The sequence below is a fragment of the Astatotilapia calliptera genome, chromosome 15 (assembly GCF_900246225.1).
Source record: "Astatotilapia calliptera chromosome 15, fAstCal1.2, whole genome shotgun sequence".
In the NCBI taxonomy this organism is placed as follows: domain Eukaryota; kingdom Metazoa; phylum Chordata; class Actinopteri; order Cichliformes; family Cichlidae; genus Astatotilapia; species Astatotilapia calliptera.
Window position 1 is genome coordinate 7871038 of NC_039316.1, and position 140994 is coordinate 8012031.

At 40.3% G+C, this 140994-nt stretch overlaps 9 protein-coding genes and 10 non-coding genes across 37 annotated transcripts; 6 read left to right on the top strand and 13 right to left on the bottom strand.

Annotated features, from left to right (window-relative positions):
- The first annotated feature begins 4349 nt into the window (after window positions 1–4349).
- On the top strand, window positions 4350–33937 carry ylpm1 (YLP motif containing 1). 6 transcript variants are annotated; one of them, XM_026194029.1, is made up of 24 exons: window positions 4350–5228; window positions 5667–5894; window positions 6668–6706; window positions 7808–7996; window positions 9076–9400; window positions 9497–9587; window positions 9783–12416; window positions 12622–12745; window positions 12982–13123; window positions 13204–13293; window positions 14308–14476; window positions 14590–14613; window positions 14730–14920; window positions 15011–15162; window positions 15251–15313; window positions 15515–15634; window positions 15718–15894; window positions 15975–16058; window positions 16180–16263; window positions 16358–16432; window positions 25456–25507; window positions 26692–26819; window positions 27250–27433; window positions 27893–28205. In XM_026194029.1, the coding sequence occupies exons 1-23, from the start codon at window positions 4662–4664 to the stop codon at window positions 27394–27396; spliced, it is 5895 nt and encodes a 1964-aa protein (XP_026049814.1). In that variant the 5' UTR covers window positions 4350–4661; the 3' UTR covers window positions 27397–27433; window positions 27893–28205. The 6 variants fall into 6 exon arrangements, with proteins under 6 accessions (XP_026049814.1, XP_026049811.1, XP_026049812.1 ...); XM_026194026.1 differs by having other exon boundaries at window positions 9076–9587; XM_026194027.1 differs by lacking the exon at window positions 14590–14613 and having other exon boundaries at window positions 9076–9587.
- On the bottom strand, window positions 28630–36680 carry LOC113037211 (prospero homeobox protein 1-like). Of its 3 annotated transcripts, none has more exons than XM_026194034.1 (5): window positions 36618–36680; window positions 35052–36348; window positions 34430–34531; window positions 33807–34001; window positions 28630–30956 (listed from the first exon to the last, which is right to left on the bottom strand). In XM_026194034.1, the coding sequence occupies exons 2-5, from the start codon at window positions 36345–36347 to the stop codon at window positions 30789–30791; spliced, it is 1761 nt and encodes a 586-aa protein (XP_026049819.1). In that variant the 5' UTR covers window position 36348; window positions 36618–36680; the 3' UTR covers window positions 28630–30788. The 3 variants fall into 3 exon arrangements, with proteins under 3 accessions (XP_026049819.1, XP_026049820.1, XP_026049818.1); XM_026194035.1 differs by lacking the exon at window positions 36618–36680 and having other exon boundaries at window positions 35052–36102; window positions 36197–36252; XM_026194033.1 differs by having other exon boundaries at window positions 35052–36633.
- A 397-nt stretch (window positions 36681–37077) lies between these two features.
- Window positions 37078–45768, top strand: LOC113037264 (dihydrolipoyllysine-residue succinyltransferase component of 2-oxoglutarate dehydrogenase complex, mitochondrial-like). The gene is made up of 15 exons (XM_026194162.1): window positions 37078–37258; window positions 40562–40595; window positions 40877–40919; window positions 41177–41241; window positions 41352–41426; window positions 41549–41604; window positions 41694–41802; window positions 42046–42180; window positions 43298–43368; window positions 43482–43579; window positions 43659–43789; window positions 43885–43958; window positions 44061–44144; window positions 44290–44457; window positions 44582–45768. The coding sequence occupies exons 1-15, from the start codon at window positions 37196–37198 to the stop codon at window positions 44714–44716; spliced, it is 1341 nt and encodes a 446-aa protein (XP_026049947.1). The 5' UTR covers window positions 37078–37195; the 3' UTR covers window positions 44717–45768.
- Window positions 45769–45943: 175 nt separating this feature from the next.
- On the bottom strand, window positions 45944–55774 carry LOC113037263 (leucine-rich repeat-containing protein 74A-like). Of its 12 annotated transcripts, XM_026194153.1 has the most exons (15): window positions 54895–55766; window positions 54491–54610; window positions 53781–53966; window positions 53521–53699; window positions 53247–53354; window positions 53023–53116; window positions 52867–52916; window positions 52678–52759; window positions 50685–50770; window positions 50405–50599; window positions 50207–50302; window positions 49863–49991; window positions 49596–49700; window positions 49355–49440; window positions 48691–48808 (listed from the first exon to the last, which is right to left on the bottom strand). In XM_026194153.1, the coding sequence occupies exons 3-15, from the start codon at window positions 53950–53952 to the stop codon at window positions 48787–48789; spliced, it is 1404 nt and encodes a 467-aa protein (XP_026049938.1). In that variant the 5' UTR covers window positions 53953–53966; window positions 54491–54610; window positions 54895–55766; the 3' UTR covers window positions 48691–48786. The 12 variants fall into 12 exon arrangements, with proteins under 12 accessions (XP_026049940.1, XP_026049938.1, XP_026049941.1 ...); XM_026194155.1 differs by lacking the exons at window positions 48691–48808; window positions 54491–54610 and adding an exon at window positions 45944–46372 and having other exon boundaries at window positions 53781–53974; window positions 54895–55772; XM_026194156.1 differs by lacking the exon at window positions 54491–54610 and having other exon boundaries at window positions 50685–50767; window positions 53781–53974; window positions 54895–55769.
- A 769-nt stretch (window positions 55775–56543) lies between these two features.
- On the bottom strand, window positions 56544–65943 carry jdp2b (Jun dimerization protein 2b). Its single transcript, XM_026194163.1, has 4 exons — window positions 65823–65943; window positions 58063–58280; window positions 57643–57747; window positions 56544–57448 (listed from the first exon to the last, which is right to left on the bottom strand). The coding sequence occupies exons 2-4, from the start codon at window positions 58255–58257 to the stop codon at window positions 57257–57259; spliced, it is 492 nt and encodes a 163-aa protein (XP_026049948.1). The 5' UTR covers window positions 58258–58280; window positions 65823–65943; the 3' UTR covers window positions 56544–57256.
- Window positions 65944–75994: 10051 nt separating this feature from the next.
- Window positions 75995–80044, bottom strand: LOC113006737 (proto-oncogene c-Fos-like). The gene is made up of 4 exons (XM_026142887.1): window positions 79031–80044; window positions 78273–78488; window positions 77574–77681; window positions 75995–77374 (listed from the first exon to the last, which is right to left on the bottom strand). The coding sequence occupies exons 1-4, from the start codon at window positions 79157–79159 to the stop codon at window positions 76652–76654; spliced, it is 1176 nt and encodes a 391-aa protein (XP_025998672.1). The 5' UTR covers window positions 79160–80044; the 3' UTR covers window positions 75995–76651.
- Window positions 80045–83300: 3256 nt separating this feature from the next.
- Window positions 83301–85801, top strand: fosab (v-fos FBJ murine osteosarcoma viral oncogene homolog Ab). The gene is made up of 4 exons (XM_026142888.1): window positions 83301–83595; window positions 84028–84249; window positions 84344–84451; window positions 84567–85801. Exons 1-4 carry the CDS (start codon window positions 83464–83466, stop codon window positions 85233–85235), a joined length of 1131 nt encoding a protein of 376 aa, XP_025998673.1. The 5' UTR covers window positions 83301–83463; the 3' UTR covers window positions 85236–85801.
- Window positions 85802–96207: 10406 nt separating this feature from the next.
- Window positions 96208–101646, top strand: tmed10 (transmembrane p24 trafficking protein 10). The gene is made up of 5 exons (XM_026142762.1): window positions 96208–96458; window positions 97402–97522; window positions 98397–98470; window positions 99753–99879; window positions 100276–101646. The coding sequence occupies exons 1-5, from the start codon at window positions 96273–96275 to the stop codon at window positions 100395–100397; spliced, it is 630 nt and encodes a 209-aa protein (XP_025998547.1). The 5' UTR covers window positions 96208–96272; the 3' UTR covers window positions 100398–101646.
- Window positions 101647–107402: 5756 nt separating this feature from the next.
- Window positions 107403–111235, top strand: eif2b2 (eukaryotic translation initiation factor 2B, subunit 2 beta). Its single transcript, XM_026194933.1, has 8 exons — window positions 107403–107688; window positions 107958–108078; window positions 109956–110104; window positions 110187–110350; window positions 110445–110540; window positions 110619–110756; window positions 110850–110916; window positions 111043–111235. The coding sequence occupies exons 1-8, from the start codon at window positions 107517–107519 to the stop codon at window positions 111198–111200; spliced, it is 1065 nt and encodes a 354-aa protein (XP_026050718.1). The 5' UTR covers window positions 107403–107516; the 3' UTR covers window positions 111201–111235.
- A 630-nt stretch (window positions 111236–111865) lies between these two features.
- Window positions 111866–111948, bottom strand: trnal-cag (transfer RNA leucine (anticodon CAG)). Its single transcript has one exon. It is a non-coding gene; the product is annotated as a tRNA-Leu (tRNA).
- A 141-nt stretch (window positions 111949–112089) lies between these two features.
- trnaq-cug (transfer RNA glutamine (anticodon CUG)) lies at window positions 112090–112161 on the top strand. Its single transcript has one exon. It is a non-coding gene; the product is annotated as a tRNA-Gln (tRNA).
- Window positions 112162–114713: 2552 nt separating this feature from the next.
- On the bottom strand, window positions 114714–114796 carry trnal-cag (transfer RNA leucine (anticodon CAG)). The gene has a single exon. It is a non-coding gene; the product is annotated as a tRNA-Leu (tRNA).
- A 425-nt stretch (window positions 114797–115221) lies between these two features.
- On the bottom strand, window positions 115222–115293 carry trnaq-cug (transfer RNA glutamine (anticodon CUG)). Its single transcript has one exon. It is a non-coding gene; the product is annotated as a tRNA-Gln (tRNA).
- A 2204-nt stretch (window positions 115294–117497) lies between these two features.
- On the bottom strand, window positions 117498–117580 carry trnal-cag (transfer RNA leucine (anticodon CAG)). Its single transcript has one exon. It is a non-coding gene; the product is annotated as a tRNA-Leu (tRNA).
- Window positions 117581–118005: 425 nt separating this feature from the next.
- trnaq-cug (transfer RNA glutamine (anticodon CUG)) lies at window positions 118006–118077 on the bottom strand. The gene has a single exon. It is a non-coding gene; the product is annotated as a tRNA-Gln (tRNA).
- Window positions 118078–120277: 2200 nt separating this feature from the next.
- trnal-cag (transfer RNA leucine (anticodon CAG)) lies at window positions 120278–120360 on the bottom strand. Its single transcript has one exon. It is a non-coding gene; the product is annotated as a tRNA-Leu (tRNA).
- Window positions 120361–120785: 425 nt separating this feature from the next.
- trnaq-cug (transfer RNA glutamine (anticodon CUG)) lies at window positions 120786–120857 on the bottom strand. The gene has a single exon. It is a non-coding gene; the product is annotated as a tRNA-Gln (tRNA).
- Window positions 120858–128470: 7613 nt separating this feature from the next.
- On the bottom strand, window positions 128471–128553 carry trnal-cag (transfer RNA leucine (anticodon CAG)). The gene has a single exon. It is a non-coding gene; the product is annotated as a tRNA-Leu (tRNA).
- A 425-nt stretch (window positions 128554–128978) lies between these two features.
- On the bottom strand, window positions 128979–129050 carry trnaq-cug (transfer RNA glutamine (anticodon CUG)). Its single transcript has one exon. It is a non-coding gene; the product is annotated as a tRNA-Gln (tRNA).
- Between the last annotated feature and the right edge of the window lie 11944 nt (window positions 129051–140994).

Consider the following 140994-nt stretch of genomic DNA (forward strand, 5'->3'; position numbering starts at 1 on the left):
GTCAAGACAATTAGTCATTCTGAATGATAAATAAAAGGTGATAAAATGTCGTGGGCAGGCATCCCACCAACGACAGATCTGATTTAATGAAACATGTTGCTTTCCCTCAGAGAACTAACAGACTATTGGTGCTTTTAGGACTGTAAACCAGCCTGTCTCCTTTTTTTTTTTGGGAGGACCGCTGTTCTGCGGTAGCTTTGATGGCTGCAGCTCTGGAGGGGGAGGCACAGTCTGTAAACACAAAAGTATCAGAGATTATAGTGGGTGGAAAATAACAGATTCAGACTTTGTGCTTCTAACTTTAACTGCTGTATATGTGGTAACTAATGTAAATGATGCTGTTATAATGCCTTGTTAATTAGTATAAGTCAGGATTACTGTAAAAATTGCCATTACTGTATATTAAAGTCAGGCCAACACATTATTATCTGCTGATATTAGCCTATCACAACTATATAAGCATTTGCAGATGCAATAAAAAAATAGTCTTGGCACTGATAAACATGAAGCAATATTTCTGAATTAAATGCAATTGAAATGTTTAAATTTAAAGGTTTACTTATTCACATAATTAATCATTAAGGAAAATGTATCAGGAAAATGGTAAAGACTGCATGTACAACTGCCAATCAAGTAACCTGCATTTGGCCAGATTCAGTATTTTACATTGTTATGGGAACAGACAGTCACACTGTTTTGTGAAATCCAAAAACACTTCATAACATCCCAAAAGTCAGTGTAAGCCCCCCCCCCCCCAAAAAACCCCCACTATATAGTGTATATTTTCTTCTTTACTTCCACACTGTAAAAGCAACAGAAGATTGCACAAAACCATATTATCTGATGTTTAATTTAACATTTTCACATGAAAAAAAACTATCTTCTAACCATTAATACTATAATGACAGTGGGACAATGGGACAGTGGACAACTGGAATTCATCAAACGCGGTTTCATTATTTACACCAGGAAGGTCAAACTCACTTTACATCATGGGCCACGTGCAACCTATTTGATCTTAAGTGGGCCAGACCAATGAAACTTCCCTTTCTGTCACTCTACAGACATTCAACTCCCTGAGATAACTTAATATAAGAATAAGAAGTACAATTTCGATGGTACATTTTAGTTTTTCTACAAGATCTCTAAGTTGTAAATGAAAGAAATTTGGAAGCACAAATAAATAAATGTGTATAAAATTACAGAAAACATTCTTTGCAAAACAAAACAAAACAGATTTCAACAGTAAATAGTGAAAAAGCAGGAACCTTTTTGTCATTTATTTGTTTATATCAGGGCTGTCAAACTATTCATCCGGGTCCCATAATTGGCCCACAAAAAACTCCAATAAGACCCACGTACTGCTTTGGAAAATGTAAAGGAAGGCATAGACTTTTGATTTTTTTTTACTGTATTTTCATGAGCTCTACAGCCCATTCATACTACACCACAGTATCTAAGTAATAGACAAACATTTAAATAACTATCTACAATAGAATTTAAGTTTTATGGTGAGTCCTCTGTAAAAAGAAAACAAAATGAATCAAGAAAATAAACAAATTGCAGAAACTTTCTTTAACAATTATAGGACAGTCTGCTCAATGAGCTACCAGAAAATTTGACTGTAATTTTCTAAGCCCAAATAGTTATGCTGACAGATTTCTTCCATTAAGTCCAGCAGCATTTCTTTATCATGTAGAAAAACTGAGACATGCTGCTCAAATTACACTTATTATTTCTTTTACTAAGACATGTGAAGGATTCAGCATGTAGTTAAACTTCTTAAGAGTTTGACACCCTTGGTATATTTATTACTTAATTACTTTAGTGTCATATGAATGGACATGGGTCAGCTGTAAAGGTTAAAATTCTGACCTTTACCTCACAAAAACATGGCCATGCGCTTACAAAGCAAATCAGAGAACTACATGCTTACACTACAAGGTCAGTGATGTACATGATTTACCCTTTTATTCTGTTCTTTAATAGTCCTAATTTAAATGAGGATATTAATAAAGATTTAGATAGTGTGAGCTTTGACAGACTGTTGAGTCCAGAGTCTGTTAACTTGCTGCTGGGATCTGACTTGTATATTTCGGATCTTCCGTGCCGAGGGAAAGATGTGCTGGCACAGCGGTTTAGGTGATGCCCTTTAATGCACTCTATCTTATCAGTCCACAGCATCGCTCCTATTCAAACCAGTGTTTGATTGAGCAGTGTGATGTTGTTTGGGCCTTACATGGGGAATAGTTTATAGAGGCACCGTCTCTAATTTGTGAATTGAGGTATTATAGAGGAGACAATTAGACAGAGGTTCGATCGGCATATCGAGGCTCGGATGCTGACAGTCAAGAGAAGGCTTTCAAATGTCATACCAATTAATCTATCCAGCCATCAAACAATATTCTGGAAACAAAGTCAGGGGGGACGATCAATCCACATCACTTTTCTCCTCACCGGGTTATGGGAAAATTGATTTGTCAAACAAAGCATTTTGGAAGCAGTGCATGGACTTGTTTGGGATCCATTAGCCTCCATTGAGCATTTTGTTTAACATAGGATTTTCATCTCAGAGAAAATGCCGTGTCCTCAATACTGTGAGCTACAACTTTACGATTTCTGATTTCTTTGTTCTTGCTTAGAAAGCTTTCTAAACTGCTGATGAAGATCGAAAAGGGGCTAACTTCTTCACTGGTGTTTTTCTTTACATGTCTAAAAGTCGATAAATATTTAAATGTTATAGTTTCAACCCAGCTTTCAACGCACCATAAAAATATATATGACAATAAGCGTCAAACGTTTCTCCTATCCAAAAGCATTGGTCCCTAGTGTCACCATTATTGTGTACTGTGGGGTTATTCTGCCATCCAATACAGTGTGGCTGCCCTAAGCTCTATCATGAATCCTCTGTGCGGTGTATTGTCCTAAGACAGAACTGTATCACATTGTGCCCGTCATGCTGTTTTAGAGGGGAGAGAACTTCCTCTATGGGATTTCTCCCACCCCCATCCCCTGATAATGTATCTCTCCCTAAAGGCTAGGCCTCCGTGACCTTGTCTTATTCATCGAGGGCGTCTTAAGTGAAAGAACTGAATCCTGAATGGGCCATTTCCCCTCTTTTAACACCCCTTGAATGTCATCAGTGAAATATGAAGTCATTAGGCGATATTAAAACACTGCTGACAAACTAATTAACGGGAGACATTAAACAGGACCAGCTTGATTAATCCGCTTTAACGATTATTTTTAAGTGGTTCTGGTCAAAATTAATACAGATTTACTGGTGATCTTAAGAAAAAAACACTCTTATGTGTATCAGACCTCAAGGGCAACCTAAAGTCACTGGTCCTTTACCCACCACAGATCTCATCCTGTACGCTGCTAAACCCACTTCAAACACAGCCTGAACTCCCACAGTTGGTTTCTCAGTCAATGGATAAAACTTACGGAACTATATGAAAACACTCATAGACTGTACATACAGTCTGTGGACACACACATGGGTAGATGGATGGATGGATGGATGGATGGAACTCACATTGCAGAATAATATTGATAATAAAAAAAGTATTTTCATATCATCTCATATAGAATTTTTTACTCAGTACAATGTAATAAAACATTTCTGTGAATATTTCTTGTTGGTTTATATTTCTAATTAGTGATGGCTTTTGCAATTTGCATTGTGTGACCTTTCAGTCCAAAATCGTTAAGTGCTCAATTTTTTCCAGTAATAATAATAATGATGATAATAATAATAATTTGTTTGTACTTTTGTATGTTATTTTGTTTTGTTTGTTTGTTTATTTATTGAGGGGGGGGGGGGGGGGGGGACGACGACGCGGGAATGTGCTTGTAAATGTCTCCCTCTTGTGGTAATAGGACAAAAACAGCAACGTATTTGTTCCGAGATGGCATGAAAACTCAGCAAGTGATCAGAAACAAAGCAGACGCCTTTCATTTATTTATTTATGTATTTAATTGAGTGTTTTGCATCCATAATAATAACTTGTTTCTCTATTATGGTACAAATGCTTGATTAGGTAGATATCAACAATTAAAACAGATGCTTTGACTAAAGACCTTTTGATTACTGATGGGCAACACTGATACAGATAATATATAATCATTATTATAGATCATAACAACAACGAAAACGACAACAACAACAACAACAATAATGATCAGAAAAAAGAAGCAGACGCTAACGACAATAAAAAACAAAAAAAAACTAATTTACAGATCAAACAAAAGACAAAAAATGTAATGTATTGTTAAGTTAAAAATGTATATACTGCAGATAACTTAAAAAATATATCGCTATTAAACGTTCAGCGCTTGACCGGATGTCATCATCTAATGTGTGATGTGTTTCCGTCATCAGCAGTGTGCCGTCTAATGTCGGTCGCTCAACTGCAAAACCGTATGAACATTTTTCTAATATAGTTTCACAGCGTTACATCATATCCTACAACGGATAGCTGTTATTTAATCTGTGTTGATATCTTTATTTAATGTGTTGATGCTCAGTGGGGAAATTAGAATGTAGCCGTCGTTTTGTTTAAAAAACGTAGGTCGACGTTAGCTGTTAGCTTTGGAAGCCGCTCCGAGCTAGGCTGTATGTGCCTCCACAAAGGCCGTGTGCTGCTTTGTTTTTAACGATGTATCCTACCTGGGGAAATTACGGTGCACCTCAGTCCCAAAACTATGGAGGTGCTGGGCCCCGTAAGCCACTGGCTGGCAGCCACACTGGCCAGGCTCCCGGATTCGGCGGTTTCGAGGCCTCTTCCAGCGGCTCGTTGTTTTCCAGCTTGCAGGAGCAGCACCTCCAGCAGATGCAGCAGCTGCAGATGCTCCACCAGAAACAGCTCCAGTCTGTATTACAACACGGCAACAATGCCAGTACTGCTGCTCCTGCATACGGCGTTGCACACGCTGGTGGGTACGTGGGGTCGTCGTGGCGTCCAGAAGGACCTGCACATGTAGACAGCGGCGCTGGCGCTCAGTCCTACTTTAAACCAGAAGAGACTTCAGCGACGAGAGTACCCCCTGCTCCCAAACAGGGTCACCAGCAGCCTCCTCCACTTCCTCCGCAACCGCATCCCACCGATACCCAGCCTGTGCCTCCCCCTCCAGAGCCGCAGCCATCAAAGCCACCAGAGAACAGCAGTCCTCCCAAACCCAAGGAGGCCCCCACGGCAGAAGACGAGAAATCCTTACCGTTGCAGGTAATGGCTTTTAGTGTTGAATTACTAATAATATACATGAAATTAGTAAATAACAAAGACATATGAAGGTACATTGCACCATTTAACAGGAAAACACCGTTCAACCCAAGCTAGTGAAGAGTACAATATATTATTATTTTTAAAATGTAATTTTCAGCTAGGGAAGCTTGGACCCTAATTTGATATTTTACTGTTAAGCCACCTGATTCTTAATAATACCACCAAGTAAATATCCTGAGCTTTTTAATCTGAAGTATAAATTTAAGAGAAGTGTGACATATTCTTAACTTCCTAGCCTTCTTAATTTAAGAAGGTACAGCATAAAGAAATCCTACTCCTTTGTTTTTGTTTCTAAGTATGACTCGACTTCTCCTGTAATTGTCCAAGATTATTGTGTGAAAATGGCTGAACAGATCTTCTTGTAATTGTTTCTGCAAGGAGCAGCAGCAGCTCTGGTACAAACAGCATCTTCAGAATCTGCAGAAACTGAAGCAAGAGAGAGCCAAACAGAATCAGAAAGATGGAGATGGCTCTTTTCCCCTGCCACCACCCCCAGGCAAAACAGCTCCTCCGCCCCCTCCATTAGAACCACCAAAAAGCACACCACCACCCCCGCCGCCTAAAGAGGAACCTCCAACACCGCCACCACTACCTGAGGAAGTAAGGGTAAGAATTCCTACACCATTGGATGCATAAACAGTGAACGCCATCAATTTGCACATTAATATCTTATTAGTTTGCTACAATGAAAGCAGTGCAAAATCTGTTGGAATTTGTAAGTGATATCGGTTTTCAATAGAGCTGAACTCTAAAAGTGAGCTTAACCCACACATCTCTGTAGGATTATCCGGATTTCTGCTTGAGGCTAGCATGTCAAGGCTTCCAGTTAAAAATTTGACTTGCATTGTGGATAATATATAAGAATTAACACATAAATAGTTTCCTAATTTGATAATTTTTTAAAATAATTTGCGATACAACATACTATTAAAATGTTGCATAAGTCATAAAATACATTTTAACAGCATGGCTTGCTCTCTGTGAATTAAACGTTGGTGTGTGCTCAAAGTTTATATTATAGGTTTGTCAAACTAAATATATGAATAATAATAAAATAATAATGCATTTGAATGCTGTAATGGACAATTAAAATTTCCTGGGCTGCACCGAATTCTGTGGATATCTGAGATCATTTATTTATTTATTTATTTATTTTTGCAAATTATTAATGAAGGCTTTACCTCTACCAGCAACTATTCAAGAAGCAGTCACAGATAAAATGTTTGTCCGTTTGCCTGGGAATTTAAGCAAGTTGCATAGTGTTAACATTACCAGTGTTTTATTCAATAGCCTCTAAGAACACACCACAACCAGTATTAAGAGAAATTAGTTTGTTCCTGAATCTAAACACTGTTTATATTGTTTACATAAATTTACAGAGTGAAAATGTAGGAAAACCACCTACATTTACAGACACAGTAAGTCACACTACCCATTCTGCCATTATTGTAGTGTTCCTCGATAAACTCACTGGATACTTCATTAGGTACACCTTTTTAGTACTGGTTTGGGCCCACCTTTTCCTTCAGAACGACCTTAATTTATCATGGGATAGATTGAACAAATTCCTGGAAACATTCCTTTGACATATTGGTCCATATAGACATGATGGGATTGTACAGATGCTGCAGATTTGGTGGCTGTACATCATTGTTGGGAATTTCCCATTCTACCACATCCTAAAGGTACTTTATTGGATTGAGATTTGGTGAGCGGTGAGGTCATTTGAGTACAGTGAACTTGTTGTCATGTCTTTTGCTTCTATAGTGTATCTGCCTAAAAGTGTTGTGCATTCAGAGATGCTCATCTGCATATCTTGGAAGAACAAGTAGTTATTTAAGTTACTGTTCCCTTCTTATTGGCTTGAAGCAATCAGACCATTATCCTCTGTCCTCTGGCATCAACAAGGCACCTCGAAGAAAATTATCCCTTACTAGATAATTTCTTTTTTTTGGACCATTCACTGCAAACCCTAGAAAAAAGAAAATGATTGAAAATGCATGATTTAGAGTCACTTAAATCACCTTTCTTCCCCACTCTGATGCTCAGTTCAAATTTCAGCAGGTCGTCTGGACCATGACCTCATACTGAAATACATATTTGCTGCCATTTAGTTGCTAATTAGAAATTTGCGTTAACAACCAGGTAAACAGGCATACCTAATGAAGTAGCGGGTCAGTGTATTTTATCCCATTGTTTGTGTTAACTGCCATAATATGAATTAAGTGGCTTAAGTGTGCAGGAATCAACCACTTTCATTCATCCTTCCCATTGTAATTGTAATAGTGTTTGTAATGGCTCTTTCCCAGTTATAGTACTCATCCCATGTCCAATATTTCAGCAATATGAGCAGTATTTTAAGGCACTCTTACCTAAAAATGTTTTTGTTCTCAATAGTGTCTTGGATTCATCGTAATTTCCTTCCTTTCATTACAAACTGCATACACTTTTTTTTTAAAGAAAAATTGTGATTTACAGTGATATACTGTGCTATAATTTTTTCTTGTTTCTGTTTAAAGCCTGAAGTACCAAAAGACCCAGAGGAAGCTGCTCGCCTTCAGCAGTTACAGGCTGCAGCAGCACACTGGCAACAAGTTCAACAGCAGAGAGCCGGTTTACAATATCAGGCTCTCATGCAACAACATGAGAAGCTTCAGCAGATTCTGGAGCAATACCAACGCCTCATTCAACAGCCTGCAAACCTACAGGTAGGTAAATGGCCAATGGGATCTTGATGGCCAATAAGTTTTCAGTTTCATGTGTAATGTCTGAGTAATTACTTTGTTATAACTTATGTACAGTTGTAATTACTTTCTTATAACTGTATGTACAGTTGCATCTGGAAATATTTAAGCAGTGACACAGCTTCCATGATTCCTCCTATGCACTTTTGGACCATTCTCTTTAAACTCTAGAGATGGTATTGTGGGAAAACTCTTGGGGTGCAACAGCTTTGTTACAGTTGGCTTAATATGAGTGCACAGCATATCCTTATACATGTCTGAAGTCAATGGGATTCACATCATCCCTAAACATATAGTGAAGCATGCCCATGTATCATATTGCTTCCACTGTGTTTGATAGGTGGTGTTATGCTTTGAATCATGAGCTGGTCCCAGCTTTCTTTGTGCTTTCTGCTGATTATTCTGTATTCTGTCTGGCTTTTTGTTTTTTGGCAGGTTCAGCCATTCTCCATTTTAAGGCTGATGAATAGTTTGCGCCTGGTGTTAAACCTTCTGTATTTACAGTTATAAAGTCTTCTCTTGGTGACTTGTAAAATTATATGTTTACCTGTTGCAGTTTGTGCTACACTTGGCTGTTTTTTGGGGATAGTTTGTTTTTTGTCTTCACCACGGAAAAGCTCATGTGTTATCATCCACTTCTGTTGTCTGTAGTAAATCTCCAGGCCTTGTTGACTTGCAGAGCAGCTTAAAAACTTGCTACTAATGCTTTCTGCATATCACATGGGATTTGTTTTATATTTGCAGCCTAAGGATGATCTGTTTTCATTAATAGTTTGTTAGATATTGTGTTGTGCTTTCACACCAACCTTTTACCTTCTTAATTAGTTTAGAATTAAAGAATAGCTCAATTCTGTCCATAAAATATCTTTTGAATCATTAACCCAGTTATGTTGGTTCCTAAAAAGAATGTATTTCCTATTAAAAAGCAAAGCCCTAAACCCTTCATTCAATTTGGGTACAAACTCAAATGTGTTTTTCTAAATACTTATCCTATCTGCATGTAAAATTAAGCAATAAATAATCACCAAAATTCTCTTTTGCAGTCAATGTCTGCAGAATTGCAGCTGAGGCACTACGAAATGCAACAGCAACAGTTCACACCTCTATTCCAAGACTGGAATCACTCCTTCACCCTGTGGTATGAGCAATTCCAGAGCTATCCTCATAAAGACCAACTGCAGGATTATGGGCATCAGTGGAAACAGTGGAAGGAACAGATGAATGCAACAAATGCCCACCTTCAAGAAAGAGTGGCTACTCTCACTGCCATGGTACCGTTTGCGTCAAGCCAATATAATAGTGGAATGATGGGACAGTATGGCCAGTACCCTGTACAAGACACGCCTTTGCAGCAGTCAGTAAACCCAGGTATGCAGCAGACCCCTGTTACTGTTGGTCCAAGACTTCAAGGTCCACAGCCTACTGGTTTTGTAACACATTCAGAATCACCTGCTGTGCCCTCAGTTCGAGGAAGTGCCCCTAGTGGCATAGGAGTCCAACCCCCAGTTCCCCCAGTTGTTCAGCCACCAAGTTTCAACAATGTCAGGGGTCCACAGTAAGTTGTAATTGTCTTTTATTACTATGTGTTACTATGTTTTGCTCAGTTATACATTTGGTTATATTTATCTTTTAAAAGCACATCTTTATATAAAATTGCTTCATATTTAATTGTAATTATTGTTTTCTTTAAATGGGGTGTTTTTTTTTATTTTTATTTCAATTTTTGTTTTTATTTTGTTATATTTCCCAGGGTAAACAACCCCAGATTTGAACAACCACATCAGCGATTTGATGGACCCCCAAGGTTTGACCAACCGCAACAGCGATTTGATGGGCCTTCAAGATTTGACCACCCACAACAACGCTTTGATGGTCCTCCAAGGTTTGACCAACCACCTAACCGTTTTGATGGTCCCCCTCGATTTGACCAACCAAGGCATCGTTTTGATGGTCCACCTAGATTCGATCAACAACGGCAACGGTTTGATGGACCGGCCAGATTTGATCAACCTCGATTTGGGCAGCCACCTAGGTTTGATTCCACAAGGCTCACTGGCCCTTCACCTCGTCTTGAATGTCCACCAAACCTTCAAGAAAAACAGCAGCAAGGAATGCTGCCTAAGGTGGAACCAGTCACTCCGCAACCTCCAACTCCAGATTCTAAGACTCCAGAAAAATCGTCTGATAAGCCGCTATCTGAAAATGAAAAAGATAAATTGAAATTGGTTGATAAGAGCGCTTCTGAAGATATGACAGATGACAACTTACTTTCAACTGAGGGTTTTTTTGTCCAAAGTGAACCAATTCCTCAGACATTACAAACAGATACAAAACCTGAGGATTCAAATAGCAGTGTTACTTTGGACAAAGGTGAGAAATCTGAACCTGTTAACAGTAAGCCCCCTGTAAATACTAGTTCTGCTGTTACATCAAACACTACAACACAAAATTCGCAAAAACCAGATGGACCACTGGGAAACAGCAAACCACCACAGATTCCAAAGTCCTCAGGAATCCAACCAGAGCCACAAAAGCAGTCAAAACTAGATCCTCCAAAACCTCCCCCTGGTCGGGGACGAGGCCAGCCCCCAGTGCCTAGCCAGGTGCGCGGACGAGGACGTGGGCAGAGGAGCAGTGGAGAGTTTAAGGGACAAAACACTGTACCAATTGGGGAAGAGATGGGGGAAATGCCTTATGATTACATGCCCCCTGAAGAAAATGTGGGTATGCAAGAAGAACAAGAAAACTACTATTGGCAAGATCCTTCACATGAACAGTTTGGTGGTGAGGAATCAGAAATGCCCCCAGAAGAAATGTGGATGCCAGAAGAACATCACTTCACAGAGGAAGAGTACTATCAAGAGCCAATAGGAGGACCCCACATGGGGAGAGGTAGGCCTCCAATGATGAGAGGAAGGCCCCCAATGCCTAGAGGTGGTCCTCCCATGGGAAGAGGTGGTCCTCCCATGGGAAGAGGTGGACCCCTTATGGGTCGGGGAGGTCCTCCTATGGGTCGAGGAGGACCACCAATGGGTAGGGGAGGACCACCAATGGGTAGGGGAGGGCCACCAATGGTTAGGGGAGGGCCACCAATGGTTAGGGGAGGGCCACCAATGGGCAGAGGTGGACCACCAATGAGTAGAGGTGGACCACCCATGGCCAGAGGAGGTCCACCCATGGCCAGAGGAGGTCCACCTATGGGAAGAGGATTACCCATGGGAAGAGGAGGACCACCTATGGGAAAGGAAGAACCAGTGGACAGACACTGGGAAGAAGCTGAATCAAATGAGTACTTAGAGGATGAAGACCCTTACTGGATTGAAAGGAGACCACCAATGAGAGGCATGAGACCTCCATTTCCTCCTGGTCGGGGTCGTCCCCCACGTGGTCACCCTGGTTTCATGCTTCAAGGACGAGGCCGCCCCCATTTCCCACCACATGGGCCAATAGATCACGAGCCATTAGGCCACGGAATGGAATCTGATGATTCCAATATGGATCCATCAATGCATCCCATGTACCATGGACATGAACCCCCTAGCCATGCGATGCATCCTGACGTAGGACGAGGCAGGCGTCGTGTGCCACCACCACCTCATGAAATGATAGATCATTTGGAGGAGCCAATATACGATGAGGGAACGGAAGGAGAATTAGATTGGCAGCCACCACCTGGCAGAGGTCCTCCACCACCTCCACATGAGATACTAGATAGGGAAGGACTGAGGAGGAGACCTATGGGTCGGGGAATAGGAAGAGGTATGTGGCCGCCAGGTCCAACACATGAGGATTATGAAGAAGGTTATAAAGAGGGTTATGCCGTAGATTATGATCATGGGGAAGATGGGTATCGCTGTCGGCCACCACCAGACTATCATCCTGATGACTGTCGTCGTGATGCCAGGTATCATGAGTCTGAGTGGGACAGAGAGCATGCTCTCTCAGAGAGGGACTATCCCCCCCGCAAGGCACCATCAGAGCCATTCAGAGAACCCCACTGGCAAGAGGAAAGAGAAAGAGGTCACCCATATCAATATGATGAACTTGAGCGGGGGAGAGGAGAACTCAGAATTCGTGAATACAGGGATGAGCCACCTTACCGGAAGGATGAAACATCTTACCCACCTCCTTCAGACTGGGAGAGGCCTTCCAGACGTCCTCCACTGCCAGAGAGAGGGTATCCAATAGACTATGAAGATCGTAGACCTCGCTATGAGGAACAAAGAGAAGAAATTCCTTTGCATATACCTCCACCTACAGCTGCACCTGTCACAAACCTGCCTGAGAGTTCAGTTGAAGCAGCCAGTGGAGCAAATGTACTTGCCCTTTCCCAACGCCAACATGAGATCATCTTGAAAGCTGCTCAAGAGCTTAAACTAATAAGGTAATTTCTAAACATTTACCATTGATTAGGCAAACAAAAACTAGCATCTATCCATGTGATTTACAATTATTTTATTTTCATAGATTGAAAAAAATGTATTTTCTTTGGTTTTTTGTTGAAACTCCATAATTTCACACATTCATTTCTGTTTTAATTTATGGTTAAATCATCTGTTTTAACTTAGTAATTCCTTTCGGGTCCACAGGGAATTGCAGGAGGGTAAAACCTCTGGTAGTGAATCCAAGCCTGCACAAACTGATGTTCTGCCAGATTTGCCTGCTGGTCTTCTTGGATTAGAGATTCCACCAGAAGTCAGGAATGCTCTGAAGGTAAATAAAAATCAACTTTATTATTTTAGTCTGCTTGGTGTGACTACATTGATGTAAAAAGACCAAGATAATTGATTATGTCGATTCAAATCCCGTCTGTTTTGTTTTCATCTATTTAGATATTTTTTCCATGTTTTCTCTTTTCTCATAAAATACAATACAATACATAGAATTTTTTTCCTCCATTTTCTTTTAGTTTTACTGTTAGATCATTCTAATATCAAGTATGTTCCCAGGGTATGACTGCAACAACTCAGACAACTGCAGCTGAATCTGTGCCTCGCGATATAAAATCTACTGCCACACATTATCAGCCGTCATTCCCTGCACCTGCAGTGCCGGTTATTCCAAAGACGGTTGATTATGGTCATGGTCATGGTATGAGCAGCTTGTAGTACCTTTTTTTTTGTTTCCAAATGATGTTTTGGATTTATGCTGATGTGCACTTGATATTTTAGAGCCTGGAACCACGGTTGAGCGGATCTCTTATGGTGAGAGGATTGTGTTGAGGCCTGACCCAGTGCCATCGGACCGGGGCTATGAAAAGGGTAGGTTTCAGTTGTATAATGTGAGGTTGGGCGATTTACTCAATAGTCTTAATTTTCCTGTTGTCCCAACATGGGATCACAGAGAATTGCTGGAAGGATGGGTCACCAATCAGGATCCACTAATCCTGTGTGACTGAAACACAAAAAAATTCAGCAGCAAAACAATTCTGAGAAAAACATACAAAATGATGATTTATTTCTCACTTCCACCATAGGCATAAGCTGTGGTGCATGCTAAACAACAAAAGCTGATTTCAAGCAAACATTATGCCAGCTAATGTTAGGCTTGCGTGTCCTAAAAATCAGGCTTTCCCTCTAAAAAAACAAAAACAGGTTGATTCGATTCTCACATTGTCAGTGTCTGATTTGTTAACAGCATTAAATCCACTTACCAACAGAAATGTTTGGTATGTCCAGTATTGCTGTCATTGGACAGAAGTGAGCTTCTCTGTCTCTTTGACTCATATTACACTCCTTTCACAAAGTTTTACACCAGGGGTCCCCAATCCCAGTCCACGAGGGCCGGTGTCCCTGCAGGTTATAGATGTGGCCTTGATCCATCACAGCTGATTTAAATGGATAAATTACCTTCTCACCATGTCTTGAAGTTCTCCAGAGGCCTGGTAATGAACTAATCATGTGATTCAGGTGTGTTGACCCAGAGTGAGATCTAAAACCTGCAGGGACACCAGCCCTCGTGGACTGGGATTGGGGACCCCTGCTTTACACCCTCCTCTAGAGTAAATGATCATGGACACAATGGAAGCAGTGATCCGACCATCTAAAATGTGTAGCTAAACACCAGCCAGAGCCTGTGATTTTATTCAAATGATTTGAAATATGTTTTGTAAAATTATCATGTTTTATGCACAAACAATAGTAGAAACAAGTCAGCTGGCTGCCATACACGTGTCATGCATCAATAGAGAAGTTAACTAAAGTCCTGCATATATATATGCAGGATTTTATTTTATATTTTCTAATACATGGTTATTAACTACTTGATTCTCATAGAACCACTCAGAGATCCTTACGGCAGAGACTCATATTACGAAAGACGATCAGACCCTTACATGGACCGCCGGGAGTACAGCAGAGAGAGGGAATTATACAGAGAGAAGCCAGAATATGAAAGAGAAAGATTTGACAGGGAGCGCTACCCCCTGAGAGAAAGAGATGACAGGTAAGAAGCTTCTTCACCGTTACTGACAGCATTTTTCCCTACCTATGCAGTAGTGTGCTGCTTCTTTATATATATAATATTGTTTTTTTATTTGTCTGTATTTTTGATTCAAGCACTCAGGCCATGAATGATGAAAGGTACTATATGACATTGTGTCATACACTGTGATAAGTCTTCACTGTGCCTTTGTGCTAGTCTGAAATATGAAGTTCTGTTGATGAAATGAAACTTATTATGCCCCCATTCTCTGTAGATCTCCACTGGCATCTTCTCTACGCTCCGGATACAGGGAGAGGGACCGGGATGTTCGAGATAGGGACCGTAGTGGCAGCCGTGATCCAGATGAACATTATGGGAGGCCAGGTTATGATAGACCTCCATATGAGCGTGCTATACTTGAGCGTACTGGGCCTGAACGTTACAGCCATAGCCCATCACCTTACAGTAAGTTGAACATGAGGTAACTCAGGGTAAATTGGTAAAGTAAATATCAAATAAGAAAATCTAAGCTTAAGATTTTTTTTTATCCTATAGTGGACAGAAGAAGTTATCCAGATGACAGAGGGCCCCCCACTGCACCACCAGTCCCACCTCCACAACCTCCCCCACGTGTTGAGAAGAAGCCGGAAATCAAGAATATCGACGATATCCTTAAACTACCTGGCAGATTGTCTCGCCCTGAAAGGGTACCAGCTATCACTGCGATCTTAATTCATGCATCAATACCCCACTCTTTAAATGAGCAGCACTCATTGAAGTTCTCTATTTTAACAGATTGTCATAATCATGAGGGGGCTTCCAGGAAGCGGAAAAACCCATGTTGCAAAGCTCATACGGGTGAGTCGAGTCCTTCTAGCAAATTATAGGGTTATGTAATTTGATTGTAAGCTAAATGAACTTTTATAATAAGTGCACAAACAGTAGAACCTTTACTTATAGACTGTCTTTATGTGTCATTAGGTTTCAACATAATAAATGCTCTTTTGTAAACGACACAAAATCTTAAATACTCTTTTCTGTCTTGTGGACAATGTTAAGGACAAAGAGGTTGAATGTGGCGGTGCACCTCCCCGAGTTCTTGTTTTAGATGATTATTTCATGACAGAGGTTGAGAAAGTTGAGAAGGACCCAGACACTGGGAAGAGGGTAAAAAAAAAGGTAAGTCTGACAGATGAATTGCATAGAACATGCAGTAAAGAAAAATACATGCACGATGTAATGCAGAAAAACCTGTCTTGCAGGCTATGGAGTACGAGTATGAGCTGGAGATGGAGGATACTTACCGGAGCAGCATGCTTAAAACGTTTAAGAAAACCTTGGATGATGGCTTTTTTCCTTTCATTATTTTAGACACTATTAATGACAGGGTTAAACATTTTGATCAGTTCTGGAGTGCAGCTAAAACTAAAGGCTTTGAGGTGAGTTATATTAATGAGAGAGCCAGAAAAACACTCATGTCTGCCCTGTGCTAAAAAGGATTTGTTTCTCTCATTTCAAGGTGTATTTGGCTGAAATCACTGCAGACACTCAGACTTGTGCAAAGCGGAATGTCCATGGGCGCACGCTTAAGGATATAATGAAGGTCTATAAGATCACTTAGCTGATCTCAAATACAGAGATATTTGTTTGGACTGCAAAAAGGGTAACGTTTACTAAACGTATAGATGCAGCGTTCACTTCTCAATGATACATTCTGTATACAGATGTCTAATAACTGGGAGCCTTCACCACGTCACATGGTGCGCTTGGATGTCCGGTCCCTGCTGCAGGATGCTGCTATAGAGGAGGTGAATTTTTTCAGTCTTGAAAAAAAATCAGAAAATTACACTTCTTTGTTACTAATTAAGATAAACCAACATGTGCTTGTTGTATTTTTTTTAGGTTGAAATGGAAGATTTCAACCCTGATGACGAGCCCAAGGAACCCAAGAGAGAAGAGGAAGAAGAGAGTGATCTGGTAGGACATGAAAAGTTTCACTTCATAAATGCGTGGTTCTTAGATTCATATCCACTATTTTTTTTTCCCATCTTCCACTATTTTTTTTCCCCCATCTGGCTTATCCAGTAATTTTTACACAAGTCATTAGTGTTATCTCGCCACTTCTTGTTTCAGCAAGGTGAGTTTTATGTCTCAAATGAAAAGCAAAACATGTGAAATTCATGGAAACGGTCAGGTTCATTCAAAATAATTAGGCTCGTGCTCTTTTGTGTTTATGTAGCAATTAGAAAATTTACAGTGAAGCTCAAACAAGAGCAGGAAAAATAGTACCAAGACCGAAACATATATATGATATGTATAGCTGGAGCAGTCCATTAACTAAAGGAGGAAAGTACCCCTTTAGTGTCATGGTTTTCTTTTTAGTTTTTCTAGCATTTGCTCAGGTGTCCATGACTGACTTAGTTCAAAATAATTTTCATTCTCAACTCAATGTCAGGGATTAAAAAATGGCTTTAAATGGTTGCTACCTCATGAGAAACTGTCTCACTTCAGTGTCATGATTCTGGTGAGACCAAAACCAGTTGCTCAGTTTTGGTTTCCTTTTATTTTTAAGGCACACTTTTATCTAGACAAATCACACGTAACACAACCCTATAAAAAATTTCTCATTGTGCAAAATGTTTTTACTCTTTACCACCCGCTTTTATTTTGTATGCCGTTACTACAAAGTTGAAAGTTTTTCAAGAAAGAATTGACATAAATTTTTCTGCCAAATTTTGCACCCGAGGTCAACAGTGCCTGTTGAAATGCAGTGCAGTTGAGTTATATTTTAAAAGGAGGTAACACAGCTGTAAAGATTTTCTAACCCGGGCAAATTTGAGTGATGGACTTTTTTTTTTCTTCTTCTATCTAGAATGGTAAAATGAAACTTTCTCTTCACTGTTTGATGAAGCCTTTGAAGCTGTACCACATAAAATACCAACGTCTAAAAGTTTCCAAACGTGTTTCATACAGTATCAAATTCAGTGGCTTGTTCCCACATTGGACTGCTGGGAAAAGGTTTATGAACTCATGAATAAAAATTCAGTAAACCAGTTTCAAGTTAAACTCTCAATTTATTAAATTAAAACTATTATGTTTTGTTTCTGTTTTTTTCTAATATTCGCAAAACATCCCGGGAGCAACACGTTCTTAAAACATACACTATATTTGATGGTTAATAAAGTTTTATTTAATCTTAAATAAATTAATAACTGAATTTCCTCGAGGAACCCACTCGAGGGATTAATCAAGTTTTATCTAATCTAATCTAATCTAATCTAATCTATAGTGACAAAAATATTGGGCCACCTATATATATTAGACCTGCTGCTGATTTTATGGCATTCCATGCAAAATTTGTCTTCCCTTTGGATCTGTAACAGCTTCCACTCTTCTGGAAGAGCATTTGTGAGGTTGAGCACTGATGTTTCACGAGAGCATTCCTGGGCATGCTCATGGTGAAACAGAAAAGGGCATTCCTCCTAACTATTCCCACAAAGATGGAAGGACAGAATTGTCCAAAATAGCTTGGTAAGAAACAGCATTAAGTTTTCCCTCACTGAGAGAGAAAGAAAAACAAGCCATAGTATTATTCAGTAAGTTTTGGTCTAATTCTTTTGTCCATATAGTGCAGAGGTATTTAATTAAAGTTTAAGGAGGTCCACTTGAGAAAATCTCTTTAAATATAACATAAAGTACAAATCAACAATGTTTATATATGTTTATTATATTAAACATCATATTAATTTTCACAATGAACTGGGGGGAGTTTTAGTAATAAAATGGTAATAATAATAATAGTAAAATGTTCTTTTCTCATTTCAAGTAAAATAAGGTTTACAGTCATAAATGTAAAAAATAGAGCTTTTGAAAAAATTATAGTTGCTTTTCCTGTTTTCTTCATTTTTCCTACATTTGACTACATTTCGCTTCTCAGCTTCAACCCCTCTTTTCTCAGTCTAGTACTCTGACTTACTTCTTCAGACTTATGCATCTCGTCTCCTTGCTTAGTTTTCTGTTTTCACACACACACACACACACACACACACACACACACACAGTTTGCTTGACTAAGTAGCATCACCTGGGATGAATTAGAAAGCACACGTCTGTTTTTCTGTGCGCATAAACTGACTGCTATAAAGACAAAGGAAGAGAATGTGCATCTTAAAATAGCCTTAACTTAAATACAAGAAAAGCTACACAGAGTAAAATAGAAACAGTCCATCAGCTTAGTAATAGGTCTGGATTTGGGTCCGGACTGCAAGTGTATTCTCTCATGCTGGTTTTTCTGAAGTAGCACAGGCAGTCTTGGGTAAAAACACTGACTTTAGTTAAATATATTTTAAATGGCATGATAAAGTTCCCAACTAAACCTATCCTGCTTGGAGTAGGAAATAGCTCATTCAACAACACTAAAAACAGTCAATATTAATAATTACATAAAAGTATCTTAATAATTTTTTTTTTAATTTCTTCCATTATAATATAAAGATGAGCTCCTGTCCCATGTTGTTAACTGAGACAGTTAACATGTGTGGTATTAGAGCAGTTTGCAGGCTTAGGGGGATTATTTCATTCCAAACTACTTTTTCAAATCTTTTGTTTAGTGGTTTTTGTTTTATTATTTACCCTTTTTGTACTTTTTATGGCTTTTAGTAGTTTTATGAAATGAATTATGAGAGATTTATCCTGCTGAATTGTTAATATTAGTTCATATGTATTGTGATTACATATTGAAAAATTTCCAGTGCAGACCATTTTTATGCAGGTGTTTTCTCCTTTGTGTGCATATGTCATAATTATAAACTTGACAGATTTTTTTTTTTTTTTTGCATATGGCTTCATTTTATTGATACTGAGATGATTTTAATTTATGTAAATAACTTCATGAATAAAGAAAAAAAGAAATTCTAAATATCCCTTAAATTCTAAAATATTAAAGTAACTATTGCAGTTGTTGTAATGCTAGCATGTATGCAGCAAGTTAAAAAATCCAATGTTATATAGGACTATGTCATTTTACGAAATATTATTTATATTCAGTTATTTTTGTTCTTATTTATTTAAATATTGTTTGATACTTAAACCACCAGGTCATTGATTTATCTGAGTATGGTCTATTATTTATGAGATTAAAAGATAAAAATATGGATTGTGCAGAAATGTGCAGTCTGTCATAGGACAAACAGAAAAAAACACTAATGTGTAAGGCTGTTTTGACCACTTCAGTCCTGCAGTCCCACACAAAACCTGTGTTATCTTTTATTGCTGTCTTGTCAAACTAAGATTAACAGTCCATGTAAACTGCAGGTCTCAAACTGCTCTGACATTGAATCAAATTGGGTCACTTTGAAGGGCCGCCATGTTTGTTTTATTATCAGAGCTGTCACTGTAAAATTAAGTTCTTTACATTTTTGTTGATAAATGCTTGGATGTGAGACATCTAAACTTCAGAGTTAATTTGAAATAAACAAAACATTTTAAATTGTTTTTACTTAACCTCCTGAGACCCTATGTGCACATTTTAGCTTTTCTGCACTTTACACTTCATTCTGCTCAGTGTTGTTGGTACATTATGTGCTATGTACAACTAACATTTTTTATTTAGATTTTATTCTTAAATTATATATTGCGATGTTAGTACAGAAGATGTAGCTATGGGAAAGTATTTAATCAAATTTAACAGACTTCTCAGATATCAAACTATGTGTGACAGCTCACCTGTCTAAAGTGAAGTATACAAAATTCTGACACATCTAGTCTCCATGTTAAATATAATTTATTATAAATAGATAATGAAGTTACTACAGTTGTGCAAAAACATAAGCTTTCTTGTTTGGAAACCCCGGTGGGATTTATCCTGCTGCTGGTATCTAAGAAGAAAAGGTCAAAGACTGCTTTAAAAAGCTGGAAGCAACCAGCTAACTTCAGTTTTGGATTGTAGCCCAATCAACAGTTTAACAGACTCATTAATTCAACCTGTGACAAACTCTGTTTTTGTATGGTGTTGTAACTTGTGATTTAAAGACAATTCAAACAGTAATAGTAAGAATTCTAGAGCAGAGTGGATGAGGGGAAAAATTGTCTCTTAATTTTATCTTTTAATATAACAGGATCCTGGCTTTGAGGTGAGATTACAGATGCCATATGCGAGTGTTTTACTGTATTTTTTCCCCCCTCTTGTTCTTTTTTTCAAGCATCTTGAGATGCAGGTGACAGTGGTCCTCTTGATAGAATTTAGTCCAAGTTGGGGGAGCTTTTAGGATTTATGTGTGAAGTGTGGCTACCACCCTGAGCACCAAAAAACTTCTTTGTATAAATGGTATTTGAAATGTAGTTTTCCTTAAAATAAGCCATAAAAATCCAGTTTCAATCATACAAATACAATTTGCTATGAAAGGATAGTCATCTAACAAAACATAGATAAAATGTACTCTACACACATTATAGAGGCTGGGTACTGGCTCATAGGAAAGCCAGATGTACACAATATTTGGTAAGCTTCCACACAAAGCCCACACCTTACCTGCAATGACTCACACTTTGGCAAAGCCAACAGTGTTCTGATATCAAGCATACCCAAAGTACACAACCATTATACAACAGCTGCAAAGCATTGTTATTATGAAAGACATCATTTACAGAAGAATATCTGCCACTGTCAATTATATAAGTAAAACCAGGACATCAGATCATCACGCAACAACTAATATTAGGCTAATGTGTATTTAAAGCTATAGTTGGTGAAAAAAGGATAAGCATAAGAGAATGGATGGATGTTCTTAATCTCATTCTTGTACTCCAAAAGTGCTTTTTACTTGTGATTCACTGATGACGCTTTTTTATCATGTGTATCTCCAGTCACTGGAGATACTTGGGCCATCATCAAGTTAACTGTAGCTGCTACAGTTAACTTGAGTGCTCATTTTTTCTCCTGTTCATCCGTCTGTTGTCAGTTTATTCCTAGAATTGAGGGCAACCTCAAGTCCAGTTTGGAATTACGTTTGGATTTCCAAGCTGTCTCTTGTTGGATTGGTCTCTTGTGGAGGTACTGTGAAAAACAGATGTGAGCAAGTGTGCCTTAAAAAAAACAAAAAAACAAGAAGAAAACATTGACATCCCTTAAGACAGGGGTCTGCAACCTTTAACACCCAAAGAGCCACTTGGACCCGGTTTCCACGCAAAAGAAAAGGCTGGGAGCCGCAAATACTTTTTGAAATCTAAAATGAAGATAACACTGTATAAATTGTTTTTTTTACCTTTATGCTTTGTGTGAACAACTAAAGTAAGTAAGTAAAGTTTATTTATTAAGCGCTTTTCACAGACAGGCAGTCACAAAGCGCTGTACACAAATATTAAAATAAACAATACAATCAATAGACATTATACACAATGTAAAAGATCAAATGTAAATAATGTAAAGAATATAAAATACGTAGATCAACAAAAGGCTTGTTTGAAAAGAAAAGTTTTTAACTGCTTTTTAAAAGTATCCACAGAGCAACTAAGGTGTGTTGCTTGTGAAATCCATGAAGTGCTACAGAGAAAATTTAATTTTATTTATGTAATTAACACATTTTGAACTCTTAAAAGAAATATAACAAAAGGAGAGACACCCAGCTGAACTAAAATGATCCATGTAGCAAACAAAAACTGTTGTGAGCCACCACCTTTATATCTCCTTTGGGCTTTTGGAGCCTTGACCTGACTTTTAAAAAATAATTGGGGAAAAAAAGCACTATGCTGCTAAAAAAAAAAAAAATAGATATTTGCAAAATTCTGCCTAAATATGTATTTTACCTGGTTAATGTGTGTGGCGGGGCGTGGTCTGCAGTGCCGCTGCATGGGAGTCGGACGCACCTGAGCTGCACCCGCAATCACGCCTCGCCGCCTTAAAGTCTGTGCTCTCTCTGCTGTTGTGTTGTCGGGCTGTGAGCTGAAAAGCTACAGCCGGCTGTATGCGTACAGCAACCGTGGTGAAAAGTGGTCAATAAAGAGATGCTGAAAAGCATGTTCATGTAAACATCATCGAGTCTGCCGCGATATGTTTACAATGGGACTTCTGGTCCCGAACCTCTGCGCACAGCGCCTGCAAATCGGGGCTTTCATCTTTACGCAGGACTGTGAGCTGTCATCTGTGGGGCGTGAGCGGTGTTTGTTTTTAACATAGTTCACGGAGGAGAACAGCTGCCGACATAATATGGATCTGAAGATCCAGCTACCCGGGGTCCGGCTTCCGCGAGTGTGACGCTTATTTTGAGCAATGAAAAAAATAATAAGATATAATTTTATTTTTATATTTCAAAATCACAATAATCTTCCAATTTAGAACTACCGGTACAAGTTAAAAAAAAAGAACTAAACACAAATAAAATACACTTGAGCTAAATACTTCTAATTTAATTTCCCAAACCACCCGGAGCCGCAAAATAAAGACTAAAGAGCCGTGGGTTGCCGACCCCTGCCTTAAGACATCGAGCCCCAGGGTCTTTTGTATTTCACAAATAGGCTTTTTGGGGTAACTGCATATAAGCTCAAATTGACCCTAAAATGGTTAATGCAATGTGCCTATGTTAGGTTGAGCAACAGAGGTTTGTGTATTTCCCTCTTATTTACTATTTGTTAAACGTCAACTTTAACCAGAAATGTAAAGGGAAAAAAATCACTTTGTAAAACTGATGATTGTCTTTTGGGCAAAGGCCAAATTATCTTAAAACCCTGCAGAAAGCTGACATGTTCAAATGCCATCATATCAAATGAAGACAAATACCTGAGCTATTTTCTTTTCTTTAAAAAAAATATTTTATCTAATTTAATCGTCGAACAAGGAATACGTTCACATTTAAAACAAAAGGAATATGTATATTTTGTCACGTTTTTCTTTTTTTTTGTGATATTTGAGATGATGGGGATATGTTAAAAAAAATCTTCAATTAAAAAGAGGTTCCTCTAAAATGATACTAATCCTAAAGCCATCAGTGTGCCAGTTGCATTTTAACTTTTCCAAAAAACCCACGGCACTTGGGCCTTTCACAGGGTAATGCAGCAAAATAAATAAAAGATAAGGATTTGTACAAGTCTGCAGTGATCGAAAACTTGATCTCGTAGGTGAATATACTTGAGGATGTTGGTAATCAATCGCATATAACATGTTTTTGGTGTTTTTGATTAATTTTCACAGAAAACAAAATCTGTATGTTTGGTAAAATCCTTAAAAGTATCCTATGGAGCCCATGGAACTGTTGCGGAAGGCATCACCAATAACATTACAAAGAGATGAAATTGATATTGAGCAGAATTGAGTTCAGTTTGTTGGCGTTATGCAAATGTTTCCCTGTTGACGTAGAAAAGTCATAAAAGAAAAGCCTGATGTTTTCAAGCAGTATTTTCTGTGGGAGAAAAAAACTGCACCAGAGTGCTGGTGTTATTTTGGTCCCTGTAACTTTGCAGTTAAATAGTTACACACATAAGTTTTAACACATTTGTTGATGTTGTTGAAGTTTTGCAGAGGTGAATTCTGATAAAGAAATCCAAACAAGCCAGCAACCAAGTGTCTTCAATAAATAACACATGTTAAATTCCTACATGCCAATGTTGTCATGCATATGCCATGTGGAATTAAACAGTCAGATTTTATCATACTCATTTGCAGGGTGATTTCCACACTTATATAATGGATTTGACATTTTATGTTTTTGAAAATAGAAAAACCACTTAAAAAACACCTTGTACAATCATTAAACGCAGTATTCACAACATGTGAACTAATTCTGATGCTTTATCTTTTTATAATACGTATGGTTGGTCAAGGTTAAAAACGCATGTTTTTATTGTTGTATTTGTTGTAACTTTTGCTGCCATGATGGCCAGTTCTCTCTTGAAATGGAATTTAAATCTCAATGAGACTTTCACCTGGATAAATAAAGGATAATAAATTGCTTAAAAGTAAAGGACCTTCAAAACGGTTGATATAGTAATAAAAGCAATGCAATCAGTTAAAATGACAAAGCATGCATTAAATATGCGCCTCGTGATCTCAGGACCCTCAAAATTCAGACATTACATTTTTTTAGTGAAATGGCAAACATAGTTCACAATCTCATGCTAGAGAAGATGATCTGAACAAGTTCCCGATGCCTTATATTAAATAATTTACCTCTTGTCATCTATAAAGTTAAGCAGTAAAAAGATGCTCTCTCAGTCTCTTTTAGGTGATATACTAACATTATAAGCGCTATTGTTCAGTCTAACAGAAATGACTCCTTCAGAGATTAACAAACAATCCTGAAATTAATAATTAAATAGTGGAGTTCGAGCAATTTGCTGTTGCTAACCAAATATCCTTTTTATTTTAATGTTTTTGTTTTTTTAAATTTGTTTATTTTGCTTTAAAGGCCAGCTAACTACACAGTGATGTTACAGCAGGGAACCTCATTCATGATGATTTCATGTTTGGTAACGAAAGATCTCTACACACTAAAGCCTTTTCACAAGTAGTACTACTGCAATCTAAGAATCAAGAACCTTTGTTCTTTGTAAATTTAGTTATAGGTTTATCAGTGTGTGTGGAATTGAATTGATTTGAAAAAATTACATGTGAAATGTGTTCCAATCACATGATCATTAGCAAACTTCTCTCTAGATTCAGTAGCGCTCTGACTGTTGTTAAATGAAGTTTGTGTTCACCAAAGCAGAGCACAGTTGTCCATTTTTAAGCCGGTAACAGAAAACAAAAGACTCAGTGTGAACACGTCTCACCTTGCAATCAAATTAAATTAAACTCTGTGCATGCCATTGTTAGTAGTTACTGTATGTCTTTACCAAGTATTGTACCAAGTTTCACCCTACAGTTGTGCTTGTTTTTGTGTCTTATAACCTCTGATAAACCAGTTTCCTGTCTTTTCAGCCAACCCCTTTCCCCACTTTCTCCACCCTTCCCTTTTCCCCCTGTATCACCCTGATGTTTAACCATTGCAGTGTTTCTTTATGTAATATAGGGCTACATTCCAAAAAGCAAATGGGAGATGGACACATCAGAGGCAAAACTTGGTAGGTATTTATTTTTTAATGATGATCCAGTCTTGCCTTTGTCATATAGAGCCTTCTGCATCATTAAAATGTGTTTTAAGTGTCATGTAGCGAGATCTGTGAAGTCGTGTGTGTATGTTTTGTGTTCTTTTTTCTGTTCCTATTGTGAACTTTGTTTGATTGATGCGATTCTTTTGCATTTTGATTGAGTCACTGGTGGACTTGGTCAAGTTACTGGTCTAATGCTTTGTTGCTGATGAAAAGCAATAATAGTTTCAACTGGTTTCTATATCCCACTAAAGACCAACCAACAGCCAAACCTCATCATTATTAAAACTGCATATAGGGGATACAGCAAATAAAAAAATATTTTAAAAATCTTTTGGGGGGGGGGGTTTAAACGGGTGTTTTAGCTTTATATCTACATATAATTATTTAGGAGCGTACAATTTTGGTGCTCTGAAGGGATTTATTCAGAAAAAGTTTGAGTCAAAGCTTCTTTTGGCTGCTCCTTTATTGATGAGGGGTCACCACAGTGAGTAGCTACCTAATGTTTAATTTGTTTAATCTCCCAAAGGGATTTGAGTCTCCTCCCAGCATTGAACTGGGGATCTTTTGCGCCTGTTAGTACATTAGAGTACACTGTAAACCATAAACCAGTTTATGAATTATGCTTATAGAGAGAGAAAAATGATTTGATAGGACTTGTACAGCTGTTCTTCATTTAGTTGAGCAGGTGTTTTGTTAGATGAGGCTTATGGTGTTATAATCAATAACAGCACAGTACCTCCAGGCTGATCAGATCTAGTACAAACCGCTATTTATGTTGTTAGCATGTCAACAGGAAACAGTCAGTTACTGAATGAGACATGGGCTGCAGTTTCTGTAAGAACACCAGGAAAGCGCCTTAAGTTGTTTCTATTGTGACTGTAAATTTAAAAAATAAAAATAAAAAAAAAAGGTTAAATTTTAAATAAAGACCTCATTTCTCTTTAAGTTAAAAAGACACATTATAGACTAATTCTTTGTATAAAAAAGATCAGGTCCTGGATCATCGTTTTATGGAGCAATGATAAAACAGATGTTACTAGTTGTCTCATAATTTTATTTTATTTTTTGATAAATGAGTGATACCTTGTTGAGGTTTTATGTTGTTTTTATGGGGGAGTAGAGGTAAACTGAACGGTAATCTTCAATTTAAACAGACAAGTTGGATGGTCTGGGGAGTGGCGGGAAGAGGAAGCGTGAAGGCGAACATATGGCAGGCCTCGAAGACTACCTACAGCTGCCAGATGACTATGCCACACGCATGTCCGAACCTGGAAAGAAGAGGGTAAAATTTGACCTGACCATCTATGAGTGCATTTGTTTGTTAGTGAGGAAAAACCAAAAGTTCAAGGTTGTTTTTTCCTTACCATTTCTAAGAATGCATTGATACAACAGCTAGCAAATCAGCAAATATAACCTTTATCAATATCAGAGGCTGATATGTATATTTATGTCAGGTGTGAGCTGGCTACATGTTTAAACATGCATTTAAACAGTGAACGTCAGTTCACTATTAATTAAAAAAGAAATATAACAGAAAACTGAATTATTTTTAGCATTTATTTCACAGTTGGTGTGTCCCTAGTAGTTTCTATGATACTGAATGTTCAAAGATGTTACTGAATTATCTGAAATCATTTACCCATTTCTTGTTCATAACATGATATCCTGGGTTTCTCCCTGGTTTTTTTGTTTGTTTTGTTTGTTTTCCAAAGGTTCGATGGGCTGATCTTGAAGAGCAAAAGGATGCAGATCGAAAGCGTGCTATCGGTTTCGTGGTGGGTCAAACGGACTGGGAGAAAATAACAGACGAGAGTGGCCAGCTGGCACAAAGAGCTCTCAACCGTACCAAGTATTTCTAAGAAGATAATCTTACACTTTTTTTGGTTTCAGTGAAAGGTTCGTATTTTTCCTATTCATATTGTTCAGGTTGTTAGAAAAATTGTAGATGATGTTTGTGGCTATTAAGTCATAATATTCTACAATTTAAAATATTTTAATCAGAATGTTTAATGACTCAAATGAGAAGTTTGAGGGAACGTCTTTTGTATCAGTAATATTGGAAAATATACTGAGAGAAACATTTGGTCAATCAGCCAGCCATTTTCCCGAAAAAGATTCGACTTACCATTTCCAAAGTAATCTTATTGAGTTTGATCGGGAGCATACAGATTAAGAATGACTTATATGAGAATGCAGGTAACACTATTATCTTCTGTATTTAACAGTAGTTAACAGAATGCCATAAAATACATGAAATTTCATTGTTTTAATGCAGTCCTTATTGTCACATAAAACAAATAAACTTGAGTGAAATTTAACCGTGAAATTACCAATATCATGCTTTTCTTTCTGCAGGTGCCCAGAATGTGAAAACTGCTGAAGCTTACTGGCGATGAAATTTTGATCAGGGTGATTTCACCAGCTGTTATCTGTTTCTTATTACATTCATTATTACATATATTAGAGGCTTTTATTTCTCTGGATATAAATCAAATCAATATGTAGTTTATAATTCTCTGATACGTCTAGTCTTGCATCCTATCATTATTCTTATGTTTGGGTTCTTTTGCTGTTTTATACTCTTCCTAATTCATGTACTGTATACCTGTAGCAATGTTTCTTGGTCCATCCATAGTTTTAAAAGGGACAATAAAAAACACAATCTAAACTTTCTGAGTCTTACTGAATTTATCAGGTGGGTTTTATGATCTACATATTTTGTATAAAATTGTATTTTGTTAGAAATTACCATGTAGATCAGTTGACCTACTTTTATTTTCACATGGCATTTTCTCACACAAAAGCTTTAACACTTTGGATTGCTTTACCCAGTGTCTTTACAACATCTTTAGAAATAGATGATGACCAGTTTGAAATTGGACTGTTGGCAGCATCTGTTGAAATGGTTTACAGTGCATCCCTAACCCTGAAACAAACAAAAAAAACCAAACAAACCCAAATTGTCAAAATATGGAAGAACATTTTGTAAGGGAAAAATCAGTCCACTCTGGGTTTGGGGTTCTTAGATGTCCCGTTTTTAAAAAATTTCTGTTACTGTTTTTTGTTGGGGTTTTTTCTTTTTTCTTTTTTAATTATTAGAAAAACAAAACAAACAATTCTAATATTATTTTTTTGCACTCAAAGTCAAAATAAGATGTTGCCTGTACCACATTTTGATTACTATACCCTCACTGGCCACCTCATCCCTGTTACTAGTACTTGGTTGGGCTTCAATTTGCCTTCAGTTCGTGCACATTTTTTCAGCTGCACATCCATAGTGGAGTCTCCCGTTCTACCACTCCCATTCTGAAGGTGCTCTATTTGATTGAGATCTGGTGAATGTGGAGGTCATTTTAGTATAGTAAACGTGTCATGTTCCATAACCAGTGTGAGATGCTTTGAGCTGTTTACATGGTGCATTAGCCACCAACACACAATGGGTACACTTTGGTCATAAAGGGAAGGACAAGGTCAGTAACAGTACTCAGGTATGTCTGGCATATGAATAGTGCTCATTTAGTTCTAATAGCCCTTTTCCATAAGTACCTACTCAGAACAACTCAACATTTTTATTTATTTTTTTAGGGTTTGCCATTAGGTCATAGTACCTGGTATCAGGTACTTTTTTAGTACCTACTCAACTGGGGTTCCAAGCGATCTGAAAATGTGACATCAACACGCTGCATGCCACTGATTGGCTAGACAGGGACGTCACTTGATAAGTCATGAGAGAAACTCCTTCACGAAAATCAAACCCACCATTTTTGAAATCCAGCAACGATGGAAATGGCTACACAGAAACGACACTCAGAGTCTAACGAAAAGCCACAGACTGACTGCAGGTGTACCATTGTCTTGATGTCCACCTTTGTTGTGGCATTCCGTGTTGCATACAAATGGCGTTCAACCGAATTTGTATAATGATCGTACGCACATCAGACGGTACTCTGTTGTCATGGAAAACAAATTGTCAAGCTCCAACTTCTGACTCTACCATCCCAATGTCGCACCAGAAATCAAGGCTTATTGGACTCATTGGTCTTCTCCTTTCCAATTTAGGTGAGCCTATGTAGCATCAGTTTCCTTTTATTGACTTTAAGAAGTGCCACCCGATGTGGTCTTCTGCTGCTGTAGCCATTCTGCTTCAAGGTTCAATGTGTTGTGTGCTCAGAGATGTTTTTCTGCATTCCTTGGTTTTGACACATGGTTATTTGGGGTTACGTCATAAACCCTAGTGATGGTTATGTGTTAAAAACCCCAGTAGATCAGCAGTTTCTGTAGTACTCAGACCAGCCCAATTGGCATCAACAAACATGCCACATTTAAAATCCCACTTTTTCTCACTCACATTTTTGACTTCAGCAGGTTTGACCATTTCTACATGGCAATTAGCTGATTAGATATTTGCAATAATAAGCAGTTGAACAGTTGTACCTAGTAAAATGGCTTCTTAGTGTGAAATGTATAGTTTCCCAAACTATTTTGTTTTTTTTTTTGGCCCCTGTTTGCTGTTGAAATCAAGCACATCAGGATTTTATTTTTTATTTTTTTACAATAAATTTAATCTGGATTACCGACATTGTTACTGGAGTAACTGAAGGACACAACAAGGATCGACGGTTACAAACAGACAAATCACTTCTGATGAAGGATTAAATTGGCTTTGGACCATTGGTTGAAGTGTGCCATGTGGTAAATGAATGGATGGATCCAGGTGGTAAGTATGGAAGAAAGCAAGAAACTATTCCTTTTTGTATTAATCCTTTATTAATACTTTAACTGGTTCACTGACATTGTAATTGTAGAATTGAAATGGTTTGTGTTCTATATATTTTTGTCATTTTGTTTGTATGTACAGTAATAAGTTCTGTTCCATCAATATTAAAGATTTTGTAAATTCCTGGTTTGGAATTTATTTTGTGCTTTTTACAGAAAACAAATTGTGATCTGTGACTCGTCGTGTCAACAATAAAATATTTTTAATCATGTAAAATATGTATTGTTGCTATATAATATAGCAAAATACATGCATCTATCCAGCCAATGATATAACAAAAACGATTGACAGATATATATACACCCCACTGCCATCAGTATGGCAGAATCTACATTACTTTTCAGATGGCCAATCTTTGTTTTTAATTTAATAATAATAATTTTAAAAAAGTATTTTTTTTTTCCCCATGAAGAAATGAGTAAGTCCACATTGTGACCGGTCACTGTGGCACATGATCATGTCGTCTCCTGGTTCTTATACAGAGTGATGACTTTTGAATTCAGCTGGTACATCAGTGTCCAGTTTACAGATCACCTTGTAGATTGCCTTCTTCCAGGATGGATCACGATCTTTGCCCATTGAAATGGCAACGTAAAACTCTCTCAGTGTAATCTCAGCAACTTCCAGGAATCTGTCGGGCACCTGTGAATCCACACAAGAATTTCTTTAATGGGGGAGAGAGGGAATATCAGTCCTTTGCTGCCATTCTGTTCAGTCTGTCGTCGACAGATAGTGTGAATTGTATATGGCACTATATTTTAGATGTGACTCTAACCGAGAAAATTCAGGTAAGTAACAAATCAGGTCTTAGCACAGAGACTGAGAACAAAATTAAAGGAAGTGAAATGATCAAGAACAAATATTATTTTAGCAAGTTTCCCTGACACTGATTCAGCCTTGTCCCAAACTAAGGTTTATGGTCTGGGATCAGGATTAATCTATGTTTGGGAAACTGAACCAATGAGTATACAACTACCTGTGCTGTAATCAGCTTTTCTTATTTTGCAATGTGAACCTTTAAGTGTTTTAAACTACTGTCATGTAACAAAATAAAAGTGCATACACAAATTTTCCAAAATGGACCTGATAAGCAATGTTATGTTATTTAAAGATATGCAATTGTTAAATCTGGTGAAATTTCAAATGAGTACAGCGAGAATATAAGTGATTATAATAACGGTGGGGTTTGGTATGGATATTTTTTTTTAACATTTAAAACATATGCACAAAGATTAAAATCTTATTTTGCACAAACTCATGAGAATATATTTGTGACGCCAAGAGTATTTGAACAACATGTCCAGAGTTTAAAGAAATGTATTTATTAGCAACAACACTCAATAAGTTCTATTGGTGGATTTAATGAACAGGTTTAGGACGTATGTATAACATCAGTTTTTTTTTTCTAGCTGATGTACTTTATGTCACTAACAGCTGACACTAATATATGAGATGGAATTGCAATACTTGCTGTGTAATTAGTGTTAACCATATATGGACTGTGCTAAATTATACAAAATTTCATTGTGCATAAAAAAAACCTCCCTATTCGAATGGCAGTTATTAGTTTTACAGGTTTACTCAGTCCAGTTGCACAGCTAGCACAAGTATGTCTAATGACGAATCATTTTTTTCCTTTTCTTAACCAATCTGTTTGACATACTTGTAGCTCCTCTTATGCTTGCCGTGCTGTCTTTGTCTTCTCCCACTCAAAGCACAATTTATAGGTTTAATTTCTCTGTTACTCATTTGGAAATTAGAGGAATACTCGTGTTAAAGCTTAAAACAATTTCAGTTCCTGGAAAACTAATGAATAAAAAATATAGATGAAAGTTCTTAGTTTTTAGTATTTGTATTTTAGTATATGTTTGTTTGGTAACATTGAAACAAACAATAACTAAACATTTTCAACAATTCCACTAAGCCTAACAACTCTGGTAATCACATGAAGGTGTAGATTTTATTAGGCTGATTCTGATTTCTATCAAATCATGCTGAAATTGTCTCAGCCTTTAAGATCTACACGGAAATGTGTTTTGATTTAAAAGTTGGACAATAAAGAAAAATAATGGTTGTTTTTATTTGCAGAAGTGGGAAATCATGTTGCTTCATTAAAACTCATCACTGTTTTTAATGGTTTAAGTCATACTGAGCACATATAAATGACTACAATCTGCTATTTAATTACCAGTGATTTAAGCTTCTCAGTACAAACAGTCATCATCAGGACGTTTTAGTCCATTGTACTGATCAGCTCTGTTCACAGTGCTGACATTTACTCTGTATTAATAAATGTGCATTTTCAAAGCAAATCTTTATTTAATATATTACTAAGTGCCCTGACTTATTTTTTCTTCAGTAAAGCTTGTCACAGCTGCTTCATCGAAGTGCAACACTCACATCAATATAACATATTAAACCTTTCTTTATATGAACTCTATGAAATAATTTGTGTCATTTGACCTTTTATGATCTCTGTGCATTAACAGCTCAACATGGGCACATTATGAATTAGAAAAATAATCATCGTGACCGTCTGAGAGAAACCATAAGATCAGAATAGGTCAATTTCTGCTTTCTCTTCATCAGTAGTTACAAATTATTAGGTTGTTTACAGTTTTGCAAACTTAACATTAACTGGGTGAAACATAACGCTTAACATCTTACTCTCTTATCCTGTTTCACTGCAGTCAACTGTTCAATAAAGGAAAAAACACTATATTTGTACTATACATAGGTGAAAAAGACCTCTCCACATGGGGGTTAAATCAGACTGTAGAGAAAATTCTTACTTTGAAACATGCTTCTTGGGTTTTTTTTTTTGTTTGGTTGTTTCTAATTATTGCGTATTTGCTGCAGTTTCACACAATTTGTACCATTTTCAGGTAAAGTTCACATTTTGGAAAGGTTAAATAAACATTTTACTCAACCCTTCAAAGCCTGAACGATTGCCAGAAATTTAATTTTTTTTTTTTTTTTTTACAAAATTCTGGGGTATTTAACGAATCTATTATTTATTTTTTTTAAACTGAATTTAAATATTAATTTGCGTATATTTTTGAGTTTTAATTTGTTTTGTATTTGCTTTTAATATTTTTATTTATTTGTTTTCCAATTTAATACTTAGAAAAGCTTTTTATTTTGTATTTTTAGCAAATAAAAAAATCTCATGTATTAAATATGAAACACCAGGCTTTAAGGGGTTAAAAAAGAAAGAATGAGAATTACGTAAAATCTACACAATATTAGTCATAATAATGTAATGAATCTTGGTAAGCTCTATTCCTTTATTACTTTTTCTGAAACCGATACGGCGACATAAAAAAGAGGAGCTGCAGATACAGTGGACACAGTACAGTGTTTCTAAAATAAAGATGATGCATGGTCAAAAATGAGGCTATAAATTAAGGAATACCTGAGTGACACCTCACGACTCGCTTTTAGGAAGCAATCAGTGTGTTAGAGTAAAACAAGTCCTCAGTTGTTCCTCACCTGGAAGTCGCTGGCTTTGTTGTAGTGCCTGTTGAGAGCCCTGAAAAGTTCTGATTCTCTCCCCACAGTCAGACCCCTTACGTCTGCCACTCCTTCGATGAGAGCGTGTCGAGCAAACTTCTCCATCTGGATGTAGTAAAACTCCCTGAAGTTACTGAACCACTTGATGAGCTGAGAGGTGATGGAGCGCGTGAACTGAGGAGGAAAGAAAGGTAAGTGAGCTTGTCAAATGTGACAATGAACGTTGTTGTTTTCTGATTTGTATGTTTTACAGTGCACACTACAATATGTGAAGCAAATAAAATCACCCATGAAGCTATTTAACTGTCTTCTGTTTTTTTTTTTTTTAAACACACTGTGAATTATATGATGATGTCTTTGGTTTGTGGATTATGATGCTGAAAACGATGTAATAATAAATCCAAAGGTTACAGAGGACTCTTTGTATGTTTTCAGGTTGAGACTTTTCTCCCAAAATGGAAAGTAGCATCGCTGTTGCTCAAATGCAAAATGAAAGAAATTGTATAAATCTGTAAATTCAGCACATGTAACATGTTTTCTACTCTGTGAGAAGGACGATAACACGACATGTGCAAGAATCCAACTTGCAAGCCATCTCTCACCTGTACATCATGGAAACACATCTTCAGCACAAGTGAACTCGGGTAGCGAGTGTAGAAAAACATAAGCTTTGCTTTCTTCAGATGGTTTGTGGTCAGACCCTCCTAAAATTCACCAGCGTTAAGGACGAAACGCAAAAACAAGATATTTTCTCTCCAAAACTGATTCATTTATAGCCAATATACGATGAAAATGTTGATTCCACAATGGGTAGGTTTATTGTCTTTTTCTTTAAAAGGGGTGGCTGGGAATCAGGAGGTCCAGCAGATCATTTACTAAGTAAATAAAGTTTATTTGTAAGTGCCTTTTAGGACAAAACCAGTCACAAAGTGTTTAAAAGAGGTATTAAAAACAGGGTCACCTACCGATTGGAAGGCCAGTGGTTCAATCCCTGGCTCATCAAGTCCACATGCCTCAGTGTCCTTTTTAACATACTGAACCCCAAATTAAATTGATGTGTTTCTGCTTGATAGAAAGTATTTAAATGAGACTTATAGTACTTACAGTAAAGACTTTAAAGACATCTGCGTGAGATGCTACAGTATTCAGATATATTGGAGGTGTTCTGTCATTGCTAAGTGCTACTTAAAGCCACAGGTTAACACAAGAAATTAGAAAGGATACATTCAGCATGTACAGGTTGCTTTTCACCAGGCTATCAGACTCTGTCTTCACATGAAGGAGACCAGTGCTTTCCAAAATCACCGGATCTGCAGACACAGCGTGAGTCTGTGGGCTTCTCACAGATCTGGAATTGACCTTTGATCTCACTTTAACTGACTTCCAGCCTTCTTCTGAGTAACTGTCCTGTAGGCTCTTGAGAGCACGGTGATTCTTCTCTGATGCTTGAGATTCCTGCAGGGCAGAGTCAACGATGAGGAAATTTGGAGATTTTGGACGGTGGTGAGCTGGTAACCTGGATCTTTCCAGTTCGTGTTTTTGCACAACCAGAGACAGAGCTTCTGTTTGAACATCTGGGGTTTGCACCTCTGGAGTCCCACAACATGGAAGTCTCAACTTATCATCATCACTGCTCACCGATGGCTGAAGAGGCGTACCAGTCTCTACATTTTCCACTTCATATGGCGATGTCTGTAAAAGCGGCACACTTTTGAAAATGGAGTCAACGCTCTTGCTGACAACTCTGGACAACTCGTACTTTAGAACATCTGCCATTAGCCTTATTCTGGCCGGTTTGGATTGGAAGTAGTTCATCAATTTAACCTTCTTCCATCCTTGATATTTTAGACTCGAACTGCTCTCAAACTCACTGTACAAATCTGTAAACGCATCACCAGATGTTTTGATGGAATCATGGGCTTCTCTCACTCCATCCAGGTGAGTAACCTTTGTTCTGAGCTGCCTGGGGTGCTGATGCTGGCTCTCCAGCTGCTTTCTTGTTACCTGGCTTTGAGCCGTGCTTTCCATGCGTTTCTGAAGGAAAAGTGCTTCTTGGATCTTTTCGTCATTGTGCGTGCAGTCAGTCTCTTTACGCTCCTTCGTTTTCACTTCTGTGTTGTACATATGAGTAGGGCTGGTCATACCTTTGATTATATTTTCTACTCTCGCACGCTTTGCTTGATGGCCTCTGTTCAGGTTCCAGTCATGGTGACCATAAGAAGTGGGTGCGGGAGACGGGTGTCTTCCCATGAATAAAGATCCACTGGTGCTGCCTCTGGATGAAGTAAGATCCAGTTGACTGGAATACATCAAACCAGCAACTGCACTGCTATAATGAGCACTATCTGGTAGTGTTTTCATGTTCTCACCTTCTCTGTGTAAGGTCAATGAAACGCCTGACGAATCTGAGTTTGATGGCATGAGGTCAGGCTGAAAAGAGGAGAGATGCTCTGCAGCACAGCCATCCAGGCAGATGTTGCTGGAGGAATACATGGCTTTGCTCCAAACACTCTGATTCATTCTGGTAGGGTTAAAAAGACAAAAGTAAAAAAAAACCCCACTTATGAATAATAAAATGCATGCAAGTAATAGCAGGAAAGAGAACTTGGTACAGCTAGTGGAGACATCTTTCTCACATATACATGATATCCCTTTTTAGGTTGCAGGTTACCTCATTTTTAAAAAGTGTCTATTTAATTGAAATCAAACTAAATAAGTAAAAATACAAACAGATATTAAAGTATCATCAACATGGCATCCTTTTTACTCGATATGCAATATAAAACTTACCTGTCTTACAGCTCAGAGGAAGGGTGCAGGTCTGGGTCCTGGAGGAGGAAACTCGGTTATTTGTAGTGGTACAGCAGAGAGCGCTCCAGAAAGCAGGAGGTGTGTTCTAACATGTCAGCCTATCCCGTCCCCGTAACCTACCGCATTGTTAATAAACATATGAATCTTTGAAGGCTAGTAATGAATAAATTGTTACTTCTTTATGAGTGTATTCATTCATTGTGTCTGTTTTCTTGTTTCTCTAACACCGTGGTCTGCATGATGTGTTATCAATTATAAGTTGTTTTAGTATAGTATGCAGACATGGTACAGTCCTGTTAAATAAATTATTTTCATTATGTTATAATAAGAAAAGCTACATTTATTTAATTTTAATGACAATATTTAAAGGATTAAAGTTCATGGTGAGGCGAACTATGACCGGAGTGTGAGTAATATCCAGTCTGCTCCCACCGCCCGCTACGGTGGACCCCTCCAGTCCAGCCGCAGTGGTTCCTCCCATTCTTAGAGCTCTGCCGGGCTTCCGTACAGCCGCTTCAACCGCTGTCAGGACCAGGCAGACACTCCCCGGCCACGCTATGTTATCGCGATCTCCGCGTGTTTACCGGACGCTGTGCCGCTCCCTGTCAGCGGCTCGTCAGGTAGGCTGGGAAGAAATAGCCAAACGAGTCTGTGTTTTAAAAGCGCTTCGAGGAGTTACAACATGGCTAGCTTGTTAGCTCGTAAACGCAGGGCCTCGTCACCAGGGACAGACCTGCAGGCACACTGACTGAGAGGCAGCACAAGTTTGTGAAGAGGTCCCGCACACCCACCCGTTCACTGTCCCGCTAACTGTTTTGTTTCTTGGTAGTTTTGAAAGCCCAGCAGTTGCTGTACACTGCTATATGTGACAGGCACAGTCTGAAATAGGATGATGTTTGTGTGTAGAAATAGCCCGTGTCCGACGTGTGTGTAACAGATAGCATGGCTTTTCCTTCACAAGTCCAGCAGTGCGTGCAGATGCATGTGCTGAAATATGAGCTGGATGGTACTAAGTGTCTCCTCAGAGTTGAACTGTACTTCTCATGAGTGTGTTGTCAGTGAGTTCAGTCTGCAGAGCTGTGCTGATAATGGTTATCTTGGCTATCAACACAGCTCCTGGTTGAGCTGTGTTGGTTATCAGTTACTTGGAGTGCAGATTAAAGGCTGGCATTTTCCCTGAAGCCTCAAAAAAAAAAAAAGTGTGGACTCCTCTTTAAGTCATGTTGGTGGCTTTGCGATGACACAGTTGTGCTGCATGCTTATTTTTTTAATACTGCACACACATCAGCTGGATTTTTATAATAGGAATGCACAGATTTTTAGGCTCTCATTGACTTTTTTTAAATGATAGCGGGCTATGGGAAAATAAGTTTCCCTGCAGTTGGCACTAACAAATGTTTTATTTGTTGTGTTACAACATTTTTGTGTCTAAAGATGACATTAGGGCAGTTTAGTTCATGAGGTAATAAATACAGTAACAGAATAAACAAAACAAATAAACAAAAATTTGCCAAATGATTAATTTAAAAATACACGTGAGGCCAGAATTTCACAATCGGTACATCCCACGCTTACAAGTAGGGCTCTGATGAATTGTTGTTTTAATTAGTCAATCTAAGTTATAGTTAAAGGTACAGTGTGGGAAATTTCAACACTAGATGTCAGTAGATTGCAGTCAACTGAATTCTGTTTTTGTACTATGGTGTACAAATCGGTTTATTATGTATGTGGATAGCCTCTAGCCATGTATATAAAACACTAGAAGGTGGAACAGTGACGTTTATCTCGTCCACTGTGGATAAAATGGCAAGGCATATGTTTTTATTGCATTCATTCTACATTTATGACAAGGGATTCATTTCTTGGAAGACGTAATTACACACTAGTCACTGTATATTTATGAGTACAATATTTTATTTACCATTTAATAACCTAGAAAAACTGACTGTACCTTCAAATTTCATTAGTGAGGTGGTTCAAGAGTAGGGCTGCCACAAACAATTATTTTAATAGTCGACTAGTCACCGATTATTTTTGCGATTAGTCGACTTATCAGATCGTGCATCAATTGGATGTAAAACGTACAGCTTATTGCACCAGCAGCATCTGCTCTTATATAACTATCATTAGCTTACAGCTTTAAGTTTAAGGTATGTGCTCTCACCGGCTCTAGTGACCTAGCCCCCTGCTAGCTATCGAGCTAGTGGGTAACAGACGTCTCCGAAAACGTCGGAGCGCTTTTGAAAATATGTGGTGTCTTGATAAACTGAGCAGATATTTGAGGCTTACACAGCTACATTCTCGCCTGAAAATATGTTGAACGTTTATTTTGTGACCCAGAAAGAATAATAAGAGTAATATTAAAACTAACTAGCTGCCGCCATTGTTGAAAATTGAGCAGGGCCGCGCTATGAATTCTGGGACACTGCTTCTTCTTCTTCGGAGTTTAACGGCAGCTGGCATCCTTGAACATGCAATGCTGCCATTTTCTGTTTCAGTCCGTTGTTACACTCTTAAATACTACTACTTATTCCTGCGTCTTTTGGGATCTTACAAAGCTTCAAACGACACGTCGACTATTAAATTAGTCGTCGACAATTTTGATAGTCGACGTAATCGTGACTAGTCGACTAATCGTGGCAGCCCTATTCAAGAGCAGGAAAAGACACAAAACAAGCTGGTGTACTTCTAGTGCTGGTTGCATAAAATCTGTGCCATTTCAAATACAAATATTAATTTCAGAATCAGAATACTTTATTGATCCCTAGGGGAAATTATTTAGATTTGTTTTCATGCGTGCAACTCCGATGTCGCACAGATGTGTGGTGAATCCAGTTATGACAGTCTTCAAAGTTTCTCTTTCTCATATCTAGCTCAGATGGGAAACAGTCCACTCGAGCCATGTTCCCACGGCTTCATTTGGTTTAGGTGTGGTGCTGCCAGGATAGGGCGTGCAGGAAAACGGGACATCCACTTAATGTCCGATCAGACACGCGTGACATTTGTGTTCTCACGTGCACGTCCATCAGGTAACATCTGGAAAAGTTTGCATTCAGTTAAGCAGGGTGTGTAATCACGTAAAAGATCTGTATTTTTTAATTCCATATATTATTTTTACTGGAAAAACGCTTGGGGACACACTGAAAGCGGTAACGCAGGATGAGCCAGTGGTTTATCAAGCTGTTAACACTTGGCTGCGTGCTCCGAGTACTTTGAATAGTACTTTCTGACAACTCCACCCTGCTCCGGCAAGCCCAGAGTAAGCAAGTTTAGCTCTGGGGCACAAGTGACACCGCCAGACAAACATTACTGTAAAAGCAGTCATAACTAGACATACCTCTCCTCTAAAATACACAGACGACTTATATCAGGCTGCAGCGGAGTGGCCTTACAGAAGCCTGTGTTGTCAGCACTGGAAAAATCTTGTGGCTATAGCTGAAATTTAAAAGTATGAAGGATTTTCAGACTGTTTATCTTCCACTGGGGAAAAGGGAGAGAAGAAAGAATGAAAGAGAATCAATCATTACAGCGCAGTAGATGTTTTTTATTGGCAATATTGTATCGATACAGAGAGACCAAATGTCGTTATTTCATTTAAATAAATGAAAACGTAAAAGGTGATTAACACATTGTAAAATAGCAACACCTGATCAAGTAATTCACTGAAAATGAAGCAAGATTTAAATTTTCTCTACACCCTTAATCGAATAAGTGGATGGATGGGACAGTGAGTGGGTGGATAACTGCGAAGTTATATCTTCTGGTCAAAAAAAAAAAAAAAAAAGCACAGCCTCTGTAAAAAAAAAAAAAAAAAAATTTAAATCGAAATGAAGCAAAACAGTCTGCAGTTTATTAGAGGATGAAAATAATTCCTAGTTACAGCTGCTCTAATTAATCTAATTCTTTTTTTCAAATCTTTACAGCTCAGTGATGTGCTGGTCCGACAGAAAACATCAGGTAAGCATGCTTGAGTGGACGGAGCGTTCAGGTGGATTTTAGAGCCTGGATTTCGGGCCACTCTTTTTATCCGGTCTCTCATGAATAACCATGCTCAATTAGCGGGTTGTCTGAAGCAGAATAAGTAATGCTGGCTGAATGGCGAAGATGCCTGAGGAGCCCACAAGTGGTTAACTGCAGCTTTCAGAAAGCTCCACTCATATCTTATGTTAGAGCATGAGGAAAAGCAGCGGCAGTTTGTGCTGATTTTCTTTCCGTGTCTTTTGTTTGTTCCCCTCAAGGCCACACCATCTGCAGCCAGATCGTTTACAGGAAACCTCAGCCGTAAGTTTGTTTCTCATGTACACAAAAATGTCGTCCGCTGTACAGAATGAATCGAAATATTTGATCTTTAAGTGTGACAGTGCTGCATGTGCTTTTTAACGCCGTCATTTAACACTTAATGTGAGCTAGACCTAATCAAAAATAGATCAGCCGGGTGATAAATAATACCACACACTGAATCCCTTAATACATGCTTTTATCTATGTATTTTTTTTGTTTTTTCCAATCAAAATAAATCCCTTCTTCTTGACATTTAGATGTGATTTTCCATCATCAGCCAATATCTACCAAATAAGATACTTTAAGACATCTGCTCACCACAGTATGTATCACATCTATGTCTTTAACCAATGTCAGCATCATGCTTTGTATCTGTTCTGCATTTAACTGACTGCAAAATGTTTTTGCATTTGCTTGTTTTTTTTTCCACAGGGGATGAAGTGGTCACAGTCAAAACTCCTGCATTTGCAGAATCAGTTACAGAGGGGGATGTGAGGTGGGAGAAAGGTTGGTGTGTATAAATATGCCACAAATGACTGACCGTGAGAATAAGCCGAATATTGGTGGTAAATGTTCAACACATGCGATGCATGCTTTCGGATTGATTGTTTTTATCGATTCATTTCCAGCTGTGGGCGACTCCGTGTCAGAGGATGAAGTGGTTTGCGAAATCGAGACTGACAAGGTGTGACAGAGGAAACGTGAGACGGTCTATTTTTGGAGGGTGGGGGTGTTGTTAAAATTACGACAGATTTCTTTGTCTTGTGCTTCCAGACCTCGGTGCAAGTCCCCGCTCCTGCAGCCGGTGTCATCGAGGAGTTACTGGTGCCTGACGGAGGGAAGGTAGAAGGAGGAACGCCTCTCTTTAAACTCCGGAAAGGAGGTTTGCCTGTTTATTTTCAGTAACTTGAGCCCAGTTTACAATACATGGGAAAAATCAAAGACAGAACATGTAATATTAGTTCTATTTGGTGTTTAAAACATGTGTGTTGCAAATTTTGCTGTGAATGTCCTACGGATGAGAAAAAAATCGGATTTTTAATGTTATGGAAATTGGAAGCAAAATATAATATGGCAATCATTGCACCTATACTGTATTTGTCCTTCTCTACTTCTTTCTTCTCAGCTGTTGCTGCCAAAGCTGCCCCCTCCCAAGCTACAGATGCACCACCTCCAGCAGCCGAAACCTCTCCTCCACCTGCAGCCCCAGCTGCCACTCCTCCAGCACCACCACCACCACAGCCCGCCCAACCCAAGCCTGGTGTGTAGTTTTATGTAGTTGCTGACTGTGTACTCATGTGTACCTCTGCATCTTTTTAGGTTACAATTAGTGCTGTCAAAATTAACACATTAACACAAGTTAATCCGCCATCACGGTCAACACGGTTAAAATTTTTAACGCATCTGGAGTGCAGAATGACTCAAAATCCCTCAAATGTTTCTGTCAACGCATTTTGGGCAGGTTGTCCAAGTAGAGTTACCTTCGCACATGCGCAAATGGGCAGTAGATCTGGTGGTGACGGGCAGCTGAACCAGTCAACTCAATATGGAAGATTATAAACGCACATTGGGCTTCTAACACGTCACCCAGCTTGCGACAAATCACTCACGCAGCATCGGGGGCTCAGTAAGTCTACCTCGGACATATTGACTGACACAATTGTCAAGTTGCGACAAACTGCAGACGTATTAACATAATTGAGAACACGTGCTTTACAGAGCTTTTGTTCCTCGTTTTAAGGACTTGAAGTGACTCCCCAAGAGTGACAGAGAGAGTTTTTTGTTAACATTAATGTTCAAGATGTTCAATAAACATGTTAAGTGTGTATATTTTCCCTTTTTTCTCGAGTCTGTTTGCTCATGCAAAATGAAATGCGATTAATATAGAATAAAAATGAATGATATTTAATCATGATCAATCAAAATGAATCCACAGTAACCCTGTGTAATGAATCTGATTAAACATCTTAATTGTTTGACAGCACTAATATATATTAGCATATAGGTTTGTTTTAAAAGGTGTATTTCACAGGAGAGAACCTGTGCTAAAAGACTGAAGAAAACTATTCCAATTCTCTTTGAATTTAAGCACACATTCTTTGTGTCTTTCTGCATTTACTTCATTATATTGCATGAATGTCAGTTACAAGCTTAAATATAAAGTTGAAAAAATGTAATTGCAACCAGGCTATTGATCAAGTAAATGCGATTAATTACAGAAAATTGTACGATTATCTAGTTAATTTTTTTAAATCTATTGACAGCACTAGTTACAATCAATTCATGTTGGCTCTCACACCTTTGTTTTACAAGAGCTATGTATTAATCAATGAATGATTTTTGTTTAATTATTAATATGTCTTTATGTTTTTACTTAGTTTCTGCTGTCAAACCCACTGTTGCAGCTCCAGCCCCCACAGCAGCTCCAGGAGTGAGAGGAGAAAGCAGGGTAACACACTCGTTGACACAACATTTCATATATTCCTCTGTTACGTCAACGTCTGTAATAATTTGGCCTCAAAATACAGCAGCATAACGACGACCGTTGTTTCCCGTGTCCAGGTGAAGATGAACCGCATGAGGCTGAGGATCGCTCAGAGGCTGAAGGAGGCTCAGAACACCTGCGCCATGCTGACTACCTTCAATGAGGTAGACATGAGGTGAGCATCAGTCCAGATTTTTTGAGCTGTACCTAAGGCTCCCGATTTCCATCTTTTTCTCCAATGTTCAAAATTTCAGCAACATTCACGAGCTGAGAAAACTCCACAAGGACGCCTTCTTAAAGAAGCACGACACCAAACTGGGTTTTATGTCGGCGTTTGTTAAGGCTGCTGCACACGCTCTGATCGACCAACCAGCCGTCAACGCTGGTAAGAACACACAAACATCTCCACTCTCACACACTCAAGCGGCCAACTTTACTGATTAAAACTTCTTTTTGTTATTTTACAAAATGCTTTTGCAGTTATTGATGACATAACCAAAGAGATCGTCTACAGAGATTATGTAGATATTAGCGTTGCCGTGGCCACTCCAAAGGTATGAGATTTGAGTCTCTGTAAACTGCTGTTAGATCTCTTGACTCCTTCAATTTTTGCTCCAGGTAACATGGATCAGACATTAACCAGGTTTGACTTTTAGGGGCTTGTTGTACCTGTGATCCGGAATGTTGAGACCATGAACTTCGCTGACATTGAGAAAGCCATTAATGCTCTGGGAGAAAAGGTAAATGATGAGAGACAGCACAGACGTCCTAGAATCATTTCGTTTTGAACCATTTCATCTCACTGGGAAAAGCAGTCTTTCAGATATTTGTTGTTCCTGTGCACCCCTGAATAAATGAGTAATTCCTTTGCGTTTTGTTCCTCAGGCTCGTAAAAACGAGCTCGCTGTCGAGGATATGGACGGAGGCACTTTCACCATCAGCAACGGTGGCGTGTTTGGCTCCATGTTTGGCACGCCCATCATTAACCCACCGCAGTCTGCCATCCTGGGCATGCATGGCATCTTTGACAGACCTGTGGCCGTCAATGGCAAGGTGAGAATTGTGTTAACTGATGAAATACAGAGCTCTTCTTTCTTTAAATTATAATCCTAGAATCAGTATACAGTTTTTCATATATAATATTTTTAAGACTACTAACTACTGTCTGCTTTGGCAGGTTGAGATCCGGCCCATGATGTACGTGGCATTGACGTACGATCACCGACTCATTGACGGCAGAGAAGCCGTCACCTTTTTACGCAAGATCAAAGCGGTGGTGGAAGATCCAAGAGTCCTGCTCCTGGGAATGTGACGTTTCCGCCACTAAATTCTTATTTAAAGATACTCGGCTGCATAAAAATGAACTCCACATCACAGAAAACGCACAAAATAGCCTGTACCACTATTGTTTTTTACAAGTGTTGATACTACAGGGGCGTACCGGGGTTGTGTTCCAATGCTCATTGCACTTAAATGCATGACATTACCTGTAACGTATCTGTCAAGTTGCCTAAATTGATGAAACTAAAAGTTTGCTACTTTGATCAGTAATTCTTTTACGACGTTTGAATTCATCAAATGGAAATAACTTCAAAAACAAGACAAAACTCTGGCTTTAACTCCACATAAGCCTGTCTAAAGATGCGTTATGAAGCCTTCGGATGAATGAAGCGGTATGCAAACTCACTCTCATCACAGTTGTATAATCATAAAACAGAATGGCTTTTCCAGACAGCAGCTGCTTGCATAACATTTCCCCCCCGCTTGTTAATTAGTGCTCTTGCGCCACTTTTTCCACAGTAGGGCCGAACAGGGATAATTCAGATTAGTTCAAGATGTTGATGTTAACACAGGTTTCACAGATTGCTTTGGTTAGACACTGTAACCGGCAACAGCCTGGAGAAAATGAGTCAGTAACCAGGAAACCAGGTCTTTGTATGGAACTTGTGTGTACAGCAGTGCCATGCCTTTAAGTCCACATCAACTCTCTGTTTGACTTGGTTTAATCATATTCCTGCCTGTCCTGTGTTGTATATAGCGATCTAGTATAAACTTGCCTCGCTCACTGTTGTCAAGGTTACATGCGCTGATCCAACTGTTATCAGTTATTTAGTAAAACAAACGAACATTTCATTTTTGTTCAGCAGAAACTGTACATAACAAAAACCTCATGCTTTTTTACCTAGATGCACACAATTTGTTACTTTATGAAAAATATGTTCGAAGTAAAGTTCAAAGTGCACAATTTGCAGGTTTTTATGCTGGAACATTCATTTTCATTGTCCAGTCTCGTATATGAAATGCTTCTACTTATTTAAAGAAACAATTTCAAACATTAAATCTCTTGATTTATATGTACTGAAACTTGTCTCACACTTTTCTTCTTCATGTTCATACATAGGTGTTCTATTCTCCTCATGCTATTTTCAAGAAGTCTCTGAAGAAGTCTAGTGAATTATCCCAACTTTACTCCTGATCTTTCAAAAAAACCCTTGTCTTTTTGCAGATGAACTGGACATTACACATTCACATTCATCTCCTGGAAAGTCTTTGTCTCTTTTTAAAAGGTCTTGGAAAAGCAATGCCGGCAAAATAAAAGCAGAGCGCCGAGGTAATGGACGTCTTTGCGGCCGATCTTGGCTAAAACATTTTATCTCGTGCCAGATTCTGTTTCGCTCCCCGAATTCTCTGCCGCATGTGAGTTGTGTGCCAGCGGTGGATCTTCAAAGCCTCATTAGCCAGCCTGCCGCTCAGCTCTTGAGAAGCTCCAAATAATGGGATCATCTCTGACAAAGTCTTGAGGGTTGCTTGGCCCTTTCTCCCACTTCACAAAAACAGGCTCAAGTGTTTGCAGCTGTGTATGATACCTCTTCAGTATTTCTGTTTACTTTAATAATCACAGGGCACAATGGGTCCTAATGTACGTCTTTGTTTCTCTGCCAGCACCTACACAAATGTCTGAACAACACTGTTTGGAGGAAAAACACAGAATTCATTACGCGGGCACAAAAAACCAAAACATTACATTACCATGAGAATACTGGAGGTTCTAATGGGCCTGAATACAGCAAACAATGATACAAGAGCTCCTTTAATTTAATTATTTACTTTTATTACCGCTCAAGATTCCATTAGCGCTTTTGAGATCATGATAATTGGCAGCGTATGCCAGTGGGTGCATAGATATCTGAAGGGCCTGTTGGCAGGTTTTATGTTTCGTCTTCAAAATTTGGCCAAATCTGTGAATTTCCAATGGGACTGCTCAATAAGACGTGGGTTTCAAGTCTTTGTGTCCATTCAGATGAAAGATGGCCCATTAGAAATTGGCAGCTAGCTGTTTGTTTTGATTAAGCCACATCAGAGAGATAATTTACCTAAATTATTCTGTTATTTTTTTTCTCGCTTTCAAAACAAGCTCATTGTGGCAATACTGTTATATAAAGAATTATATTTTAGTCCAGCTGAAAAAGTACATTAAGAGAAATGTGTCCATTACTGGACAGCTGATTTAAAAAGCTGAGTACACTCTATGTACAGGTTTTTTGGGAGCAGTACTGCATAAAAGATTGAAGCACTTAAGATGTTTAGTTCAGTTTAGTTTTTTTTTTTTTCAGTTCATCCTCCAGTCTTATTGGCGAAACCTCTGATTGGTCCCAAATTCATTTAGCATCAATGAGCATGACAGAAAAGCCAAACTGAGCCAGAATCAGTTAGAACAAGAAGACAGTGTCCTGTAAAAAGGAGTGAAAGCCTGAAGCCCACAAAAGACCTGTGGCAAGTTCTTCATGTTGCTTGGAACAATCCAGCTGCAAAACACCAGATGCAGGTAAACTGTTTGTTAATACAGTTTATGATTTTTGTGACTTTTTTCTAGGTTTTTTTTAAGCAACCTCACACTAATGCATGAAAAATCTACTCTTTCCTTTCTGCTGCTCCCTCCAGGGACCTCCACAGCTGATCCCATACTCTCAGGTCCACATTCCTGCCTTTGCTACTGTCTCCTACCTTCTAATACACTTCATGCCTTTGTTGCACTTGTTCCTAAATGCTTTCACTTTGCAATAATACCGCTTATAGTTGATGGTGAAATATCTAGGAAGGAAGAAATTTCACAAACTGACAAGGGCATCCCGTTACAACACCACACTTGGATTCAGTGAGCTCTTTAGAACGACCCGTTCTTTCACACAGGTTTGCAAACGTAGACTGCAAGGCTGGGTGCTTGATTTCATGTGGAAAAGGACTGAAACCCCCCTTAAATTCAAAGACGAAGAGGTGTGGCCCAGTACTTTAGTCCCTGTAGTTTGCATACTGAAGCATACAGATGGGCTCAAAATTGGATTCAGTCTGGATCTGGATTCTACAAAACCTGTTTCAGCAGCATTGACAATAAAGCCCAGGTGTTGACATAGAGGTCAACATTCATGTTTAGGAAGATCCAGAAAGAGTGAAAGAAGCACCAACCAAAACAGACGGTGGTTTGCTGACACCTGTAGCTCATCTCGTAGACAAATCTATGGAACTGTTACTCCAAGTTTCTTTGTAACACATGCCTGTTAAAAAACGAATAACTGGGGCTCCTTTCACTTAAAGGTTTCAAAACAAAGCTAAATCTCTGATAAAATATTCAAAAGAATAATGATAATTAAACTGTCAGTTTAAAGGGTGACGCATCTTCTGATCACCCATAGTTGTATCACAAAAAGCCGTTTAATTGTGACACAAAAAGCCGACGCAGATGAGACCGTGCGTTGTGTCATTGTCTCCTCTGTAGCTGCATCTGGAGCCACCTGGCAGAAACCGATAGCGCTGCTCGATATCGCACCTTGAGACAATTCAATTCTGCACACTCTTAATAATAATAGTAATCCCATTCGGCAGGGCCTGCATAAGTAATGCTCTGCATGCATATTCATAAGTGTACCGTTTCCTTTGCGGGCCATTTCATTCAAAGCTAACGAATGTGGTGAAACAACTGGCTCGCATCTGGCCCTATTCTTTGTGTCGCCTCTGTCCTTTGATATGGACCCCAGCTCTTTTCTTCTTCCTCCTCTTGTTCTGTTGTCATACCAGAAGATTATTTTGGATGGAGAGAATGAGGCAGAGGACCCCGCCGGCCGAGCCACAGCTCACAGCACTGAGGTTAGTGCAGCTGGTTGATGTCACAGGTTCAAGTGTACACACTGAAGTGGACCGATTTGGATTTAGCTAAAACTGTGAAAAAATTGCGAAACTGTGCTTTTAGTTGAAAGTTATACTAGAAATCAATGAAGGAACTACTGCATATTAAGGAGAAAATCAAGTATAAACTCCAACAACATTTATTTAAAGATGTCAACAGCCCTCCCAAATCTTCCTGTTAGTGATACTGTGTCTCCACGTCTATGACAGCTCAGTCAGCTGACTGCAAAAATAGAGACACAGTTTAAAGAGAACCTGACATTATATTCATGGCTGACAGACGACGTTCTGAAGATATTTCTCAGTTAGTAAGTGTTTAACTTGAAACACCCCTGATTACATTTAAAGGCTTACTTCACACCCCAGACTGTTTTTAAAATGGATGTATGGATGAAACAGGATGCAAAGCAGCTTAGTTTGAGATTTCACAATGGGACATCACTAACCAATGACAGCACAGTGCCTACGTCCATCATTTATATACAGTCTATCATCCACACATAAAAAACAACCTCACTGAACTCTGTGTTCAAATGAAGACAATAAAAATATTATTGAAAATACTGCGAGGTAAAAAAGCCCAAGTTAAGATGATTCTGTCAAACTTGGATTTCTAAATGAAAAGAACAAGAAAATAAACTTTTTTTATTTAACCTCAGTGCTGTCCAGGTTTTCAAAAACCCAGGCAAACTAGAATAAATGAACTGCATTTGTTAAAGACATCATCAGGGGTCATCATGTGCTGCTGTTTGTGTGTTTGCAGACTAACCTGTACACTATGGTTGCCGTGCAGTTCTTGTCAAACTTCCTGACCAACCAGCCAAGCTGCTGTTGATCCAGAGGTATGTTAGCTTCCTGCATGTGTGACAAGTTCAATTTCCCAATCGCTCATTCACGCAAGAGTGGGAGCTACAACTTACTAAGTTAACATTCTGTCATAGATTTGCTATCGTTGCTCATGAGGTGCATTATTACATTATCACTGCAGCATGACAAACCGTTAGCCTGACCTTTACAGCCTTCCTGAAGGCAGAGGTGGAGACTTTCATGGTTCCCTCTTTGTCCAGAGCCTGGAAGAAATCCATGATGCTCTTATTTTGCTCTTCAAAGAACTTCTACGGAAAAAAACATATAGAGAGAGATCTTGTTTTACAGTTGAAAGCATGTTAAAGAGGCTGCTAAGACTTCTGAAGTATGAACTGAAAAAGCAGAAATGATTTTATTGATTTTCCCATCTTTTCCCATCACCAGTTTTCTCAGCCTTCTTGACAATGTACCTTAAAGATCCCAAGTGCCAATAAGTTCTTGGTGACGGAGGGCAGAATATAATACTGGAACCGCAGAGCAGGGCGGGTCACGCGGGTTTCTTCCAGCAGCTCCACAAAGGTCTCACAGACAAGCACACTCTGCACTCACACAGTCACAGACATATTATGATCATATAATATTGTGATTGTGTATCTAATTACTTTTGGGGGCTTGTGTACAAAAATGTACTCCACTGCGGTGGTGTACAGAGGCAAAATTACAACAAATGCGTCATTAACCAAAAACAGACTGTAAATTAAAACAGATACTACTTTTATTTACACCTCAGCTTATATTCTTTCGCGGCACTTACAGAAATATCGATCTCCTCCAGTGCTGATTTCATGTTTTTTTTAACCGTTCTGAGCAGCGTGGCGGCTCCGATTTTTGTTATGGGGTTGCGAGAGAGCTGAAACGCACACGCAAAGACCAAACATGATCTCAAATTCATAGGGTGCAATGACGTTAAAATCGTTACAATGAAGTATTGCTGCAGGAGTCTTTTACTCACTTTGAGAACCTCGAGGGTTTCGTTGGTGGCCAGGCCCTGGCAGAGCAGCCTTACAGCTTCATCGTCCACACAGTTAATGCTGAGGTCCAGCAGCACAAGTGTGTCATTTTGTTGCAGCACTTCAGCCATCAGCTGTACCTCTGGACAGCCAAATCCACTGTTCGACAGCTGGAGCTGCTTCAGTGTTGCGTTTACCTGAGGAAAGAAAAGGGGGGAGAGAAGGTCAGCAACGAGAGTTAACAAAACTGAACTCTTTGCTCGAGTGTGTCATTTTAGTCACCTTTAGACCAGCAATCAGAGCCGCATTGCCACGTATAAGAAAGTGATTCCAGCTCAGATTTAGGACTTCAATACCGATGTTCTCTGCTACAAGGAAGTGAAATACACATTTTTACAAAGTCACAATACATTTGAGACTAATCTACAAGCTACATGTAAAATTTTCTCAAGTTCAAGAAATACTTTAGGAATACTTAATACTTTACTATTAAGTAATATATCAGTGGGTCACATTTCTCTTTTATAGGCCTGCTTGTTTGTTTTCATAATTACTTTAGTTTAGAAAGTCTGTACAGCAGCCAATCCAGGACTTCAAACTGCTGAAAATCAAATGCTGCCCAACCAAAGTACATCTGATCATCACACGGAATAAGATGAAGTATATAGTATTTAGTTCTTTATGTTTTGTTGATGCATTTTGATTGCCTGCTAATTTGCTCTGCTGGCTTTACTTCTACTACCAGACAGCCATTGCTTCAGTTTTATTTCTTCCCTACTGCTGACGAGATATAAATTCAAGTTCGAGTTCAAGACCAAAAACAGTCAGAAAATTAAAAAATGTGTTATTTTAAAATCCCCTTTTTTTTGTTTCAGTTCTATTTCTTATTTAAATAGTAGCTGTATGTATGGAAATGTATGTAATGTATGTAAATATATAATGTGACTTTTTACCGGTAGTTAAAATCACAAAATGAACCACCTGCAATACTTCCACAGCCCACCAGGAGGCTACAACACCCACTTTGAGAATCAATGCCGTGCAGCAGAATTTGTCTTTTTCTCTAAAATACTTAAACTACTACAATGATATAGTATAATATCATAAGGGCACACTGACTATATTTCATAATGGAAGGAAACTCAACAACAAGAACAATAATGCTCAAACAGCCTTCACAGTATATCTACTAATAAGAAGCTATAATCCTCAGCTTTTTAGCAACTTTCTTTCCCTGACTCTCATTGCATGATCTATAATATTCTTTGTTATCACTACAGAGGTGTCCTCCCACATGAAGGTTTATTTATACGGTGCAAAATTGCCTCAAGGTACTTCCTATCTTCACGGAAACAGGGAGGGGGTAGCCATCAGTGGCAACTGATTGTGGGTGATGGGAGAGAGAGCACAACTCGCAGAGAGAGAAGGCCGAATCTAATGACATGCTGAGTGCTGACAAGGTGAGCGGAGAGGAAATGCTCAGTGGATCACAGGAAGTCACACAGCAGTTTGTGCCTATAACAAGTAACTAAGGGATCCTTCTGAGTCACCTGATTCAGCCCTAACTATAAACTTCATCAAAAAGTCAAATCTTAAAAGTAGAGAAACACCAGAGAGTGAAGAGTGAAGTTCTCTATTAGGACAATATGGTACTACACCAGCGGTCCCCAACCTTTTTTGCGCCACGGACCGGTTTATGCCCAACAATATTTTCATGGACCGGCCTTTAAGGTTGTCGCGGATAAATACAACAAAATAAAACTAGTACTGGTACCGAAAAAAAGAACATTTATTCATAACACACCTGAAAAGCCCAAGGAAAACCAAGTAAACGATAAAAACGACAACAAAATAACGCTGAAAACTGATAAAAACCCTGAAAACTATACATTTCACACCTGAGCCTCAACCGTCGCGGCCCGGTACCAAACGACTCACGGACCGGTACCGGTCCGAGGCCCGGGGGTTGGGGACCGCTGTACTACACGGTCCATATTGTCCTAATACGGCCTGATTATTCAAAATGCTGTTTGTAAGGAAAACAATTTTAAATTCTAGACTTAACAGGGAGCCAATGCAGAGAGAGAGAAATTTACAGCTGGATGTTCCAAAGTGAGGATAGCTTGTTTCTACCCTAACGCTTAAAGCCCAGATGCTATTCCAAAATTGTCAAAAGCTGCTTCATCATTAGAATTTCTAATTTACAAAAAAAAAAAGTAAAGCTTTGCATTAATTTGAAGGATCTAATGTGAACAGAAATAGAGATGATCTGTACCTAACATGACACCCAAGTCTTCTCCTCCTGCATCGCAGATGCAGTTGTAACTGAGGTCAAGATCTTTGACCACAAAATCATTCTGTTAGATAGGAAACAAAATTCTGAATTGCAGCTTAAAGCATATATAGACGTGACACATATAGACATGTGTAATTCATTATGCGGCATTCGGCAGTCTGCACTCACCTTTAATGCTTCTGCCAAGCATTTAGCTGCAGCGTCACTAAAGTCATTTTCTAAGAGAACAAAGGGAAATGAGAGAATTACCTTCTTCATTTCGCTGCTGTATTACAGTGATAGACAGAAGTTCATGTCAGCATAGCTTAAGACTTGGCTGAGCACCTGAGAGGTTGATGGATTTGAGCTTACGATTGTCTGACAGCATTTTGGAGATAACCTCTGCTCCTTTAAGGCCCAGCTTGTTGTCAGAAAGATTCTGAAGAAAAGACAAGATTGAGATTTTTGTTTTTTAAATAACATTAAGGCCATTTCTCTTGCACATACAGCAAGAGGATTACATCTACACAAAACTGTAGTTTTGAATGTGATATTTTTAAAGTCGTTACTAGACTCTGAATGCTGATGTTTTCAAAAAGCATCGCCATCAGATACTGTGTCCCTTCAGCCTGAAGTGAGTTCCCTTTCAACTCGAGGTGGGTGACTACACCGTGACTCTAAAACATTAAAAAATAAATTAATAAAAAATGATACAATATTGTTTAAAAAGTACAAACTCATTTGAAATATGTTACAGACTCATTACATGACCAGAACTTGATCCAGCATGACCTACACCATCTTAATTTGGGGATTGCATGAATAGCTAGAAAAAAGGATTACTTTCAGAAGGATAGCCAGAGCTTTGGCCCCCAGAGGTCCCAGCCCATAGTAATTCAGGTCTAGAATAGCATCATCCAAGTGGCAGAGGATGTAGGAAACAGGAACGGCTCCTGTCTGCTTGCAGGCCTTTAGATACACGTCTGATGGAGACAAATTCAATCTCCTGCTGGAGGTGAAAACTGAAATGAAAATAAGAAGACGTGACGGGTAAATAAAAAACACATCTACTATTACGGAATTGTTTTGCTCCATGAACATACTATCGTCTTCCAGGTCAGTACTGCATTCATCATCACTGTGCCCTGCTTGGCCCTTAGTGAACTTGATTTCCTCCTGGGATCCTCTGGACAGGACTGACTGAACAGAGAGCTGCTGCTTTTCCTCTTGTGAATTGGACTGAAAATCCACACTGTCTTCATGGATGTTATTCATCACGGCACAAGATCCTGACAACCTCAAGTGTATGTTTGGAAGACAACATAAGAGGAGCAGACAGGTAGGATTCACTGCTGCAGGCTATTAGACTGTTTAAGCAACATTGTGTAATTTTTGTAAACTCCTGTGCACTGCCACTTTCTAGGCTTTAGCATCTATATGAGTGCAAAGAGCTGCACATGAAAGTCTTTACACTGAATTTATTAGGGATGTGCATGATTTACAATATTCAGATGAGTTCTATTTAACTGCCCTACAATAAAAGAAGAAAATGTGATCAACTATGCAAAGTACCCAGACTCGACCGACAAAGTGAGATGAAAGTCTAAACATGTACAGATATTGACAACTGTCAGAAAGGTTATGTGTGGCACCCCTTCAAAAATATATAAAAATGGGGCACAATTAAAGCTACCGAGTCTACCACCACTATCCACAGTAGCAGAGAGCACACTGGGCTGTGGGCAATCTTTAGACAACAATCATCAGTGAAAACTGAACTTAATCTTGAAATATCTTTGCATGAAAAACCCACTCCTGGTATTTCCATCAGCTTAAATATTCAGACTTCCTGTCTTCCCCAACATTTAAAAATCCTGGAAACGCCCCTGGCTATGCACTACTTCCATGAGCAATGTGAACCTGATAGAGAAACCTGCAGAAACAACACACGGATAGTTTTACATGAAGTTTAAAGATCTACTGAACTTAACATGACTTACTTTACAGCGCATTTATTTAACAGTGAGGTAGAAGAAGAGCTGCCAGCTAACTAGCTACCTAGCTACTACTGCATTTTATCAAGCAGTTAACAGTTAGATCAGCAGAAGAGGGGAAACACTGTTTTATTCGGAATTAAAACAAATACTTACTTTTTTATATAAAATCCTATTTGTCAGACCTTTATTATTGTTCATAGCAGAGGAATAATCCGCCTACCTGGGAAAAAATTTGTCGTTTTCTAGTGTTAAGAAGATGATCCAACGGCTGATCAGGAGAAGGAAAGTTATGAAAGATCCGAGGGCGGCCGGAAAATTATCGATAAAAACAAATGAAGCACACTGGAAACGGCCATTTCCATCTTTAAAAAAAGAAAGAAAGAAAGAAAAGTACCCTATATCAATTAATAATGGTTTAAAGTATGGTAATAGTGAAGACTTTGATTCGTTTATATAGATAAGCACTAGATGGCGCTGTTCACCGTAATCCCTATCGAGATGAGACCGGATGTGGTTGTAACGTGGGAGAGACCAATGACTGTATAAAGCACTCCTTTATACAGTCAGACTACCAATTCTACCAAATGGGGTAAAATATAACCACAAATATGAGTTGTTCTTTTATTGCAATAATCTCCCGCACCCTTTTTTAAAACATGCGGCACATTGCGACGTCGACGTGTTTTTGCTTCTTATTACTAATTGTTAACACTTAAGTGCAAAGGCTGTAGGAAGGATCACCACGTATTTGACTCTAATGTTCTCACAGAGCTTTGATTTGATTTTGTTTATAGTAGACACGCATGTGGGTATCCTGTGTATCCTTTTTATCCTGTGTAAAATGTTATCGTCATGAGGTTAGAGTGACTGATATTTGACTGTGGACTCTTGTGCGCTAAAGAACTCATGCGATAAATCTCTGTGTAACCGTGGATAAGGATTAGTTTCATTGACCACATTAAAGCTGTAACTAAATCTGCTTTTTGGCATCTCAGAAATCTAAGTGAGAGATTATGTGTCCCAGCAAGAGCTAGAGAAGTTAGAGAAGCCCATTCATGATTTCACTTCTTTGCTAGTCAGTTCGTTCTTTAGTTGAAGTCAACATTTTCTCAAGGCAATATGTCACAGTGTCCTTTCCTCTCTGACCATGAAAATCTAATTAGCTCATCCTTGAGCTCAATTGAATATTTGTGCTAAATTTAAAGAAATGTCTTCCAAGTGTTTGTGAGGTATCATATTCACAAAAAAAAAAAAAAAAAGAGTCCGTTCTAATAAATATACTAATAAAATACATGTTCCAATAAACACCAGACTTGTAAACAGTAATAAAGTACTAGGATAAATTCTACAATGAAGAGGCAGCCAGTGATCGTCAGCAGGTACTGGGGCGTCTGCTGTCGGGTTAGTTCTGTGCCGTCTGTCATTTCTCGCGGTGAGCAGTGAACAAAGGGATCTATGTTAATCAAGGCTCGAAGAAATAAAAGCATGAGTGACCTTTTCAGAGTTGTGCAAACAAAAGTAAAGCCCTGACTTTGGCAATATACTGAAGAATAGCGCTGAAGAAAACGTGATTGCACAACATTTGGTATTCTGTAATTCTAGTGTCATGACCGGCTGGTGCAAATTCGACTTCAGTATATTGCAATATTGCATTTTTACAGGTGTAACGTAATGGAAGGAAAACATAAAAGGTCTTTCTTGTAGTTAGAAAATAAAATTTAATCTATTCAGGATATCAGTTTATACATAAAGAGAGATGCAGAACAGACACTGAAATACTGCTCAGCTGAGGAGCCTCTACTCCTTTTCACAGCTGTTTGACAGCGCAACATGACAGACTGCAAAGACTGAAAGACAAATCACATCAAGTGATTCACAAGCATTTCATATATGTTTATGTATAGAAAGCAGTATAAAACAAGTACAATAATGGACAGACAACAAGTCCAAAAAATAAGGGTGTAAACATTTTGTGTATATGTGCTTTTCATGACGCCAGCGTCACCACAAATCGGATCAACCGGTAACTGCCATCGTCCAGGCAGGGTATAGAAATAAACATTGAAAAAAAACAAAAAACCTCTACTCCATTTGGTGTATCTGTAATGAGTATTTTATCCTAATAACTCTACACCTGTATATTTCAGCTAGCATACATTAGGAAAACTGCAGAACACGGCACTGAAACAATGCCACACAATCTACGCAGGGCTTTTGTAACAGAGCACCATAGTGATATTAGTGTGTTTCCTCAGCGCTGTTTCCAGTCATACTCTACTGTTTCCATTGGTCCCTTTTTTGTAGAGATGGTTGAAGTAACAACGAGGCACAGCGGGTATCAACAACAACACTTAATGTGGAGATGAACCTGGGTATTTCCAGTCTTCCAATGGACAGAGCCAGCTCGTGTAGCAGTACTGAGGAAGCCCCACAACCTCAGATCTTTGGACAAAGTCTCCAAAAGTCTCCAGCTTGGAGCTCAAGTGCTTCTTTAGAAATGTATTGCCAGTTATGTTAACATATAAACGGCAGCCACGGTGGTGCTAGTTTGGGCTTCAGGAACTTCCCTGGTTTCTCTTTTTTCACTTGGTTTCAGAGGACAGCTGCTCCAGCAGTGGGTTGGCCTCACTCTCAGGTGTTTTGACGCTGTCGGTCCTCACGATGCATGTCGGCCGGTGGAGATTGAGCATCACCATTAGCTGCTGCCTCTCCAGACGGAGCTCCTCGATCTGGGCTTTCAGCTCCGAGTTCACCATTTCCAGACGTTCCGATTCCTGGACAAAGGCATTCAATTAGTACATACTACTGGAAAAAAACACCTCACAGAGGACAATCTTACGCTTAATGAGTTGATATTGAAATTTGAGGACAAAAACTAATCTAACCACAAACATGAATAAGTGGTTTGAGATCATGAAAAATGATTTTGTTCTGCTCTTCAGCGTGCAGTGCTGAATCATGAACTCACCCTTTGAAGGAAGTCAGTCCGTTCCTTCTTTTTGTTTCGGCATCGTGCTGCAGCAACTTTGTTTTTCTCTCGTCTTCGTTTCCTCCTTTCTTCATCTTCATCCATCTGCAAATACAAAGTATCATTAATATTAAAACAGAAGAGGTTTTTACATTTTACTGTTCTTATTTTTCCATTTCAATCACAGGTTGTACAAAAAAGTGGACACAGCCACCCTGAGGTTACCCCTTGGCTTACTGATTTGAAGCCATGAGTTTGACACTTTGGCTGCTACCATGTCTTCTGTTTTTGTGACCATACTTGGGTGACAGACAAAAATGACTCTTAATGATAAAACGATAAAGCCTGACTTGATTGGCTAATACTCCCATGACATTCACGTTTCACACACTCTGTTTCCTCTTTTCTCTTCCTCCTCACCTCTGTCTTGATGGCCAACGGCCGTTTCCCCAGCCTGCCCAGGAAGTGCAGCGGAGACAGCATGGTGCCCAGCTGGCGGAAGTCAGCCAGCTTGAGTTGATCGGTGAGCGTGGTGGCCGAGATGCCCGCCAGTGGGCCCAGACTGGGAAGGGAGCCCGCCGCCAGCGAAGGGTCAGGTATCTGTCCCGGCATCATGTCCAACCCGGCCACCACCGCCGCTGTGGGAGGGGAGGGGAAGAGGCGAGGGGGTAAAGAGAGGAAGGAAAAGAGAAAAGAGGAAGAGGGGGATGATTAGGATGAGAGTCAAGCCTAAAAACAACTCGCTGACAGTGAAAATTCAGCTTTCTTTTCTCCACCACAGAGAGAAGCATAGTGCACACACCTATTTTAAATACTTGAGTCTGTAAATCTTTATTTCTAAAAGAAGAAATAATGAAATTAATTAAAACAAATTTTTTTAAGACTTCATGGTGCCAATACTAATATTTTTTCTATTTAATCATAATGCTTTGTTATCAATTTCTGCTCACTTTCACAAGGGAAAAGAAATATTGATTATAAATACTAACTTAATTTTTTAAAGTCTTCCAGCCCACTACCTTATATCTGATCTATCCCTGCATCTGTACTGATAGCTACGGTTTTATTCATACCAAAAACCATGTCATGGGTGCATGCATTTTTCTTTGGATTCCCCCCCCCTTTTCTGACTCCGTTATGATAACATAAACATTTATACTTATTATACTGCAGCCATCTGACAGCATCTTTTGTCTTATTATGATGTTATACAGCTTGCCTTTGACACACACTCGTTTTTCACCATTTTTTGTCTTCGTCATCAAATATCTTTGTAAATACTGGCTGCTGTTTCTAAGAATGATTTCAAAATGATTGTGTTGACAGCTGTGTTATCTTTTCAGTAGGCAGCGGGTGAAGAAAAGAAAACACAAAAACCCAAACACACTCACTCACACACACACACACACACACACACACACACTCACACACACACACAAACACAGACAGTGTAAGCAGCGACATACTCATTGCTGTAGCTTCACATGCAAAAGGAAGCAACGAATAAAACTTTTCAAAAAGCTTTTGAAGCTTTTTGATCTAAAACACAGATCCATCTTATCTTAACTATCGTCTTTTACCGTCAGATAATTTACAAAGAAGTTTTGATCTCTGTTCATTTTTTTTTTTGTTTTGTTTCCTCATGAAAAGGTTTTAAAAGTTATGAAAAGCATTTGTGCCAAAACAGAGCTGGGTAACACTCATGCATTCCATTACCACCCCTCTTCCAACAATTTGGGGTATTTTGGAGGGTTTGACCACAGTACTTTTTAATGTAATCAGGCAGGAATGAAGGACAGAGGAGAAAAAGCAGCATTCACGCAGGCATAAAGGAAGTGGCTGGAGAATTAAGACGTCTCTCTAATTACTGTAAGGCAGAGAGTTGGAAAACTTCTGATGGCCAAATAAAAAACAAATGCTCCAGATGAGAACAGTGTAACATGAACCGACTCTACTCTGTCCATCCCTGCGATCTCTGAGGAGAGGCAAACTGAGACCCACTGACTTTACTCTTACTGTTCCGCATTCGAGCAGAAAATAAAGGCACCCAAAAAATGGCAATTGTAAGCAAAACACTGGCAGACTATTTCACCTTTTCAGAGGGAATTACAAGTAGATCTAATCTATTTGACTAAATTCCTGCACACCTGATACTTCAACTTCTTTGGGTACACTGACAAAACATAGGCTCAACAGCCAAACTTGCAAATGGTATCAGATGGTATCAATGCAACTTTGGCGTTAACAGTTTAATTCACATTTGCTTCTTCGGCATTCAGCCGTAGCCGAACCTCCACAGGTTAGGCACCAACTGAACAAAGCACCTCTCACACCAAACCAACAAAGACGTGTATTGTGAAGTGCTACAAAAACAGCTAACTTTGCTGGTGGGTAACTAGCTGACAGGCTGACTGTATTTAAAGTTAAAGTAGTTAAAGTTTTTCTTTCATTGCTACCCCTTTTTCGCTGGGCTGAAAGACTTTCTGTATTACAAAGGCCATGGAAGAGGTAATGAAAAAAGCAGGGTTATGTAACTCTATTCTAACGTACTCCACCCTATGCATGGGCTGGTCCCAAAGTGTTTTTACAGGCTCACTAGAGTTTACTGTCGTGCATGGCGGAGACCGAATCCAGCAATCAATATGAACCTCTGAGATATGAGATATGAACTAAATAAATCAAATTATTTTGTCTGTCTAATTTGCACTAGAATTCATTCATTTAACCATCTGCATCAAGTGTAGTGCAGAGGTCAGGTCTAAAACAGCCCTATAACCATAAATTTGTTAAGCTAAAACTTCAGATCACATTTAAACTAAAGATGCAGTGCACGCACAGTAAAAATAAGCTAATCTTGCTAATTCTTTTGATTTTTCAGAAGTCTGCATTATGTATTAAACCCAAGGACAAGTTGATGTGTGGAGCCAGTCCCTCATGAGGCATTTTATTACTTAAATCCCAACTGCCCCCTCTCTCTCGCCCTATGTATACTCCCATTTACACTGCACTTGGCAGCAGCCTGTTGTTTTTGCTGGAGAGGAAAGGAACAAGACAGCCCTGGTTTAAGAAAAAAAAACCCTCAGACAAAATTCCTCCTCTCTGAAACTCACAGGAGTGTTGTAGTGGAGTGGAGGGTGCCAAAGCCAACTCGTTCTAAAGAAAGAGTGTGTAAGAACAAGGAAATACAGACAATAGTAGCGCTGCACAGCTAGTTGCTGATCAATAACTTTAATGGAATTCAAAAGACGGGATCCAAACTAAATTCCGGATTGAGAGGAAAGCCACAAGAACTGAAGCTTCTTTTAGGAATTACTGAGCAAACTGCTCTTAGAGCCAAAATAGAGTCTAATATCAAAGTTGGCCAGACAGTGAGGATTGGTTTACAGACTCAAATTAGGCTCCAACCTGGACAAACAATTTTTCAAGGGAAGCTGACATTGAAGAAAATATGTTAATTCAAGTATAATCTTATTTTATGTCGATTGGACTGGCTCAACACACCCTAGTGTAACCTAACTCTGCACTGTTAGATACGTTACAAGGAAAATCCCCCATTCCTCAGTACGGCGTGTTGAAACATGCAGTTGAAGTCAGCTCTTATATAGACATACACAGGCGCTGATTATATAAGCTTAAATAAATCTCACATTTGACTGCACAACATGAGATCACACAAATCAAAAGTGTGCAGAGACAGTTTTTGCCAGCAGCCTCTAGGACAAAGGTGAAATGATGCATAAAAGAAGATGACTATCAGTAGGAGACGTGAAAGTTGAGTTATACACCATTCCACACAATTAAGCTCCACTGTAAACTCTAACACATAACAGGCACTCAATGTGTCTCGGTTCTGAGTTAAACATGACTTTTAAGTTGAGTTGAGTAGAAAGTTTGTTGTGTTTAATCTGTTCCGTCTGCCACACAAGTGTCTAAAAAAAATCCCCGTTTGCAAATTCAACACCCATTCAAGCCTTAAGACATGAAACCTCACAGAAGCTTCATCTGTACAACACAGGGAAAGTTTGCTGATGCATGTCTTGCGGGGTGTAATTATACATAAAAGCATGAGTCAAAGTGAATTTTACATTTTTCAAAAAAGAGGGTACTTTTCTCCTTTTCTTCTGTCAGCAGCAGCCTGCAGCCAAAGATTAGTGGTCAGCGTTTGATGATGCAACGGCCTTACTGTGCTTTTGCAGTCGAGCAGAAAAGCCAGTGCCACAGCTTTTAGGTCCACTGCAGCCTCGGACAAAGACACCTACTCAACACCAGCAGCAGTGTGGGCACCGCTAGCTCACTGAGGGGACGTGAGCTGAAGCCAAGGGCGGTGAACGGAAACATCACGTATTAGCTATGAAATATAGGTTCTGGCATTAGCCCAGAGCCAATCTAACTGCATGCGAGTTAGCTGAAGGTGTGTGCGTGCTCACGTCTTTTGCTAGGCCAAATGTGTCCATTTCCTGAAAGCAATTAGAAGTACCAAAGAATTCAGGCTCTTATAGACCAGCAGCATGACTGGAGGCCCCGTTATCCTCATTCTTTTTAAAGACTGCCTGAGATGGTCAGAGCAAGGATACAGGGGTTTTCATAGGCTACTCATTACCTGTACATAATACTGCAACCACTATGGCAACTGAAAACAGAAGTCAAAACTGCTTGCATTACGGGAAAGACATGCATGCTTCCCTTGATGCCATTTTGCCACCATTTGTCAGCACACTATTAGAGTCTAATTTTGGATTATTAAGTCGTTGCACGGGCCACACACACCAGTGCACACCTTGCAAAAGTGCTTCTACAGCTCCAAACTCAACATGAGCCCTGAAAATGAGCAATGAGCATAGAGGCTGTGGCCAAGGAACACTCTCAATCTCCGGCCAAGGTCTAGGAGATCATCATTACCGTCTGCACTCAGTCAGGCTGTGTGTTGAGTTACAGCCTTTCGCAATCCTCTGAGGAAACCAGGGAATTTGGCACCAGCTTTCCTCAAGAACAGGACAGTCCAAATATACAGTGTCAACATTCCTCCAAGCCCTCATTATATTTTCATTGGAGGGACAGGACAAGACGCAGACATGGGATTAATAGGTGCTGGTCTGATGGAAGATGAGTGGAAGTGATTTTTTTTCTTTTTTTGGGGGGGGTATTCTTGTGGGTTAAATAGCTGCCGAGACAAAATTAACTTTACCAGAAATTCCTCTTATGGAATTGACTTAATACTCCCAAAGCAATTCAGTCCACAGCTAGTAATAGCAATACTTTTCCTTTACAGTTTGGAGTGAGTGGGATGGAGTGCAGCACATGCAGAGCTTATCTTTTGTTGAAATTACACAAGAGAAGCCCATTTAACTGCTGCATTTTATTGCAGACTTTGACCTGAGAACGACATTTTTTCCAGGCAAATCCAAACACTAAACACCTGCAGATATGCACAAAGCATGCAGGCTGTGGCTGCCATCATTCAAACATTAGTATGTGATCTTTGGCTGTGTTCCTGCTTGGTCTGCTTCGTGCCATTCAAACAGTCGCACATCTATATTCTGCATCTGGGTGGTCCTGGTCGAGTTATTATAACGTTACTATTTTTCCTCCATGCTGTAAGTCAAGATTAGACTGTGCATGGCACAAAGCTTAGGCTTGGCTCAGACACGGATTAAAGGAGTCAAAATGCAAAATGCTGGCAAAAGCCTTTTTAAACGTATGGATTTCACATCTATGACAAATCCAAGACAAGTCCTGTGCAATCTCTGACAACATGATATTGGCCAACCAAGTCCAGAAAATTAGATTTAATGCTGCCTGTTGAAACAATCTCAGTTCTTATGTAACTTGTGGTTGTCACTTTAATGAGGTTTCATACTTTGTCCTCTAGTGTTTCCTCATCCGCCTCATGTCAAGCATACACTTGTACAGTGCAGACACTGGAGCGATCAAACAAGCCGTTCAGTGCTTTTATTCCTCTCAAAGACTAGAAGCTAAAAGGTTTATGTTTAGCTCCACATTTAACACAAAGGGTTCCATTAATCTTTTTTTTTTCTAAAGGGTCCTTTTATAAGAAACACCAGTGTTTCTCTCAGTAACACCTTTGGACATGTGGCTGTTTGCTTCCACAGTTTGCATCTAGTCTCCTTGGCAAAAAGGTTTTTACAAACCATGTGGAAAGGCTTATGGGGGACTACAATGTGATACTGATAATGTGATACCCATAGCAGTGAATGGCTGCTCCCCCAGCATTTTAGTATTAGCACCACTGAGCCTGGCTGTTGCATAGTTGGCTCGCTCGCCTGCAATGCGTCTGCTGTCTATTGAGTGTACTGAGGTGCAGCTTGGCAATTCTAGCTCTCCAGAGACACACTGGAAGGCATTTTTACTTAAAATAAACTGTGCGCCCACGTCCAGCCTCACAGCCCCGTCGGCCCCGCGCTGCCTGTCGGCTCGCCAGCCCTTCCCCATTAATCCACTGCAGCGTTCCATTTATGCAGAAACCATCCTACGGATGTGCCCAGGCAGGCGCTGGGGCATTTAAACCCTCTGCAACATGCTCATTCACTTAGACCCACACAAACACAGACACAGACACAAAGGAAGCATACAGTATATAAAGAGCACACACGAATAGTTTCCCCTGCGTGGCATATAGCTGTACGCTGCACCCGCTGAACGGTATGCACCTCCATATAGGAAAAAGCTGAACCTATGAACTTGCAAGTGACAACCATCCCCTACCAATCATTTTTCCAATTCCACGATTGGCCTCTAACCTTGAGGTCAACAAGGGCAGATAAGCTGGCCTGGATACAGTTACATATACAGTAAATCTTTTTAGAAGAAGTTGATAAGGGCGTGTTTTTCAGTAGCTCACACCATCAGCAAGAGGAAAACAAACAGTCGCTGTAGTAAAAAAAAAAAAAAAGTCAAGGGTTGGAGTATGTTTATCTGATATGCAAATATACATCTAAGCACCACGCGCGTGCACACACACACACACAACCCCCACCCCCCTACACACAAACAGAGTTTCCTCTCAGCTCCCAGAAAACTATACTCAAGCATTTGGGGGCCAAAGCAAAGACTACAAATGTAAGCCAATAGGAACACACATTCTTGGCTGTACTCCCATGCTCCCAAAGAAATCTCACACTTCATTTGCATTACTTATATTTCACGGTGAGCTAACAGCACCAAGATATTTTCTTCTCAAGAGAGCATCTCTGATAAATCGCATCTAGATTTGTCTTAAATTGATGCAACTTTGTTTGGAAAGTTTTACAATCTCCAATGGACCCCTTATTTTGTTGTTAAAATGTCATGTTAAAGACAGTTTTTAAGGATCCGACAAAAAAAAAAACACCTTTTCTCTCGTTTCCCCCGTTTTGTTTCTGTTTTATGTTATTATAATGTAATAACTTTGGGGCTGACAAACCAAACAGGAATAAAATAAATAATGGGTGTTAATTCTGCAGACCTGACCTGCACGTCTTATCTTACAGCTCCCTGCAAAATTTTTGCATGGAGAAGCTGGACTGGACTAAGAGTCCGATATTAACGCCAATGCACAGAATGACTGTACAAAAACTTTTCAGACACATGTTTGCTAAAAGTGAAAGGGTACAGCCTTGCAGAGCCATGTAGCTCGCTGTAACAGGCTAGCGTAGCTAGCGGTTAACTTTGAAACTCTCAATGAGTGTAAGCCGTTGCATAACTGTCTTCAGAAAGCTAACCGACGCTTGAGTTTAGCAACACAGAAAGGAAGAATCCCGAGATGAAAATACACCCTGACACAAGCGGGCTATAATTTAGCTAACGAGGCTGTAAATAACGAGCTATAAAGCGACAGTTGCTACAACAGTTGTAACAACAACGGGCTTAATGGTTGCGGACGCAACAAATTGACTTCTGCGGTAGGAGCACGGAAAACTTTAAAACTGTAAGGAAACTAGGACTTTCTCGAGCAGCTGAGTGACAGTAGGTTTTAATATAGGAATACGTACATAAATGATCACGGGAATTTGTAATACATACCGAGGAAAAAATGCACTGTGGTAAATGTCTACAACGTAGTAAAAAAAGTGTGAGAAAAATGCAAAAACACGAAGCCTGGCATTTTAGCTAAATACGAACACAGAAACAAAGACTAGGAGGCAACGGCAGCACATATCTCGACGCTTCGCTAACACACTTACCTGTTGTAGGTCCAAAAAAATCCGCAGTATTAGGAGGACCGTGTGGGAGTCAGGAGTCGGATGTGGGGTTTTGGGACTAAGTGAGGTCGTTGCATCAGCCCGTTTAAGTACTGAACTCGCTCAGGAATGCGGAACTGCTGCGTCAGACGTAAGCATGGATGAAAATAGGAGGACGACTGAGGCCCCGCCCATAGCAACAAGAAAACATACACAGACTGCGGAGAGGAAAGTTTCAGCCCGGGGGACACACGGAGAGAAAGAGATACGCACTCCCGGGTAAATACACGTCTGCCACGGCAATAAACGAGTCAATAAATAAAATTGTGACTGTAAACACACCGCACTCATCTTAGCTGCGGGTGTTTGGCACTGCCAACAACAAAAATATAGACTACCAGTCTAAGTAGTAAGTTATTTATAGCCTTTAATAAAAAAGGTTATGTTGCAATGTGACAGTTTTTATCAACTATATCAGTACGTGCAGCGCTAACAAGTCACACACAAAAAGATTTTCATAGTCATTGTTAAATTAAGACAGGGGTTGTCAAACATAAGGCCCAAGGGGGCAGAGACTGCCTGTGCAAAGACTTCAGTCCCGCCTACTGGATGGCTTTGAACAACGTGAAAGAGATCACAAACTTCGGACTTTTAACTTTATTTTAGTACGTTTTACAGCTTTTCCCATTAATAACGACCCCACCCATGGCCATTCAGACTGGCCTGAGTAATTAAGCAATATAATTACTAGATATAATAATAGAATAATACAATTAAAAGGTAAAGTTAGATTTTTATAGCACCATCTGCTTTTTTTTGGAAATTAACAAAAAAACAACAACACATTTTTATATAATTACAGGGCAGTCTGGTCAAATTACAGAACCTTCTATCTTTCATTTATTTCTTATATTTTAAGTCCATATAGTTGTGCTGACAGATGTACTGCAGGAGCATTTCTTTTTCAGGTAGAAAACTGTAACCTGCTGTTAAAATCACACTTGTTTTTCTCATATTAGGATATCTTAAGGATTCCATTTGCATGTCTGTGAAGGTTCTCAGTCATCCAGGTCATGGTAATCTAAGAAACTTGATTGGCCTTCTTCAAGTTTCTTGAAGAGGTTTCACCTCTCATCCGAGAAGCTTCTTCCGTTCTAAGATCTTTAGATTCAATTTGTGTTTACTCTGACAGAACGTGAGTTTCACTAGTCTGGCCCACTTAAGATCAAAGTATGTGGCCCACAATGTAAAATCAGTTTGACATCCCTGATTTAAGACATTTTTAGAGGCCCAAAGATATGAAAGCAATTCATGCATGGTTTAATTATGACTTACCAGTTTAGTGCATATGAAAATGTATTGATTTGTGACCATTAAGGCCTCTAACATTCCCCTTTCCTTCTGTTGTTTTTCATTTGAATATAAATAAGATATAAACTACTGTGCAAAAATCTTGAAGGAGCTCCCATTTCTTTATATTTTTCTGGGAAAACAGCACATATGTGCACTGTTTTATTGAAACACACAAATATAAATGGAAATGCACTTTAAAAGGCAAAAACTGAAATTGAGTTTGTGCAATTCTAACAAGAGTGAAACACAATATTCATATTTTATTCAGCACAGTCTGAACTTTTGACTGACAGACCTGCCCTGTGATTTATAGATGGCTGTAGACGCTCACTGTTGCACCTCTCTCCTGACCTCTTCAACACACGTCAACAATGATTTGATCCAAAGACGTCAAATTTGGATTTATCAGTCCATAAGACGTATTGCCACTGATTCTCAGTCTTGTGTAATTTGACAAACCTCAGCCTTTCCTTCCTGTTTCGTATCTCTTAGATTATATGATTGCACTTGATGAATGAAAATAAAAATGACTACAAAAAATATGAGCATTAACTAGTATTCACAAGAAAGAGGAAGGAAAAAACTTAAACGTAGTAATTAAAGTAATCTTTCTAATCTGGTGGGAGCACTTATTTAACCTGGGCATTCTTACGTGGCGCATATACACTGCTTGCATGTACTAATATCTTTATTAAAGTGATATTACTGCTGAGTAGATCACATAAGCCTGCAGTGTTTTTGCAGAAGTGTTAAGAATTGACTGAGCATAGATTTAAAAATATTTTTATGCAAATCCCTGGAAAAACCTAGTCTGAGCATAGCCTCACAAAGGGAATGCTGACATTGGAGTTCTGCAGCCTACAAACAAAGAACCAAACAAAAAAAAGTCTCAATTGAACATCTGGAGATTAAATGTTTTTGAACTCTTCCACTGAAAACTAAGATCTCATGTTTGCTGTGGAGAATGAAAGTGGAAAGTTTGTGCCAACCTCATATCTGATTTTAACGTGCATGTTAATGAGCAGAATCTCTGACTTCACTTTTAGTTTGTAAATAGGCTTCTTTAGGCTCTGTCATATGGAAACTTGAAGCCTGTATTGCGTATGATCTACCTATTCAATAAAGTACACTACTTACAGAGGACACATACATATTTTTAGGGGATTTATGTTTTTTAAGGGAAAAACTATAGTACAGCAGTATAATTCAGGGGATATTTAAGGTAATTCCTGTTGTTTTCAATTTAATCTGACGACTTGCTTTTCAGTTGTCAAGTTTCTACTTTAGTTTCCTTGTTGTGTCATAAACAAAACTACATCTGAAGGTGTTTTTTGGAGAGTTGGCACCACAGTTTCACTGCACTTCTTTCACCTTGTTTTTCACCCTTTACCCTTTTGGCTCTCAAAGGTACAGCTGCAGCTGCAGCATACCTTTTCTTAGAAAAGTTCAACACGAAGGTAAAAAAAAAATGTGGTTAAGGAAGTTTGTTGCACAAATAATACAGTCGGTCCTGCAGGGTATTTGCACAATAGCTACCCTGAAAGACCATTTTTGTTTTCTTTATTCATTCCTGTGAACAATCGTGAACAAAATTGTGCTGAAATATTTCTAAAGGTGGTTCCAGAAAGTTCTGAAAGCCTCATCCTAATGCTTCCCTCTACTGTGGGCAACAGAAACTACATGTAACTGGACATTTCTACTTATAGGGACGTGCAGTTATCGTTTTAAAAGGCTACAAACAAACTGTTGCCACTACAAGGAGTTGCTTTTTGCCCTCTTTCACTTTATAGCAGTGTTGAGTTATGCATCTCCTTTTATATATTGCAGATACAGCTGAGAAGTTGTGCCACAATTTGAAAATGGATGTAAACAGCGCTGTCACCCCCAAACACTGCTATTGTTTTCTGGTAAATCTTCAAACTGCTTTAAAAGCACCTTATCTTAACACACCAAGCCGTCCTCATTGTCTCTTATTGCGTGTCATGTTTTTATCTTCAACATCAGCTTAGGCTCAGTTTTGGTTTTGCACGATGCCAGCTCAACTGTTCGACCTATAAAAAGCGGCTGAGTTATTGGAGGCTCACCAAAATGCCCCGCTCTGTTCCTTTTTTTAGATTCTAATTTGGTTCTCTGCTGTGATTTATGCCTCGCATCTGATGGCAGGTCGGGGCCGACTGTGCGTCAGAGTCGCTCTTAACGCAGATGACAAATTTTTAGGGGAGACATGTGGAGTTAATAAAGCAGAACTGAGTCCATGACCAGACGGATTATTATAAAACACGAGGGTCCTGGACGTCTGTGGTTAAAACAGAGGTAGCACTCCCTTTGCAGGTGTAGGCTTTCAGCCGGGTTCCTTTGTGCCTGCAGGGAGGCAGCCAGAAATGTCACTCACTACATGAACACACATGGTGCACATTTGACATTCGAAGACAGAGCCGTTACTCACGAAAACAATGAGCCTTGATAATGAAACTAAGAAAATAACACAGCGTGGTATACAGGCAAGTGTGTAGAGCACGTTAGTTAAAGGAAAAAGATCTTTAGTGAGTGTGTAACAGTGCACAGGAATGACCAAAAAGGGTGCTGGTAAAGAAAATCCAGGTCTGTCTCAGGATGTGTAAACCACAAAGTTTCTAAAGCTACTTTCCTGTTTAAACCTTTGCAATCGTACCTCAACGCCTGCCTATAAAGAGCTTTATTATTTGTCTGCTGCAATCCTGCTTTGCATTAAAGCACGAGCTCGGGTGCACTTTTGAGCAGCTGCCACCCTGATTAATGGAGAGTGAGTGGAGTTTGTGGTTTTGCTGCTCTGCCAAACTCGTGCAGAGTTCATAATACGTGGGTGTCAGAAGTCAAGGTAAAGCAAAACCAAATATTTTTTGCCAAAAGCAAGTAAACATTTTTATTTATTTTTTCTGTCTTTCTAATCATTTGGTACATTTCCAAGTCTTCATCACATTCTAAAATTGATAAACAAGTTCAGTCACACTTCTTTATCTTTTCCAAACCCTTGGCCTGAATAAATTCCGTAGGTTAAATGTTTTGCTGTAATATTATCCAACAGCACATCTTTGGGAAATACCCAGTGAACCAGACACCTCCAGACACAAAATCTGACTCATTAACCTCCACGCTGCAGACACTAAATGTTATTTTTAACACTACTCCATTTGATTTCCTTCCTTCCTTTCTTCTTCTTTCCCAAGAATCTCAGACAGTTGTAGACTAAATCATAACGTGTCTATTAATTGTGCGAAGACTCACACGACAGCTCAGGTTATTTAAAACTTTATCACAGATGTCCTGAGTTTTGCCAGCCTTTGGAAATACTGTGTTACTACAGAATGACATTTCCCATTTTCTGACAGCACCGGAGCAAATGGAAATTCTTGTTTTGTCACAGTTTATTCAGCGAGCGTCACATTGTTCATACTTTGACTCTTGTGGCGACATGCCAACATTTAGGAGTACACTAGCTGAAGCATTTACAATGCAGCAGCAGGTGTAACACACAGAAATGCTTACATGTGGTGCTTTAGCAGACTCCATTCACAGAAATCAAGCCAACTACACACTTCATCTCTCTTTCACAACAGACTCATCTATCATAACACTACTCTTCCTCCCATATCATGCTGCATCAAATCCTACAAGAAGCACATTTTTCCCTTCCTGTAACAATCCAAATTTTTGTATGTGTGGCAACTTATTCGTTTGGTACTCAAGAAAAGAACAGGTCAGCCATTTCAACATAAACTCCTGAATCAGCACAAGATCTTTCTGATGTAATACTGAAAGTGCCATCTTGCAGTTGGAAGGAGACGGTGAGTTCACGCACGTACCAGCACCATTGTTGGCAGCGTTACCCATATCAGGTGACCTAACCTTTCCCAAAAAGCACATGACATTGATTTATCCCTGCAAATATAGCACTTCCTCGGGAATATGACGGCAAGCAGGAAACAGATTGGTAAGAAGGTATGTGAGATAACAGAGCTGGAAACGTTGAGCAACGTGATGAATGACAGAAAGATGGAAATCTGGAACCGAGGCAAGCGATGTGAGACATACTACAGGGGGCTGATATCGCTGGAAATAAGTCCAACCTGAAAGCCTTCGAGCTTCTTCATGTTTCGCTCAATTCATTTAAGTTCAACTATAAACACAGACACACAGAAACATATATAAATACCACATGGCCACATAAAAAAAAACAAGGCTTTCACAAATCTGTTCAAATCTTTAAAAGAAAAGATTTGAAAGTGGAGACTTTGTCTAACCAATATAAGTGGAAAGTAGCAGCTAACCAGCCTGCAGCTGAGCTGAAAAATGTGCACAGATGTTGGATTAAGTCTTTATAAAGCTGTTAACATGCAAACATTTGATTATTATCAAATCCCAAATGCAGTATATTAAAAACAAACCACATGCCTGCAGGCTCTTTTACACAGGAAACACTCAAACAAGTCAGAGTAAGGCAGAGGTGTGAATAATATATTTAGCTGTACACTCAGGTGGGAGTTTTTTGTTTATGCTTGCCACCTAGATATAGGGACAGTTTAAGATTACGTGTTTGACGGTAAGGTTATTGAACTTGAGCTTAAGGATTAAGCTTTTCTCGCATTTACAGGTGATGCAAGAGGAGACTGAATCTGCCTGAACACGCCCACCTCTTCTCCAACGGGAGAAGCACGCATATGAACTTGAGGAACATCCCATTCTTAATTAAAAGGCTTTAATATGATGTCAACCCACCCTTTGCAGCTATAACAGCTTCAACTCTTCTGGGAAGGCTTACCACAAGGTTTAGGAGTGTTTATGGGAATTTTTGACTATTCTTATGGGAAGTGCATTTGTGAGGTCAGACACTGATGTTGGACAGGAAGGCCTGGCTAACATCTCTGTTCTAGCTCATCCCAAAGTTGGGCTGAATGTGCATGCCAGTCAAGTTTTTCAACACCAGACTTGATCAACTATGTCTTTATGGACCTTGCTTTGTGCACTGGTGCACAGTCATATTGGAACAGGAAGGAGACTTTCCCAAACTCATAAAGCTAGGACCATGAAGTTGTCTAAAATTTCTTGGTATGCTGAAGAGTTGACCCCTTAGTTAAGGGTCAAGTGCAACTTCTAAAAAGAATAAAAACACAACATAATCCCCCCCCTCTACCAAACTTTCCACTTGCCGTCATTTCCAATTGCTTCCACTTTGTTATAATAACACTAACAGTTGACTATGGAATATTCAGTAGTGAGGAAATTTCACAATTAGACTTGGTGCACAGGTGGCATCCTATCACGGCACCACACTGGAATTCACTGACCTCCTAAGACCGACCCATTCTTAGACAAATGTTTGTAGAAGCAGTCTGCATGCCTGAGTGCTTGATTTTAAACACATGTGGCCATGGAAGTGATTGAAACCCCTGAATTCAATGATTTGGATGCATGAATTAAGGGGGTTGGATTTTATGCTACATTTAAATGTCTCTAATGTGATCATTGTGGCTGCTGTATAGACTGAGATTTTACACAAAATCAAGCAGTTTATAAAATATATTATGGGTTTATGAATGTGCTGCAGATAAATAGGCACCTTTGATCAGATTAAGTGTTATAATACTACTGCTAATGTCTGTTTAAGTGCTCATCCAGGTCATGGTAGTCTAAGGAGCTTGGATAGAAAGCAACTGCACTTCTTCAAGTTTCTTAAAGATGTTTCACCTCTTATTTAAGAGGCTTCATCGGTTCTAAAACCAAAAGACGGACAGTCCTTTAAGTTGCTCTTTGACTCACTATTAATCATGTGCCTTATCACATGAACCAAAGTGTAAAAAAGGCGTGGTTCGTTATCAGCAGAGGTTTCGGGTGAAACTACTGTCTCACCCCATCAAATGTAAAAATGTATTCAAGAAACTTAAAGAAGTCTTTCTGTCCAAGCTCCCAAGATTGCTGCTTGTACAACATACAGTATGCTACATGATGCATCAGTAATAAATATCCAATAAACAACATATAACAATGAAAGGGCTCATTTCTGTGCTTGCATTTGATGCTTAAAAAAACTGTTGTTGTTGCAAACATATTTTAATGCTTGCAGCGTCACCACTTCTCATTCTGATGACGTTGCTACTTTTTCTTAGCTCAAGTTAGAGAGCAAAAAAACCACTTCTTTCACTTAGCAATCCCTGGCCTCAATCCCACTCTTAAAATAAAAACTCCTACCGCTCACATTTCACACACAAAGTTTGGTCGTGAACAACTCTGGCTCTCTGATATGGTACAACTGTGAAACAGGCTTCGGGAGGTGAGAAGCATCACGCTGCTGGACACACATAGTTTGATGGAACAAGTGGAGTGGACGGAGTGAGTGAGTCACGAAGCATCAGAGCTGTTGACGGGCCCATCCGTCAGCGCTCTGAAATAGCCATGCGCCAGGACATCACACGCACACAGTTGATATATAAAAAGAAGAACAAGAAGTTTAGTCGTGAGATAAATGGTGAAGAAAAGCACACAGGACCCTCAGAAACACTGAACTGAAGTTTTGTCTAATATCTGCAAAGGTGAATGTTGCTGGCACTTCCAAATGAATTAGACTGGTTTATGCACCATTAAAAAAGCGGAACCAGCCACAAACAATTCATCAGCAGCAGATCAGGCATGTCCATATTCAAGGCAAAGCTTGAAATGTACATTATTTCTTGAGATATGACCTCAGTTTATTGCAGTGTTTGTGCTTAAATGCATCACTGTTGCAAATAAACATTCAGAAAATATCTTAAAAATAAAATAACTCATCCTTAATGCCATGTCAGTCAGTTTCACAGTGCCAATATGTGGACTTTGTCTACATTTGTCTAAGTCTCGTATACAGTGCAACTGGAATGTATTGACAGTGCTTCACTTGTTCCACATTTTGTCCTGTTACGGCCTTTTTCCAAAGTGGATGCAATTATTTTTTTCACCTCAAAATTCTACACTACACCCCATAATTTATTAATTTATTAACAACAGAAGACAAAAATATAACGTGTATACAAATATTAACAGCCTTTGCTTCATTGCTGCAGAAGTTTTTCTGTACTCTTCCCCAGATCTGTGCCTTGGTATAATCTTGTCTCGGAGGTGTACAGACAATTCCTTGGACTTCACGGCTTCATTTGTGCTCTGACATTCATTTTCAGCTGTAGGAGGACCTTATATAGACAAGCACGTACCTTTCCAAAGCATGTCCAATCAACTGAATTTACCACATGTGGACTCCAATCACGGTGTAGAAACATCTAAAAGATCATTGGTGGAAACAGGGGGCACCTGAGCACAATTTTAAGTGTTATGGCAAAGGCTGTGAATACTTCTGTACATTTATTTTTAATAAATTTGCGAGAATTTCAAGCGAATATCGAGAGTAGAATTTTGAGGTGAAAAATGAATTGGATCCATTTTAAATAAGGCTGCAACATGACAAAATGTGAAACAAGTGAAGCACCGCGAATACTTTTGAGATGTGCTGCACTCTCACATCCACACCTGTGGCCTGCTTAGATTTACCAGTCAACCAAATATGCATGCTGTAAACCGAGTCCCTTCAAGTCCACAAATACCCTAGCAGATACACTAAAACTGAGCTATGTTGATTACAGTAAGAGGACTTAAATAAAGGATAATTTTTATATATCAGGCAGATCGCATGCTTTCCTAAGTATCACTGATAACTTCTAAAGATGAACAACTCGATTTGGTTAGGTCTGTTTGTGCAAACGTAACAACTGAGGTATTCAAAGGGGGAAGTGAAAGCCCTGCAGCCCTCATTACATGACAAGTTCTCTGCTCTGCTGTTGCTCTCGCTGTAGCCACCCCTACTGATGAAAAGAAGAACTGCACCGTTCACTGTTAAGGCATGACATGCAAGCCGTGTGCTTTGTTGCAAAGGACTTTGTGTTATGAGTAAAAAAGGATAAAAAGTAATCCTCTGGGATGAACATGCTTACTGCAAGCTTGAAACACTATCTCCTCCTTGAAGGACAAACCCCAGCAGGTTTATCCCTCATTAAACCCTTCGTTTGCTGTTCCGAGAAATGCCTCAGCACCTCTAAATTACCGACTGCACCGCTTATCGTCAGTCACGTGACCACCCGCTCCTTAATTGATGAGAAACTTGGTCTTTAATGAGGCTCGCGCTCTCCTCTGGATTGTTTCTTCTCCAGCTCCGAAATTTAACACCCGTTGCTATGGATACAAAACAACTGCAACTACCCAAATATGGTCAAAGGAACTGAAACGAAACGGCAATCGCGTGCTGACGTCACGCACAGCACGCATTGCGCTGCCGTGTGTGCGCTCGGATTCCCTTGGCCGTGACAATAGTGGAGCAGAGAGAAGGCTGTGAATAAATAATTAACCTGCTGTTTGCGCTGCTTCCCACTCAATTCAAACACGTCTCCGTCCACGACGCGTCTCCTTTATGTAATCCCGAAGCCAGAAATAGGCGCAATGCCGTCTTTATGGATTGATACTGAGACGAGAACATCATTAATACCACCCTTAAATTTAGGATTTTTCTTCTTCTGACGTTTTAGTGAGTGTTTGGTAGGTCAGATTCATATTTAAACTGGGTTTAAAGCAGTTTTATTACAGATGAAGTTTGCATTGAAGGTGTTCAGCTGTTCTTCGTCCCCCTCCCACCACATTTCTAAGGCATCTCATGGTTTCTTCATCTGCTGAGGAACTTCATGTAAAGTCACCAACTAAGCAAGGCTGTGGTGCCGACTATCTATTCATATAAATGCTCCTAAATCAATAACAACAGCAGCACAGCATTAATTGCAGTTGTGGTATTTTATTTCCAGCATATTTTATCAATATCTAGTTTCTAGTTTTCTTTTGTTTCTGATTTTGTTTGTTTGTTGTTGATTTTTTTGCATCTCTATATTTTCATAAGTAAAAAAATAAACTATGTCATAAAATACATCTCAATAAAATACATGGCATGATCTTGTTTTTCATGGAAAACAAATGTAAAAGGAAATGTCAGTTCAGGTCTGGAGGCGGGGGGAGGGGGGGCACCTTACAGCAAGATGTTACACTTACATATTAGTATCCTTCTATAATTCACTTGTTACAACACAGCTTTGTCAAAAACAGTGTTACACATATATTAAGCTACTCAGCAGGATCTCGTTTCAGACCACACGCAGAGCTTTTTTTTTAACAACACAATACCATCTCTTCTTGGATTACAGATGACTTGTATTTGCATGCATTTTACTAGCACAAGGTCTCATCTCAGACAACTGCAGCAACAGCATGGAAGAACTCAACCGTGTTTACAGTCACAGAAAAACACTGCGTCTACACAATCTCTGATTTTCAGGTATATGCACGACATCGAAACTCACACTACAAAAGGTTATTTGAGAGCGACTGGAGCTTGCTGGCTGGTTAGAATACAGTATTGTTGCATAACTTCTTTGCATTCACAAGGCCAGGAGTGTGGGCGAGTTAAGACTATCTTTCATTAACTCGGATGCACCGAGGCTGCCTTTGAGGCACTCGGAACCGTCAGCCAGGGAATCAATCTCGGAGTGATTGAAGGAAAACACTGTGCGGTAATTGCTACAAGTGGGACTGGAAGACATGACTGGGGTGCTCAGAGACTCAAGGTCGCTTGCCACGGACTTGTACAGGGTTTCCCAGTCTGAGAGGCAGAAGGGCCCACTCAGGTCAGTACTCTGTAGTATGTCAGGGACAGATGCGGCCGTCTCGGGCGTCACTTCCATCTGTATGCTGGGCACCAAGTCATCCAAGTCATCTCCTTTCAGTTCCTCCAGAGCCTCCTCTTCTGCGCTGGAACACAAAAGGATGTTGGAGTTTCCCAAGATGGCTGCAGCAGGGATGCAAGGGACACTGCTCATGTCTTGACCAATATGGGCTTCTCCAGCTGTGCTGCTCTCTGGGGTTTTTCCATTCTCTAACATGGAAAGCAGCTGCGGGGAGTCCGGTGGATCCTGCAGCATTGTGTCAACATCATCTTCCTTATCATCCCTCTCATCATCATCACCATTGCCGTCATCATCTGAGGAGAGTTTGCAGGACGGTTGGTGAGAAGCTAAGACATGCTCTAGTCTCTCTTTCTCCTTTAGCAGGTTGGCAATCTCTGTCTCCAGGGTGGACTTTTCTTCTTCTAAAGTATCAGTTTCCTGAGGGAAAGAGGGAGAAAGAGAAAAGAAAAGAGCATGAGCAAAGCACAAAAAAACCCTAAACAAAACAAAAAAAAACCTATGTGGCTCTACCGCTCTGCTTCGCTGTTGTGAACTGAGACATTATTCATCTTTGGAAGTATGCAAAGTATTCTGTGAGAATGAATCCTCTATAATGATTTAACAAAGCATTACTTACAGCTTGAAGGGTCTCTATCAGCTCCCTCCGCCTGTTACGACACTTGGCTGCCGCAATTTTGTTCCTCTCCCTCCTGATCCTCCTCCTTTCCTCCTCCTCTTTGGAAGGCTAAAATCAATCAGAAATAGCCCATTAATTTAAACGCTCATCCCACTAGGTCTTGCCATGTCGGCAGTTGGCTCTTAAACACCGTTTCTTGTGCCAAAGTGAGAGAGAGAGAGAAAATCTCCTATGCAGTGAATGCTGATGTGGTCGGTGAAGATTCTCAGTTCAGGCGTTAAAATGCTGCACCACTGGCACGGTCTAGCCAGTCACGTGAACGCGCATTGCATGCAATTTCCTATCCCGCACATAAACAAGGCTGAGCTCGTTACCCCCGCCAAAGTAACCGCTCTGCACCAATTAAACATGATCAAATCGGCTTATGACTGACTCCCCGCAGCAAAATATTCAGATCAATCCGCTAACACTTTATTTCCCCACGACAGGGAAAGAAAAAAAGCAGTTAATTGCGTCCCGTCCCGCTAAAATATCGCGATATCTCAGTTTTCACATTAAGCTTAATGAGTGGAAACGAGGTGGTTGGGGATGGTGTGGGGATCGGGGCAGAGTGCTCTTTTGCTCGCTGTACTGACTGATTGATTGACTGGTGGTTGATTGACACATCAGCATCACCGCCCACCCCTCTCTTCTCTTTACCTGTTCTTTCGGCCCTTTCCTGTTGCTGGCTCTCGCCTTGTTTGCACCTGGCCGGGAAGACGACTGGGTCGCTGCATGAGTTTTGGGCTTTGCACGGCAGGGCGACGGAGAGGCAGATGTGATGACTGTAGGCTGCACAATCCACTTTAGTTCTGGCGATGTTGAGATTGCAGTCACAGTCGGAACAAAGGAGGCTGCTGCACTGGTCTCAGTATCCTGGAAAAACCCACACCAGACAGACATGCATATGCATGCAGTAAAATACTAATTTAGCGTATCTGACGAATGGGTGACCACGTTATTGGCTGACCTTTAGCAATGTTTAAATGTTACATCAATCATTTGTCCAAGGAATGTCAAAGAAGACAAAAAAAATCTGCTCTCTGTAAACACCTCAGAACCAGCCTCGCATCCTCATCAGTTTTTATGATAGATTTAAAAAAAAAGGTTGCAACGAAGACTGTGAAGCAGACAGCAGTACAAACAGTTTTATTTAAATAATAATATCATTGCGCTGTTTTTGCTTGTTTGTTTGTTGGGGTATTTTTTAGGGATTTTCTACAGAGATACGCATGTTTTTCTAGTCATTTTTCCAACACGGGATAGTAATCCTGCTAGGGGAAATGCAGTGCATGAAAAGGACTTCATAAAAATGTGAAGAATTTGAGGAATGCAGTTCTATCACCCGCATGCGTCAAACACAAGATTACGCTTTGTGATCAGGTTTTTGTGTGTGTAATGATGAGATCCGGCTCTACCTTGGTGCTGTCCACTGATGATGAAAGCGAATCAGGAGGATGCTGACTGCACCCAGGGGTGTCCCCGCCAGGCGATGCTGTGCTACAGCTGGACGATAAGTCGAACTCAGTGCTGGAGTCTGGATGCATGGTTTCATTAAAAAATAAAAATTCAAAATAAAATTAAATCACCGCATAAGAGACTGAACAGTCAGTCTGTGCTAGACAGAAAACGGATGTCCCGGACGCCTATATTCCATTTGCCAGGTTCATAACTGTGCACATAGTGGAGAGGCCCGCCTTTTATAGTGAGCTGGAATTTTATGAATGAAATCTGTGTGGTGAGACCGAACCATTTCACCGAGGGAGAAGTGACTGGAGAAAGGGGTTAGCAGATGGTGTTTTTTACAGTTCAACAATCAAATCACTGAAGTGCGTAAAAATCAACACTAACCCATTGTTTCATTTCAGCTTATTATCAGAACTCAAATGGTTTTTTTTAAAAAGTGTGCACATAGAAAGTGGCACCCCTCCCTCCAAAAGGTGCCCACCGCCATGAATGAACTACGTCACTTCATGTATGCAGCATCTGCATCACAGGCTATATGTTCCCGTCATGCCCTCAGATGTTCTCGACATTTACCCTTTGTTTAATGCTTCTGGGCTTTCACGGTAACACGAGCTCTCAATGCATTAGAAGGAAAGTGGAGGCAGTGTAATAGGCTTCATTAATAAATGGTTTTAAAATAGCCAGTGTGGTGCTTCCCCGATTCTTTCTCCTCCAAACTGTCCACATTAGAACAATGATTATGCACTAATGTTCCAACTTCTATTTATAGACACAAAATAAAATCCGGCATTAATTTAATTCTTTCACAAAGCTTCCAGCACACTGTCTGATTATTTATAAGCCGTCAAAATTAAGTGTCATTCACGTATCACATTGCCTTTCACCTGTCTCTACATATGAATAGAGCTCCAGCAACAGAACTGTCGCTGAAGCCAAGCAGCCAATCGCCGATGGACCGGTCGAGCCATATATGGTATTTCCGGGAGGAGAGGGGGGGAGAGGGGGGGCGTGCTGTGGCACAAGGATAGCGCGCAGACGGACGCTGCCGGGCTGTGTGTGGCCCACTCACTCACTGCCGCAAAAAGAAAGTAAAACAAGCTCTCAGAGACTGACCCTATGTTGTACCTGATATCAGCGTCATCAGCTGCGCCAAGAATGCCCGCACAGGCGTTAGTTTGAGGATGCGAAGGATTTGACCCACCTTTCCATATAAGGGTGGCAATTAGGTGCAGCCGCAGATGTGCAAAACACACTCACGAGGGAATCGGAGAATTCAAGAAGGCCAGTGACTGATATAATTTCTAGACAGGAGCAACGTGACTTACTTTCTCACAGACTGTAATGCAGTTTATCGGCACCAATTAAAGCCCGGGCTTTAATTGATGTTCCCGCATAACCTAATTCTGCTCCCATAACAAGAACTTGCGGGCTGGATTGGGCTATATTTAGGTTTCATGTGACCTCACGAATCCACCCAAGTGAAAGGGATAAGCGCTGGATAGAGTGAGAGGCTCCCCCCCTGTTTGCTCTGTGCTCCCGGGTACTTCCCGGCAGTGGCAACCCCCCCGCCTTGGGCCCTATTTACCGGCACATCACTATTGGTGGTCGGCTTGAGCGGCCTGGGACAAAACGAAGTTCAAAGGTCGAACAATACTCACCTCTCAGCACATCTCTAACAGTTGTCTTCTTCAAAGCAACTTGAGCGTGAATGCGCAAAGACTGTGGAGTTTATTTTTAGATCCACTGGCATCCAAGTTCACGGTCATTTTAGTGAACTGTTCTCCTTTGAGGAGCCAAAGAGCAGCGATAAAAAATAAATAACTTCAGCTATTAGATAACCGGAGAGTTTAAATACTTTCAAAAGCAGCAATATAAAAAAATATTTTTTCTTTTAGAAATTGCATTTCTTTCTTTCTTTCTTTCTTTCTTTCTTTCTTTCTTTCTTTCTTTCTTTCTTTCTTTCTTTCTTTCTTTCTTTCTTTCTTCTTCTTCTTCTTATTGTTATTATTATAATTTTATTTCGATTAAATTATCATTCCAACACGAAATAACACTAGCAAAAACCAGGTCACTCAAACAGTGCAGGTCAGCAACCTTCATGCCAACCACTCAAACAGAACTCAAACACCGCTCAAGGTAAACGGCTTGTTTGGTGTCCCGTTCCATTCCGTTGACCCGCAGACACCGAGGAAAGGGGAGGACTGTCAGAGACTTGAAAACACTCAGAGCTCTCACTCCGACGTCGTTTCCGGGAACGGCCCCTGACGTGTTCGTGTGCACGTTCCGTCTCCACAGGCGATGCCGAAAAAGTCGGTTTGGTGTTTCTCTGTTGATTTGGCTCCTCCTCATGATTACACACGATCTTCTTTGCTATGAAAAAATAAAAACTAAATGGACGTCACTGACGCGAAAGGGGCTGGGCGTCGCTATGACAACCAGGAATGTTCAACAAAACACTGGCGCGGGAAAGAAAGCGCAAAATCCTATAGCCTGAATTAGGGTCTTTTGACACAATGACACCTTTGTTTAGTCTTTATGGTTTGTTTAATGGGACGAGAGCACTTATGGCGCTTGTTTTGTGCTTGTTTGGTTAAAGAAGGGAATTCCCGGAAGACTCACGAGAGAGAGAAAAAAAGAAGAAGAAAAGTATGAATTGTGTTTCATAAAACTCATAAAATGCTTTGCTCGTGTTTTTTTATGTGCATGAATGTATCGCCTTTATTAAGAATAAACCATGAACAAAACCACCAGCAAAATGTTGCTGACTTTGGTAATATTGCACGAAAGTCACGATGCCTGTTCCACAGACCTACTTCTCAAGTCAACACGATAATAAAAAAAAAGTGCTGATGTCAGAGAATGAACAGTTATTAAACAGCAAATGCAGTCGCAATGTTGGCTCACCGTTAAGCCAGCATTTCATGAATTCGTTTCATAGCTTCTTACGTAAATCTTGAGGATTCCCTCTGCTAGTGGCTTTGGGGAAGACCTTTACAATTAACTGCCACCCCTCCCCGTCCCCTCCTTTGAGAAATGTAAACTGTCGTCGAGGAAACGTACACACAGAAAACCAGTTATCAGCTCGCTCTGCAGCTAAACACGCCCTGTTCTGGATTGCAGGCGAAAAGTACAAATAGTACCTGAGGGTGGAGAACATGTCACCCATGTCCTGACATGTAACGTTTATGTAGAGATATTTTAGACAATTCTATGAAACAATTCCATTGTAACTTACTGGATATAAACGCATGGGATTAAATAAGAAAAATACATGGATAAAATTAAGTATATAAGTAAATTAAAAGTCGGTTTAACAGACAGACCACAGAATCAAGTGAAAATCAATTACCCACCGTTTTCTCGCTTATTCTTATCTTTATTCAAATTATTCTTTGTACTTTGTGACCTACCTACACATACAAACATGGGCCTCCTGTGATTGTATGAATTGTCTTGCATTAAATGTGTAACAATTGATCAAATTAAACACTTTAAAAATAGTCGATAAGTGAGTCAGTGAGTGAAGTTAGCGAGTACTTAAATAACATGTTATTTATATACCACCTTTCAAGGTGAATATCACAAAGTGCTTAACTACAAGTTTGCACGATAAAATTGAGTTTCTATATTTCAAAAATACAAATAAAAAAGGAGGCGCACGGCTGGGGGAGGGGGTTAAAAAAACAGAAACAGATTTTTTAATGTGTTTGTTTGGTACGTTTTGTTCAGCACAGACACATTTACATGTTTAATTGTGTCCCTGCTGTGTAGGACGCACTTTTCCTCACTGTTATCTCAGTTCTTCAAGTTTTCACAACAGCGTCTGTGTTTGTTGTTTTACATAACGTCATGCCGCTGTCCGCCACTCTCAAGGTGTATTTCCCATCAGGCCCCGCCTCCTTCACAGGATGCACCATATATGGATACCTACGTATCGGGGATCCCGCTCCGGAATATTCCATTTCTTGAAGACGAGTTTTAGAAATAAACATTTTAAATAGTCACTTATCACCTGTAAATGACTCATTCGTGACTCGTGCAAACAAAGTGTATTGAATTTAAATGGAGCGCGAGGAAAAGTCGGTGTTATTACGGCGTTGTTAAGTCAGTGTTTTGGTGTTTTTTTCCTTCCTGGTGTCGGGTGAACGGCACACCCCTCTCGACGTCAGCAGGCACACTATAAAAAAGGCCCAGCTCGGAGAGTTGGCAGTCTAACTTTGAGTAGCAGAACAGCGACTAAAGAGAACTGATCGGGAGCAGCGCTTGAAGAGTTTTCTCGCAAACCCACTAAAGGACTATCCTGACCTCAAGTTTACATTCGTCCTTAGTAGAGTTTGTCCGGATCTTCTTATTTGCTTAAATTTTTTTTCGAAAAAAAGGAACGATGATGTTCAATTTCAACGCGGATTGCGACTCTTCCTCTCGCTGCAGCACCGCTTCCCCGTCCGTGGACACTTTGGGATATTACCCGTCACCAGCGGGATCTTACTCCAGCATGGGATCTCCCCAGTCTCAGGTATGTCCGCTTAAACATTGTTAAATCTTTACAACACGCTATTTCAGCTCAGAAAGAACCTGTTGGAGATTTGAATGTTTACTAAATTAAACTGACAAAGCTTAAATTTGATGTTTTCAAATAATAATAATGTTAATAATGAAAAAGGCTGGCTGGAAATTAAGAAAAGCACCCATTGAGTTTTTAAATATATATATTAAAAAATAACTCTGACCTGCGCACCACACAGTGCAAGGCAAGCTTCATTCATCCACCTGGAAACTCCATAGAGAGAATGTAACGTCATAGCTGACATCATAAGGATATTTTTAAACCATCCAGCTTTTTATAGACCCTCCGTGCTTCATTCATAGACATCTTGCAATGCTGCCACCCCTCCTGATAATGTACCAAATGTCCTGACGATCTCCTTTTTTACTTCATTTCCTCCAGGATTTCACAGACCTGACAGCATCAAGTGCCTCCTTCATCCCCACAGTCACAGCCATTTCCACAAGCCCAGATCTTCAGTGGATGGTCCAGCCTGTGGTCTCCTCAGTGGCCCCTTCCCACGGAGCTCACCCTTACACCTCCAGTCCTAGCCCTGCATACTCAAGAGCAGTCATGAAATCTGCAATGTCCAGGGCTCACAACAAGAGAGGCAAAGTGGAACAGGTAATTATCATTCGTTCATGAAGTGTTATGTATATATATAGACTAAGATTATTAAAGAGCAGGGGTCCTAACTTTTACCTTCTATCATGTGCAGATGACACCTGAGGAAGAGGAGAAGAGAAGGATTCGCAGAGAGAGGAATAAGCAGGCAGCAGCAAAATGCCGCAACAGGAGGCGAGAGCTTACAGACACTCTGCAAGCTGTAAGTATCCCATCAGATTTACCATCACTCATTGAAACATGTTTATTGTCAGAGCTATAGCAGAGCTATCCAACAGCCAAGCTGATGCAACTTCCTCCATTTCTCTCTCTTACAGGAAACTGATATCCTGGAAGACCAGAAATCCAACCTGCAGAATGATATCGCCAACTTGCTGAAGGAGAAGGAGAGGCTTGAGTTCATTCTGGCTGCCCACCAGCCCATTTGCAAAATCCCCTCTGAGCTGGGCACAGACTTCCCCCTGACCTCCCTCTCTCCTACCCACTCCTGCCACTCCATTGCAGTGTCCACCCAGCCACAGATCACCGTCTCTCATACACCCGCTATCGCTTCCAGCCAGTCGACCTTCACCTCAACCTCCAACTCCATATTCTCCAGCGCCACCCTCTCCACAGCCACCGTCTCTAGCAGCACAGTCAAGATGTCAGACCTGGAGTCCTCTGTCCTGGAGGAGTCTCTGGATCTCCTGGCAAAGACGGAGATGGAGACGGCACGGTCTGTGCCAGAGGTCGACCTGTCCAGCTCCCTCTACACGGGTCAGGAGTGGGAGGCTCTTCACACCTCAGCTAATACCAATGACTTCGAGCCCCTGTGCACACCTGTAGTAACCTGCACCCCAGCCTGCACTACCTACACGTCTTCATTTGTATTCACCTTCCCAGAGGCAGAGACCGTCCCCACCTGCGGCGTCGCCCACAGGAGAGGAAGCAGCAGCAATGAGCAGTCCTCCGACTCCCTCAGCTCACCCACCCTGCTGGCCCTCTAAAAGACTGTACAAGAAACAATGATTCTTCCGATCAAAGCACACTTTCTTACGTAGATGTGCCGATCACAGGGCTATGGAACAGACTTATATTAAATTATTTATGATTTTTATCTGCCTTTATCTATACTTGCCTATAACACCAATGTAGCAAGTTTAAAAAACAAAAACAAAAAAAACCCTCCCCGCATGTTTCAACTAATACCATCTAGTCGTTATATGAGTTCGTATATGATTTATATGGTGCTAGATAACATAACTTGTTGTTTATCGATATGTTCAGAGCAATAGCTATTATTGATCCAGTTTGTTTTCTGGTTAATGGAATGTGAGCGTTAACATGTGAATTGTTTGTGAAATTTTAAAAAGAAAAAAACAAACAAAAAAGAAACACGTGCATTGTCTTAACCATGGTCTGAGTGGTCTATCCAAAGTTTTCTGTGAAAACATTAGTCCTTTTAATTTATTAAATTTATTTTTTTACACATAGAGGAATAGAGAAAGAGATAGTAAAGAAGAATGTTGTTTGTAAAATATGTAAATAAAAAGATAGTGATATTTCAATTCAATCATCTGTGCTGGCTGGGTGTGTTGCTTTCCTCTCACGATATCCACACACACACACGCATATGTATTTACATATTTATTCAGTTCAAGTCAGGTGTATTCATCAGTCACCTCATGGGGCAAGCACTTTGCGACAGCGGGAAGGAAAAACTCTTTTTAACAGGAAGAAACCTCCCGCCGTGTTTAGGGGAAGAGAGGCAAAGGAAAAATAATTTTAGAAAAGATGAAAGAGAAGAGAAAAAGAGGGGAATATTCTCAGGAGTAGTAAATTAAAAGCATTTCCAGTAAAATGCTTTCAAAAATTATTAAAATAATGCTAAAATTAGCTTATATAAGGCATAGCCATCTTTTTTCCCTGTACCTCCACTTGCTCTATTTATTGTTCCGCCTGTTGCCAGGGTTAACTATGTCAGTGGCTCTTACGTCAGTGCGTTCTTTCCATTTTTTTAATCGTAAGCCGTGCGCGATGACGTTTGGACTTCCGTGCCCAAATATAGGGCTCTGCGAGGAGTCTGCTGCTCGCTGCCGCCTGCCAACAGAAAGTAACCGGGCAGCTCGGTCAGCGCTTTTCCCCCCCGCTAAAACAGATATACGCTCTCTTCTTTCGGCTTTTTCCCCTCTGCCGGTCTCAGGGAGAGCCGATTTAATCACCGACATCTGTGATAAAAAGATGAAAAAGGCTTGCTGCACACTGCTTTCGTAACCGATGCGACACGTTTCTCACGTCCAACCGTGCGCGCGCGCACACACGCAGACACAGACATACGCACGCGATCTGTAGTTGTGCAAGGGAACTCGCAGGAGGATCTGAAAGTGACGTTTTCAGCCACAATATACGATGGTTTAATTAATTCTCGTGCATCAGAAGGTCCCCGATTAGCCAAAACATCACCTCCCACAGAACAAAAGACGTGCGAGTTACAGCATAATTCGAGGAAGGAAAAAAAAAGGAAAAAGAGGAGTCCTCAGAAATAATTCATAAAGGCACAGACAGCATTGTCGACTTATTAAATGAACTTCTGCATGAGCGATAAGGGTTTATTTTTATGCTGTGACTGTATGCTAAATGTGGATCTTGTTGAAGCACATCTGTGCCAACATGGATGCTGAAGTGACAGCATGACATCCAAATGCCATTTGTTAGTTAAAAAGGTCACCTGATGTGGAAGATCTAGAAATGAAATTTTCATATAATCTAGTATAATCTCCCCCAATCCTTACCCCCATAATTTGTGTATGCAGTATGAATTAAAACTGAAGGTCTGGGGGTGGGGGCATCTATTGCCTCTTGTTACGCAGGAGACCATGAAGGCAATAAATGCATCACTTATGCAGTAATCATTGATTATTTCAGATAAATCTCGGTGGTGTGTTTTGTGTGTGTGTTTTTTCCATTGGCATCTCTGCAGATTAATTATTCTGCTTTTATTGCTCCTCACTGTGTCATCAGACCTCTCCCAGCCTTCTCATCTTGTCTGCATGTCATTCTCTCACCTCATTTGCTCATTTCCCCTTGTACCACTATTTCATCATGTGCAGAATCATCAAAAGGCAGGTTGCCTAATGGCTTCACACAGGAAATGCGTGGTGTGTCTGTGTAAAAGACATGCTTGGTGGAAGACTACTGTCGCACAATAACCAACCAGCTCTGACGTTGGAGGCCTTCCAGTGTGGTCACACCCTTTTTTTTGTAAAGCCACACAAGATGTCAGCAGTTGTTGCTGCTCTGCTTCCTGGTTTCAGGGCCTGCTTTCAAATGAGGAACAAGTTTAATATCGCTCAAAGCACTGAAGTAGCAAAATATGGTGTTCTTTATGAGATTGGCTTTTATAGGGTTTCTTGCTTTGTCCTTGCAGTGCCGTTGCATAACAGCCTATTTCTCAGTATCTGTTTTCCTTTACTCTTCAGCAGTACCCCCCCCCCCCCCCCCCCTCTTTTCCTCAATAAAGCTTCCGTGTGCGACCATGCAGCATCTAATAACTCTGTTTATTAATACCCCTTTTGCGGGCTCGGGGAGATGGGGTAGCTGCAGAAATAGCAGGTGCCTATTGCTTCTTTTAACATCAGCATCAACAGCAGTAAAATTAGACCACTGTGACGCCAACCTGCGTCGGTGCTGCAACCCAGGGGAGGAACCAGGCAGCATACGCCTGGTAGAAAGAGAGGAGGAGGAGGAGAAGGAGGAGGAAGGGAGACAATGATGAGGATGAGAGGATTGCAGGGAGGGAGACAGACAGAGATCCCTGCCTTGGTGTAATTGTGAGCACAGTGATGATGAAACAGCTGAGTTCGCCTACGTGCCACACTGACAACAGCTCAGCTTGGCTTGGCTTTGTATTCACAGAAAGCCATCCCCCTGATAGCTTTCTGCTGCTGAGAAGGGATGTGAAAGCTTTTAACAAACTACAAAACATCAGTCTGCCAGTCATGGCTAAGTAACAGAGCAAGAGCTGACTCAGAATAACACTTATAGTAATCAATGTTAAGCACACCCAGTTTTATCCAATTTTGCCCTGAAACAACTCTTTGTCTGAGTTATTGTGAGTTTGCCTGAGGCCCTTTTTTTTTTATGATGAATTACTGCTGTGTGAATGTGTCTTCTCAGTATTTAGAAGTGATAAGGAGCATAACTCATAAAATAACAACAGATAGTTAAAGGGTGTGTGCATTTGCGTCAGCAGGCTTGTTCTTTAAGGAAGTGTCTGTTCTTTGGAGTCAAATTAAATGAAATTTTGGAACCGTGCCCAGAGGTGACAAAACGCTTACAGTCAATCAGGTGTAAGATTTCAAAAGAAGCTCTCATCCTACTCCTTGAAATGTTTAATTCACAATCAATAAATAAATGTGCCCAGAAAGGGTTGGAATTAACAAACAGAAGCAAATAATTTTTTTTTCTGAACAAGCATGACTTTCACACTTCAAGAACAGCTGAAACTAGTTCAAATACAGGCTACTCATTATTGTTGGATGTAAAGTTTTGTGAATTTCATTTGTAGCCTAAGCTCCTCTGCGGCACAGAGGAGTGTGTGTGACTTGCTATTCTTAGAGGTTTTGACGCAATAAGATACAAAACTGGAGGGATTTCTCTATCCAATAATTACTGTTCACCTGCTGCCAGACTCCCCACTCAGCAGCGTGTCCTCTTCTTGTCTCATGGGATCAGTAACTAGGATGTTTCCCTGGAAACTGGACAGCTCTATCATATATAATTGGGTAATCCCTGAGCTGCTGACAGAAAAATAATAGCGTTTGGGATTTTCAAAAAGACCCAAGCCAACACTGAACGTAATATGTCTTTTTCATAATCTAGATCCAGCGATTACAGGATAGATCTGGATTATTAGTAACTGTAACGATAAAGGGATTTTAGTGACAATATTTAGATATCAATAAGCAGATTGTGGGGGGTTAAAAGACTTCTAACTATAAGACTGCTATTTATTCAGTGAAAGGAGTTAAAGTCCCTGATCGATCTATTGTGCTTCTCTCCACCTTGAACTGGCTTGTTTGCACAAGCCTTCCCACGCTCTGCCACTAACATTAGTCTCAGATATATAGCCTCTCTGACCCACTAGGGGGCCCAGGTTAAAAATATTCTCTGGTCTGCAAAACACTAACACAAGGATTTTCTGAAAATGATAGCTCCCTCAAAGGAAAGTTGAGAGTTATTTTTGTAAATACAGCTGCTGCTGTGTGAGTTAAAGTGCGGGGTTCTTGTTGTTTACTGCACATCCCATATTTCCAGTCTTAATAGGAAACTGACCACCAGTCTACTGAGTGGTGTTAGTTGAACAGAGGGCTAACAGGGAGACAGAGGCAGCCATTCAGGTCACATCCTTTTGAGAGTCATAAAAGTCCAAAACAATTTTTGTCCTAATGACTGTTATTCATTGCTCTGTGAACTGCAGCTACAGCTCTGGGCTCTGCATATCTTATATTGTGATAGGATGCTTGAATAAATGAATAGTGTGAATAGTGATGATCTTTATAATGATATATTTAGCTTATTGTGCAAGGTCACCTTGTCTCCGTACCCAGGAAACTCCTTTTTTGGAGTTGGAGCACTCTACAGAGCGAACAATACACCTGATGTAAACACTCCATCCCACACAAGACCACTACCGGGGCAGGGGTAAAAAATTGCACTTTGTTCAGCAAAGTAATTTAAACTTAATGGCCAGATAAAATATAGTTGATTCATCCCAAAACTAGGGAAATGCCAGTGGTACAGCAGCCAAGGAATTAAAAAGAATGTGTAAAAATGACTTCAGTAAAGGAGAATAGCTCAGTTAAGCAGAAAAATGGAATTTAAATAAATAAAGGGGCCTAAAAAAAAAATAAATAAATAAATAAATAAATAAATAAATAAATAAATAAATAAATAAATAAGCAGAAATGAAAAAGCAATGTGTAAAAATCTGATGATACAATAAGAATACCTGTTATAAAGATGAATAAGAATAAACCTTTAAAAATATATGTATATTTAGCTAGCTATCTCACTAGATGATAGCATAGTGATGATACTAATGTCAGAGCAGGGGTGTGTTCTCCAGGGGGGCATCGGATGGCACCAGCTCCAACTGATGCCCCCCTACAAATGATTTGTGCCCCCTAAAATGAGGGCATTAGATAACATTACTGTTAATTTTATAATCCCCCAAATCAGTAGATATATAATTCTAAAGGTGCCATTCCACATAATGAGTACACTTACTTTAGTTACTTTAAAGCTTTAAGTAACTAGCTTAAAGCTTTAAAATTTAAACAATGAACCTGTGAACTATTAAGCTACTTGATTAGGATTTTAACGTTTAGTTTGCTTTTACTTACGTAAATGAAAAGTCTAAATACTTTTTTCCACTTTGAAACAATTTTATCCAGTGCAAGATTATGTTTAAGTTAATAAATTGGATACAGGCATTCGTGAGAGCCTAAAAATCATGTTTTCTACACCAGTTTTCTACAATGCTTTTACTTCTGATGAAATATTCTGACTTATTAGTACCTCTGTGCCACGGTTCTTAAACAATCTTGGAAACACGCCTGTGTCACAGCGGTCATTTCCGTCTCATATGCAGTCTTTGGTTAAAACACACTGGAAAGCTTGAAGAACATTTCCTACAGATCCTTCCAAAAGGCTTAAAAAGAAAAGAAAAGAAACCAGGTAGATTTTCCTGTCATAAGTAGGAATAAGCTGTTCTGCTATTACAGTAAACATGTTAACAGCCCGGTACAGAAATTGTTTTGGTTTTTCAAGCTAAGGTATCTCTTTTAACAAGACCTGTGTGGCTGGGGCAGAGCTAGAGAAATTTTCTTAGGGTGGCATGAGGGTGGCATGGAAATCAGAGGGGGTGGCAAAAGCAAAGCCATTTCTTTAGACACATACAGTAGTTACATTCTGTAATATGCATTATATATAAATGGTGAAAATACATCAAATGCAATAAGTATACACGTTTCATATAAACAATAACAATAACAAAGTCTATAACTTTCTTATTGGCTTTATCCCAAATCATTAAACATTTCAGTTCGATCTTATGTACTGTACAGCCAACATAATAAATAAGCATGTAGCTCAATAAGTATAAACTCCTGAAAGCTACACAACATTAGGTGGATCAGTTAGAAATGCAAGTCTAACTTCTCTTTGGCACTTTTTTGTTACATGCTTGAATTTACACATAAGGTCAGAAATCTGTACTGTCAAACACTACTGACAACAGGAAATAAAGCCAGCTCAACACTATGGGTAACACATTTTTAATGCAAGGGTAACATTTTGCAATATATTAAGTTTTAGAATTTATATTCAATGTTAACTGTAGCTAGGGTAAAAGTGTTCATGCTATAAACAACACTGTCATATGCAAAACTATGGTTGCACTAGGGATGGCAAGGGATTATTTTAGGATGGCACATGCCACCACAGTAGATCTGCCCCTGCCTGTGTGGTTGCTTTATACAATTTATATAATCATCATGTTAAGGCAGGTCCTGAAGACCAGAACCAGACCACCAAAGGTTCTGTTGTAACCCACTGAATGGCTCTGCAAAATGTGACAAGTGGAAAGAAGAAGGGTATAAATTTCATCGTTTTACTAACAACAGCCTTAACCTGTTAGACACAAAAATACGAAGAAAATAAACCAATAAATATTCGACATGTACATGTTTTTATTGTTAGTATTCCACTAAATAACAAGTAAATAATAAGTTCCCTTTTTTTTCTTTACGATTTTTTATGTTTTCACAGCAGGCGCACAGTAAAGTTTGACTGAAAGGTGAACGCTGACTAGGTTGCTGTCTGCTTTGAACCTCTCACGTCAGTGGCACTGTCGTCAGTAACTGAACTGAACTCTGTTGGTGCCTACATGAAAATTTTAAATGACAATATCTAGCAAATAACATGGTTTGCTACGTGGTTAGTTTTTTTTTTTCTCTTTCTTTTTTTCAATTGATCTGCGTGAACTTGACAAACAGTACAAAAGTCTGAGCTCCAGTTTTAGTGAGAAAGAACTGGTTTTAGCCAGGAAAACCCCTGCAACCTGATACAGTATGCTCCAAGAAGAAATTACGCACTTCACTTAAATGCTCCGTTTATGACCAATATACACAAAAAGTAAAGCTCTGAGCAGTTGGAGTTGTGATTAATTTAGGAAAACATTTAGCAAATAACTCAAGAGTTGTAGTCATTCCTCTGACACATTGTGACACACTTATATACAGTATGATTTAGTCCTTTAACATACAATATGTGCTTGTCACACCAAAGCACTAAAGCTCATTTACCATTTTGAGTATATCTTGTAAATTTCCCCATGCTTATCATTAATTCCCCCCCTCCAAGTGTTTCCTTATCTTTCCCTCTTCTTTATCTGTGGGGTTGATTATATTTGGTTTGTGAAATGCAAATATCTGATGTTTCAGCGTAACTGTGTGTAAAATGTACTGGACAATGCAACAAAGTGGCTTATTGTGTGCAGAGAGTTGAATATTGTGACAGTACAGGGTGGAAATGGAGAACAGTTGACTCTCTGCTGGAGAATCTACTTTTCTACTTCATGTAATGACGATGTGGAGCGTTATTATATGAAGTAGAAAAGATTCTGTAGTTGAGGGCTTCACTAAATAGAATATAGAAAGTGCTCCCCTGCCTGCCCAGTGAGTGGTACAGAAGGCAGTCAGGATTAGCTTACACATGATCAAAGGATGAAGAAATCCTCCTTCAGCTTTCACTGGCCAAAATTTTGATTCCTCTTCTGTTGCAGCTGCTGTCTGTTTGGTGTCCATGCCACCTGTCATTGATCTTTACACCAATTTGGAGTTTTTCACATATGCATGTACCAGTCCCTCCCTTTGTAGATGATACACTAGCAGATTTCTTAGGTGTTGGATGCTTTGTGGTAAGGGCTCTTTGTGACCTGAGCAGTTATTTTTACAACAGTTTAGTCATAGAAAAGTCTTGCTGTGATTCTTCTGGTAGTTTCTGTCAAGGTAGAGTCCTTGTAAGTATTTTAATTGCCTGAGTGCAAACCAGATCTGCAATGTCATGCCTACTGCAAATGCATCCTTCTCTTTGCACCAAAGTTATAAAAGTAAACCATAACTTAACAAAAGACTAAAAATAGGTGCAAAACTGTTTCAGCTACTTTAAAAATGTAATTTAAAGCTTACTCCGCCACTCCAATCAAAACAAAACAAAAAATATTTCTTAGAAAAACATTTTTTGCCACCCATAAATCAAAATTTCAACTCACTAACTCAAAACATCAAGAAAATTAACATAAAACTTAAAATGTCAAGTTATAAAGTTCAGTATGTTCAGATACTGGTCCATCACGCACCAGGGTGAGTTATAACAATGACAAACCCTGGTTTACCCCTAAACTCAAAAAGCTGTGGCTGGAAAAGAGTAAGGCGTTCAGAAGCGGAGACAGGGACTGCTACAGAGAGGCCAAGTACAGGTTCACTAAGGAAGTGGACATTGCCAAACATCAGCACTCTGAGAAGATGCAGCAGCAGATCTCAGAGAATGACTCGGCCTCTGTGTGGAAAGGTTTTAGGAATATTACAAACTACAAGCCTAAAACCCCCCACTCCACTGACGACTTGCTCTTGGCCAACACCCTCAACGACTTCTACTGTCGTTTTGACGAGCCATCAGGCAGCCTTCACACCTCCAACGACCCCAACAATAGAGGCACTTTGGACACTCATTCCCCCACCTCTCCCCCCTCCATAGAGCCATCACCACCTTCAAACTGTTCACCTGCAACACCCGCCCCCTCACCCCACACAAAAGAGGATTTCACACCACCTCCTCCCACCACAACTCTTCATATTCATGAAGCAGATGTGAGGAAGCAGTTTAAGAATCTGAATGCTCGGAAAGCTCCCGGCCCAGACGGTGTGTCTCCTGCCACCCTCAGACACTGTGCAAACGAGCTGGCCCCAGTGTTTTCTGGCATCTTCAACTCCTCACTGCAGGCATGTCATGTGCCTGCCTGCTTCAAGTCCTCTACCATAATCCCTGTCCCCAAGAAACCTAGGATCACTGGACTAAATGACTACAGACCCGTGGCTCTGACATCTGTGGTCATGAAGTCATTTGAGCGCCTAGTTCTCTCCCATCTCAAGACCCTCACGGCCCCCCTCCTGGACCCCCTGCAGTTTGCATATAGAGCCAACAGGTCTGTAGACGACGCCATCAACATGGCCCTACACTTCATCCTGCAGCATCTGGACTCCCCAGGAACCTACGCCAGGATCCTGTTTGTGGACTTCAGCTCTGCCTTCAACACCATCCTTCCAGACCATCTCCGAGGCAAGCTTTCCCAGATGAATGTGCCTGATCCCATCTGCCGGTGGATCACTGACTTCCTGACGGACAGGAAGCAGCACGTGAGGCTGGGAAAGAATGTCTCGGACTCCCGGACCATCAGCACCGGCTCCCCTCAGGGCTGTGTTCTTTCTCCTCTGCTCTTCTCCCTGTACACCAACTGCTGCACCTCCACCCACCAGTCTGTCAAGCTAATCAAGTTCGCAGATGACACCACCGTCATTGGGCTCATCTCGGACGGGGACGAGTCTGCCTACAGGAGGGAGGTTGAACGTCTGGTGTCTTGGTGCAGCCACAACAACCTGGTGCTGAATGCCCAGAAGACAGTGGAGATTATTGTGGACTTCAGGAAGCACACAGCCCCACTCCCCCCCATCATCCTGACTGACACCCCCATCACCTCTGTGGACTCATTCCGCTTCCTGGGTACCACCATCACCCAGGACCTGAAGTGGGAGCCCACCATCACCTCCGTCATTAAGAAAGCCCAGCAGAGGATGTACTTCCTGAGGCAGCTGAAGAAATTCAACCTGCCAACACGGACGATGATGCAATTCTACACTGCAATCATCGAGTCCATCCTCACCTCCTCCATCACCGTGTGGTACGCTGGAGCCACTATCAGGGACAAACAGAGACTGCAGCGTGTTGTGCGCTCTGCTGAGAAGGTGATTGGCTGCAGACTCCCATCTCTGCAGGACCTGTACACCTCCAGGACACTGCGGCGTGCAGCCCGGATCTCAGCTGACCCTTCTCACCCTGGACACAGTCTGTTTGACCTGCTCCCCTCAGGCAGGAGGCTCCGGTCCATTCGCACCAGAACCTCTCGCCACAAGAACAGTTTCTTCCCCTCTGCTGTTGGACACATGAACAATAACCACATGACTGTCCCCGCCACTAACACATGACCCTACGCTGTGTCACTGCATCATTTCATGTCTGGCACTGATCACCACCTGCACTCATGTATATATCTTTCTACGTAGCACTCATAATTCTTACTCTCATGTATATATCTCATGTATATCTCATGCACATATCTTTCTTTCTACATAGCACTTTAATTCTTATTGTTTGCACTGAAGCACCGCAGCAATTTCCTAATGTTGTAAACCTCAACATCTGGCAATAAACCCATTCTGATTCTGATTCTGATAATAACCCCAAATTATGAAAAAAGAAGAAAAAAAAACAGGGTTTGTGATTGGCAAATACCAGGTTCTATACAAATATCTTTAGTTTTAGATATAATAGATATGCTGGACAAAAGGTTTTAAACATGCGCTGCTGCGAGGCAGGACGAAAAGAGGAAGTACACAGAGAAGACAATTGCCTGGACAAAGTGTTTATATTTTTATATGCTTTATTCTTAATTCCATGAATATTGCTCTTAACCAGTTGGCAAGCCTGGATATAATATAATAAAATGACTGTAAAGGGACTAAGATAAACTAAAATGAACAAAAAATAAAACACTTGGACCTCACCCGAACTTCACGGACACAGGATCTGCAGTTGGAGTTCCACGTCCAGGCCAGCGGCGGCGCTGGAGTGCTAAGGGAGGCCGGTAGTGTGAGTTGGAAGTCGGTGTTAAGCTGGTTGGCTGGCACGGTCTGGTTGGTCGGTTGATGGTAGCCATGGCTCGAGTCGCTGCGCTACTGCTCTTACCGGTTCTTATTGAATCGGTATTATCAATTTCCTTCTTTTTACCGGTCAACACCAGAAAGTGTTTACGGGAGGAGATCCACAAAGACGTGCTAGTCACGGGGGAGTATGACATAAGCGAGCAGGCGAACACGAAAACTAATCTGAAGGTGAGCGCAGACCTGCTGGCTAGCTACCCTCACCATTACCAAGTTTGTTGTCGGGGCCGAAATGGCTTCGATCTGGTTTTTAATGACCCGATGCATCGCTTACAAGTGACTCTCGTGGCTATATATGTTAAATCGAGTAATTTCTGCTGCGAAAATGTCTACTGTTGTTAGCATTGTAGCTAGCCCAGGCCCAGAAAACCTCGGCTTCCTGGTTTTAGAAGCTAATTAGCCAGCTGGCTACAGTCAGTGCTCGCTAACACTCCCGTTCAGGTTAATTTGAGGGGTAATTTACTTTTTTAAAAAATTAGTTAAGATACCTTGACACTAGTGAGCACTCGCTGTAACACACAGTGCACGTATTTATATTAAAACATTGGAGAAACGACCCTGCCGGTGACTTCGTCTGGGCTCTGCTGCTGTTACACGTCAGTCTTAGGGTCCATTCAGCTGCCAAGCACAGCTTAGCCATATTAGCACATTAGCTTCCAACACGTCAGTGATGGTTTGTGTATTATTTAAATGAAGATCTTAAAAGATTTTCCTCACATCAAAGAAAATGACCGATATTTATACTGTTACAGATTGCACTGCGTCCTCACGAAGTTATTTTGTTTTTTTTACTCCCCTCATGTTCTAACAGCTGGCAGTTTAATGGCTTGCGTGGGGTGTTGCAGCCTTGCATTTTCAGACACATGTAAGGATGACAAGCAACCATCATCACAATCTCAGCCTATAACTATCTAGAAAACGACACAGTTGAAGTGTCTGAAATCCTCATGTTGGTGTCATAAAAATACCATTATTAGTGATAATACTGGTCAATGATTTAAAATTCCCACATTAAAGAGCAAAGTAATTCAGTATTGATTTAAATATTTCAGTTAATATTCTGCTGTTTCTTTGGCTCTTGACTGTTGTTTATTGCTTTTGTGTATCTTTGCAGATCACAGACTCCTCTGGCCACACTCTTTACTCCAAGGAAGATGCTTCAAAAGGAAAGTTTGCATTCACCACAGAGGACTATGACATGTTTGAGGTTTGCTTCGAGAGCAAATCACCCATGGGTAAGCATGCCAACCCCCCATGTGTGTTATGGACAGCTGCTGCTGTTCACACACACTTGGTTTTATGCCTTAGTCACTGTCAAATCTTCTGATTAACCATTTAACCCGCTGTCTTCATCCGCTATTACTTATTAGTTTTATTAGATTTTGCAGTGATTTTGGGTTATATCGATAGATGGTCATGAAACTGAAAAGTGTAATTAATGAAAATGATTAATAAAATAAATGAATGCAAGTGATATTCCAGCCACTGTTGGCCTATAAGGTGGCTGGTGACAACAACTAGTGCTAAATGTTCAACATGACATAATGTACAACTGAAAGACTACATTTATTGATTCTTTACTATATGGCAGGGCTCGCAAAATCGCTAGCCCGACGTCCCAGAGCTAGCGATATCTGTGGTCGGGCGACCAAAATCTATCTCAGCCCCGCCCGTCGGGTTATCATATAGCCCGACGGGCGGGGCTGAGATAGATTTTGCGAGCCCTGTATGGGGATTTCTACATTTCAGATAGGGGGAAGAAATAAGAAAGGCCAAAATTATCATCATCACATCAAGCCAATGTTTCAAAATCAGGGCATCGCTACAAATACATCAATTATCTATACGTTTTATGTATTGATTCCTATTTGCACTGTGACTGTTAAAGTTTTACAATGCTTGTCTTTCCTGGTGTGTAAGTTAGTGATTTTTAGTTCAAGCTTCACAAAGTGCTGTAAAAGAATACAGTGTATTCTTTTACAGCACTTTGTGAAGCTTGGTAAAAAAAAAAAAAAGTGCTAGAAAGGATAAATTATATAAATGATGCTCATTTTAAATGTTTCAGTGAAATTGAATATGATGATTAAAGTTTTTTGCTCTTTTAATCAGGAACTGGAAGAGTGCCTGACCAGCTGGTCAATCTGGACATGAAGCACGGTGTTGAGGCCAAAAACTACGAAGAGGTCAGAATCAGTCTGAAATGTTTGTTTGTTTTCATATAGATGATGCACATGGTGTCTTGGAGATCAGGTCAGTAGGTTTTCTTGAAGCAGCCTACAATATCTTCACTGTTACATATAGGTTTAGTCTCATGTTAATCAAATGTTACGGAAGCATAATCTGGCAGTTGTGACCTCAGTGCCTCCTTTTTTAAAACTTGTCTTTTTTCCTGGAAGTACTGCTGTAGTTGTCTTTTGTTGAAGGACAGTGTTGACCTCAGGGTGCTTTGGTAATGTGTGCGGGAGGTTCCCTGGCTTCACATCATTCAATTTTTCTTGTATAGGGACGTGTGTATCGTCACAGTACTTGGGTTCCTTTCCCGAAAATGTATTACCACTAACTGTGACTGCCTTAGGCAACACTTTAGAAATTTAGGCGTGATAAAGAGCTGTGAGCTGATGATCAGTCCTCCCTCCCCACCCACACGCAGCGCACAAACATTACATGCTGTTCTTTGCGTGTTGATGGATGTTCGCCGAGACTTCCAAGTGGGCATTCCTGTTTGTGGGTAGCTGCAATTTCAGCTCCACCCACCATGTATTCACCTACATAGATGGACATGTTACTTATTGAACAAATTTGCAAGCTGTTCAGTGGGGGGTGTAGTTAAAAACACTGGAAGAATTCCTCACTGTTGCAGAATACTTGAGAATGTGTGCTTGGTAGAGCCGGCTGTAGTGTGCTGTGTTTTTGATCATTTGGCAGCTCACGGGTTTTTTACATCCAAGGTCCTAATGGCTGAGTGGGCCTGAAAAATAAATAAATATATATTTTACTTTATTTATTTTTGTTTCACACGACTAAAGGATGCATAGAGAAATTAAGTAGAAACATTCAAACCTGTTTCGGGCAGTTTTCCAGGCCTTTCTTGGACTGACGAGAATTTGTTCTAGTGGCTTACATCAAGTCATGCACAAAAAAAACAAACCAGGAGCTACCACATAACCAAGAAACTTTCTGACGCTAGTTGAGTTGGTACACGTCGTGCATTGATATCATAAAACGCTGTGGTTGGTTGTGGTTGCGGAACAAGGCCAACCACACCCAGGCTTTTCTCAGGTGCAATTGTTCACACCAGAGTTCGAATGGCAGATTCTTATGAACCTGTGTAAACAGGAATGCTTTGGCATACACACGACACTAGACTGACACCTGCTGGACAAATTATTTAATAACCCTTCTTCTCAAGCTGTTGTACAACCTTCTCTGCCATTTCCCTCTGATCATTTTCTTTTGTCCCTCCAGATTGCCAAGGTGGAGAAATTGAAGCCTCTTGAGGTTGAGCTCAGGCGCCTGGAAGACCTCTCGGAGTCCATCGTGAACGACTTTGCTTACATGAAAAAAAGAGAAGAGGAGATGCGGGACACCAATGGTAATACAACCCAGCACATAGCTATTCAGTAGCTCTCTCACTGAATTCAGTTTAATTTTATTTATATAGTGGCAAATTGCAGCTGTCACCTCAAGGAGTGTATTTTAAGTTAAAAATCCAACAATCCCAAAAGTCACACAACTCCTTATAAACTTGGACTTGGTGACTGTGGGAAGGGAAAACTCAGATTTAGCATAAAGAAACCTCTAGCAGAAGCATTGTCGGGCTGGAGCAGCCATCTGCTGCAAATGTTCCTTTGTTATTGTTTTCTTAGGAAGTAGCTAAAGACGTCAGAGTAAAGTTGTCTGCTTGTAGTGGTTACTTCAGTGATGAACAAGGAGTATTGCATCACTGTCCTATAACACGGCTACCCTTTTTTCGGTCATCTGTCTACAGAATCCACCAACACACGCGTGCTGTACTTCAGCATATTCTCCATGTGCTGTCTGATTGGGCTGGCCACATGGCAGGTCTTCTACTTGAGGCGTTTCTTCAAGGCTAAGAAGCTGATTGAGTAGAGCGACCCGCTCCCAGCTCCTTACCTCGCGGGACGCTGCCTGACGGTCAGCCAACACATCCAAACATCCACCCTCCTTGGACTAGCTTCAGCAAACAACAGCAAGTGGGGGCTCAAAATCTAGTTTTCAAGGCTGAGAGAGAGAGTACCAAGGTTTTCTTCTGGGGAAAAATAAAAGTAAAAATAAAAAAAATATCACCTGCTTATTTAGTGGTTGGAAACATGAAAAGCGCTGTAGGGAGAAATGCACTGTAAGACATGGGAGATGTCCGTCTCTGTGGTTGACATTTCTGTCTGCACTGTTTTGAATGTTGCAGCTCACTGAATAAGAACTTCGAGCGTTCGTTGAACAGCAATGTTTGATTTTGAGCTCAGTTTGAATGGATGTGCCATGAGCGAATGTCTTTTGCCCTCCTGTTTATACACTCATTCTTTGCCATGCCAAGTAAACTAGATCCTTGGTGCCCTTTTATTGAGTGAAGGTTCTTTGAAAACACAGTTTGTTGTTACTTTGATGAGACAATTGGCAACCACTGAACTTCTGTGTTTTGTCACTTAATTTGCATACATGTCTGGTAGCTAAATTTAACTGTTTTTTTTTTTTTCATATTGTAATTACCACTTAGTTCTTTCAACTGGTAATTTTCTTTTTCTTTTTGGGGGTTGTGAGTTGTCAGTAATATTCTTAGTTGTAAATTAGGTCATTTCTATGGGCTCTTGCATAGATTTTTGTTTCGGAACATTAACATCACCTATCAAATGAAGCAAGGAACCAAAAACCTTGTTCCTAGGAAGGAATTTGTAACATCCTATGTATATGGTTATGAGTAAAAACACCCTCCTGATTTCTATTATACAGTTTATATATATCTATATATATATTTGTGAAAGCTTCTCCTGTCAGAGTGCAATGGACAGAGGTGTTGAAATGTAAAGCTGTCCAAGCATTTTCAGTCACAGGCCCTTCTTCTTGACACTGGTAGAGCTAATTATTCTTCTGAAATTTCACAAATATCAGTTCCCAACTACAGTATGTGCAGATCCATCCAACATGCTTCTTTCCAGCAGAATTGTTTTGGCTCGGGGTGGTTGCAGATTGTTTTTGATGGGGATAATTTAAAGCATCTGTCATGGGGTACATTTTTAACAGTGAACGTTGTGCGCAGTCACTGATTTTTATGTTGACTGATTAAATTTTGTAAATTTGTGTTGGGCTTTTATTCAATAAACTATTGGATGGATTTACATTATTTTTGTTTTGTCCTTTGAATTGCCTATTTAGGCATTTTTGAAAAGTAGGAGACGCATGTAGAGTGCATGTGCTCTCATTGGCTGATTTGTTATGTACCCCTGCCCAACTGCCAAGTAGTGCATGCATCTAATCAATCACATGGCAGCAGCTCAGTGCATTTAGACATGTAGACATGGTCAAGACAACCTGCTCAAGGTCAAGCTGAGCATCAGAATGGCGAAGAAAGGTGATTTGCGTGGCTTTCAATGTGGCCTGTTTGCTGGTGCCAGATGGGCTCGTCTGAGTATATCAGAAACTGCTTGTCCACTTGAATTTTCTCCACACAACCATCTCTGGGGTTTCCAGAGTATGGGTTAAAAAAAAAAAAGAAAAAGGAAAATATCCAGTGAGCAGCAGTTCTCGCAAGTTGGGTGAAACTCCATCATTGATGCAAGAGGTCAGAGAATTGCCAGATTGTTTTAATCATTTTTAGTCATGTTTTTATTGTGTTTTTACCGTTTTAAATACATCGGAAACCTCCATTTATTTATTTTTGCCTTTCCACGTTTCCAACATGTTACATATGCATGTTCTGTATTGTTTAGCTGTAAAGAAGGCTAAAGAGCAATTTCTGCTCGTATTTCACATGTACTAATGCTTTATAGCGGTTTTAAAAACAAAGCCTGTTTGACTACAATGGCAACTGTCACTTCAGTTAGACTGTCATTCTTCTGTTACTGTTGGTTGATTGAAAGCAAATAATAGCTCAAAAACACTTGTCACACCCAAGGTATTCAGAACAGTGTCTATGAATGGACAACATACAGAAGTTTGGGAAGATGGGCTGCAGCAGGAGAAGACCACACCAGGTGTATTTCCTGTCTGCTAACAACAGGAAACTGAGGCTAAAGTTCATGCAGGCTCACCAGAATTGGACAAAAGAAGATTTGGACTAAGGAACATGAAAACTTGGATTCCGGATGCCTCGTATCACTGGTTCAGGATGGTAGTGATGATGTAATGAAGTTGGGGATGTTTCTTTGGCAGCATCTTGTTGAATCTTTGCCACAAAGAATTAAAGCAGTTCTGAAGGCAAAAGGGTGTGCTAGTGAAGTGTGTTTATGTTTGTTTATGACTGTTATTGAATCTGCTGAGTGCTACAGTTTCTAACATGAAGCCATCATGTTAAAGTGACTTGATGCTTTCCAGTAGCCTAATATTTAGATGTGGAAGTCACCTTTTAAATGTATTTTTTGCCAGATCAAAGTGGAAAAAAATCAATGAAATAATTTTAGTAACAAACAATCTAGAAATAGACTAAAATCTAGTGGAAAAACAGTGTTGCTAACAAATTAAAACCAAGCAGAAAAACAGGTGTCCTCTGTGTCACAGCCTGATGACATTCAAATTTCCTGTCACACTAATGATTTTAAACCAGAAATCCAAACATCCCATCACCATAACAGCAGTTATCTAGGTTGGCTAGAGAACCTGCCTCACTAACCTATTAATCTTACTTTTTAGAACAACTCTTTCTGTTGATCACAGTAACGACCAATAAATTTTCTTTTTGCATGCCTTAAAGCACGTGAATAATGATCACTAATGACCAATTAAATGGTAAATGGCCTGCATTTGTATAGTGCTTTTCTAGTCACTAAGGACCCCCAAAGCGCTTCACACTACATTCAGTCATTCACCCATTCACACACACATTCACACACTGGCGATGGCAAGCTACATTGTAGCCACAGCTGCCCTGGGGCGCACTGATAGAGGCGAGTGATCAAACTGTCCAGAAGATGATAACCATCTAAACACAGCTAGGATGCATGCAACACAGCGTATCTGAAGAGATGATGGAGCCATTAACCTCATGTGGAAGATGCTTCGATCCAAACAATTTCCAATAGATTGAACCTCTGCAGTGAGAAGAGGCAGATGCCATCAAAAGATGAAAAGTGAGCAACTGTGTTCTTATCTTTGTGTTTTGTGAGGCAATACTTTATAATGTCTTATATGCATCCAAATAAAATACTTGTGTCTGAAAGAGGAAGGCTGACAGTCACGACTGTTACTGGAGGATAATACAGAGACGCCAGGGTGTACTTTAGTTAGAGATTCCACTTATAGTTGCTATCAATTATTCAGACTCCCAGATCAGTGCCACAGGATACCTGCACCATAATCACAATCCACCAGGCTCAATACAAAATCATATGATTGTGACAGACAATAATCTCAACATTAATTTCAAGGTGATGGAATATCATGGGACTGCGCTCTATTATTGCTTTGTTATAAGATAGAACTTTATTAATCCCTCGGGTGGGTTCCTCTGGGAAATTCGATTTCCAAAAAAAGCACAGCAACGACCGAAGTTACAGCTACAGAATTGTTATATATATATATACACACACACACACACACACACACACACACACACACACACACACACACACACACACACACACACACACATATAAATACAGAAACAAATATAAATAAAATATGCAAAGGGGATAAATAGAATAAATAGGAATAAAAAATAAAAATACAAGTGAATTGCACATTTCAAGTATTGAGTCTATTGCACTGTTGACTATTTACAAAAAGTATTGCACAAGGTATTGTACAGTGAGGTGAAGAGGCACTACAGCTTAGTTGTTCCCCCCTCCTTTGTCCTCCTGTTTCCCCTCCCTCTCCCCTCCAGAGAGGAGTTAAACAGTTTGATGGCGTGTGGGACAAAGGAGTTTTTAAGTCTGTTAATAATCCCCCTGCATAAAGCAACAGTCCCGACATATTCTCAGAAACTTATCCAAGAAAAGTCAGCAGTATTTCAATGGCTTACAGTTTTTTCTGATTGCTTAAGCACATTTTTTGTAACTATTGGCTAATTTTGCAAAACTCTTCACACAAATAAGAAAACCTGTCACCCAATAATCAAAACATTGTAGTTCTCTTGCAAAAGCAAACACAGCTAGATTAACTCTTCACACCTTCGTAAAAATGGTGTTTCCGTATCAAACAGTACACACAAGCCATCATCTACTAAGCACACAATGCGCCAACTGCACACTGATGGTATGAATACAAAACACATCTGGCTTTTGCTTTCTCTGTGCACAAGGTAGGCTATGTCAGTTTGAGCTCATACTTCTGTCATAGATCCATAAGTACTGGTGTTTATTCAAACACATCAAAACAAACACAAGTGTTTATTTCCAAGTATAGGATTATTTGCAATCGCCATAATGACTATATGGGTTACTTGGTCTGCAGTGAACATGCTTCCTCTGCCCCCAGCATCTGGTCATCTAGCAATTCTGTAAAGTAACAATTTCAGTATTTTTACATCAATGGTATTGGTGTGTTTCTCATTGGCATATGGCAGTGCTACAAATCTTTGTGTGAAGTGACTGTACTAACCGATTCTCATTTCAAGATGTCCTTATGGTACTTGCTACAGTGTAGCGGCTCGAGATAGGGTGGACCTGTTGGCCAGCTACCCTCAGGGTCATTCCACGGTTGATTACATGGTCCACTATTGTAGCTCTGATGTCATCAGCAATTCTATTTCTTACTCTTCCTACCCTTCCTCTCCCCCCTCCTCATCTTCCTCTCCTCCCTCCTCATCTTCCTCTTGCTCCTCCTTGTCCTTGTCGTCCTCTTCATCCTACTTCTTCACCTCCACGTCCTCTTCCTCGGCCTCCTCTACTTCTCACTCTTTCTGCTCCCTCCATTGTACTCTGCACACACAGCTTACCTGTATTATAGTGCTTAGGCTGATTGCAAAGTGAACTAATTATCTAAAAAAGTTTTCACATGTGAAAGTGTGCCAGACAGTTGGCAAATTAGTGTTAATGATAGCCATACATGTGTATACTTTTGCTAGGAGTGTGTTGGAAATTTGGTAATTGAGTGTTGTGCAGTGAATTGTGCCTACAGTTTTGCAAAGTGTGTGTTACAAAATTGCAAACTGAGTGCAAAGCAGTTTTTGTGCTTTTAGTTTTGCAAACTCAGTGAGTGGTTTTGCTATAAGTCTGAATAGTTTTAGAGATTGTGCTACAGGAATCACAGTTAGGGTTTAAGCATTCAGAAAAAACTGTAATATCAAGGCCAAACTTCCACTCAGCCTCAGCCTCAAGTAACCAAGGGCTGCTTGAGAATATAACCCCCTATTAAACAGCTGACAAGGATACAAAAAGTTGTTTTTTTTTAAAGGGAGATGATTTCTTTTGGCTTCAAGCATCATACTGAAACACATGTAAAATCCTACTCTTTAGGACTGTGTTTTCCAACCACTGTGACCGAGAAATGATCAGGAGTACCGTGGAAGATTATCTGGTTCCACCAGATTAGTGCACTAAGCGATCGACGTGAGTAACTAGCAGAACAATTACATTCTCTTCCACTAGAGGGCAGTACAACTATCTGCTCTAATTTAATGGGTTGCCAACTGCCAGTAAAATAGAATATGACGTAGAGGAAATTACATTGTCAGTGAGACAACGCAGCGCGTAATAGCAATAGATAAATATTTGAAAAGAAAAAGTGGTAAATCTGACCTGGGTCCTGGAGAAAATTGCGACCCAGACGAAGGCCGTAGCATGAGTAGTGATCAGAAAAAGCAAAAAATGTATACTGGGGACAAACCGAGCCAGTTCCTCTATGCCTGGTGCGCGGGGGGAAATGATCAATATGCCTTTTGTGACATTTTTGTTTGGTGGTGTGCCGCGTGATTTTTCTAATGTTAAATATGTGCCATGGCTCCAAAAGGTTGGGAAACACTTCTTTAGGAAATATATGTTTTCAACAGTGCAGCGTGATCACTTTCAATGAGTCTGACAATGACAGGAAGAAGAAAAGCCTCTTGTGATGTGTTTGTGTCTTTGTGTTTGTGTCTTATTTATATTTTATTTAATTGTATATAATTTATTAAAATTATTTGTTGCATTTTTTACAGTATGTATAAATTATCCAGGAGTGGACTAGATCTAATAAACTGTCAACTTTGTGTAAATATACATATGTTTTCTATAAAATTTGAAACCAAACGAGCAGCCAGCCCGTTCACTAATTTCTCAATTTAAATGTTTTAACGATACATAGACGATAAATATCTACTATTTTTTATTGCTATGATAGTAACTATTAATATTACTATAATTAATCTTTCTTGCGCTGTTTTCCATTTCTCTTAAAAATACACTTCTTTCAGCCTCTCTTGGTTTTCATCCAGCATCTACGGCCCAAAATGGCCATAAAAAGGAATATTTGTCAACAAAGAATTAAATTAAATGGAAATAGCACAAAGCATTGACCAGAAAGGTGTATGCTTTAGCTGAAGCTTGTTTTATCTCCAATGTATACAGAGCATATTTTCATAAATAGCAAGCAAGACTTTTATTATGGAATCTAATTTCTGCCACTAGGAAAACTAAAATTAAAAACTTTTCGTCTATAAGTCCAAAGTTGGAGTTATTGTCTCAAAATTTCAGCTTATGTACTCAATCTTCTGAGAAAATAACTAAAAATTGATCAAATAGCATATATGTTCAAGTTATTAAGTCCGGGTTTTGAGATAATAACCCGATATTTTTTACGATATAATAATAATAATAATAATAATAATAATAATAATAATAATAATAATAATATATCGTTGTTTTACATTTCACTTTCAGACTGTCATTTTACTGTAGAAATGGGAAATTGTTGTAATTTCGACCCACTCTACTGTAACGCACGTGAAGCGGCAGACCAATCAGATGACGGCGAGCCCACAGCCACCCGGATGTACTCCTGAAGTGCTTCCTCGTCAAAACACTGGCATGGTGGAACTATTGAGTGACTCAAGTGTTACAGTGACAGCTTTTTAAAACAGCTATGCCGGGCCCATACAAAGAAACAGACCTAACCGAGAGGGTCGAGGCGTTCCTGTCCGACCTGAAGCGCGGGGGGACCGGGGCAGGACCTCTCCGGGGCTCTGCGGAGACAGCCCGAGAAACGACAGCCCTGCTCCGCAAAATTACAGCCCAGGCTCGGTGGAGCAGTGCAGGTGCTGAATGCTGTTTGTTGTCGACACAGTGAAGTTAACTGCAGCGACAGCTGCCATTGTAGTCAAACAGGCTTTGTTTTTAAATCTGGTATAACGCTGTAGTACATGACAAATAAGCTTTCTTTAGCTTTCCTTACATCTAAACAATACAGAATATACATATGTAAAATGTTGAACATGTAGAAAAAATGGTTGCTGATGTAAAATCATACACAAAAAATATTCTATCCCAAGATTTTGGTCTTTTGCAAACATCTTCTCGATTTCAGGTGATCTGATGGAAATAATCCGCAAAGACGGGAGGAGGATGACAGCAGCTCAGCCCTCAGAGACCACAGTGGGTAACATGATCAGACGGGTGCTGAAGATCATCAGAGAGGAATATGCCAGGTGAGGACGCCAAAACCTACCATTTTCAAAAAAAAAAACCATTTGGTCCTTTTTAATTTGATAGCAACGTGTCCCAAAAAAGTTCGGATGAGGAGAACAAAAAGCTGGAAAAGTAAGCAGTACTAAAAGTAAACAGCTGGAGGAACATTTTAAAACCAATTAGGTGAACTGGGAACAGGGAATTAACATGACTGGGTATAAAAGAGCATCTTAAAGAGGCAAAGTAAAGTAAAGATCAGCAGAGATTCACCAGTCTGCAAAAGCCCTCCATAAATTGTTGATGAATTTCAGAATAATGTTCCTCAACGTAAAAATGTGAACACTTTGAATATCGCATCATGAAAAGATTTTGAGAAACTCGAGAAGACTCTGTGCGCAAGGGACCAGACTGAAAAACAGGACTGGATGCCTGTTATATTCAGGCCCTCATATGGCACTGCATTTAAAACAGACATGATTCTGTCATGGAAATTCACTGCATGGGATCAAGAGCACTTAAAGAAATTATTGTTTGTGTTCACCTGTGTTCATCCACAAGTGTATGTTAAAGCTATACCATGTAAAGAAGAAACCAAATGAAGTGAGTCAAAGTGGAAAACTCTTCTATGCATCATCAGTGCTGAAAACTATTTACAGGTTTTAGAGTAACATATGTTCCCATTCAGATATTGGTAAACTGCATCTTGTACAGCAGCATGGCTCTGTAGTAGAGGTAGGGCTGTGCGATATGACCAAAATCTCATATCCCGATATAAGAATTCTATCGTCCCGATAACGATATAAATCACAAAAATGTAACATTTTTGTAAATTCTGTGAATCTCGGGCAGCTCGACTTGCGGCAAGTGTTTCCAGCTGCGCGTCATGTAGCTGGAGTCGAGTGTTTTAACCGATGTATGAAACTATACATTTTTAGACATAAGTTGTAACGGCTGCCGTTTTCTTTGTGAGTATTTATTACACAGTGTGCCACGGGAAACAGCCTGTTCTAACGTTTGAGTCTAAGGTTTATTTTTTAGCACCTGGCGGCTCTTTTTTACTTCTCATCCGTAAATAATCTGCTCTTTCACGTGATTCTGTTTATTTTGAAAAGTCTCAACAGGATCTTGAGCTTTATTGTGAAAGGTTTATGTGGAACATAAACAAGCGGACACGCGATGGTTTTACCGTCGTTGTTGCTAACGACAACGCATAAAAGCAGGCGCTTGTCCGTCTGTAGTGTGGTTATATAAAATATAAGAGAAAGAGAGAACTTTAAGAAATTAATATCGCCACTACAGTGACCATCAAAACTATGAAAAAATATTGCTGTAAAGAGTTTATTTTGCGACACCACGAAACAAACGATAGCATAAAATGAAACGATAAATGTTTTTATATCGTCATCCGATATATATCGTTATATCGAACAGCCCTAAGTAGAGGTGCTTCAGCTCTGAGCTTCCCTTCCTGCAGTCCAGACCTTTGACTATCTGGAAACATTTTATGCGTGTTGAAGTAAAGTAAATGTGACAAAGAAAACCCAGGACTATCGAACAGCTAGAATCCTCCAGCATCCTCCAGCAGCTTTTCTCTTCATTTCCCAGATGTTTACAAACTATTTACAAACATGTCGCTGTCCCAACCTATTTGAGATGTGTTGCTGCCCTCAAATTGAAAACAAACTAATGAGCTGCAGTTTCAAGTTTTTTCTTCTGTCCCAGAAAACCATTTGACCTAACAGTTGAAGTTGAATCAATAGGCAGCCATGAAAAGCAAGTACAATCGTACCATATATTAAAGGATGAGAGTATGTTGCTTAGAAATACTTAAGCTACAGACGGCTGAAATACTTTGTGTTTTTGGTGAGATTTGTGCTTAACTGTGTTTTTCTTTCAGATCTCGGGGCAGCAGTGAAGAAGCAGACCAGGAATCCCTCCACAAGTTGCTGACCTCTGGGGGACTCAGCGAGGAGAACTTCAGGCAACCTTTTGCTCTCCTCAAATCCAACGTCATCGAGGCCATCAATGAGCTACTCACTGAACTGGGTAAGTTGCGTTATTACCAAGATAGCGTCAGTTTGTATTTTAAATCACTCCAATTCTTGGTGCCCATCATTCTGTTTTTCAGAGGGAACGACCGACAACATTGCCATGCAGGCCCTGGAGCACATCCACTCTAATGAGGTCATCATGACGATCGGCCGCTCGCGCACCGTGGAGGCTTTCCTCAAAGATGCTGCACGCAAACGCAAGTTTCACGTCATTGTGGCAGAGTGTGCTCCTTTCTGCCAGGTAGCTCATCTACATCAGTCATAAAGGAAATATTAAATGTCTAACTTTAGATAGAAAACACAGTTCCTAATCTTATTTTTTCACCTCTCTACAGGGGCACGAAATGGCTACAAACCTCTCAAAGGCTGGCATCGAAACAACTGTGATCACAGATGCTGCCATATTTGCAGTCATGTCTCGAGTTAATAAGGTACTTAACGTTTTAAGGAGACGTTAGCGCAGTCATGTTAGAGCATGCAGGTGAACTTGTGTCATGATCTTTTTGCAGGTCATCATTGGAACACAGACAGTTCTAGCAAATGGAGGCCTGAGGGCCATCAACGGGACACACACACTGGCCCTTGCAGCTAAGCATCACTCCACACCTCTGATTGTTTGTGCTCCCATGTTCAAGCTCTCACCTCAGGTAAGAGATTACTCCAAAGTCCGAGTTATCTCCTTTCAACCCCCATAAATGATTAAACTCATACTTCTGTGAACATGATATGTCATATTTCAGTTTCCAAATGAAGAGGATACCTTCCATAAGTTTGTCTCCCCACATGAGGTGCTCCCGTTCACTGAAGGTAACATTTGCAACAAAACTGACCTCAACCACGTGCCCACCTTTGGAAAATCCTTTTCAGATTTGGACATATCCTCTTTGTCAGGTTTTTTTTAAAATAACTCACATTTTTCTGTTTATATTTCAGGTGAGATTCTCTCAAAGGTGAATGTGCACTGTCCTGTGTTTGACTATGTCCCGCCCGAGCTCATCACACTGTTCATCTCCAACATCGGAGGACACGCACCGTCATACATCTACAGACTGATGAGTGAACTTTACCACCCAGAGGACCATGAACTTTAATCGGTGTATTTAACAAATAAATAGAAATGAATGATTTTGCAGTGTAGTTTGTGTCTCTTTTGATGTGGTTTCATTTTTTGTACCTGAAGTCCCTTACAATAAAGAGAGAGCTGTTAAGAACAGCTGAGGTTATTGTGTAACACCAGTACAGATAAACGCTCATCATATCATAATGAATAACACTGACTTCCCTTTAATGGAACAATGGATTCAAACTAAGATGTGGAAACAGAGTCACATGATCCTGATGAACAGCAGACTGTAGTTGCAACTGTTGTCCAGGTGGAGGTGGTGTAGGACATGCAGAGCAGCAGGTTTGTGAGTATTTCTGATGGTGATAAGAAGAATAAGACTTGGAGAAAGTCAGATTTCATCACAATAGTCTCAGTGTGAACGTCTCCAAAGAGAGGTGAGAGTGGAACAATGGTAATCCTCTCCCTCTGGTGAATTTTTTTCAAATTATTCAGGACTTCACAGTGTTGATGATTACAAAAGTGTAGAGAGATTACAAGCACACAACTAAGGTATATTTGGAATTAACACATGTTCATGATTTCAGTAGTAAAGTGATTTCTTTTTGTGTGTGTGGGGGTGGGGGGGGGGGTGGGGGGGGGGAGACTACAAACAGCAACCTGAAGGTCTGACAGATCATGGAAAAATTTCGCTGTCAGAAGTGGGATTCGAACCCACGCCTCCAGGGGAGACTGCGACCTGAACGCAGCGCCTTAGACCGCTCGGCCATCCTGACATACTAAGTAATTATTTTAAAATACAATATACAATTTCATTCAGTAATAGATGGCATTACAACCTGGCAAAAAGTATGATTGAATACTTTTTGGAAGGTTGTCATGACCTGACAGTATGATTGCTGCAACAGGGGTTCCATGGTGTAATGGTGTAATGGTTAGCACTCTGGACTCTGAATCCAGCCATCCGAGTTCAAATCTCGGTGGGACCTGATATTTGGGAGGTGTCTTCTCCGGCACTTTGAATTTCTGTATGAATTGTGTTTTCAGTGAACGCCGTATAAAATCAAGCAGCTAACTATGACGTCTGCCTTTACAAAACACTTGTCAATCACTAAAGAGCTGTCTGAAATTCAGTTGCACACCACACAAAGTTACAGAGTAAAAGTCACAAACACGCTGCTGACTCTCTAACCGCACAGCTCCAAACCTCTTCCGACCTCAAAGTCAGCACAGAAAGTGGGCGCCACGAGCTTCGTAGTATGTGTTTACATGGCTGAACAGCTGCTATATTCGAACAAAAGCCTCCAGAGGAGACTGCGACCTGAACGCTTGGCGACCAAAAACCTGCACAAGTTATCATTACCTGACATGCAGTATGGTTTCACCTCTCAAAAAGCAGTCCCAAACTATATATATATATATATATATATATATATATATATATATAGTTTTATATACTGTTGATTATAAGATGAAAAATCTATTTAAAAAAATAGAGAAATTATCCCAGTAAAATGCAACACAGTCCCTTCCCTGGCAATCTTTCACCATACACTCAAAGAAATGATGTAAAGAAAACATTTACTTTACCCTGAAATCCTGACTCATGCCTGTACTGAAGTTGTGCACAGTTCACTTCTAAAACAAAAAAAACCCTTTTTACATGACAGTCAAAGCTGTGATCATAAGATGCAAATATTAAACCCAAAGGTTACCTGAATGAATTTCCTAGTTTGAGTTTGTCTCCACCTGCTGGGCATCAGAAGTGTTTAGGATGGAGGATGTATTTGCAGCTGTCCGGCAGGTGGAGGTGGTGTAGGACAAGCAGAGCAGCAGGTTTGTGAGTGTGTTTAACGTCAATTAAAAAGACAAAGAAGGACTGATGAGGTTGCTGTGTGAGGTAGAGACAGGTATAATGGTGTGTATAAAGATTGGGTCTCGCTGTATTGCTCAGTCTGCGCTACAGCATCTATTCACAGGCACCATCCCACTACTGAGCAACACGGGGGCTTTGACCTGCTCCGTCTCCGACCTGGGCCGGTGTACCCCTCCTTAGGCGACCTGGTGGTCCCGGGCTCCCCGAGGATCACCATATCAATGCCGAACTTAGTGTGGATACCCGATCGACACAGCCTGCTGCAGCTCAGAGCTCCTGACCTTAAACGATCCTCCAACCTCAGCCTTCCGGTAGCTTGGATTACAGGCACGCGCCACCGCACCCGGCGAGAAGCAGCTACGTTAACAAGGATTTTAACTATGTCTGAGGTGACATCATCACATAAACTTCCTGCCCATCATTAGCCAAGTTGTAATGCAATAAGTTATTAGATAGAGAGATAGAGAGATTGATTGATTGATTGATTTAGTTTGTCTTCACCTGCTGGGCGGCAGGAGTGTTTAGGGTGGAGGATGTAGTTGCAGGTGGAGGTGGTGCAGGACAAGCAGAGCAGCAGGTTTGTGAGTGTTTTTGACGTCAATTAAAAATATAAATAAGGGCTGACGAGGCTGCTGTGTGAGGTAGAGACAGGTATAATGGTGTGTATAAAGATTGGGTCTCGCTGTATTGCTCAGGCTGCGCTACAGCATCTATTCACAGGCGCCATCCCACTACTGAGCAGCACGGGGGCTTTGACCTGCTCCGTCTCCGACCTGGGCCGGTGCACCCCTCTTTAGACGACCTGGTGGTCCTGGGCTCCCCCAGGATCACCATATCGATGCCGAACTTAGCGCGGACACCCGATCGACACAGCCTGCTGCAGCTCAGAGCTCCTGTGCTCAAACGATCCTCCAACCTCGGCCTCCCAGTAACTTGGATGACAGGCACGCGCCACCGCACCCGGCGAGAAGCAGCTACGTTCACAGGAAGTTTTACTTTCATTCATGTGAGCTCATCAGGTTAGTGGCCATCATCAGCCAAGATGAAATGCTGTAAAAGTAAAAAACCTAATCATTTCAAAATGAGGAAGTCAGCACAGTAATAACAGGTTGTTGTTTTTTGTTGGGGTTTTTTTTTTTGACCAAGCAAAAACATGACAGCCTTTTTAATAAGCCGAAGGACAGCGTATGTGTACGTGTGTGTTTGTATATTATTGTTTTGTGTGTATACTGTCAGAAATACAATAAAAATGTTGAAGGATTTTTACTCAGTGTTTACCAATTTTCGCAAGTATCTGATTGAATTGATGACAGCCTGTCATATTTTCATGCCATGACATGGGATGGGACCAGTCCTTATTTTAGGCTAATTGGAGTCAATAAGAAAGATTGTTTCAACTTGCTGAAAGTTTTGACTTCACAAAATCAGGTTTTTAGCACATCAGTGTCAATGTGAGCACATTCAAAGATGCACCAGTAATCAGCTTCCTGTAGTGAATTTTATTAGAATTATGTAGAATGTTTTTACAGTGTACATCATTATAAAATCCACTACAGTTCAGGGATGAACGGTGCACAACTGTGATAAGCAAGTTGTGAGAAACCTCGTGGTTCAACCAAATTTCAAGTGTATGTTGTGACAATATGAAGAAGAGCAAAGCTTGAATGTCAGAAGTGGGATTCGAACCCACGCCTCCAGAGGAGACTGCGACCTGAACGTAGCGCCTTAGACCGCTCGGCCATCCTGACGTACTACATGGGACTTTCGTGGAGGTTACAACTTTAGATAGTTGGGACGACACAAACGTTATACTCCACATAACACATATAGCAGCTGTTCAGCCATGGAAACACATACTCGTGGCGCCCACTTTCTGTGCTGACTTTGAAGTCAGCTGTGCAGTTAGTGAGTCAGGGGAGTGTTTGTGACTTTTACGCACAAGCGCACCTCAGCACTCAGACACGCCACTCTGTAACTTTGTGTGGTGTACAACTGAATTTCAGACAGCTCTTTAATACCACATAGTGATTGACAAGTGTTTGTAAAGGGAGAGGTCAAGGTTTGCTGCTTGATTTTATACACCTCTCACTGAAAACACAATTATAGCACAGTTTTGGTGTCCCAGAGAAGACGCTCAAATGTTTCACATCCCAATCAGCGGATAAAAAAACTCAGGTCCCACCGAGATTTGAACTCGGATCGCTGGATTCAGAGTCCAGAGTGCTAACCATTACACCATGGAACCCCTGTGAGAGTGTGTGAACTGCCTGATCATGGCAACCTGCCAAAAAGTATTCAGCCAATATGTAATATATATGTATATATATATATATAGTTTTATATACTGTTGATTATAAGATGAAAAATCTATTTAAAAAAATAGAGAAATTATCCCAGTAAAATGCAACACAGTCCCTTCCCTGGCAATCTTTCACCATACACTCAAAGAAATGATGTAAAGAAAACATTTACTTTACCCTGAAATCCTGACTCATGCCTGTACTGAAGTTGTGCACAGTTCACTTCTAAAACAAAAAAACCCTTTTTACATGACAGTCAAAGCTGTGATCATAAGATGCAAATATTAAACCCAAAGGTTACCTGAATGAATTTCCTAGTTTGAGTTTGTCTCCACCTGTTGGGCATCAGAAGTGTTTAGGATGGAGGATGTATTTGCAGCTGTCCTGCAGGTGGAGGTGGTGTAGGACAAGCAGAGCAGCAGGTTTGTGAGTGTGTTTAACATCAATTAAAAAGACAAAGAAGGACTGATGAGGTTGCTGTGTGAGGTAGAGACAGGTATAAGGGTGTATATAAAGATTGGGTCTCGCTGCATTGCTCAGGCTGCGCTACAGCATCTATTCACAGGCACCATCCCACTACTGAGCGACACGGGGGCTTTGACCTGCTCCGTCTCCGACCTGGGCCGGTGCACCCCTCCTTAGGCGACCTGGTGGTCCCGGGCTCCCCGAGGATCACCATATCAATGCCGAACTTAGTGTGGATACCCGATCGACACAGCCTGCTGCAGCTCAGAGCTCCTGACCTTAAACGATCCTCCAACCTCAGCCTTCCGGTAGCTTGGATTACAGGCACGCGCCACCGCACCCGGCGAGAAGCAGCTACGTTAACAAGGATTTTAACTATGTCTGAGGTGACATCATCACATAAACTTCCTGCCCATCATTAGCCAAGTTGTAATGCAATAAGTTATTAGATAGAGAGATAGAGAGATTGATTGATTGATTGATTGATTTAGTTTGTCTTCACCTGCTGGGCGGCAGGAGTGTTTAGGGTGGAGGATTTAGTTGCAGGTGGAGGTGGTGCAGGACAAGCAGAGCAGCAGGTTTGTGAGTGTTTTTGACGTCAATTAAAAATATAAATAAGGGCTGACGAGGCTGCTGTGTGAGGTAGAGACAGGTATAATGGTGTGTATAAAGATTGGGTCTCGCTGTATTGCTCAGGCTGCGCTACAGCATCTATTCACAGGCGCCATCCCACTACTGAGCAGCACGGGGGCTTTGACCTGCTCCGTCTCCGACCTGGGCCGGTGCACCCCTCTTTAGACGACCTGGTGGTCCCGGGCTCCCCCAGGATCACCATATCGATGCCGAACTTAGCGCGGACACCCGATCGACACAGCCTGCTGCAGCTCAGAGCTCCTGTGCTCAAACGATCCTCCAACCTCAGCCTCCCAGTAACTTGGATGACAGGCACGCGCCACCGCACCCGGCGAGAAGCAGCTACGTTCACAGGAAGTTTTACTTTCATTCATGTGAGCTCATCAGGTTAGTGGCCATCATCAGCCAAGATGAAATGCTGTAAAAGTAAAAAACCTAATCATTTCAAAATGAGGAAGTCAGCACAGTAATAACAGGTTGTTGTTTTTTGTTGGGGTTTTTTTTTTTTGACCAAGCAAAAACATGACATAGCCTTTTTAATAAGCCGAAGGACAGCGTATGTGTACGTGTGTGTTTGTATATTATTGTTTTGTGTGTACACTGTCAGAAATACAATAAAAATGTTGAAGGATTTTTACTCAGTGTTTACAATTTTCGCAAGTATCTGATTGAATTGATGACAGCCTGTCATATTTTCATGCCATGACATGGGATGGGACCAGTCCTTATTTTAGGCTAATTGGAGTCAATAAGAAAGATTGTTTCAACTTGCTGAAAGTTTTGACTTCACAAAATCAGGTTTTTAGCACATCAGTGTCAATGTGAGCACATTCAAAGATGCACACATTTAGTTGTGCACCAGTAATCAGCTTCCTGTAGTGAATTTTATTAGAATTATGTAGAATGTTTTTACAGTGTACATCATTATAAAATCCACTACAGTTCAGGGATGAACGGTGCACAACTGTGATAAGCAAGTTGTGAGAAACCTCGTGGTTCAACCAAATTTCAAGTGTATGTTGTGACAATATGAAGAAGAGCAGAGCTTGAATGTCAGAAGTGGGATTCGAACCCACGCCTCCAGAGGAGACTGCGACCTGAACGTAGCGCCTTAGACCGCTCGGCCATCCTGACGTACTACATGGGACTTTTGTGGAGGTTACAACTTTAGATAGTTGGGACGACACAAACGTTATACTCCACATAACACATATAGCAGCTGTTCAGCCATGGAAACACATACTCGTGGCGCCCACTTTCTGTGCTGACTTTGAAGTCAGCTGTGCAGTTAGTGAGTCAGGGGAGTGTTTGTGACTTTTACGCACAAGCGCACCTCAGCACTCAGACACCCCACTCTGCAACTTTGTGTGGTGTACAACTGAATTTCAGACAGCTCTTTAATACCACATAGTGATTGACAAGTGTTTGTAAAGGGAGAGGTCAAGGTTTGCTGCTTGATTTTATACACCTCTCACTGAAAACACAATTATAGCACAGTTTTGGTGTCCCAGAGAAGACGCTCAAATGTTTCACATCCCAATCAGCGGATAAAAAAACTCAGGTCCCACCGAGATTTGAACTCGGATCACTGGATTCAGAGTCCAGAGTGCTAACCATTACACCATGGAACCCCTGTGAGAGTGTGTGAACTGCCTGATCATGGCAACCTGCCAAAAAGTATTCAGCCAATATGTAATATATATGTATATATATATATATAGTTTTATATACTGTTGATTATAAGATGAAAAATCTATTTAAAAAAATAGAGAAATTATCCCAGTAAAATGCAACACAGTCCCTTCCCTGGCAATCTTTCACCATACACTCAAAGAAATGATGTAAAGAAAACATTTACTTTACCCTGAAATCCTGACTCATGCCTGTACTGAAGTTGTGCACAGTTCACTTCTAAAACAAAAAAAACCCTTTTTACATGACAGTCAAAGCTGTGATCATAAGATGCAAATATTAAACCCAAAGGTTACCTGAATGAATTTCCTAGTTTGAGTTTGTCTCCACCTGCTGGGCATCAGAAGTGTTTAGGATGGAGGATGTATTTGCAGCTGTCCTGCAGGTGGAGGTGGTGTAGGACAAGCAGAGCAGCAGGTTTGTGAGTGTGTTTAACGTCAATTAAAAAGACAAAGAAGGACTGATGAGGTTGCTGTGTGAGGTAGAGACAGGTATAAGGGTGTATATAAAGATTGGGTCTCGCTGTATTGCTCAGTCTGCGCTACAGCATCTATTCACAGGCACCATCCCACTACTGAGCGACACGGGGGCTTTGACCTGCTCCGTCTCCGACCTGGGCCGGTGTACCCCTCCTTAGGCGACCTGGTGGTCCCGGGCTCCCCGAGGATCACCATATCAATGCCGAACTTAGTGTGGATACCCGATCGACACAGCCTGCTGCAGCTCAGAGCTCCTGACCTTAAACGATCCTCCAACCTCAGCCTTCCGGTAGCTTGGATTACAGGCACGCGCCACCGCACCCGGCGAGAAGCAGCTACGTTAACAAGGATTTTAACTATGTCTGAGGTGACATCATCACATAAACTTCCTGCCCATCATTAGCCAAGTTGTAATGCAATAAGTTATTAGATAGAGAGATAGAGAGATTGATTGATTGATTGATTTAGTTTGTCTTCACCTGCTGGGCGGCAGGAGTGTTTAGGGTGGAGGATTTAGTTGCAGGTGGAGGTTTTGCAGGACAAGCAGAGCAGCAGGTTTGTGAGTGTTTTTGACGTCAATTAAAAATATAAATAAGGGCTGACGAGGCTGCTGTGTGAGGTAGAGACAGGTATAATGGTGTGTATAAAGATTGGGTCTCGCTGTATTGCTCAGGCTGCGCTACAGCATCTATTCACAGGCGCCATCCCACTACTGAGCAGCACGGGGGCTTTGACCTGCTCCGTCTCCGACCTGGGCCGGTGCACCCCTCTTTAGACGACCTGGTGGTCCCGGGCTCCCCCAGGATCACCATATCGATGCCGAACTTAGCGCGGACACCCGATCGACACAGCCTGCTGCAGCTCAGAGCTCCTGTGCTCAAACGATCCTCCAACCTCAGCCTCCCAGTAACTTGGATGACAGGCACGCGCCACCGCACCCGGCGAGAAGCAGCTACGTTCACAGGAAGTTTTACTTTCATTCATGTGAGCTCATCAGGTTAGTGGCCATCATCAGCCAAGATGAAATGCTGTAAAAGTAAAAAACCTAATCATTTCAAAATGAGGAAGTCAGCACAGTAATAACAGGTTGTTGTTTTTTGTTGGGGTTTTTTTTTTTGACCAAGCAAAAACATGACATAGCCTTTTTAATAAGCCGAAGGACAGCGTATGTGTACGTGTGTGTTTGTATATTATTGTTTTGTGTGTACACTGTCAGAAATACAATAAAAATGTTGAAGGATTTTTACTCAGTGTTTACAATTTTCGCAAGTATCTGATTGAATTGATGACAGCCTGTCATATTTTCATGCCATGACATGGGATGGGACCAGTCCTTATTTTAGGCTAATTGGAGTCAATAAGAAAGATTGTTTCAACTTGCTGAAAGTTTTGACTTCACAAAATCAGGTTTTTAGCACATCAGTGTCAATGTGAGCACATTCAAAGATGCACACATTTAGTTGTGCACCAGTAATCAGCTTCCTGTAGTGAATTTTATTAGAATTATGTAGAATGTTTTTACAGTGTACATCATTATAAAATCCACTACAGTTCAGGGATGAACGGTGCACAACTGTGATAAGCAAGTTGTGAGAAACCTCGTGGTTCAACCAAATTTCAAGTGTATGTTGTGACAATATGAAGAAGAGCAGAGCTTGAATGTCAGAAGTGGGATTCGAACCCACGCCTCCAGAGGAGACTGCGACCTGAACGTAGCGCCTTAGACCGCTCGGCCATCCTGACGTACTACATGGGACTTTTGTGGAGGTTACAACTTTAGATAGTTGGGACGACACAAACGTTATACTCCACATAACACATATAGCAGCTGTTCAGCCATGGAAACACATACTCGTGGCGCCCACTTTCTGTGCTGACTTTGAAGTCAGCTGTGCAGTTAGTGAGTCAGGGGAGTGTTTGTGACTTTTACGCACAAGCGCACCTCAGCACTCAGACACCCCACTCTGCAACTTTGTGTGGTGTACAACTGAATTTCAGACAGCTCTTTAATACCACATAGTGATTGACAAGTGTTTGTAAAGGGAGAGGTCAAGGTTTGCTGCTTGATTTTATACACCTCTCACTGGAAACACAATTATAGCACAGTTTTGGTGTCCCAGAGAAGACGCTCAAATGTTTCACATCCCAATCAGCGGATAAAAAAACTCAGGTCCCACCGAGATTTGAACTCGGATCGCTGGATTCAGAGTCCAGAGTGCTAACCATTACACCATGGAACTCCTGTGAGAGTGTGTGAACTGCCTGATCATGGCAACCTGCTAAAAAGTATTCAGCCAATATGTAATATATATGTATATATATATATAGTTTTATATACTGTTGATTATAAGATGAAAAATCTATTTAAAAAAATAGAGAAATTATCCCAGTAAAATGCAACACAGTCCCTTCCCTGGCAATCTTTCACCATACACTCAAAGAAATGATGTAAAGAAAACATTTACTTTACCCTGAAATCCTGACTCATGCCTGTACTGAAGTTGTGCACAGTTCACTTCTAAAACAACAAAAACCCTTTTTACATGACAGTCAAAGCTGTGATCATAAGATGCAAATATTACAGTTTTTTCTGATTGCTTACAGTTTTTTCTGATTGCTTAAGCACATTTTTTGTAACTATTGGCTAATTTTGCAAAACTCTTCACACAAATAAGAAAACCTGTCACCCAATAATCAAAACATTGTAGTTCTCTTGCAAAAGCAAACACAGCTAGATTAACTCTTCACACCTTCGTAAAAATGGTGTTTCCGTATCAAACAGTACACACAAGCCATCATCTACTAAGCACACAATGCGCCAACTGCACACTGATGGTATGAATACAAAACACATCTGGCTTTTGCTTTCTCTGTGCACAAGGTAGGCTATGTCAGTTTGAGCTCATACTTCTGTCATAGATCCATAAGCATAGAGGGATCCAAACTTCAAGTACTGGTGTTTATTCAAACACATCAAAACAAACACAAGTGTTTATTTCCAAGTATAGGATTATTTGCAATCGCTATAATGACTATATGGGTTACTTGGTCTGCAGTGAACATGCTTCCTCTGCCCCCAGCATCTGGTCATCTAGCAATTCTGTAAAGTAACAATTTCAGTATTTTTACATCAATGGTATTGGTGTGTTTCTCATTGGCATATGGCAGTGCTACAAATCTTTGTGCGAAGTGACTGTACTAACCGATTCTCATTTCAAGACGTCCTCATGGTACTTGCTACAGTGTAGCGGCTCGAGTTAGGCTGGACCCGTTGGCCAGCTACCCTCAAGGTCATTCCACGGTTGATTACATGGTCCACTATTGTAGCTCTGATGTCATCAGCAATTCTGTTTCTTACTCTTCCTACCCTTCCTCTCCTCCCTCCTCATCTTCCTCTCCCCCCTCCTCGTCTTCCTCTTGCTCCTTGTCGTCCTCTTCATCCTACATCCTACTTCTTCACCTCCACGTCCTCTTCCTCGGCCTCCTCTACTTCTCACTCTTTCTGCTCCCTCCATTGTACTCCGCACACACAGCTTACCTGTATTATAGTGCTTAGGCTGATTGCAAAGTGAACTAATTATCTAAAAAAGTTTTCACATGTGAAAGTGTGCCAGACAGTTGGCAAATTAGTGTTAATGATAGCCATACATGTGTATACTTTTGCTAGGAGTGTGTTGGAAATTTGGTAATTGAGTGTTGTGCAGTGAATTGTGCCTACAGTTTTGCAAAGTGTGTGTTACAAAATTGCAAACTGAGTGCAAAGCAGTTTTTGTGCTTTTAGTTTTGCAAACTCAGTGAGTGGTTTTGCTATAAGTCTGAATAGTTTTAGAGATTGTGCTACAGGAATCACAGTTAGGGTTTAAGCATTCAGAAAAAACTGTAAGTGGTTTTGTCATCTAGCAAGAACTGCAGTCAAGCATTTGCAATAACTAATAAAAAAGAAGCACTTGGGACAATTGTGTTGGTGACAGCTTTTGTTATAATATCAATAATATTTCTATGAATATGGGATACTGTTACATGTTTGCATAGACTTTTGTGGAATATGGAGACACTCCTGGCACTATATGTGCAAAGTGAGACTCATTTTTTAGGGTTGGTGGAGATGAGTGTGAAGATCCAAACAATCCCTGTCAGTGATGGAGAAGCTTTGATGAAAATATTTGGTAAAAAGTTCACCAGCATGAAGGAAATGAAGTTTCAAACTTTCGTTAGGAGGAGCCCAGCACACCTGCTTAAAGAATAGTAAGTGCTTGCAGCGACTGCTGTATAGAGGCCATCCTGCTACACATGAAACACATCAGAGTCATAATTGTTATTTTAGTCACGTGTTTGTTTATTATCCTTATTGTTTTATCTGGGACTGTTTGCAGACATCTCAGAGAGAGGAGACACCAGCATCTGAACAGAGACTCAAACCAGCAACCTGCAGCTCCCTGCTTGGCTGCTCCAGTTTTCTCCTCACTCATGTTGCCCACCAGTGATTTCTAGCTGCCCACCCACACAGCAGGCTAGAATATGCGCTGAGCCTCAGCACCCAATACTTGGACATGTTTTCTTTATTAAACAATGAGCCAGACCCCAAAAAGTAAACAGCTGTTATTGCTAGGCAACGGGAGCAGCATTTGGAGATGCAGCACCTGACATTCCTGACCATGTGGGCGGAGCATGCATGAAATGGAATGTTTAGTAGAACTGTGCAACACAAGCACTTAGTTCCAGCATGTTTCATTGTATCCAGACACAGCTAGAGACACATCTACAGCAGCATCTCTGTGCAGGACAAACGACAGTTGACGAAGAAACATCGAAAACTTCACTTCACTCTCTACAAACGTTGGTTCCTTTGTTTAAAAGGCCAAAATGAATCAAGGAGATCGAGAAGAGGATCGGCGAGTGCTTCACCTCACAATACAGTACAGCTGATTCATTTTAAATTTCAAATGATACAGGCTGAAAATGTCAAATTAAAGAAGAGGCCAGAAAAATCAAGAGGAGAAGCTAAAAATTCAAGTTTGAAACTGAGTAGTATTGCAGGAATTACAGGATGTGGGTCTCAAACTTAAAGGAGAGAAGGATGAGGAAAACAACAGGCAAGAAAACCGAGAATGAAAACATGAAGAAAGAACTGTTGCAAGCTCAAAAAAGCATTGGAGGAAGAGAAAAGCACAGCACAAGAAAGCCAAAAATAAATATCAAACTGCAAAGAAGGAGGCAGGAAATGTGATGCAGGAATTACAGGAGGTGCAGGAAGCTTTTGAAGAGGAAAAAAGCAAAATGCAGTTGGCAACACAAGACGCTGCAAATGTAATGGCTGAAGCTGAAACACTAAGGAAGGAATTACTGCATGTGAAGCAACAACTTGAAGAGGAGAAAAAATGTAAACACGAGACAGAAAATGAGATTGAAAATATGAAGAAAGAATTGTTGGAAGCTCAAAAAGTGTTGGAGGAAGAGAAAATTAAAATACAGGAAGCAAAGAAAGAAATGGAAGATACAAAGAGTTACACTCAAAACATGAAGGAGGAACTGATGAAAGTGCAAGAGGAACTTGCAGAAGGGAAAATTGAGTTGAAGGTATTCAAGAAAGAAACGACGGTGACCAAGAAAGGCTGCAAAGACGCACTTAAAGAAATACAAAAGCACAAAAAGGAAGCTAAAGAGCTCCTCAAACACAAAGGGAAACTGGCCAAACAGCAGCTGAAAGAAACATTTAAAGATGCCGAGGATCAGCTCAACAAAACCTTAAAAGAGCTGAAGGCAAAAGAAAAGCAAGCCGAGGACAGGAGGGGATTCTGGAGCAGACTGCTGAGAAAGAACTGACCCAGCAGCATCTTCCTCCTTCCCCCTCTCTCAACCTTTCTTTCACAAAAATCCCCCAAAACTTTACTTGGGACGTTTGTTTGTTTTTTAAAAACTCTATTCTGAATGCATGTACTGACATACAAAAATAAAATTGCCATAACTTGACCTCATGTTGCCTGCTTCTTTTCTTGTGTGTCTGTGGATGTAAAACAGTAACACACTTTCTGCTCTGTGTGTTTTTAATTGTAAATAAATGCAATATGTTTTCATTTTAAAATGCAGTGCAAAATACTTCTGCTCTAAATCTTTTTTTTTTTAGCAAAAAGCTTTTTTTTTGCCTGTTGTGGAAGTTTTCCATTTAAATAAAGCCTGCAGACGAGCGGTGAGCGGTAGCTAACATTCTTTAATCAAAACACACAAAGAACAGACAAGCAAGCTTGATGAAGTCCCTGCATGACCGCGGGACAGACGGTCAGCAGAGTCTCCCTGAGCCTAGCATGGCTCTCAGTTAAATACCTTCTCCAGGAACAAAAGGCAGCACACAGCTGTTTCACACCTTAAGGTTCACACTCCCTTGCTTCCTACCAGAGTCCTCAAAGACACAAAAGACTCTTCCTGTGGAGTTGTCTGCTTCCCCCAACTTCCTTACTAGACCCCCAGCATTTGTCTTACTGTATGAGTGTGAGACATGTTAAAATCCAGTGGCACCAAGGTATCATACAATAAAATAATGTGATTAATGCATAAGTAAAAGAAATTCCTATACATGCCCCTTCCTGATTTCTTATGTTTTAACATGTTTGTTACACTTACATGTTTCCAATTTCAAATGTTAACACAGATGTTCAGAGTAAATACAGATTGTAGTTTTTCAAATGATGATTTAATTTTGTTTGGGGAAACAGCTCCAACTTTACCTCATGTAGAAAAAGTCATTTCCTTCTAAACCTAATACAGTTTTTTCTGATTGCTTAAGCACATTTTTTGTAACTATTGGCTAATTTTGCAAAACTCTTCACACAAATAAGAAAACCTGTCACCCAATAATCAAAACATTGTAGTTCTCTTGCAAAAGCAAACACAGCTAGATTAACTCTTCACACCTTCGTAAAAATGGTGTTTCCGTATCAAACAGTACACACAAGCCATCATCTACTAAGCACACAATGCGCCAACTGCACACTGATGGTATGAATACAAAACACATCTGGCTTTTGCTTTCTCTGTGCACAAGGTAGGCTATGTCAGTTTGAGCTCATACTTCTGTCATAGATCCATAAGCATAGAGGGATCCAAACTTCAAGTACTGGTGTTTATTCAAACACATCAAAACAAACACAAGTGTTTATTTCCAAGTATAGGATTATTTGCAATCGCTATAATGACTATATGGGTTACTTGGTCTGCAGTGAACATGCTTCCTCTGCCCCCAGCATCTGGTCATCTAGCAATTCTGTAAAGTAACAATTTCAGTATTTTTACATCAATGGTATTGGTGTGTTTCTCATTGGCATATGGCAGTGCTACAAATCTTTGTGCGAAGTGACTGTACTAACCGATTCTCATTTCAAGACGTCCTCATGGTACTTGCTACAGTGTAGCGGCTCGAGTTAGGCTGGACCCGTTGGCCAGCTACCCTCAGGGTCATTCCACGGTTGATTACATGGTCCACTATTGTAGCTCTGATGTCATCAGCAATTCTGTTTCTTACTCTTCCTACCCTTCCTCTCCCCCCTCCTCATCTTCCTCTCCCCCCTCCTCGTCTTCCTCTTGCTCCTTGTCGTCCTCTTCATCCTACATCCTACTTCTTCACCTCCACGTCCTCTTCCTCGGCCTCCTCTACTTCTCACTCTTTCTGCTCCCTCCATTGTACTCCGCACACACAGCTTACCTGTATTATAGTGCTTAGGCTGATTGCAAAGTGAACTAAGTATCTAAAAAATATCACTGTGAAAGTGTGCCAGACAGATGCAAATTAGTGTTAATGATAATAATGTGTATACTTTGCTAGAGTGTGTTGGAAATTTGTAATTCAGTCCTGTGCGGCAATCTCACCATTGAACTCAAAAGAAATGAGTGCAAAGCATTTTTGTACCTGAAGTTTTTGACTCATGACTGGTTTGCTCAAGTCCTTAATAAAAAAAAAACCCTTTTTACAGACAGTCAAGCTGTGATCATAAGATGCAAATATTAAACCCAAAGGTTACCTGAATGAATTTCCTAGTTTGAGTTTGTCTCCACCTGCTGGGCATCAGAAGTGTTTAGGATGGAGGATGTATTTGCAGCTGTCCTGCAGGTGGAGGTGGTGTAGGACAAGCAGAGCAGCAGGTTTGTGAGTGTGTTTAACGTCAATTAAAAAGACAAAGAAGGACTGATGAGGTTGCTGTGTGAGGTAGAGACAGGTATAAGGGTGTATATAAAGATTGGGTCTCGCTGCATTGCTCAGTCTGCGCTACAGCATCTATTCACTGGCACCATCCCACTACTGAGCGACACGGGGGCTTTGACCTGCTCCGTCTCCGACCTGGGCCGGTGCACCCCTCCTTAGGCGACCTGGTGGTCCCGGGCTCCCCGAGGATCACCATATCAATGCCGAACTTAGTGTGGATACCCGATCGACACAGCCGGCTGCAGCTCAGAGCTCCTGACCTTAAACGATCCTCCAACCTCAGCCTTCCGGTAGCTTGGATTACAGGCACACGCCACCGCACCCGGCGAGAAGCAGCTACGTTAACAAGGATTTTAACTATGTCTGAGGTGACATCATCACATAAACTTCCTGCCCATCATTAGCCAAGTTGTAATGCAATAAGTTATTAGATAGAGAGATAGAGAGATTGATTGATTGATTGATTGATTGATTGATTTAGTTTGTCTTCACCTGCTGGGCGGCAGGAGTGTTTAGGGTGGAGGATTTAGTTGCAGGTGGAGGTGGTGCAGGACAAGCAGAGCAGCAGGTTTGTGAGTGTTTTTGACGTCAATTAAAAATATAAATAAGGGCTGACGAGGCTGCTGTGTGAGGTAGAGACAGGTATAATGGTGTGTATAAAGATTGGGTCTCGCTGTATTGCTCAGGCTGCGCTACAGCATCTATTCACAGGCGCGATCCCACTACTGAGCAGCACGGGGGCTTTGACCTGCTCCGTCTCCGACCTGGGCCGGTGCACCCCTCTTTAGACGACCTGGTGGTCCCGGGCTCCCCCAGGATCACCATATCGATGCCGAACTTAGCGCGGACACCCGATCGACACAGCCTGCTGCAGCTCAGAGCTCCTGTGCTCAAACGATCCTCCAACCTCAGCCTCCCAGTAACTTGGATGACAGGCACGCGCCACCGCACCCGGCGAGAAGCAGCTACGTTCACAGGAAGTTTTACTTTCATTCATGTGAGCTCATCAGGTTAGTGGCCATCATCAGCCAAGATGAAATGCTGTAAAAGTAAAAAACCTAATCATTTCAAAATGAGGAAGTCAGCACAGTAATAACAGGTTGTTGTTTTTTGTTGGGTTTTTCTTTTTTTTGACCAAGCAAAAACATGACATAGCCTTTTTAATAAGCCGAAGGACAGCGTATGTGTACGTGTGTGTTTGTATATTATTGTTTTGTGTGTACACTGTCAGAAATACAATAAAAATGTTGAAGGATTTTTACTCAGTGTTTACAATTTTCGCAAGTATCTGATTGAATTGATGACAGCCTGTCATATTTTCATGCCATGACATGGGGTGGGACCAGTCCTTATTTTAGGCTAATTGGAGTCAATAAGAAAGATTGTTTCAACTTGCTGAAAGTTTTGACTTCACAAAATCAGGTTTTTAGCACATCAGTGTCAATGTGAGCACATTCAAAGATGCACCAGTAATCAGCTTCCTGTAGTGAATTTTATTAGAATTATGTAGAATGTTTTTACAGTGTACATCATTATAAAATCCACTACAGTTCAGGGATGAACGGTGCACAACTGTGATAAGCAAGTTGTGAGAAACCTCGTGGTTCAACCAAATTTCAAGTGTATGTTGTGACAATACGAAGAAGAGCAGAGCTTGAATGTCAGAAGTGGGATTCGAACCCACGCCTCCAGAGGAGACTGCGACCTGAACGCAGCGCCTTAGACCGCTCGGCCATCCTGACGTACTACATGGGACTTTTGTGGAGGTTACAACTTTAGATAGTTGGGACGACACAAACGTTATACTCCACATAACACATATAGCAGCTGTTCAGCCATGGAAACACATACTCGTGGCGCCCACTTTCTGTGCTGACTTTGAAGTCAGCTGTGCAGTTAGTGAGTCAGGGGAGTGTTTGTGACTTTTACGCACAAGCGCACCTCAGCACTCAGACACCCCACTCTGTAACTTTGTGTGGTGTACAACTGAATTTCAGACAGCTCTTTAATACCACATAGTGATTGACAAGTGTTTGTAAAGGGAGAGGTCAAGGTTTGCTGCTTGATTTTATACACCTCTCACTGAAAACACAATTATAGCACAGTTTTGGTGTCCCAGAGAAGACGCTCAAATGTTTCACATCCCAATCAGCGGATAAAAAAACTCAGGTCCCACCGAGATTTGAACTCGGATCGCTGGATTCAGAGTCCAGAGTGCTAACCATTACACCATGGAACCCCTGTGAGAGTGTGTGAACTGCCTGATCATGGCAACCTGCCAAAAAGTATTCAGCCAATATGTAATATATATGTATGTATATATATAGTTTTATATACTGTTGATTATAAGATGAAAAATCTATTTAAAAAAATAGAGAAATTATCCCAGTAAAATGCAACACAGTCCCTTCCCTGGCAATCTTTCACCATACACTCAAAGAAATGATGTAAAGAAAACATTTACTTTACCCTGAAATCCTGACTCATGCCTGTACTGAAGTTGTGCACAGTTCACTTCTAAAACAAAAAAAACCCTTTTTACATGACAGTCAAAGCTGTGATCATAAGATGCAAATATTAAACCCAAAGGTTACCTGAATGAATTTCCTAGTTTGAGTTTGTCTCCACCTGCTGGGCATCAGAAGTGTTTAGGATGGAGGATGTATTTGCAGCTGTCCTGCAGGTGGAGGTGGTGTAGGACAAGCAGAGCAGCAGGTTTGTGAGTGTGTTTAACGTCAATTAAAAAGACAAAGAAGGACTGATGAGGTTGCTGTGTGAGGTAGAGACAGGTATAAGGGTGTATATAAAGATTGGGTCTCGCTGTATTGCTCAGGCTGCGCTACAGCATCTATTCACAGGCACCATCCCACTACTGAGCGACACGGGGGCTTTGACCTGCTCCGTCTCCGACCTGGGCCGGTGCACCCCTCCTTAGGCGACCTGGTGGTCCCGGGCTCCCCGAGGATCACCATATCAATGCCGAACTTAGTGTGGATACCCGATCGACACAGCCTGCTGCAGCTCAGAGCTCCTGACCTTAAACGATCCTCCAACCTCAGCCTTCCGGTAGCTTGGATTACAGGCACGCGCCACCGCACCCGGCGAGAAGCAGCTACGTTAACAAGGATTTTAACTATGTCTGAGGTGACATCAGCACTCAGACACCCCACTCTGTAACTTTGTGTGGTGTACAACTGAATTTCAGACAGCTCTTTAATACCACATAGTGATTGACAAGTGTTTGTAATACTGTTAGATAATAATCACAAATTGTTACATTTGTGGAGCTGTGCCCATCATCAGCCAAGCTGTAACACAGTATTTGATGAGATAAATAAATAGATAGATAGGTAGATAGATAGATAGATAGATAGATAGATAGATAGATCTAGATAGAACATCTTTCCAGATAAAAATACCTTTGTTTTTTTTATACATCTTCCAGTCTGTGAAGTGAAACGTTGTGTGGAAAGTGGATGAATGTGAAAGCTTGGGATGAGGGTCAGAGGGGAGTAGCTAGGGTTTTGGCACCCCACTAGTTCTAACAGAGAGCGTGCATTGTTCTCTGACCTAAATTTCATGACATGGAACTGCAGAATAAAAAAAGGTCAGAGTGAATTGGACGCAGCAGCAATGTATTCACTCTCCACCGCCCCACACAAATTGGTCAGACTATGACATCATCCAACTGTCAAAAAGTATTTTAAGACTAATTAGGAAAGTGCATTTTAGGAAAGATGTTAACCAATGAGCATATCTGATCTCATTTTCCTCATTTTTGCAGCTTTGGAGCAACTTTTCCAAAATATGCATTCACTGATTAGTTAATGATAAATGTTATGATAAAGGAAAAGGCCAAGGAACACCAGAACCTCTTGTACTCACAAATGTGAAGCTGTATTTCAGAGCAATCACTGTATACACAGCATACTAGGACAAGGATGTAATAAATGAGGCAACAAGCTTTCAGAGGCACAGTCAAGGTCACATTAAGGCCACACATTAGAAAGACTACAAGGAAATCTTTCTAAGTTTAAACAATTTCAAGCCCCGTATTTCCTCACCTGTTCGGCAGTACCCAGTTTTCCATTCACTTGACTTTCACCTGTCAATACACCTGCTCTCATTCCACTACAAACCAGCCACTCGGAATGTATTTCTGTCTACCACACATAAGTGTTTTCTTGTAAGACGTTTGGCAAGTCACAGTAAGAAAAACAAATGTGTCACTTTGACGGTCAAACCCCATTTAGTTGCTTTGGTTTTAGGGCCCTGTAAACCCCACTTTCATCTCAGCTGTTCTGCTTGGGTTCAAAACACTCTTAAGTATAATGTATAATAAACAGAAAAGAGACATTAAAATGCTCTTTTTGTCCAGCAGGCTCATCAGCATCTAAAACACATCTAGCGGCATCATCACATTCACGGGGGTGTCTTGTCAAGCCCCACTTGTCATTTCTCTGTGCCTGTTAGCTCATCTCGGTGCGTGGAGGAGGCGGTAGAGGGAAAATATAAATCCCACACTCCTTTTTATCACACTGACTCCATTCTTCACGGGCCTTGATGAGACAGGGGAGCAAACCTGGGTGGAGTCTGAAGATTTATGACTGCCAGAAGTGTGCTGGCCATTAGATCCCTGTGTCCTGCTAATGAACAATCACACTGAGAGGTACAGTATCTTTGGAGCTCATCGATCAAGAGTCATCTTCAGGGACGTGCAAGCTGTAGTCTGACAAGGTGGCACCAAAGGACAACAAGATTCATCTTTGTTTTCTACTCAGACTTGTACTCATGCTAGATCATGTGGTGTAGTGTCTCTGACGGAACACCACATGTTGTAAGTTTGTAGTTTTAGGTTTCATGTGTTTTTCTAAATCAGAGCTGAATTGCAACAGATTAACACAATAAAGTTGCAGTTAATAAATCAGTTTAGGATGTGCCAGACTGATAGTAGCAGCAAAACTGGCCCTGCATAACTCTAACCACAAACCCCCCAACATGCAATCACACCATCGTTACTCCTTTTGCCCCCTTGGGTATTGATGTGCAGTCGGCAGCCTCAGCTGCTGGTGATGCAGAACCTTCCCTGTGTTGTCATCAGTGTTGTGGCGTCTCATGGGAGAGCAGAGATGAGTGCTGTAATTAGCGGGGAATGAGGCCAGCAGCAACAAGAGCGTCTGTGTGGGGCCCCCTCTGGCCTCTGGGGACTCTGAGACGCGTGGCTAACCTGTGGTGCACTACCTGTGGCACTGAGGGCTGATGTGTTAGACACACAGTAAAGTGCCTTTATTTGAATTTTTCTTCCAAGGAGCCGGATTTTCTCGTATTTTTTTAAAAAGTTGTTTTGAGTAGTAGTTCTACAGGACTTGTGAAGGTCTTTGTTTGGCCATTGGCTGCTTTTTTACTTATTTTCAATGCATGTCAGATATATGTTTTTTTTTATTTGTTAGCTCTCATCTATGAATCATTAAGGTACAAAAAAAGGTCCATAACTCAAGAGAAGAACCAGTGTTCTGCACACACAAAATCCACCTAACCTGACACAAGACTTGAGAACCACATCTGGACCTTCAGTTGATCATCTACTGTTCACTGAAGTCTCATCAGCAATGGCCTCAGTGGAAGGGTGGCTGTCAAGAAGCCATTCTTAAGGAAAGGAAATAAGGGTGAAAGGATGAGGTATGCTAAATTATACAAGAACTGAACTGAAAATGAGTGGCGTCAGGTCTGTTAAATAACTGTTTGATTGTTATTTATCCTTATTTTAGGTTTTGTGCTGTTAGACTACACACTGCCTGTGTATTTCTGTAAATACCATGCAAAGTGACAGTTTGAGCCACTGGTGTTGGGGATCTCCACAACTGATGGAATTATAAATGCAGAAAAGTACTGTCAGAGTTTGATTGACCACGTAATGCCATCTGGAAAGTGTCTGATTTCCATGTCATTTTTCAGGATGGCAATGATCCCAAACACACATTGATTGTAGTAAAAGCATACCTGGATAGAAAAAACACACAACTGAGCACTTTACTCATGGATTTGGCTCCACAGTCTCTCAGCCTCAACGCCATTGGAGCAGTGTGGATCATCTTGACAGAGAACAGGGCAAAAGGCAACTTTTCAATTTTGGACATGAGGAGGGATTCAAGAATTTGGAATAGTACTGTAAAAACAACGCTTTTTTAATTTGTCCCAGTTGGAAAAGCAGAGGTGGAAAAAATAAAATCAGCATGTCAAATACTGGCATGGCTTCAGACACAGTTGATGGGAGCTACTAGTAATGCTGAAAAATATTTGTGTTTTACCTGTATGCTGTCACAAAGACTATGTTAAAAAGAATTACAAGAATATTGCCAGCAGAAAAAAAAGAAAGACAATCAGTGTGCAAGACCAGAAGCAAAAAGGAATGGATGAGTGTCCTCATGCAAAATCATAAATTTAGGGAAATAAATTATTTCTTTTACACAGGACGAGGATAAACTAAATGAACTAACACATAAACTAACACTAATTTAATCCAGATTAAAATTGTGTGGATTTATATGGTGTCAAAGACATGAAATGACTGTTTATATACTTAATTAATCTTTATGAAGAATTTGTTTTGTTTTGTTCTCTCCTGAAAATTCAGCAAATGTCTTATCATGTTTTCACTGTTAGAATGGACTGTAATAAATGACTTGTGTTTCCACTGTGTGTGAGTGTTACAGCCCCAGTCTCTGTGTCTGCGTGCGCTGGTGTGTGCAGGTGTATGACTGCTGCTTATGCTCCATCTGCTTCTGCCGCTGATGAGTAAAGCCATGAAATAGATCCAGCTGGAGATGTGCAGAGGAGCTTGAGGCCTCCTGGGAAATCATCCACACTTCCACCAGCACTTCCTTTGCACCCCAGAGAGCTATCAATAAGTGGGTAATTGAATTTTAAGCACAAACACTGCTGTCAAATGAGTGTTGCTGTGGTGGTGGTGGTGGTGGTGTGTGTGTGTGTTTGTGCGTGTGCGTGTGTGTGTGTCTGATGAGGCATGTTTAGCTGTGTGAACATGGTGATGCTCTCTGCGGACTTTGCGCAGAGAGGATGAATGTTTAATCCATTAAATAACAATTACAGCCTGTAATGGTCCAGAGAGGCTGGTGGAAGAAGGGAGAGAGGAAACATAGCTGGACTGTTCACAAGCCTCTAAACAGCGTGCATCCATTAAATGCGATTATCGGCATACGCATGCAGACAAAATGAAGATGTAAGACTAATAACATGTGCATAGATTCTCTGTAATGCTCTCAAGTTAATACATGTGTCTTGTTTTAACACTAAGGTGATTTCTGGGGTGTTTTATAACCTTAAGGGGATGCATAAATGCTCTGCACTTATATACACACGTGTAGATGACATTTAAGTATTTATCACTGTGTTTGATTTAGTGTATTTAATACAGGTAATGCTTGTGACCTTGTGATCTTTTAAATGGAAAAAAGGAACACTTCAAGTCTAAACATGCTACAGCTCACACCTTGGGAAGATATCTCCTCCTATAATCATTATGCAAGAGGGTATGTTAGGTTGGCCGGCTCTCTCTTGGAAATGAGATTTAAATCTCAATCAGTCTTTTCACCTGGATAAGTAACGGATAATGACATAATGAATGAAAGATACTCTATGATATAGCTTGTAGCACTTAAAATGCTAAATATTTATGATGTAAGAAAGGGAATTATTGTTTGTTCTTTCCTCCAAAGTGCCTCAAAGGTCCTCATTAAATGAAAGGATCTTAAAGTATGATTTGTCTTCTGCGCATCCTGAATTCAAATTAATTTAATGGTAAATGGAGAGAAATCAAACCACAAGTTGGCAGCTGTATTACAAAGTGCCAAAATAAATGATAATGATGCAAGCGCACCTATGGCTCTGCAGCCTTATAACTTATTTAATTCAGTGACCTCTGAACTCACTTGTAAGCACACAATGTCTGAACTTGGATTCGGTTAATGGTGTTGCCAGTATTTTTATTTAATTATGGGAAACGTTCATAAGAAGAGGCATGTCACAGTAATAAAATAAATAAATGTAAAAATAAATGGGTGAACAGATGTTTGAGGAAATTACATTTCCACTCCAGCTGTAAAGGAAATATGTGGTCTGCATAATAAAATAATATTCTAGTGGCTTTGAAATAGCAACTATGTTAATTAATGGTCATTCATGCGAATCAGGAGGCTAAAAGGAGACGGTGGAGAAGATGACCCAAAAGTGTGACTATTTTATTGATTTAATTGTTAGAAAGACTAAAAACATCTACACTTGATATGAAGAAAAGGTATCTTATTGCCAACATCAGTGCGAATACTGACTTACATGTTTTGTGAACTTGGCAATATAGTTTGTGTTTAAATAGCTGAGTGCTCATGAGATAGTGTTTTATAGTATTTATGTTTGTGAATCTGTCAGTGTGCTGCAAATAAGGAAATCGGATCATTTTGCATATATGTGTTTGGCACATATAAACTGACATTAAAGACAAAAAGGTATACGGGTAAGATTTGCCTGATCACACTAACACACTGACCTTTACCCTGACCAGACAAACACCGCTCACACTCCCAGCTCGATGAACGCGGTTTGTCAGTGCGATCGTTAAGTTGCACTCGTGATCCAAAATGAGTTTGCTAGCTGTGGATTTCTCATGCTGCTCACACAATGGCCTGTATACGGGAGCTGCCTGGTGGCATTGCTTAATTAGGCGAACAGTTGATTCATTTGCACTAATTGACAGCTAATTAAAGGAGTGAGGGCACATCAAGCTGATGTCCCTCTGAGCTGGGCCTTGACTGCGGATGATCATAGGGAGAACATATTATGGAATATTGAATCTTCTGAGAACCAGCTGCCATTAGAAGAGGCCTCAAACATATGGACCAGTCTGTGAGGCTGTGAGTGTTTAAACAGGCTCATCCTACAGTGTTGAAATGCAGCCTGTAGAGCCCAGCTGCTTATGAGCCAAGGCTTCATTGATTGCTAGAAAAAAAGAGAGCGAATAGGACCTAGAATTGGTGTAAAATGCTGTATAATCAACAAACAGGAAAGATTTACAAGCAAGTACCATCAGAAATGTAAAAATGACACCTTCTGCCCACCAACATAACAAACTGAGCTCTGGAAACAGAAAAAAATGTTTTACCAAAATCTACATTAGATTTAAAATGTAAAGTTTACAATTCTTATACAACAATGGATAAAAGACCACTGATGGACATGTAAAGAAGAGTGGTCCATAATTTCTCCACAATGATATGACAGACTGATAAAGTCACAGAGAAAACAAACACTCATGTTATTACTGCTAAATGTGGTTCTATAGAATTTCACACACTGCTTTTGTTAAATAAATAATGATGAGGTGTATTTAAATCATTACAAGGCCGGGTAAAGACCAGGTGAGATTTTATACATCCTGATATGCAAAATCTTAACAATGGCAGAGAGCATACTATCTTTTTACAATTAGCTATCATTAGGTTTTTCTGCTATAAAGTGCTGTCACTGGTACTAGAGGAGCTTGACTGTAATGTTTGATACTGTATTTACACTGTGTGGTCATGTAAAAACAGAAGATAAATATTAGAAGAGTGGATCCTCCCATCAGCAACCTTTACAGCTCTTTTAACTCCAATTACAGACGAGATCAGCAGAAATTTGGATACTTCATAATAAGACTCTAACTTGAAACATATTGGAATACTATACTATTTGTCATGGGCTGTACTGGCAAGAGTTTTATTTGTTCTTTTCTATGTTTCAATTTTTTAAATGTCTGCAAGTGTTGAATTTCTTGCACTTTACTCACAAGATTTAAAATAATCCTTGATATTTATCAGAATGGTAAAAATGTAACTCTATTTGGGATTTTCATTATTTTCAGCATCTATGTTACTGCTAAAATGAAATGAATGTCTGTCTGGAGTTCCCTGAGAGACGTTTGCAGGCTCTCCTTGGGCCAGGCACCACACTCTCCACAGGAAACCAGGAATAGGCTGTCTTCATGTCTGCTGGTGCTGCCCATGTGAATCACAAAAAGACAATTAGGGGCTTATTAGGGTCTTGGGGCGATGCAGCTCACGGGGCGTCCGCTTGCCGGTTTGCCCCCAGTTTTGAGCCACTGCCATAGCTGAAAACAGTCAGGGGCATTGTCTCACCTAATTACACTAAATGGGCCCCTTTTTGTGCTGCTGCTGCTGCTGCCATGCCTGTCTAGTTCCCTTCACCTGCCTAACTGCTAGTCCCTGTCTACTGTGGACATGTGCTAATTAGACAAGAAATGGGCCCAAGTAATTATGTCAATTCTTGTTAGGAGCAGCCACAATGTGTAATGTTATTTTGTCAAGAAACTTTTGGCGTTGGGGGGGGGGGGGGGGGGGGGTGTCTCTCCCACGTTTCTCATAGTGTTTTCCTCATTACGCCAATAACACATCTGCACATGCAACAGGGGAATGCGGCACACTCGGCAAGTCCCCGACAAACTTCAGAGCGTAAATAGATGCACTCATTCAGAAATGGAGACTATAGAATGGCAATGGCATGAAGTTATTGCCCTAATTAATGCTTTGTGCCCACAGAGCAAACTGTTGATGCACTGGTGCCACATTGTTAGGACTGTGAGAGATTTTTTGTCTTCTTTGCTCTAATGGGATGTTTTGATCAACGGCTGTTTGGTGACCCAGCTCCTCTTCTTAAATGCCAAGCTCTGGGAAATGGCAATTAGCTAGATTAGTAGAGCCATTTCGGGAGTCTCAAACATAGACAAAGATCAGACAGGGGCAGATGAAACTCTAACATGACAAAACAAACCATGCCTGATATTTATATATATAAATTACAGTAAATTTTTGCATGTCACCCAACAACATTCAGTCCTGACTTTTATTTATAACCAAATCATTACTTGTCATTGTACATGGATATTTTCACAGATTTAATTAGTGTCTGCAAAATTATCTCAGTAGAATTACAGCATATTATTGCTTTAGTCCTTTCAGGGATCGGAGATACAGAAATAGAAAACAAACTACATTTGAAGGGATTACAAGTAACAGTGTGCAGTCAACTAAACTGTCAAGTAATCTGGGACACTTTTTAGTTAGTCAATTGGGACACTGAGGAAAACCCTTTGTGTAACATTAAACTATGTTCATGCAGTTTCTTTTTGATAATTTTGTGTTGTATTGATATAATAAAATGTATTTATTCTGGCCCTAAAGTTTTATCAAACATCAGTTGTTGCACATTTTTTGAGATACGAAGGGTTCAAATAAAATGGGATATTAAACTACAAAGAGTAAAAAAAAACATTTCAGTACTATAATTTGAGAACATAATGTAATAAAACATTTGCATAGCATTAAATTATTAGAACAGTAGTATATGCCACTCTGTTGCTAGAAAGCAGACATTTGTCTGTGTCAGTGTCTCCCTATACTCAACTAAAGTTTCTCTCATCTTCTACCTTCTCTTTCTTTTCTTTTTTCTTTTCTTTTCTTTTCAGCATGCTGTCTGGATGATAACAACTATAAAATCTATCACTCAAAATGCCTCATTTATTCTCTCCTTTTTCAGCGAGTGTCAGCTAAATAGCAGTCTGTGTGCTACATGTTAATATGAAAAAATAACAATTTATCCATTTATCAGTGCTGGAAAACAGCTTCCATGCGTTAGTGAGTGTTTTTTGCATGTTTGTGAACATTTACATAGAGGTATAAAGATATCACAAAACAGATTTTGACTCATTATTTAGGAATGTTCTTTTTTTAATTGGCTTATCAACCTTGTTAATGACAGTAAGATTAGGCCTGCCATGCAGTTTGTTTCACATTTTGTAATTAAATTGGTGAGAATGCCAGTATTTTAACCCAGATTGTGGCACATAAGGTGGGAAACATCTTTTTTTTTAAATTCTTTTAAAAAATTTGATATTATTGTAACACAACTAAAATTATTTAAAATAACAGAACAAATTAATATCAGAGAAGAAGACAAAATAATAATAATAATAATAATAATAATAATAATAATAATAATAATAATAATAATAATAATAATAATAATAATAATAATAATTTTTTATTTTTTTGGACCAAACAACGTCAAAAAATAATAATAATTTCGTCATAACACTTAATCTGCTTGCAGGTTTATTCCAAACTACTTTTAAGTTTTTTTTCCATGTGTCTTATTTCTCTTTTTGAATCAATTAGAGATGTACTGTAATGATACAACAAATGTCTGTCTATCTGCTGTGTGTGTGTGTGTGTGTGTGTGTGTGTGTGTGTGTGTGTGTGTGTGTGTGTGTGTGTGTGTGTGTGTGTGTGTGTGTGTGTGTGTGAGAGAGAGAGAGAGAAACCTTATTACCATGGCTATTTGGTATGGCATTGATCTCTTTATTCACTCTAATAAATTGTCCCTGAAGTCCCTGAAGGTAATCTCATTTTCACTGTTCTCTTCTCTCCCAACTTTTTTAAGATATTTGGGTCATTTTAAAAATTTTAAACATTGTGCCTCAAACTAAATAAAAATGTGATGTAGTGCAGAGTCCTGATATTATCAGGCTTTTCTCTTAGGTTGCAGGGTGACGCGCAGCGTTAAAACCTGACGCTCTGGGCGACGACAGTGAGCCAATAATCGGCTTGATCGGGTTGATGCCACATCTCGAGATCACATTACCCATTACCAACCAACCAACAATAACCGACAGCAAACCTGGGGTTGACTGCCTGACGCTCTGGTGCCAAACAGTCCCACAGGAACCACCTATTTATTTATTTATTCATCACCACATGTCCCATTGACAATACCGCATCTCCGCAACGCGTCCACTCATCTCCATAAACTCTCCTCTGCGTAATTGTCCGCCCAGATGTCCGAAAGTGTGCCTCAAATTATCTCCGAACGATTGAAACCCGGCAATAATTGTGGTTAATAGCTGATTAGAGCAGATTAGGTTCGAGGAGGGAAAAGAGGGGGAAACGGGACTATTTTCATTCCATTTCACAACTCACTGGCTTTGGATTTGATCTGAGGTTTATTCTATGACAAATGAAGGGAAGCTGCAGAAGATTTCCCCTGACATCCTGAAGACCTCTTCCGTTTGCTCTCACTTTTGAAATCGGATTAACCCACTGAAACACTGCGCAACCTTTCAGCCGCGGGTTTGTGATATCAGACCTCAAGCTAAAAAAAAAAAAAAGACACTTGGGTGGGTGTTGTTGGGAAACAATCTGTTGCTGTATTGTGCGCTGCCGTTTGGTCCGCTGTTTGTCTCGTTTATAATTGCCATCCGGGTGTGTCCTAAATACCCCCGAACTGGGACAGTGTATTCTTTATCATGTGGCTCTCCACAGAAGAAAAAAAGGGGAGGGGAGGGGAGGCTTAATAACCTATCAACAGATGCGCAGACCGCTACCAAAGACAAAACGTTTAGTGCGCAACCCTAATTAGAATATGCAAATCACCGTGTGAGTTATGTGGGACGCTTGGAGCTGCTAACGGATCAATCAGAGAAGGAGATGAATTAATTGATTAATTGATAGGAGGTGTTGACCAGATGTGAGTGTATGAGCCCTTCCTTAAATTTGACCTATGAAAGATTTCCTTTTTTCCTTCCTTTTGTTCTTTATATCAAAGAGAATTGGTCCCTCTATTTATTATTGGCATAATTCATGAGAAAGCATGGCTGTTATTAAGATGAATTTGCACGTCAGAACAACTATTTCATAGCATGATTATTTCGCGTCTTTAACGGACGAATTAACTAATTATGGCCTCCTTTGTGAAATGTAGTGTTTATCGATTAATACAGCTTTTAGGGCCTTCATAATACCCTTATTGTTCTAAGAAAACAAACACAAATATCGGGCTTATTAAAGAGGGTAGAAGCACAATTTTATCCAGGTTTAAGTTACATTAAATTATATTCATATATATTCTTGTTTTCTTTGTTTGTTATTTAGTTATTTTGCCAGTAATTTTCAATACTGACATCGTTTGATGCTGATTTCCTGGACTTGATGGGTTAATCCGGCTGTTTAAACTCAATGAGTCGGATCAGATGATCACACATAGAAATGCCAAGAGCTGCAGTGAAAGTAAGCCTTATTCTCGATGTAAGACAGGGGAAAAGAGTATACGCTGTCATT

Coding starts and splice junctions, on each gene's coding strand:
- ylpm1 (XM_026194026.1), top strand. CDS start 4,662: ATGTATCCTACCTGGGGAAATTACGGTGCACCTCAGTCCCAAAACTAT. Junction 14,921..15,010: donor CCATAGCCCATCACCTTACA/GTAAGTTGAACA, acceptor TTTATCCTATAG/TGGACAGAAGAAGTTATCCA. Junction 15,635..15,717: donor GGAAGAGGGTAAAAAAAAAG/GTAAGTCTGACA, acceptor CCTGTCTTGCAG/GCTATGGAGTACGAGTATGA.
- LOC113037211 (XM_026194034.1), bottom strand. CDS start 36,347: ATGAATCAGAGTGTTTGGAGCAAAGCCATGTATTCCTCCAGCAACATC. Junction 34,532..35,051: donor GCAACCTGTACATGCTGAAT/GTATCCTTTCTA, acceptor GGTGAATTTTAG/GAGGGTCTGACCACAAACCA. Junction 34,002..34,429: donor TGTGTTTCCATGATGTACAG/GTGAGAGATGGC, acceptor TTTCCTCCTCAG/TTCACGCGCTCCATCACCTC.
- LOC113037264 (XM_026194162.1), top strand. CDS start 37,196: ATGTTATCGCGATCTCCGCGTGTTTACCGGACGCTGTGCCGCTCCCTG. Junction 41,242..41,351: donor TAAGACATCTGCTCACCACA/GTATGTATCACA, acceptor TTTTTTCCACAG/GGGATGAAGTGGTCACAGTC. Junction 43,959..44,060: donor TTGCCGTGGCCACTCCAAAG/GTATGAGATTTG, acceptor TTTGACTTTTAG/GGGCTTGTTGTACCTGTGAT.
- LOC113037263 (XM_026194155.1), bottom strand. CDS start 53,952: ATGAATAACATCCATGAAGACAGTGTGGATTTTCAGTCCAATTCACAA. Junction 53,700..53,780: donor TACTGACCTGGAAGACGATA/GTATGTTCATGG, acceptor TTTTCATTTCAG/TTTTCACCTCCAGCAGGAGA. Junction 49,701..49,862: donor TGGCACTTGGGATCTTTAAG/GTACATTGTCAA, acceptor TTTTTTCCGTAG/AAGTTCTTTGAAGAGCAAAA.
- jdp2b (XM_026194163.1), bottom strand. CDS start 58,257: ATGATGCCGGGACAGATACCTGACCCTTCGCTGGCGGCGGGCTCCCTT. Junction 57,748..58,062: donor CGTTGGCCATCAAGACAGAG/GTGAGGAGGAAG, acceptor TTGTATTTGCAG/ATGGATGAAGATGAAGAAAG. Junction 57,449..57,642: donor GGACTGACTTCCTTCAAAGG/GTGAGTTCATGA, acceptor GCCTTTGTCCAG/GAATCGGAACGTCTGGAAAT.
- LOC113006737 (XM_026142887.1), bottom strand. CDS start 79,159: ATGCATCCAGACTCCAGCACTGAGTTCGACTTATCGTCCAGCTGTAGC. Junction 78,489..79,030: donor CATCAGTGGACAGCACCAAG/GTAGAGCCGGAT, acceptor GGGTTTTTCCAG/GATACTGAGACCAGTGCAGC. Junction 77,375..77,573: donor TGATAGAGACCCTTCAAGCT/GTAAGTAATGCT, acceptor TCTTTCCCTCAG/GAAACTGATACTTTAGAAGA.
- fosab (XM_026142888.1), top strand. CDS start 83,464: ATGATGTTCAATTTCAACGCGGATTGCGACTCTTCCTCTCGCTGCAGC. Junction 84,250..84,343: donor AGAGAGGCAAAGTGGAACAG/GTAATTATCATT, acceptor TATCATGTGCAG/ATGACACCTGAGGAAGAGGA. Junction 84,452..84,566: donor TTACAGACACTCTGCAAGCT/GTAAGTATCCCA, acceptor TCTCTCTTACAG/GAAACTGATATCCTGGAAGA.
- tmed10 (XM_026142762.1), top strand. CDS start 96,273: ATGGTAGCCATGGCTCGAGTCGCTGCGCTACTGCTCTTACCGGTTCTT. Junction 96,459..97,401: donor ACACGAAAACTAATCTGAAG/GTGAGCGCAGAC, acceptor GTATCTTTGCAG/ATCACAGACTCCTCTGGCCA. Junction 98,471..99,752: donor AGGCCAAAAACTACGAAGAG/GTCAGAATCAGT, acceptor TTGTCCCTCCAG/ATTGCCAAGGTGGAGAAATT.
- eif2b2 (XM_026194933.1), top strand. CDS start 107,517: ATGCCGGGCCCATACAAAGAAACAGACCTAACCGAGAGGGTCGAGGCG. Junction 110,351..110,444: donor AGTGTGCTCCTTTCTGCCAG/GTAGCTCATCTA, acceptor ACCTCTCTACAG/GGGCACGAAATGGCTACAAA. Junction 110,757..110,849: donor TGTTCAAGCTCTCACCTCAG/GTAAGAGATTAC, acceptor GTCATATTTCAG/TTTCCAAATGAAGAGGATAC.